Source organism: Jaculus jaculus, chromosome 5 (genome assembly GCF_020740685.1).
Source record: "Jaculus jaculus isolate mJacJac1 chromosome 5, mJacJac1.mat.Y.cur, whole genome shotgun sequence".
Taxonomy (NCBI): Eukaryota; Metazoa; Chordata; class Mammalia; order Rodentia; family Dipodidae; genus Jaculus; species Jaculus jaculus.
The window spans coordinates 36910996-37045645 of record NC_059106.1 but is presented as its reverse complement, the minus strand read 5'-3'; the positions used below and the strand labels follow the sequence as shown (position 1 = coordinate 37045645).

General features: G+C 50.9%; 10 protein-coding genes across 19 annotated transcripts; 6 read left to right on the top strand and 4 right to left on the bottom strand.

The window, feature by feature from the left end:
- Positions 1 to 13266: 13266 nt before the first annotated feature.
- Positions 13267 to 17112, top strand: Mxra8 (matrix remodeling associated 8). 2 transcript variants are annotated; one of them, XM_004657758.2, is made up of 10 exons: positions 13267 to 13422; positions 14228 to 14251; positions 14403 to 14705; positions 14809 to 14910; positions 15002 to 15472; positions 15568 to 15726; positions 15815 to 15854; positions 15944 to 16020; positions 16093 to 16173; positions 16338 to 17112. In XM_004657758.2, the coding sequence occupies exons 1-10, from the start codon at positions 13374 to 13376 to the stop codon at positions 16361 to 16363; spliced, it is 1332 nt and encodes a 443-aa protein (XP_004657815.1). In that variant the 5' UTR covers positions 13267 to 13373; the 3' UTR covers positions 16364 to 17112. The 2 variants fall into 2 exon arrangements, with proteins under 2 accessions (XP_004657815.1, XP_045007029.1); XM_045151094.1 differs by having other exon boundaries at positions 13312 to 13422; positions 14340 to 14705.
- Positions 17113 to 19345: 2233 nt separating this feature from the next.
- On the top strand, positions 19346 to 32923 carry Dvl1 (dishevelled segment polarity protein 1). 3 transcript variants are annotated; one of them, XM_045149935.1, is made up of 16 exons: positions 19346 to 19559; positions 26876 to 26945; positions 27083 to 27204; positions 27423 to 27526; positions 27781 to 27919; positions 28067 to 28160; positions 28241 to 28310; positions 28390 to 28529; positions 28611 to 28687; positions 28777 to 28844; positions 28974 to 29126; positions 29675 to 29806; positions 29904 to 30071; positions 30152 to 30358; positions 31107 to 31145; positions 31621 to 31755. In XM_045149935.1, exons 1-15 carry the CDS (start codon positions 19390 to 19392, stop codon positions 31115 to 31117), a joined length of 1725 nt encoding a protein of 574 aa, XP_045005870.1. In that variant the 5' UTR covers positions 19346 to 19389; the 3' UTR covers positions 31118 to 31145; positions 31621 to 31755. The 3 variants fall into 3 exon arrangements, with proteins under 3 accessions (XP_045005870.1, XP_004657817.1, XP_004657816.1); XM_004657760.2 differs by lacking the exon at positions 31107 to 31145 and having other exon boundaries at positions 28974 to 29051; positions 31621 to 32923; XM_004657759.3 differs by lacking the exon at positions 31107 to 31145 and having other exon boundaries at positions 31621 to 32923.
- A 989-nt stretch (positions 32924 to 33912) lies between these two features.
- Tas1r3 (taste 1 receptor member 3) lies at positions 33913 to 37303 on the bottom strand. The gene is made up of 6 exons (XM_004657761.2): positions 37113 to 37303; positions 36703 to 37003; positions 35795 to 36598; positions 35484 to 35681; positions 35257 to 35374; positions 33913 to 35069 (listed from the first exon to the last, which is right to left on the bottom strand). The coding sequence occupies exons 1-6, from the start codon at positions 37301 to 37303 to the stop codon at positions 34105 to 34107; spliced, it is 2577 nt and encodes an 858-aa protein (XP_004657818.2). The 3' UTR covers positions 33913 to 34104.
- Positions 37304 to 40562: 3259 nt separating this feature from the next.
- LOC101609283 (ceramide-1-phosphate transfer protein) lies at positions 40563 to 45625 on the bottom strand. Of its 2 annotated transcripts, XM_004657762.2 has the most exons (4): positions 45397 to 45625; positions 44990 to 45210; positions 42507 to 42641; positions 40563 to 42249 (listed from the first exon to the last, which is right to left on the bottom strand). In XM_004657762.2, exons 3-4 carry the CDS (start codon positions 42626 to 42628, stop codon positions 41727 to 41729), a joined length of 645 nt encoding a protein of 214 aa, XP_004657819.1. In that variant the 5' UTR covers positions 42629 to 42641; positions 44990 to 45210; positions 45397 to 45625; the 3' UTR covers positions 40563 to 41726. The 2 variants fall into 2 exon arrangements, with proteins under 2 accessions (XP_004657819.1, XP_045007108.1); XM_045151173.1 differs by having other exon boundaries at positions 42507 to 42708; positions 44990 to 45625.
- Positions 45626 to 45754: 129 nt separating this feature from the next.
- Ints11 (integrator complex subunit 11) lies at positions 45755 to 66081 on the top strand. Of its 2 annotated transcripts, XM_004657764.2 has the most exons (17): positions 45755 to 45907; positions 48882 to 48979; positions 49288 to 49361; positions 51883 to 52111; positions 62387 to 62485; positions 62566 to 62600; positions 62905 to 63043; positions 63431 to 63495; positions 63947 to 64136; positions 64283 to 64366; positions 64661 to 64750; positions 64833 to 64995; positions 65075 to 65182; positions 65267 to 65328; positions 65404 to 65546; positions 65615 to 65744; positions 65831 to 66081. In XM_004657764.2, exons 1-17 carry the CDS (start codon positions 45880 to 45882, stop codon positions 65894 to 65896), a joined length of 1803 nt encoding a protein of 600 aa, XP_004657821.1. In that variant the 5' UTR covers positions 45755 to 45879; the 3' UTR covers positions 65897 to 66081. The 2 variants fall into 2 exon arrangements, with proteins under 2 accessions (XP_004657821.1, XP_045006923.1); XM_045150988.1 differs by lacking the exon at positions 45755 to 45907 and having other exon boundaries at positions 48882 to 48992.
- Pusl1 (pseudouridine synthase like 1) lies at positions 66080 to 70117 on the bottom strand. Of its 2 annotated transcripts, none has more exons than XM_045150991.1 (8): positions 70002 to 70117; positions 69712 to 69769; positions 69390 to 69577; positions 69041 to 69187; positions 68788 to 68958; positions 67028 to 67082; positions 66780 to 66956; positions 66080 to 66399 (listed from the first exon to the last, which is right to left on the bottom strand). In XM_045150991.1, exons 1-8 carry the CDS (start codon positions 70076 to 70078, stop codon positions 66349 to 66351), a joined length of 924 nt encoding a protein of 307 aa, XP_045006926.1. In that variant the 5' UTR covers positions 70079 to 70117; the 3' UTR covers positions 66080 to 66348. The 2 variants fall into 2 exon arrangements, with proteins under 2 accessions (XP_045006926.1, XP_045006925.1); XM_045150990.1 differs by having other exon boundaries at positions 66785 to 66956.
- Positions 70118 to 70729: 612 nt separating this feature from the next.
- Positions 70730 to 85847, top strand: Acap3 (ArfGAP with coiled-coil, ankyrin repeat and PH domains 3). Of its 2 annotated transcripts, XM_045150987.1 has the most exons (25): positions 70788 to 70882; positions 73201 to 73343; positions 74319 to 74376; positions 74997 to 75116; positions 75348 to 75401; positions 76516 to 76574; positions 77055 to 77238; positions 77588 to 77632; positions 77716 to 77811; positions 77904 to 77978; positions 78480 to 78491; positions 79108 to 79220; positions 79313 to 79364; positions 79569 to 79669; positions 79742 to 79853; positions 80099 to 80307; positions 80393 to 80462; positions 80573 to 80667; positions 80744 to 80946; positions 81184 to 81288; positions 83400 to 83498; positions 83586 to 83812; positions 83980 to 84089; positions 84167 to 84277; positions 84364 to 85847. In XM_045150987.1, exons 2-25 carry the CDS (start codon positions 73318 to 73320, stop codon positions 84509 to 84511), a joined length of 2484 nt encoding a protein of 827 aa, XP_045006922.1. In that variant the 5' UTR covers positions 70788 to 70882; positions 73201 to 73317; the 3' UTR covers positions 84512 to 85847. The 2 variants fall into 2 exon arrangements, with proteins under 2 accessions (XP_004657820.1, XP_045006922.1); XM_004657763.2 differs by lacking the exon at positions 73201 to 73343 and having other exon boundaries at positions 70730 to 70882.
- Positions 85848 to 86746: 899 nt separating this feature from the next.
- Scnn1d (sodium channel epithelial 1 subunit delta) lies at positions 86747 to 94064 on the bottom strand. The gene is made up of 12 exons (XM_004657419.2): positions 93933 to 94064; positions 90208 to 90434; positions 89515 to 89722; positions 89219 to 89409; positions 88921 to 89009; positions 88673 to 88833; positions 88471 to 88569; positions 88248 to 88385; positions 87914 to 87966; positions 87455 to 87527; positions 87055 to 87276; positions 86747 to 86923 (listed from the first exon to the last, which is right to left on the bottom strand). Exons 1-12 carry the CDS (start codon positions 94062 to 94064, stop codon positions 86747 to 86749), a joined length of 1770 nt encoding a protein of 589 aa, XP_004657476.2.
- A 3136-nt stretch (positions 94065 to 97200) lies between these two features.
- On the top strand, positions 97201 to 121747 carry Ube2j2 (ubiquitin conjugating enzyme E2 J2). Of its 3 annotated transcripts, none has more exons than XM_004657766.2 (7): positions 97201 to 97349; positions 102594 to 102724; positions 110378 to 110418; positions 116348 to 116450; positions 116539 to 116677; positions 118787 to 118867; positions 119615 to 121747. In XM_004657766.2, the coding sequence occupies exons 2-7, from the start codon at positions 102594 to 102596 to the stop codon at positions 119897 to 119899; spliced, it is 780 nt and encodes a 259-aa protein (XP_004657823.1). In that variant the 5' UTR covers positions 97201 to 97349; the 3' UTR covers positions 119900 to 121747. The 3 variants fall into 3 exon arrangements, with proteins under 3 accessions (XP_004657823.1, XP_045006645.1, XP_045006646.1); XM_045150710.1 differs by lacking the exon at positions 97201 to 97349 and adding an exon at positions 97391 to 97519; XM_045150711.1 differs by lacking the exon at positions 97201 to 97349 and adding an exon at positions 99815 to 99847.
- Positions 121748 to 123992: 2245 nt separating this feature from the next.
- C1qtnf12 (C1q and TNF related 12) lies at positions 123993 to 128392 on the top strand. The gene is made up of 8 exons (XM_004657767.2): positions 123993 to 124417; positions 126266 to 126382; positions 126500 to 126602; positions 126692 to 126843; positions 127324 to 127432; positions 127643 to 127733; positions 127868 to 127946; positions 128180 to 128392. The coding sequence occupies exons 1-8, from the start codon at positions 124247 to 124249 to the stop codon at positions 128276 to 128278; spliced, it is 921 nt and encodes a 306-aa protein (XP_004657824.1). The 5' UTR covers positions 123993 to 124246; the 3' UTR covers positions 128279 to 128392.
- The last annotated feature ends 6258 nt before the right edge of the window (positions 128393 to 134650 follow it).

The following is a 134650-nucleotide window of genomic DNA, read 5'->3' as shown; positions in this document are numbered from 1 at the left end:
AGTGAGAGTAGCATTAATACATGGGTATGAACATTAAGAGAAGTGCTTACCAGGCAGTTTGGTGAGCACAGTATATGCATTTAACCAGACACCAGCAGACCTTACACCCCTAGGGCTCAGGACTTCCCCCATTGTAAATTTTTAGTATCAGGCATGCGTTCCCTCCTGTGAGGCAGGCCTCCAGTCCAATGATAGAGCAGTTGGTTTCCCCTATAACAGACATACCACTATTGTACCTGTGGGCTCATTTGACCTGGCTAGCCAAATTTAAGGCTTGCAGTGTCCACTGTGGTTTATCTCCACTGGTGATTTCTCTCTCTGCCATGGAACTGCTTTTTCCAGCTTTCTGCCAGCTGGTTTAAACAGAAGAGGCTTCCAGCTCAGCTCCAACAGGATTTCTCAGTGGCCTTGCAGCCCAAGCATGTGGAGTCTTCAGTAATAGGGTCTTACCATCTATTCCTGGTGGGAAACCAAGAGTCTCAGCAATGGACTATAATGTTTTGGGGGTATCAGGGACCTCATGGCCAATAACTCCCTGGAAGGTATTCCATCCCTGGCAATGAAAATTTTCTAGTAACAATCTATGGATTCTGGGTGTGCCATTGTCCAAAAAAGTAGGTTTCCATATGACTTATTCATACCCTCTTAGATTTAAAAATTTTTTTTTTATTTATTAGAGGGAGAGAAAGAGATAGGCAGAGAAGAGAGAGAGAAAGAATAGGCGTGTCAGGGCCTCCAGCCATTGCAAACAAACTCCAGATGCCTGTGCCCCCTTGTACATCTGGCTAACATGGCTCCTGGGGAATTGAACCTGGGTCCTTTGGCTTTGCAAGCATATGCCTTAACCGCTTAGCCATCTCTCCAGCCCCCTCTTAGATTTTGATTAGCTCTCCCCCTACCTTCCCTTTACTCAATCTCTTCCTCTGACTGCACTTAGGTCTTTCCACCCCTGCCCCATTAATTTGTTCTTCTAGTTATATATATACAATACCATCTTCTTAAGCCTCCCTCCCTCCCTTTCTCTTCCCTTTATATCCCCTTTCTAGATTACTGGCCTCTGCTACTGAGTTTTATTCCAACTCACACAGAAGTCCAATCTTTTCTAGCTAGGATCCACATATGAAAGAGAACATGTGACATTTGGCTTTCTGGGCCTGGGTTATCTCACTAAGTATAATCCTTTCCAGATCCATCCATTTTCCTGCAAATTTCATTTTTCTTTATCGATGAGTAGAACTCTATTGTATAAATGTGCCATGTTTTCATTATCCACTCTGTTCCATTTCCTAGCTATTGTGACTAAAGGGGCAGTAAACATGGTTGAGCAAGTATCTCTAAGGAAGTAAGATGAATACTTAGGATATATGCCTAGGCATGGTATAGCTGACTCATAGAGTAAATCTATTTTTAGCTGTCTTAGGAACCTACACGCTGATTTCCACAATGGCTGGACCAGATTACATTCCCACTAACAGTGTAGAAGGGTCCTTCTTTTTCTGCATCCTTGCCAGCATTTATTGTCATTTGTTTTCATTATGGTAGCCATTCTGATAGGAGTAGATGGAATCTCAAAGTAGGTTTGATTTGCATTTCCCTATTTTTTTTTTTTTTCCTGAGGTAGGGTTTCACTCTAGTCCAGGATGACCTGGAATTCACTATGTAGTCTCAGGGTGGTCTTAAACTCATGGAGATCCTCCTACCTCTGCCTCCCAAGTGTGCTGGAATTAAAGGTGTGCACCACCATGCCCAGCTTTTTTTTTTTTTTTAGACAGGGTCTCACTCTAGCCCAGGCTGTCCTTAAACTCATAGTAATCCTTCAATGTTAGCCTCTTGAGTGCTCGAATTGAGCCACCAAGCCAGCAGCAATTTCTTTTTGAGACAGGGTCTCATGTATCCCAAGCTGGCCTAGAACTTGTCATGTAGCCAAGAATGACCTTGAACTTCTGATCCTCATGCCTCCACCTCCTGGTATTCCTGGTATTACAAGTGTACAGTACCACACCTGGTTGAAGCAGTACTGGTGATCAGACATAGGACCTTCTGTATGTTATATTAGCACTTTACCAACTGAGCCCCTTCCTAGTTTTTGGAGACACTGCCTTGCTATTGTAGCCCAGAGTGGCTTCAGACAGATGATTCTCCTGCCTCAGCTTCCCAAGAGCTGTGATTATACGCACTTATCACCACACCCAGCCTCTGGTCACCCATAATCTATTAGTCAGGTAACCTATCATTTTGGCCCCATAAATATTTAAAGTTGAGCCAGGCATGGTGGCGCATGCCTTTAATCCCAGCACTTGGGAGGCAGAGGTAGGAGGGTCACCGTGAGTTCGAGGCCACCCTGAGACTACATAGTGAATTCCAGGTCAGGCTGGGCTACAGCGAAACCCTACCTTGAAACCCCCTCAAAAAAAAAAAATATATATATATATATATATACATATATATATATATATATATATATTTATTTATTTAAGGTCATGTAACATGTAAGTACTAACATGTAAACATATATTTGCCTATGTTATTCTTTTTGGTTTTTCAAGGTAGAGTTGTGCTCTAGCCCAGGCTGATCTAGCTAGAGTGAGATCCTACCTCCAAACCCCCCCACCAAAAAAACATTTTTTAAAGTTTATTTGCAAGTAGAAAAGAGGGAAAGAGGGAGAGAGATTGAGAACAGGTGCAGGTGCACCAGGGCCTCTAGTCCCTGCATATAAACTCCAGATGAATGTGCCATTTTGTGCATTTGGCTTTATGTGGGCACTGGGGAACTGAAATCAGGTTTTTAGGCTTTGCAAGCAAATGCCTTAACCATTGAGCAATATCTCCAGACTCTTATTTTTTAAATTTATTTACTTATTTATTTGAGAAATAGAGAGAGAGAGAAAGAAACAGAGAGAAAGAATGTGTACAGCTGGGCCTCCAGCCACTGTAAACAAACTCCAGATGCATGTGCTACCTTGTGCATTTGGTTTACATGAGTCCTGGGAAATCAAACATGAGTCCTTTGGTATTGCAGGCAAGCCCCTTAACCACTAAGCTATTTCTGCAGCCCCTCCTCTTATTTATTTATTTATTTTTAAATATTTTTTTCATTTTTAAAAATTTTTATTTATTTGAGAGTGACAGACACAGACAGAAAGGCAGAGAGAGAGAGAGGGAGAGGGAGAGGGAGAGAGAGAGAGAGAGAGAGAGAGAGAGAGAGAGAGAGAGAGAGAGAGAGAGAGAATGGGTGCACCAGGGCCTCCAGCCACTGCAAACGAACTCCAGATGCGTGCACCCCTTTGTGTAACTGGCTAATGTGGGTCTCGGGGAATCAAGCCTCGAACCAGGGTTCTTAGGCTTCACAGGCAAGTGCTTAACTGCTAAGCCATCTCTCCACCCTATTTATTTATTTCTGATGCAGGGTGTCCATTGTGCCCAGGCTGACCTACAACACACTCTGTACCCCAGAGTGGCCTTGAACTCACAGTGATCCTCTTACCTAAGCCTCCTGAGTGCTGGAATTAAAGTCATGAGCCAGCAAATCTGCCTCAACATTTGCTTTCTTTCTGACACTGTGAGACACTGAAGATATATTTTATATTTTATTCCAGGTCCTACAATGAACCATTTATTTTTTCAGTTTTTTTATTGCTTTTACTTTGTTTTTACAAGGTAGGGTCTCACTCTAGCCCAGGTTGACCTTTAATTCACCATGTAGTCTCAAACTGGCCTTGAACTCACAGCAATCCTCCTACTTTGGCCTCCTGAGTGCTGGGATTAAAGGCATGAGCCATGACACCCATCTTATTTATTAATTTTTTGTTTGTTTGTTTTTTTGAGGTAGGCTCTCACTCTAGCTCAGGCTAACCTGGAATTCACTATATAGTCTCAGGGTGGCCTTGAACACAGGTGATCCACCTACCTCTGCCTCCTGAGCGCTGGGATTAAAGGTGTGCACCACCACATCCAGATTTTTGTTGTTTGGTTGGTTTTTTTTTTGTCTCTCTGTGTGTGGTTTTTCGAGGTAGGGTATATTATACACACACACACACACACACACACACACACACACACACACATATATACAATTTCTATTTGTTTATTTGACACAGAAAGAGGAGGACAGAGAGTGGGAGAATGGATGCGCTGGGGCCTCCAGCCACTGCAAACAAACTCCAGATGTGTGCACCCCAATGTGCATCTGGCTAACTTGGGTCCTGAGGAATCAAACATGGGTCCTTTGGCTTTGCAGGCAAATGCCTTAACCACTAAGCAATTCCTCCAGTCAAGGGTATTTATTCATTTATTTATTTATGAGAGAGAGAGAGAGAGAGAGGCAGACAAAGAGAGAATTGGAACGCTAGGGCCTTCAGCTGCTGTGAATGAGCTCTAGACACATTTGCCCCCTTGTGCATGTGTGCTACATTGTGCATTTTGCATCACTGTGTGTCTGGCTATGTGAGACCTGGAGATTCAAACATGAGTTCTTAGGCTTTGCAGGCAAGTTCTTTAATTGCTAAGTCATCTCTCTAACCCTTATTTATTTATTTTTGTGTTTTCAATTCTTCAAGGTAGGGTCTCACTATAGCTTAGGCTGACCTGGAATTCACTATGTAGTCTTAGAGTGGCCTCGAACTCATGGCAGCCCTATCTCTGCCTCCCGAGTGCTGAGATTAAAGATATGTGCCACAACGCCTGGCAACATTTAAAAAAAATATTTTATTTTTATATATTTATTTAGTTAGTTGACAGAGAAACAGGGAGAGAAAGAGCGAGAGAATGGGTATGCCAGGCCCTCTAGCCACTGTAAATGAACTCCAGACACATGCTCCCCCTTGTACATCTGGCTAACATGGGTCCTGGGGAATTGAACCAGGGTCCTTTGGCTTTGCAGGCAAACGCCCTAACTGCTAAGCAATCCCTCCAGCCCAAGCACATGTTTTTAATCCCAGCATTCTGGTGGCCAAGGTAGGAGGATCACTGTGAGTTGGAGGCCACCCTGAGACTACATAGTGAATTCCAGGTCAGTCTGAGCTACAGCAAGACTATAGCTTTGAAAAAATAAAATAAAATGAACCAGAATAGGCTGGAGACATGTCTCAGTGGTTAAGGTACTTGCTTGAAAAGCCTGATGGCCTGGGTGCGATTCCCCGGTACCCTTGTAAAACCAGATGCATAAAGTGGTACATGTATCTGGAGTTCATTTGCAGTGGCAAGAGGTTCCAGTACACCCATTCTTTGTTTCTCTCTCTCTCTTTCTCATTACAAATAAATAAAAAAAATTTTTTTTAGCCGGGCATGGTGGCACCATGCCTTTAATCCCAGCACTTGGGAGGCAGAGGTAGGAGGATCACTGTGAGTTTGAGGCCATCCTGAGGCTACATAGTGAATTCCAGGTCAGCCTGGACTAGAATAAGACCCTACCTTAAAAAAACCACAAAGACAAACAAACCAAAAAATTTTTTTTCTCAATTCTTATCAACATTTTCCATGATTATAAAAAATATCCCATGGTCCAAAAAGTGTTTTAAATAGTTTATTTTTTTTTTATTTGAGAGAGAGAGAAGCAGGGAGATAGAGAGAGAGAATGGGTGCACCAGAGCCTCTAGCAACTGCAAATGGACTATGGACACATGTGCCATCATGTGGACCTGTCTTATGTGAGTACTGGGGAATTGAGCCAGGGTCCTAGAGGCCATGGCATACCAATTCTCTCTCTTCCTGTCTGTCTCTCATTTAAAAAAAAAAAATTCTGGGTGTGGTGGCACATGCCTTTAATCCCAGCACTCAGGAGGCAGAGGTAGGAGGATCGCTGTGAGTCTGAGGCCACCCTGAGACTACATAGTGAATTCCAGGTAAGCCTGGGCTAGAGCAAGACCCTACCTCGAAAAATCAAACCACCACCACCACCACAACAACAAAAACACATTTTAGTGACCCATATAAGCATATACACCTGTGTATTTAGTTGCTACTGAGCTAACATGAACAAATATTGTGGTCTCCCCTCAATCAAGCTGGAGCTGAGCTGGAAACCTCCTTCCTGTTGACTAGCTGTCAGCTTGAAAGAGCTATCCTGAGTGCAACCTTTTGAGAGTGAGAAGTCATCAACAGTGTTAAACAGCAGTGGACCCTGCAATCCCTGATTGACTAGCCAGGCCAAATGTGCCAACTAATACAACAGTGGCATGCCTGTCATGTGGGAAACCAAACACTCTCTAATTGGACTGGAAGCCTGCCATGGGAGGGAATACATGCCTGGTACCAAAAACCTACTGAAAAGTCTATGGCTGGGGAGGTCATGAGTCCTAGGGAAGTAATGCTTGCTGTTGGCTGGATAAATGCATGTATCATGCCCACCAAAGTGCCCTATAAGCACTTTTAAAAATGTTCATGCCCATATATTAATGTTAGTCTCATTTTTGGTTAGAGAAGCTTTTCTTTTCAGATAGTGGTGACCACTGGAGTGATGTGAAACTAACTATAGGGCTGGAGACATGGCTTAGTGGTTAAGGTGCTACTCTGCAAAACCTAACAACCAGAGTTTGATTCTCCAGTGCCCATGTAAAGCTGGATGCACAAAGTGGCACAAGCATCTGGAATTCATTTGCAGTGGCTAGAGGTCCTGGTGTGCTTAGCTTCATTCTCTCTCTCTCTCTGCTTGCAAATAAATAATTTTTTTTTGTTTTTTTGAGATATGATCTCACTTTAGCCCAGGCTGACCCAAAATAAAATATATTTAATTTTTTTGTTTATTTTTATTTATTTATTTGAGAGCAACAGACACAGAGAGAAAGAGGCAGAGAGAGGGAGAGAGAGAGAGAAAGAGAGAGAGAGAATGGGCGCGCCAGGGTCTCCAGCCACTGCAAATGAACTCCAGATGCCCCACCTTGTGCATCTGGCTTATGTGGGTCCAGGGGAATTGAGCCATGAACCAGGGTCCTTAGGCTTCACAGGCAAGTGCTTAACCGCTAAGCCATCTCTCCAGTCCCAGAAATAAAATATTTTTAAAAATATATTTTAAACATAGGGTTTGCTGAGCATGACGGTGCACGCCTTTAATCCCAGCACTTGGGAGGCAGAGGTAGGAGGATCGCTAAGAGTCAAGGCCACCCTGAGTCTACATAGTAAATTTCAGGTCATCCTGAGCTAGCGTGAGACCTCAGAAAAAACAAAACAAAATAAAATCCCAAAAAACAGACCAAAAAAATACAAAAAAAAAAAAAAACCAAAAAAACAACAAGAAAAAAGAAATATGGCTGGAGAGATGGTTTAGTTGTTAAGGCACTTGCCTGCGAAACCTAAACCACATTCTACTCTCCAGACCCCATGTAAGCCAGATACAGAAAGGCGAGGCAAGTGCAAGGTTATACATGCCCATTAGGTAGTACAAGCATCTAGAGTTTGATTGCAGTGGCTGAGGCCCTAGAGCACCAATTCTGTCTCTCTCCCTGGCTCTCTCTCACTCTCTCTAAAATAAAAGTAAATTAAACAAATATAGAACATACGGGAATCCCAGCACTCGGGAAACAGAGGGAGGAGAATCACTGGGCTTCCGGGCGTCGTAGGGGCCATTTCACGTTGCGTTTCTTGTCCCGGGTCTGTGGAGATCGTGTCTGTGTCCCCGTGTTCCTGTGCCTCGGGGTGTGCGGAGACCCACGAGAACGCCAGACGCCCGGGCAGCGGGAAATGGGGTCCCTGTCATTTGATGACCTGTCTGCGGACTTCACCTGGGAGGAGTTGTAGGAACTGGATGCTGCCCAGAGGACATGTATGTGACTCTGGAGAACTACAGCAGCCTGGTGTTCTTGGATTCAAAGGGAAGCTCCATGATAACAGAGGAAAACGTGGCATGAGTAGAGGACTGGACATCACCTCCTGGCCAACAGCAGCAGGAGTGTTCCCAAACTCTGGCAAAGGGAAGCTGGCTATAATACCCATATGCTGCCTCCAACAATACACCCTCTCTAACAAGGCTCCAGTTACCAAATTGCCACAGTGGGAGACCCAGCACTCCAAACACATGAGTTTATGGGAGAAACCTGTCTCAAACCACCACATTCCCACCTCAGTTCTCATAAGACCATCCATGATGTAAAATGCAATACATTCAGTACAACTTTTAAAAGTCTGCTTAGTTTTTTTTCCCAGTGCTGTTCAAACATCCCTATAGTCTAATATCTGCAAACTGTGAGCCTGTAAAACAAAACAAAAAGCTCAATGGCACAGAATAAACATTCACAGTGCAAAAGCTATCCCTGGGGCGCCATGTTGAGCTAGAAAGGTGGCAAGAAGAAGCCCCTGAAACAGCCCAAGAAGCAGACCAAGGAAATGGATGAGGAGGATAAGGTTTTCAAGCAGAAACAAAAGGAGGAATAGAAGAAATTGGAGGAGCTGAAAATGAAGACCATCAGGAAAGGCCCCCTGACCACAGGAGGAATTTAGAAATCTGGCAAAAAGACACTGCATGGCCAAGTCTGAGTTGATTGTCAAGTTGGAGCATGGATTTGGGCTATGGAGTGTAATGGAATCCTCAGTCTGGAGCCTTTCAGATGTTCCTTAAGTTGCTGACCCAGTTGACACCACCCAGAATAATCCAAAGAGCCATTGTGTCAAGGTGGACTCAACAACAGAAAGACATTAAATAACAAAATGGTTGAACCTGAACTAAACTTGAACCAGAAAATCTACCAAGAAACAAAATGGAATAAAGATAAAGCATGTATGAAGCTGTGTTTCCAGGAGTCACAGCACACAAGTAACATGTGTTACACATGCAAAAAATCTTCATATTACACTCAATGTCAGACTTTTCTTATAATGGACAATAATGAATATGAGTGTGAGGAATGCAGAAAAATGTTCTTGAAATCAAGCCACACAGTTCCTTTGACTCACACAAGAGAAAATCCATGGAATGTGGGAAGGAATTCACACAGAAGGTGGCCCTCATTCGTCATCAGAGATTTCATACAGGCAAGAAGCCCTTTGAATGTGCAGACTGTGAGAAAGCTTTCTACATGAAGTCAGAACTCACTAAACATCAGAGAAGCCACACAGGTGAATAGCCCTATGAATGTGAAGACTGTGGGAAAGCTTTCACTAGGAAGTTGAATCTTATTATTCATGAGAGAAGTCATACAGATAAGAAGCCTTATGCATGTGCAGACTGTGAGAAGGGTTTCACTACAAAGTGGTACCTCAGTAATCATCAGAGAGTTCACACAGGTGAGAAGCCCTTTCAATGTGCAGAATGTGGAAAGGCTTTCTACATGAAATCAGAACTCAATAAACATCAGAGAATCCATACAGGTGAAAAGTCTCATAAATGGACAGATTGTGGGAAATGTTTCACTGCAAAGTGGTACCTCAGTAATCATGAGAGAACTCATACAGGTGAGAGGCCCCATAAATGTACAGACTGTGGGAAAGGTTTCACTACAAAAGTACCTCTTTGATCATGAGAAAATACATAAGGGTGAAAAATCCTATACATGTACAGATTGTGGAAGAGGCTTCACTGTCAACAGGTACCTGATTTGACATCACAGAAAATGTAGGAAAACTTTCAGAAGGTAACCTCACTGTTCATGAGAAAGCTCACACTGGTGTGAAGGCCAGAACATGGAAAAGGTTTCTGTGACAATTGAGTACATGCTCGTCAGCAGAACTTACAAGGGTTACCTCACTGTAAGAGAAATTCACATATGTGTGAAGGCCTATGTGGGAAAACTGAGTAGCAATAGTGAGGCATACCTCACCAGGATCTGTATGTTGAATGAACATTTATGTCTATGTATAACCTGTAATCATTAGGAATTGGTGTAACTTAGAGAAAATTTAAAGGGTCTCATTGGATAAGACTGCTGCATTGTGACCAGTGTCATAAATTTTCTAATTATGTAAAAAAAAAAAAAGAGAGGATCACTGTGAGTTTGAGGCCACCTTGAGACTACATAGTAAATTCCAGGTCAGCCTGGGCTAGAGCAAGACCTTACCTTGAAAAACAAAACAAAACAACAACAAAAAGACACAGGTACTCCTGTAAAATCAGATGCACAAGGTGGCTCATGCATTTGGAGTTCATTTGCAGTGGCTAGAGGCTTGGTGTGCCCATTCTCTCTCTGTGTCTGTCTCTGTCTCAAATAAATAAATCAAATATTTTTATTATTTATTTATTTAACATAGAGAAAGAAGTGGCGGTGGGGAGGGGAGATAATGGGCATTCCAGGGCCTCCAACCACTGAAAACAAACTCCAGATGCATGTGCCACCCTGTACATTTGGCTTATGTGGGTACTGGAGAATCAAACTGACATCTTTTGGCTTTTCAGACAAGCGTCTTAACCGCTAAGCCATCTCTCCAGCCCACATATTTTATTTAAAAACAAAACATACAGCCAGGTATGGTGGCACACACCTCTAACTCCAGCACTTGGGAGGCAGAGATAGATGGATCGCTATCAGTTCAGGGCCACCCTGAGACTAGATAGTGAATTCCAGGTCAGCCTGAGCTAGAGAGAGAGACCCTACTTCGAAAAACCAAAACCAAAAACAAAAACAAAAACAAAAAACAAAAAACCGAACATACAACGATGATGAAAGATGAGTGTGTGAGTGTACTGGGCTATCAGTAGAATCAAGAAGGCAGAAGCTAGGAGGGCGTGGTGGTGTACGCCTTTAATCCCAGCACTCCGGAGGCAGAGGTAGGAGGATCACCATGAGTTCGAGGCCACCCTGAGACTACATAGTTAATTCCAGGTCAGCCTGGAGCAAAGTGAGACCCTACCTTGAAAAAAAAAAAAGAAGGCAGAAGCTGACACATTGAATCCCCAGTACCTGGCATACAGCAGGTGCTCAGTAAGTGTTTACTGAATAAAGAACCAGTGTGTGTTTTTATGGACAAGCAAGAGTGTGTGTATGAGCATGTTTTTGGTATGATTGTATTCCATGTGGTGGGACCATACAAAGAGGAAGAAGTTAGGCCTGCCTGAGTCTGTGCCTGTGGTTTTTTTTCTCCAAAAATCCCAGCTGCCTGGAATGTCCGAGTCACCAAGAATGAGAGCCAACATCAGATTCTCAGTCTTTGCGCCTGCCCAAGTGAGCTGGCTTGACCCCTTTGTCTGGCCGCGCCCCTGAGAGAAGAGGAGGTGGGTTCAGGGCTGGCTGGGGTTTGGCCAGAGCACTATGAAGTCAGTGGCTTTGTTTTGTCCTGTTCTTTTCCCTTACTGGAGGGATGAAGGTGTGAGGTGGGGCTGGGAAGCAAGTCTGCATGTTCACTGCACAGTGAGAACATGGGGGGAGGGCAGTCTGGGGACTCCACAGAGAAAGAACTGGTGTGGCTCAGGCCCTTGGCTGTGGGAGGGGCAGATGGCCTGGTCAGCAGCCCAGGCTGCCTGCTGCTCTCATCTGGGCTATTTCCTGCTAAGGATGTGTGTGTGGTGGCGGTGGTGGGGTGGGGGGTGCAGCAAACAAGCCTCTGCTGCCCTTTATGGCTCCATTGGCCTGAAGCACAGAAGATAGGATAGCCCAGGGGTCAGCTATCCCCAAGTGACTCTTTCAGAGATTAAGGCCTTCACAGACATTAGCATTTGGCCTATGACCCACAACTGGGCCATTGGAATCTGCAGCTCCAGGACCCCCCTGGACATATCTAAATGGAGCCTCCCATGCCAGGAAACCTGCAGGAAGAAAGCCTGAGAAGGGGTGTAGAGCAGGTGCTCCAGGATTCTTCATACCACGCTCACTTCCATGTTAGTCCTCTGCCTGAACTTTACAGGACTGAAGGCCAGCTCTGCCACCTCTGTCTCCTCCCATCTCTGCCTGGACATTCTCCCTCTGTGGGGAGAGACAGAGAAAAGGAGAGAACACCAGGAGAGGGGAGAGATAAACAGCAGAGGTCAAGCCCCCAGAGTATGGGGTGGAGACAGACATTGTTGCAAGGGAGGTACCAGCACTAATGGAAACCAGTTAGAAAAACGGGAGGGGAGGCCAGAAGGGGAGGTTTGGGAGATGGCCTGCCGGTGGGACTTGTTTTTCTGGAATGAAAGGCCCAGGGAGGAGCTGGGGGCCAAGTTCATGCTCTGCTTGCCTTGGGTCTTGCAAAGCTCTGCAGGTCCTGAGGGGCTTCCTGTGTCCTCACTGTTGGTTCTGTCTGCTGTCCCCTCCCTTTCAAAATCGAGCTGGGCTGGCTTTTTGTCTGAGGATTTGAGGACCAGGGCAGGGGCTCAAAGATTACATCCCCTCATCCCTCAGAGATGGGGCATGCACAATCCCCCCCCTTCACTCTACTCAAATGGGCCGCCTGGACTCGCCCAGGGCTTCTGTGGTTTTTCAGCTTCTTTTTCTTTCTTGTCCTGAGGTTTGCTTAACTAGCAGGGGTGGGATGGTACACAGTGGCTGCTCTGTTATTTCCCATTTGTTTATGTGACTTTGTAAGTTTTTCCCAGCGCTTAAAATTTGTGCTTTCTGCTGGGAGAGTTCCACCCTTCTTTCTTCCCAGTGGAGGTCCCCCTGATCGCAGTAACCTAGGCTGTTTTAGGAACTATATGCTTTCCCCTTGTGGCGGGCAGTGCCGGGGGGCCAGGTCACAAGGAGAGTTTACCGTCTCTATCCTCAGTGTCTGGAGGCCCTACTCCACCCTCTCTGGTTGGCTGTTCTTGATCTTAAAGATAACTGGGCCACAGTGTCCATCGTTATTGTCCCCAGGTAGCCTACAATGACCCCCAAAGATGGGCATTGTAAGGTCATCCTTAGCTAAGGGCAGAGATATAAGAGTCACTTGGAGCCGGGCATGGTGGCGCACACCTTTAATCCCAGCACTTGGGAGGCAGAAGTAGGAGGATTGCCATGAGTTCAAGGCCACCCTGAGATGACAGAGTTAATTCCAGGTCAGCCTGGACCAGAGTGAGACCCTACCACGAAAAAAAAAAAAAGAGTCACTTGGTATGGTGAGGGGAGGGGTACATTGAGGGGGAAGGCAGCCCATGTCCCCTGGTCTGAGTGCCCACTTGGAAGAATGCCAGGGCAGAGGATGTGGGCTACTCACCCCAGAACCCCAGCCTTGTGGCAGCTCAATAAAAATTCCTGATGATTGTTCCCTCATGGCCTCATCATCACCTTTAGGCCTTCTCCAAGGACTAGGCTACTGCTCCTCCTCAGAGCTGACCAGGGAGGGAACTGTACCTCTGCTTAGACCCTCCTACTGTTTAGTGGTTTCAGTCCTCTGGGCCAGCCAAGGGGCTGGAGCAGAGTGGAGTGGGCGGGGCACAGACCCGGCCCAGAACTCCGTGATGTCAGAGGGTGCTGGCGGGGAGAGAGGGTCGGCTGTTTTTCTGGAGAGTTGAGAGCTGAGTGAGACAAAGCACTGCGTTGGGCTGGGCAGGCGCCATGGAACTGCTGTCCCGCTTCTTGCTGTGGAAACTGGTGCTTCTGCAAAGTGAGTGTGAGAGTGAGGGAACTTCTGTTCAGGCTGAGCTGGGCTTGGAGGAGGGATGCTGTGCCTGGGAGAGGGGGGCAGGGCTTCCTGCACCCAAGCTAGGTGCCAGTTCCCCAGGGTGCAGTCCTCCCAGATGTGGAGAGAGGAGTGGCACGGGTCTTGGAGAGGAGGGAACTGGGGGGCTTGCAAGGGTCTGTTATGGTCCCTCTCCAGGGCCCCTAAGCAGTCCTGGTTGGCCTGCTGACCCGGCACATTCCTCTCAAAAGCTCTGGGCACTCAGCCACTTGTCTGTAGCAGGCACTTGAGCCTGTGGTGGTGGAGAGGGCTCACTCCCATGTCCACTGTTGGAGCTGTAGGGTCCTGCCCCTGGGGAAGATCAACAGCAGTTCTCTGAGCCCTAGTTGTAGGAGGGAGCTCCTGAGGGCTCCTGGCAAATGCACAGCCTCAGCATCAGGCTGGGGTGGTATGGATCCACTTGGTGCAAAGATGTGGTGATGGTCACTTGAGGCATGCACTCCGGAGCCAGTCTGCCAGACCCTGGGCTTCTCACTTCCCAGTGCTACGAGCACTGCCAGGCATGGTGGCAGAGGGTGAGGTAGTGGGTGAGAGGTGCAGGAGCTCTCACCCACACTTCCCCAGCTCCATCCCACACCTGTTAAGTGGGCATCACGGCAATAACTTGCCATGATTTCAGGAGGGCCCAAGTATCAATGCAGGTAGGTGGCCAGGTCCTGGGACACAAATGCAGGAGGTGCCTCCCACAGCCTAACTCTTCCCCACAGCCTTACTCTTCCTCTCCTTCCAGGCTCTGCTGTCCTCACATCCTCAGGTTAGTATCTTGCCCTTCCTACAGCTGTGGAGCAAGTCCCTCCTGGATCCCCTCCCCTAACTCACCTGTCTCCCTTCCATCTCGCCAGCCCCACTCATACGAGCCCCTTTGGGTTCCCTCCACCACTACTGACTCCCTCTTCCCCCACCAGGGCCCTCGGGGCCCGGGACAGCCAGCAGCTCGGTAGTGACTGAGTCCGCAGTGAGCTGGGCAGTGGGCGCCCAGGCGGTGCTACGCTGCCAGAGCCCACGCATGGTGTGGATCCAAGACCGGCTGCACGACCGCCAGCGTGTGGTCCACTGGGACCTCAGCAGTGGCCCGGAGAGCCAAGGGCGCCGACTCGTGGACATGTACTCGGCGGGCGAGCAGCGCGTGTACGAGCCCCGCGACGACGGCCGCCTCCTGCTGTCGCCTTCCGCCTTCCACGACGGCAACTTCTCGCTGTTCATCCGCGGTATGGGGTGGGGCTATAGTCACGAGGGGGTGGAGCCTTGGCAGGGGTGGTACCGGTGGCCCGGGATGGTTCGCTCTGGACCAGGCTATCCGCTCCCGCGCAGCTGCCGAGGAGAGCGACGAAGGGGTGTACACCTGCAACCTGCACCATCACTATTGCCACCTCTACGAGAGCCTGGCCGTGCGCCTCCAGGTCACCGACGACCGTGAGTGCGCCTCGCTGCGTCCCTCCGGCTTCCCCTCTCGATTGCCCGGGCTTCCCCTACCCCGACCGGTGACCGTCTCCCCCCTCCTCAGCTGCGGCAGCGCGCGCGTACTGGGACGGCGAGAAGGAAGTGCTGGTGGTGGCGCGAGGCGCGCCCGCCCTGCTGACGTGCGTGAATCGCGCACACGTGTGGACCGACCGGTATCTGGAGGAGGCGCAGCAGGTGGTCCACTGGGACCGGCAGCCACCCGGGGTGCCTCATGACCGCGCCGACCGCCTGCTAGATCTGTACGCTTCGGGGGAACGCCGCGCCTACGGGCCGCCCTTCCTGCGAGACCGCGTGACGGTGGACGCGGACGCCTTTGCGCGCGGCGACTTCTCCCTGCGCATCGACGCGCTGGAGCCCTCCGACGAGGGCACCTATTCCTGCCACCTGCACCATCACTACTGCGGTCTGCACGAGCGCCGGGTCTTCCATCTGAGGGTCACGGAACCTGTGGTTGAGCCGCCGGTTCGGTCCTCGCCGGGTAATGGATCCGGTCATAGCAGCGCCCCCGGCCCAGGTGCGTGCTCCCGGCCCCCGTGAGTAAGGGCTTTGGAGTGACCTAGGGCGTCACTGGAGTCGCGAGGGTCTCTGATGCTAGTCACATGTCCACAGATCCCACGCTGGCGCGAGGACGCAGCGTGATCAACGTCATTGTCCCAGAGAGCCATGCACACTTCTTCCAGCAGTTGGGATATGTGTTGGCCACACTGTTGCTCTTCATCTTGCTACTCATCACTGTGATCCTGGCCACACGCCACCGCCACCGCGACGGTGAGGCTGGATGCTGGGGACAGAGGATCCCAGGACAAGGGTATCTTCCTCTGTGGGATGAGATAACCCAACACCTCTCACTCTACAGGGTGCAAGTCCTCTAACAAGAAGGAAGGGAAGTCGAAGGGGTGAGTGCGACCTTCTGCCCTCACCCCCCACCCCCGCGCACTCTGGCAAGGCCCTCTCTGAGCCTCCCTAAACTGTCACCCACTTCCAGGAAAGATGTGAATATGGTGGAGTTTGCTGTGGCCGCAGGGGATCAGGCTCTTTTCAGGACTGAGGACATCCAGCTAGGTAGGGAGGCAGGGCTACAAGGGTCTGGGGAGGTGTCCCTCTGGGTAGAGCTCATCCTGCTCTCCCAACCAGATTACAAAAACAACATCCTGAAGGAGAGGGCTGAGCTGGCCCACAGCCCCCTGCCTGCCAAGAATGTGGATCTGGACAAAGGTGAGCAATGGAGGGAGACCCTTGTTACTACCTCAGCCCATACCCAACTCTCCCAACTTCTAGGAGACCCCTATGGCCACTTCTGCTAAGAAGTCCCTAGGAAGTCTTATTCCCCCTGGGACTGAGGGGCAGAGAGCAGACACCAGTCATTTCTTGGCTTCCAGAGTTCAGGAAGGAATACTGCAAATAAAAGGACCTTGAGCTCCTGGCTGGGCCAGCAGCTCTGACTCAGAGGACGTCCCCCTGACCCTAGCACAGCTCTTGGCTTCTTCCCAGCGGCTGGACCCGCTTTCCTGGAAACTTGGCCTGGATTGAGTAGAGCAGCGGCCTACACTCTGCTCTTCCAGAAACCATTCTTATCCTGGTGAGCTTGTATAGTCTCCAGGGGACTCTGGCATATTGTGATTTCTGCCCTCCAGCTACTCATGCCCAATGGTGGCTCTTCCCCACTTTGCTGATGTCCACAAGCCCTCAGGCCCTCCTGGTCTTTGCCTGCTAGGGGCAGGAAGACACTTGTGAGTTCCAGTCAGGTCTCAACCTCCAGGCCAACACCCCATACCTCCAGGGGAGCCCCTATGGCTTTTCTGACCTCCACTGTACATTTCTCAGAGCCCTGCTGCCATCTGCTCTGACTCATGGGCCCTTGATGCTTTGGGCCACCTGGGGCTTCCCCATTGCCCCTTCTCTGCTTGACCTTTCTGCAGCATGTCTTTCAAGAGTTTTCTCAAGTAACTGGGTACCATGTGACTTTTGGCTCTGACAGTCTTTTCTGGGCTGGAGTTTTGGACTGGGGCCATGTTTAGCCTGTTTTGGCTGAAGATGGGGTGGGGAGTGTTGTGAAGAGGGTTCTGGGTGGCCTGTGCTGCCATATCAGATACTTTTTGTTTACTCATGCTGGGGCAATTTTCATGTCATAATAAAGCTCACACCTGATTTTTAGACTTGGCATTGAGGATCCCCTTCTGTCCACCTGGGGGCCATATACTGGCCTTGGGAGCCACCAGGTGTTCTTTTCATCTTCATCTGAGTCACCCATCCCCTTGAAGTGTGAAAAGTCCATGTCTGGTCTTTCTAGGATTGGGTATCTTGGAAAGGGGATACAGGAACCAGTTCTCCACAGTGAAGAAGCTTCATTTTCTCTTCTGTGTGTGTGTGTATGTGAGGACAGAAGTGGGGAGGGGCATATGTTCAAAGACAGAAACAGTGTTGGCCCAGTTCTTTGAGGATCAGGTGCCAAGACAGTATGAAAGGAATAAGCGGGGCAGGCAGGTAGGTTCTAGATGAGATATGACCCTTATGGATCTGTGAAGGAGACTTGAGCAGAAAAAGCCCAGGTCCACAGGTCCTTGCTGATAGGATTAGGTGCTGGTTTTGTGGGTGCTGGTTCTCTAGAGCTAGTAATGGCTAGGCACTGGCTAAGTGACCTCAACACAGATTCAGGAATGGGAGCAGCAGCTGAAAGCAAGCATAGACCAGTTCTCTACCGTTTGTATCCATTCAATGCTCTTCCACGATAATGGGGACAAGAAAGAGTGGCAGTCACCCACAAGGGTCCCACTGGCTTATTGAAGTATGGCTTGCTTGAAGATGCACCCTATAGTGGTCAAACCAATACGGGACAAGGTCTTTCTTGCAAAGGTGCTAAGTTCTGGCCATTCCTCCTGCAGGGATTCAGCCTACATGCATCACCATCACTACTGGGAATTGCCTGAGGTCTTAGCTACCAGCCCTTCTACAATTTGGGCTGAGTGTCAGACAGGAGTCAAGGGTAGGTTGGGCTGGGAACTCCTGTAGCTGAATGTCTCCCCCTTCAACCATTTGGCCTAGAGGGACTTTCATGGCATGGATTGGCTTCTTTCTAGACCCTCAAACCATCCTACTTGGCTTCCTCAGGTTACCTCTGCAGATACCAGAGGGAAGCAGGCCAGCTGCAGGTGCAGAGAGTGTAGATGCCCAGGATGGCACTCCCCCACCCCGTGGATCCTGCCCATCAGAAAGAAATAGGCGAGGGACAGAACTTGACTTAGGCTGACTTTGGAGGAGTCCATACTGCGTTTAGTGACTCTGTCCAATCTCTGGGTCCTCCAGGCGGGGTCTTTCCTTGCATTGGCCTGGTGTCTGGGGATGGTCTCCGGTCATAAGGAGCGGCATGCACCCCTTCTCCCACCACTCCTGCCCATCCTAGGCCTTCTATCTTCCTCACTGGCTAGTAGACTCCCTCTAATGGTCTCAAGCCTTCATCCTGGAGTGGAGGAGAACCTCCAACACAGCAGGACAGCAAATAGTTCTCACAGCCTGAGAAGGACATCTGGTTTGTTTCACCTACAAAGGTCAAGACACAAATCCCTTCATCTTCAGCCACAGACATCTTAAACACAACCGCATTCATTTAAGAGCTTTCTGGAGCTCCCGTGGGAACAGGCAGTGGAACCAGAGTTCCGGGGCTGCCTCGGGCCAGACATAAGTATCTTCAGATTCTTGCGGGGCGCCCCACAGTCGGCCGGAGTGACAGGAGCCTCCGGACTCTGGACATCTAGGAGGCTTCGGGAGATGGCAAGAGAACCAGGACCAGCTAAGAGACACTCCGCGCCGCAGGGGATCTCGGGGCTACAGGGAGAGCCTTACTGGGGTAGGCCGCAGACATCATCTGCCGCCAAGATCCAGGCCCCGCGTGAACTGCAGCGGTGTTACATTTGGGGGACACGGGGCGGAGCACTAGGAAGGGAAGGAGGTGGCGAGCCAAAGGAACCCGGATCCTAGAGCCCGCACCCCAAGGTCCACCCTACTCGCCCCGCCCGCACGCCAGCACGTACACTGCTGTCCCGCCCCGTTCACGCCCCGCGCGTGCGCAGTCCCGCCCCGCCCGCCGCGGGCGGTGACGTCATCAGCCCTCGGTGGCGCCCCCCGGCGGCCGCACGTTCAGGTCCCGCCGGGCGGTCCTTGAACAGCCCAAGGGGGCGGTGGGCGTCAGCGGCCCTCGGAGCTGCTTCCTTTGCGCCCCGCTCGCGTGCCAGCGGCGGATGGGCGGCCGTGGGCCGCGGGGCAGTAGGGGAGGCGCGGGCGCGAGCCAGGGCCGGGCGGGGCGGGCGTGCGCGGGGGCCTCGGCGCGGGCGGGCGGGGCGCGGGCGGGCGGGCGCGGAGGGCGCCCCGCGTCCGAGCGGCGGGCCGGGCCCTAACACCGCGCGGTCCCCGCGCCGCCGCCGCCGCCGCCTCGCCATGGCGGAGACCAAGATCATCTACCACATGGACGAGGAGGAGACGCCGTACCTGGTCAAGCTGCCGGTGGCCCCGGAGCGCGTCACGCTGGCTGACTTCAAGAACGTGCTCAGCAACCGGCCCGTGCACGCCTACAAATTCTTCTTCAAGTCTATGGACCAGGACTTCGGGTCAGTGGGTCGCGCGGCCTGGACGGGCGTGCCAGTCCTTCCGGGCCCCCTTGCGAGGACGAGCGGGCACCTGCCGCCGACAGACCTTCGCGGTCTGGGGCTGACAGCTAGCACCTGGTGTAGGCACAGTTTGGGTCTGCGCGGCGACCCTTGTTGGTGTGTACACCCACTTGTTTGTGCCGAGCTGGGGACTTTAGGTCCCTGACTGCCAGATCGGTAGCCAGAGAGCTCTAGAGGATGGACAGGCCAGGGCCCTGACTTCCTGATGGCAGTCCGCCGGTGTCCCTGTGTCCTGGTGGTCCTGCTTGGGTGCCTAAGACCACCCCAAAGCCTCACCTTCACTCTGGTCAGTCCCAGGCTGCAGCATTCCCTCTGTAGGATGTTGAAACCCGGGGTTCAGAACTGACTTGGAGAGTGTACAGATCATGGAGGATGTAGTTAGGGGAGTGTCAAGGGTTGGGAAGTCTATACAGGTCACAACGTCAGTGGATTTCCCAAACTGGATGGGGAATTGTGGGATGGTTGGGACAGGAGCACCCATCTGTGCTGGGGCTTATGGAAGTTTCTGAATCCTGAAGGCAGGTTCCTCAGGCCTTCCCTAGGATCCCATGACACGGCAGAGATCAAGGGTCATTGGGAACCAAGGAGCTTCACTCCGTGTACCCTGCCCCTTCTGAACCACGGAGCACTGCATTTCTGGGAGAAGCCCAGGTTATGTACCAGCTTGGGCTAACTTCTAGGCCAGTGTGTCTCCAAGCTAGACTGCTGTGGTGACTGTCACAGGAGAAGGAAGGGACTTTACACTTGTGCTGAGCTGGGCCTCTGGAACAGGGAACAGAGGCCTGGCTGTGCAAGAGAGAGGCCTGACCCAGCACAGCTACAGTAACCCGAGTCTAAGGCTTGGCAGTGCTGGGGGTGGGGTGCTCAGGCCCTGCGGGTGGAGCAGGTGCGCTTGGTGTCCTCAGGCTAGTGGTGCCCTTTTGTGTGACCGCCTCTTGGGACTTTGACATTGAGGCCATTTTCAGGATTCTGTGGTTGCAGGGTCCCTGGGCAGCCCCAGATTAGGTCAAGTTTGGGTCAATTTGTCGCTTGGGGTATCTTGTCAGGGCTGAATGTGGTTTGGACAACTGGACTCATCTGCTCAGACCCCCCTCCCAAACAGGAAGAAGTGGGGGAGAGGGGAGAGAGGTGTTCCTCCCAGCCTGCACGCTGGTGCACCTGAGGTTGGGGCTGGAAGGTCTTGCTTTGGAGGTTGATCCTCCCTTATTCTTCTGGTTTTGCCACATCCCACAGTCTTTACTCCTCTGGGCTTGGGCATCCCTAACTCAAAGCATTGGGTATGTGAACAGGCATTTTTGTATTTCACTTAGTTTATTATTTTGGCAAAAATCGCCAAAGTCCTAAGTTGCTTTTCCTCACAAACTCATTCCCTTATGGTATACGTGGTTGGGAGGAGGGCCCAGACCTGGGTTGCCTTCCACTACATACTTGGTGCCTGAGGATATCTGGCCTGCTGCTGTGATCCAGACAGCCTCAGCCATATGAGCCTACTAGATGTGCACCTGTAGTGGGTTCGGAGGACCTGGCTAAGGAAGTAGGCTGGCAGATCTGTGCCTTCTTTCAAGCAGGAGCAGTTTCTCCAGTTGTTTGGGGGAGATTGGGAATGAATGGCTGGCATATGGAGAAGGGCTACAGCAGAGAGCTAAGAGGCACAACTTGGGGATCCTGAGTGTGTAGGAGACCTGGGAAACGGAGCAGCTTAGAAGCAGAATCTGGGCTGGGGTAACACAGACATATGAACAGTCAGGTCTGGAGCCCTCACCATGTTTCCTCCTTCGTTCTCTGATGGTCAGGTGGCTTAGGAGCCTGGGAGAGGACCCCGACTAATTGCTTTCCTCCTCTCTTTGCCAGAGTTCTACCTGTCTAGCCCCAAGGTCTTTAAGCTGCATAACCATTTATTTAGTGGAATGAATTACTTGTGACAAAGGTTTGGTCAGTTACTCACACCTTAGTGTAAATGAGAGCTGAGCTGGAAACTTGCCCTGGATACTAAAAGAAAATAGTTTATGTTAGAAAGGAAGACCAGTGGTGGCTGAGCTTGGCAGTTACCCCAGGTATGGCTTCAAATTAGAGTCTGTGAAAAGTAGTTTGTTGAGTCTGGGTTTCATGTCCCACTCTAGACCATACCTGGCCACCTGGTGAGGAGCAGAGCCTGCCCTGAGCTGGATCCCACTCTCCACATTATCTCTAGTCAACCAGTGAAGATCTCCTTCTTGTGCCTACTTCTCATGGGCAGGTCTTGGTTGTTCTGATCCAGTGGTTGGAGACAGGATCTTGGGGGGACCCCATAGAGGTGCCCAGTGTTGGATTTGGCAATTACTGGTGCATGGTAGGGGTCTGAGGTAGAGGAGTGAGGGCATTGGGCTTTTGGTCCCTGCTACCAAAGGTGTACTTCTGCTGCCAACCTGCCTTTTGGTGGCTCCAGCCTCTTCATCTCTGAGGTAGAGATACCCAGGGTTGGGGAGGGGGCAAGGATAAGGGCTATGAGCTCTGGGGTCTGGGGTCTTCTGCCTCTAGTTAGATGTTTTGAGGGCTCCCTGTGCCATGGAGGGACTATGGGAGGGCTGATGGCTGGGGATGAGTGATTGGCTGGTTCAGATTGCCTGAGTGAGCTCCCACTCTTCTCTCCATGGCTGTGCTGTCTTGGGTTGGTAACTCAGCATCTCTTTGCCTCTCTAATGTTCCAGCACTTTCCTTGGGTTATGGGAACACTTGAGCCTCACAGCTTGAGCCTGGGAGGGACTGAGAAGTCCACAGGCTCAGTGCTACCCACAGGATAGGTTGGTTAGAAGAGTGGACAGCTCTAGCCAAGAGCCTGTGCACACCTACAAATTCAAATCTCTGGTCTTGGTGGGAGTCAGAGCCCTGACTCATGAGGATGAACCCTTAAAGGTTCAGGATCCTTCTGGGCTACCTTGTTTTGCTAGCCTGTTTCTGTGAGGGAGAATGGCGCTCTTTCAGACAGCACCATTGGAATGCTGGTTGTCCAGTATTTTGGCCTTCAGAAAGGACCATAGGGTCCTTCTGGGCCAGACTATGTTGGGCTTCAGGGTTCCTTCCTTAGAGTTGACTAGGGCAAAAATTCAGGCAGGGGTGCCCTAGGAGGCTGTGCTGAGAGTCAGCGGAGACCATGCTGAGTTCTAACTCTCTCTTGAGAGGACAGGTTGTGTGGAAGCTTGTCTATGCCCTGCCCCATCCGTGTCCTGGAGTTCCCAGGAGGCTGTGCTGCAGCTGTGGGCAACAACACCTGCCTGTGGGGTTCACACTCCTGCCTTCACTATGGGTGCTATAGTGCTTGCCCCCTGCCTGGCCAGGGTGGGCAGGGTAGATCCTGAGACTCTGGTGCAGGTGCTAGCCCTTCTACTGCTACCCTGGCCCCTTGGCCCTTCTCACTCTAACTTCCAAATGAAAGGCAGAGCTTGGGCTCCTCAGGCTGAGGGAGTCTTTAGGCTTTGGAGGCACATGCAGATAGAGGTGGGAGGCACAGGGACCCCAGGTGGCCTGTATCACATTGAGGATCTGGTTGAGTGGACAGTGACACTCTGGTTGCTCGAGATGGGCACAGCGCCTGCAGGGGAACCAGGAAAACCTTATTGCAGGTGCTGGAAGTTGCTCATCTGTTTCCCCACAGGTGAGTCAGAGAGGGCTGGGGCTTGGGTGCGGCAGGGGAAAGGCTGTTGGCGGGCCCACTTGGGGCCAAGGTTAGGAGCTGAAGTGGGAATTCCTGCCTAGGTTTCTGTTGCTATCAGGTTACTCAGGGATGGTGGCCTTGCTGCAGGCCCTGATCCATCATGCTGCAGGCAGAGCTCTGTTGTTCTCAAGAGAACCCCTACTTTACCTTGAGCAGCCCTAGGGCCTTATGCAGTAGCAGTCTCTCTTACAGCTGCCTTGGCTCATATCTGGTGTAGGGATCTAGCCTCTTCAGGGCAGCTGTTCCAGCTTTAGATCTGTGGCTTGTGAGCGGGGCAGCATGTGTTGGGGAGTTATGAGAAGTAAGTCTCTTGTTGAGGTTCACACCTTATTGTCGTGGGGCCCTCAGAGCCATCTGGAGGCAATAGCAGGAATAAAGAGGGCTGATTGGGGTGCACTCTCCGTCCTATGCTATTCTGTCTCTTCCGCCCCCCTCAGCCTAGGTCTCCACCCACTAGGTGGGTGGACCAGGGCTTTGCTCCCTAGGTGGAATGAGATGTCACTCTTCTGGGGTTTCCTGCTGTTTTCTGTTGCCTAGGACAGTGTCTTGGCCCATTGGACCTGGAGCAGCAGGCAGGGGTGGCCCTGGCCCTGGCATTGGGTCCACTGGGCCACAAGGTTGCTTTCTGCCTGGTGCACTTCCAGGCCCAACCTGGTTTCCTAGCTCTGGTTTCTGCAAGGAACTAAGTGCTAGGTGTGGAAAATCCCACTGCTGGGTGGGGCGGAGTGCCAGGGCTGGAGCATCTGGGGCCTGAAGAGATAGGTGGAGGCTACAGCTCCTGCCCAGCTGCCCTCTCTGACCTGGCTGGCTGGTGTCCATGCCCCTTTGAACCTTGACTCTGGGTCACCTGGCATTCTTCCCAGTTCTCATTCCCTCACCCTTTATGTACTGCTTGGGTGAGCCTGGCCCTCCCCAGTCCACTGGTAAGGCAGCATTAAGATAGGCAGGGCTTGCCAGGCATTGTGGTGCATGCCTGTAATTATAATGCTTGGGAGGCAGAAGTAGGAGTATCTATCTCCATGAGTTCAAGTACACCCTAAGACTACATAGTGAATTCCAGGTCAGCTTGGGCTAGAGTGAGACCCTACCTCAAAACCAAAATAAACAAATAACAACAACAACAAAAACCAACCAGTCTGGGCATGGTAGCACATGCCTTTAATCCCAGCACTTGGGAGGCAGAGGTGGGAGGGTCACCATGAGTTTGAGGCCAGCCTGAGACTACATAGTGAATACCCTACCTCCAAAAAACAAAACAAACAAACAAAAAAACCCCAAAAACAAAATAAAACAAAACAACAACCAACCACACAAACACTACAGGGCTGGAGAGATGGCTTAGCAGTTAAGGTGCTTGCCTGTGAAGCCTAGGGACCCACATTCGGTTCCCCAGTACCCACGTAAACCAGATGTACAAGTGGTGCATGGGTCTGGAGTTCCATTTGTGTGGCTAGAGGCCCTGGCATGCCCATTCTGTCCTTCCCTTCCTCCCTGTCTCTCTCTCTCTGCCTCTTTCTAATAAGTGAAGAAATAAATAGTTTAAAAGGGCTGGAGAGAATGGAAAAAAAAACAAAAACACCAGGCTTGATGGCGCACGCCTTTTATCCTAGCACTTGGGAGGCTGAGGTAGGAGGATCACCGTGAGTCAGAGGCCACCCTGAGACTACAGAGTGAATTCCAGGTCAGCCTGGCCTAGAGTGGAACCCTACCTCAAAAAAACAAACAAACATAAATAAATAAAAAGGGTCGGGGTGTGGCTGGAGAGATTGCTTAGTGGTTAGGGCACTTGCCTACAAAGCCAAAGGACCCAAGTTTGATTCCCCAGAACCCATATAAGCCAGATGCACAAGGCAGCACATATGTTTGGAGTTCATTTGTAGTGGCTAGAGGCCCTGGCGTGCCCACACTCTCTCTCTCTCTCTCTTCCTCTGTCTCTCTCAAATAAATAGATAAATAAATAAATAATACTATTTTAAAAAAATAGCCAGGCATAATGCTCACACCTTTAATCCTAGTACTCAAGAGGCAGAGGTAGGAGGATCACTGTGAGTTTGAGCACAGTCTGGGACTACAGAGTGAGTTTCAGATCAGCATGGGCTAGAATGAGACCCTACCTGGAAACAACAACAACAAAAAAAAGGCAGGGCTGAGTGTTGATGAGTGGGTATAGCCATTGGCAAGCTCTGTTCCTGGATGCCCTTCCAGCTCTCTTAGGTGGCGGCTACTATGGCCTTCTGAGAGCTGGGACTAGTCTAGGATATGAGATTACTTTATCTCTCTAGATGGGTAGACGGGGCATAAGAACAGCCGAAAACATTGTCCTTGATCTGTCCACATCCACACAATGGGCTGGTGTTCCTTGTACCTTGTTTGAGACCAGCCACCATCCAGGCCCCGGGCTCTGCTCTGGGCTGAGAGACTATGGGGAAAACTCCAGGGTCCAATGGTCACGGAGCACCATGAGATGCATCATACTGTTCAGGGCCCTGCTCCAGAGGCACAGTGGAAGTGTGCTGGGAAGGTAGGGTCAGGAACCAGTGGGTCTGCTCCAAGTATGTGGGCTGGCTACATGAGTGTAAAACCTACTTCTCTTATATGGCTGCAGTCTGAATGCAGTGTTGGCGTGATTAGGAAGCCCTTCTGGAAATAGTTGCAACTGGAGCTTGTGTCGTGTATGGTGGGTATAGGATGAGTGGCAGAGAAGAGTCATGAGCTGTCCTAGGTACTTGGATGGTTAGAGCTGCCATTTCTTTTTTCTTTCTAAAAAATATTTTTATTTATATAAGAGAGAGAGAGAGAGTGAGAGAGTGTCAGAGAAAAGGTGAGGGAGGGAGAGAGAGAGAGAGAGAATGCATGTGCTAGGGCATCCAGCCACTGTAAACAAATGCCAGACGCATGTGCTATCTTGTGCATCTGGCATACATGGGTCCTGGGGAATCTAACCTGGGTTCTTTGGCTTTGTAGGCAAATGCCTTAACTGCTAAACCATCTCTCTAACCCCCCTTTTTTGGGAGGGGTTTCAATGTAGGGTCTCACTCTAGCCCAGGCTGACCTGGAATTTACTATGTAGTCTTTGGGTGGCCTCACACTCACAGTGATCCTCTTACCTTTGCCTCCCGAGTGCTGGGATTAAAGGTGTGCATCACCACACTTGACAGAGCTGTCATTTCTAAGATAGGGAGGCCTGGTGGAGTCTCAAGTACCATGTGCTCTGGTGAGGCAGCTGTTGGATCTCACAGAGGGTGGGATGTATATGGCTGAAGACGAACCTGGGATAAAGCTCAGGGTCAGGGAAGCTGGGAAACTAGGGTTTCCCCAAAAGTCCTTTACCCCAGGGACTGGAGGCTGATTCTGGAGGTGTAGGAGCTCTGGGTTGGCATTCCATGAGCTTTCCATAGCCAGTGAGTAGGCCCAGTGCTAAGAAGAGAATGTGCTGAGCAGACCCTCAGAAATGCCACCTGTGGTGTGGCAGGTATCTAATCTCCAGGTTCAAGGGTGGGAATTGGTTCTAGAGCCCATGAAGTAAGCCAAGGTAAGATGGCCTCAGGACCATGTCTGCCCACAGGGTGGTGAAGGAGGAAATCTTTGATGACAACGCCAAGCTGCCCTGCTTCAATGGCCGTGTGGTTTCCTGGGTGAGTCTGTGGGTGGCTGTGCCCAGCACCATGCAGGTGGGCTCATCCTGGGAGAGGGGCAAGGACTGACTAAGGTAGGGGAGGGACTGTTAACAGGCCTAGAGGCAGTCACCCAAGCCCTCACTCTTCTTCCACAGCTGGTCCTGGCTGAAGGCACTCACTCAGATGCAGGGTCCCAGGGCACTGACAGCCACACAGACCTGCCCCCACCACTTGAGAGGACTGGTGGCATTGGGGACTCCAGGCCCCCCTCTTTCCAGTAAGGCCCTTGGTGGGGGACAGACATCCTGCTCCTGGATGCTTGCTGCCCAAGACCCATCTGGGAGGGTAGAACTGGGAACTGAGGAGGGCCCTACAGTATATGGACTCCTTATGGAGCTGGGGTCCCACCTGATGGGTATGGGGCTAGAAAGCATTTGAGATGCTGGTTACCCCTAGCCTGGCCTGCCCTATCCCACCTGTTTCTCATCTGTTCAGTCCAAATGTGGCCAGTAGCCGTGATGGGATGGACAATGAGACCGGCACGGAGTCCATGGTCAGTCACCGACGGGAGCGAGCCCGACGTCGGAACCGTGAGGAGGGTACTGTGTCTGTGTCTGTCCAGACCTAGACCTCAGATCTCTTTGGGACCCCTGTGGTATACTCCAATACCCCATGCCTCCCTTAAACCAATGGACATCCTTGGGGAGAGGCTTCATATTTTTGCCTTCCCCTCACTGTGGTCCCGGAGTTACTCTGTACCTCCTGCGTCTGCAGAAGTTTGAGAAGCACAGGTAACCCTAATCTTGTGACCACTGAAGTCCAATGGTCAGCTCCCCCCCTGCTATCCCCACAGCTGCTCGGACCAATGGGCACCCAAGGGGGGACCGGCGGCGGGACCTGGGGCTGCCCCCAGACAGTGCATCCACTGTGCTGAGCAGTGAACTGGAGTCCAGCAGCTTTATCGACTCAGATGAGGAGGACAACACTAGCCGGTGGGCACGGGGTGTGCGAGTGTTTGTGTATGTGAAGGTGCACACTATACGAGTCCTGGCTGGCTATACGTGTTCGTGTCCTGTGCTCACCTGACTCCTTCCTGGTCCGTGTTCCTGGCTCCTCTGACCTCTGGCCTCCTGCCCCAGGCTGAGCAGCTCCACGGAACAGAGCACTTCCTCCCGACTCATTCGGAAGCACAAGCGCCGGAGGCGGAAGCAGCGGTTAAGGCAGACTGATCGGGTAGGCAGCAGACTGTATAGGCAGCAGGGTGTCTGCTCTGCACGGTGCGTGAACAGCTCCTCACTGTGTCCCTTCCACAGGCCTCCTCCTTCAGCAGCATCACTGACTCCACCATGTCCCTGAACATCATCACTGTCACGCTCAACATGGGTGAGGCCTGGCGGGCTGTGGGGCAGGAGTGGGTGCATGCCAGAGGGCCTGTGAGACCTGCTCACAATCCCTCCTGCAGAGAGGCACCACTTCCTGGGCATCAGCATCGTGGGCCAGAGCAATGACCGTGGTGATGGTGGCATCTACATCGGATCCATCATGAAAGGCGGGGCTGTGGCTGCCGATGGCCGCATCGAGCCAGGCGACATGTTGCTGCAGGTGCGGGCTACAGGGGCTGTCGGCACAAGATGCATCCTCCCCATCCCACTGCCAATCCCCTGACCCCCACAAACCCCACAGGTGAATGATGTCAACTTCGAGAACATGAGCAATGATGATGCTGTGCGAGTGCTGCGGGAGATCGTATCCCAGACTGGGTGAGGGGGGTCCATGTAGGGATGTGAGGGGGGCGTGGGGCTAGAGAGGCCATACAGGGCCTCAACTGTGTGAACTGCCCACCCTGCAGACCCATCAGCCTCACAGTGGCCAAGTGCTGGGACCCAACCCCCCGGAGCTACTTCACCATCCCAAGGGGTGAGTGACATCAAGGGGTGGGAAGTGAGGTGGAATGGGTATGTTGGCCCAGCCTGGAGGGCCTCCTCTTCTGCCTTTGTGCTGTTTTTCCACCTACTATTGCCCGTCATCTATTGCCATGCTGCCCAGCTGATCCGGTGCGGCCCATCGATCCGGCTGCCTGGCTGTCCCACACTGCGGCGCTGACGGGTGCTTTGCCCCGCTATGGTACGAGTCCCTGCTCCAGCGCCATCACACGCACCAGCTCCTCCTCACTAACCAGCTCAGTGCCTGGCGCTCCACGTAAGTGGCACTTCACTAGAACCCTAGCAGCAAGCCAAGGCTAGAGGGCAAGGGTCTGCCTCTCGCCTTTGTGTCTCCACAGCTGTTGCTGTGGCCTGTGACACATGTTGTGTCTGTCCCCAACACCCATGCAGGTGTGTGCACAGATGTGTGTGCATGCCTCCCACAACCCAAATCCACTTTCCATCTGTATGCATAGAGGGCCCCAGTCAAGGGCATGCTGGGAGGTGAGAGGGCATATATGGTCTCTGCTCTGCTTTCTAGCCACTAACATGACTAACAGCCTGAGCCTGCTCAGGACATGGCCATGGGGAGGGTAAGGGGCTGGCCTGCTCACGCATACTTGGGTCTGTTGGTTAGGCGGTTTCACCAAGGTCCCAATGGAGGTGCTGCCAAGGGGAGAGATGGGGGTCCAATCCCTTGTTCTCTGCCCACCCTCAACCCCGTGGGGGTCTGTGCTGTAGAGCAGGGCTCCCAGCTTCTAGCAGCCCAGAACCCAGTCCCTATCTGTTGGCTGCTCTCATGGCTGAGGGAGCTGTGCCTTACAGAGCTGGACGAGGCACCACTGACAGTGAAGAGTGACATGAGCGCCGTTGTCCGAGTCATGCAACTACCGGACTCAGGACTGGAGATCCGTGACCGCATGTGGCTTAAGATCACCATTGCCAATGCCGTCATCGGTGAGTCCCTGGTTGTAGGTGAGGGACTCAGTCTCTTCTTCATGTGGTGCAGCTGCTTGAGGCTCAGCTGGCCTGACTCTCCTGGGCCTGTGGCTAGGGGCCGATGTGGTGGACTGGCTGTACACACATGTGGAAGGCTTCAAGGAGCGGCGTGAGGCAAGGAAGTATGCCAGCAGTATGCTAAAGCATGGCTTCCTGCGCCACACAGTCAACAAGATCACTTTCTCTGAGCAGTGTTACTATGTCTTCGGGGACCTGTGCAGCAGTGAGTTGGGGACATAGAGTGGGGGTTGCCTTGGGGCCCATCCATTTGCCATCATTTGCTCACTCCTTCCTTCCTGCCAGACCTTGCAGCCCTGAACCTCAACAGTGGCTCCAGTGGAGCCTCAGATCAGGACACCCTCGCCCCACTTCCCCACCCATCGGCACCCTGGCCCCTGGGCCAGGGCTACCCTTACCAGTACCCAGGGCCCCCGCCCTGCTTCCCACCTGCCTACCAGGACCCTGGCTTCAGCTATGGCAGCGGCAGCGCCGGAAGTCAGCAGAGTGAAGGTGAGAGCCATGCCATTCCCTTCTCTGCTCCCATTCCCTGGCTCTGCCTGGCCCTGCTGCTGTCCCCTGTGCTCCTGCTGTGTGCTTGGGCCCTGGTGAATCCCTGTCCAGATTGCTGGAGTAGGGGGATAGGGAAATGTCTGATGTGAGGACTCACCTTGGTTTGGTGGGGAGAGGCCTTAGGGAATAGGTAGGCTGTGCCTGGTTGATGTGGGGCTGGTGTTCCTAGTGGCAGAGGCAACAGGCCAGGAGATAGTATGGCAAGAATTGGGGGTGAGGGTGGCCAAGGGTATCAAACAGGGTCATTCTCCAGGCCACAAGGCACAGAAAAGGACGGACTATATCCTTTGTGGTGCTGGCAGCCCAGCAGAATGGCAAACAAGAACAGAGACCACAGCTACAGAGAGTGCATCCCAGAAATGGTGGACACCTGGGAGGATGGGCATTTCTGAGGAGATGGGCTAGAGTAGAGGCCTAAGGCTGAGTAGGGTGCAGTGAGGCTGACTGCCTTGCTACAGGATCTGAAGAAAGATGCAAGCAGCCAGGCCAGGAGACTCAGAGAATGAGACAGAAGAGAGGAGAGCCAAAAGGTGGTGTGCCTGAGGGGAAGTTGTTGGGTATCTGTGGACTCTGGGCAGGCCCTTGCATTGACCCAAGTCCAGCCTGGTCCACAGTTGGCTCAGCTGGCCCTGGGTGGGCACAGGGCAGGTGTGTGACTCGTGCTATCCCTTGCTTTGTGCTGAGCAAGCCTTAGACTGAAGGACTAGCAGAGTGGACCCTCGGGCCGGTAAGCCAGGTCCCCCCGTGTCCTTCTCAGCATGTCCCCAGCCAGCACGTGCCCTCAGGTTCCCACTACTTTCTGGGAGCCCAGGATGGGCTGAACCAGTTAGCTAGCCAGGGTCCTGGGGTTGGGTGGACAGAGGGTCTTTGGGTGTGTGGGGGTCCTAGGGTAGTTGGTGGATGGGAGCACTGGGCACACAGGACCGTCATGAGTGCCTCAGTTTCTCAGCTGTAAGACCAGCCCTTTGGTTAAGTATTGGGGTGAGATGTGAGGTGCCAAGCTGGCCCCCATTGTCTCTGCTACCTGCCACTGCCCCTAACCCCTTGCCTCTCAGCTTCTCTTGGTGTCTGCATGGCTGCCCATCTACTTTCCCCCACTCAGGCCCACCAGCTCCTGCCTTGGCTGTCTGGAAGCAGATGGTGGTCCTGAAAATGACCAAACCTGGTGCTGATCCTGTTGTCCTGTCCCTTCTTATTCCCAGGGAGCAAGAGCAGTGGGTCCACGAGGAGCAGCCATCGGGCCCCAGGTCGAGAGAAGGAGCGTCGGGCGGCTGGAGCTGGGGGCAGTGGCAGTGAATCAGATCACACAGTACCAAGCGGGTCCGGTAGTACTGGCTGGCGGGAGCGTCCTGTCAGCCAGCTTAGCCGTGGCAGCAGCCCTTGGAGCCAGACCTCCGCAGTTGCCCCAGGGCTCCCTCCACTGCACCCTCTGACAAAGGCCTATGCAGTGGTGGGTGGGCCACCTGGGGGGCCACCTGTCCGAGAGCTGGCTGCTGTCCCCCCAGAACTTACAGGCAGCCGCCAATCCTTTCAGAAGGCCATGGGGAACCCCTGTGAGTTTTTTGTGGACATCATGTGACCAGCAGCCAGTGCCTTCAGCCCTACCTGTGGTGGGAGCTGGTGGTCCTGCTTTGCCAAGAGCTATATGGGTTTGCCTTAGAGGCAGCCAGCCAGGATAGGCCAGTTGTGGTGTCTGGGCCAGGGCACTGGGAGCAGGCAGGAGAGGAGGGCTGAGGGCAGCCACACCACCAGGATCTGGGCTTGGCACCCTGCCTGCTTCTGGGGTCTCCTGACAGTGGAGAAGCTTGAATCCCTGCAGAACCTTGTGAGGGGACATCTCTGTCCTCAGGTAGGTCCTCAGCATGATTCTCAGGGATACCCTGGCTCCTCCTTTAGAGGTGACCCCCTTTTAGGATGAAGAAGGCTCTCTTGAGCTTCATGTGCCCCCCCTCCCAGAACTGTGCACAAGTCACAGACTGATCCCATTCAGTTCATGAGCTTCACCCATTAGGCCCAGGTGGGAGGTATTGAGGGAACGGGACAAAGCCCCTAGGCCTCTCTGGCTGCCCAGGTGGGGTCTAACTTATTTATTTATTGCTAGTTTGCCTGTCTGGGGGTGACAGCCAGTCACCCAGCAGGGGCAGGTTGCATGGCCCTCCCCTCCTGGTACTCAGCAAATGGGAACACAGGCTGTACTGAAAGTGTGTGGAAGATGTTCAGTGGGGGAGATAGGGAAATGGCCAGGCAGCTGCACACCATGCCATGGCCTCAGTGGAGGGGTGGTGATGCACCTCTTTGGCTGCAGAGATGGGGTTCTTTCCTTGCTGTTCTGGTGGCTGCCCACTTGCACGTGTCGCTGCCTTCCTGACATGGTGGCCCTTTATGTCTGCACTGTAGATAGTGTGTCAAAGTCTGAGCGTCTGGGTAGTTCATATAGAGCTGCTTTTGTGTAAATGCTGCTTCTGTGTAAATGCTATTTTAAACACTAAAAAGCGTTTAATTTTATGGGACTGATGTGTATCCTATTTTTAAAAGATATGTTATATATTTATTTGAGACAAAGAGATAAAGAGAATAGGTGTGTCACTGCAAATGAACTCCAGGTGCACGCACTTGTACATCTGGCTTTATATGGGTACTAGGGAGTCAAACCTGGGTCTTTCGGCTTTGCTGGCAAGTGCTTAATGGCTAAGCCATCTCTCCAGCCCATGTGTCCTGTTTCTCCCTTCTCCAGCTGAGCTTACTCAGAATTCAGGTGTAAGGGCCAGTACAAAGCTGACTCAGTATCTGACCCAAGGTCCTTTTAAAAAGATATTATTTATTTGCAAGTGTGTGTGTATTTGATGTATCAGGATCTCTCACTACTGCAAATGAACAACAGCTGCTTGGGCCGCTTTTTTCATCTGGCTTTACATGGGTACCTGGGGAACTGAACCTGGGTCAGCAGACTGAAAGCAAGAGCCTTTAACTGCTGAGCCATCTCCCCAAGGTTCTTCCAATTGGAAGATGCTGTTCTCACTTTCCACTGAGCCATGTGGCTCTGTCCCCGGTGCTGGCCAGCTGCAGGGTCTTGCCTAGGCAGCTTTCTGTCCTTGGTGCTGGCTTCTGATTCCAAGGGGTCCTGGGTGGCTGCCGCTGGCCATGGTGCTGACCCCCACCTCTGCCTGGTCTCTGTCCAAGGTTCTGGTTGTGGCATAGTTCCTTCTGGCTGGGACTGGGCAGGAGGGAAGAAAGCTAGGTGTCGCCCCCTGCTGATTGGGTCTCTGCTGTTGGCTTCTGCTCTGTCTTCTACACTTCTGTGTCCACCTTCCAATCTTAGGGTGCCTGGACAGGGTGCCAGGTGATGACCCCAACCTGGGCATGGCCAGGCAAGTGGTGCCTTCTGGCATAGTAGACCTAGGACTTCCCTGAATTTGGGATCTGGCCATGGGGTCCCAAGGAAACGTGTGCCACCCTCCATGACAATGGGACCTATACAAAGGTCAAGGATGTCTTTGATGGGGAGGTAGAGTCACAGGGCCCTTCCTGGATACTGAAGGTCTAGGGGTCAGTGTGAGGTCAAGGTCAGTGGGCAACTTGGGGGGAGTCAGAGTTTATAGCTAGACAGTCTCAAGTGAGAAGGTTATTGGGTTGGAGGCTGTCTACTAGGGTCACGGTCATTGGTGGTGAGGTCATTGTATCAGGGGTCATTCACTGTGTCCCTGAGTCCCATCCCTGCCCCCATCACTGCTCCCATCTCCCTCAGCCCTGTGGCCACCTCCAAGGAAGAATTCCCAGGTGTTGAGCTTTGGCAGCCACAGAAGCAAGTAGCACTTGGGCAGGTGGAAGGTGGCCAGGATACCCAGAGCACAGAGCAGGATGGCACCCATCTGTACTGCTGGCTGGTAGGTCACCTGCACATTAGCCAGGATGGGCACAAAAGAGACCCAGATGATGAAGTAGGACAGCATGGCAAAGGTGATGCCTCGGGCACGATTGTAGCGGCCAGGTTGGCTCTGCACCAGGAAGGTGCCTAGGAAGCAGAGGAAGGCCAGTGTGGCATTGGTGATATGCACCAGACCCAGGCTGACCCAGGAATGCATATGGCAGTGCTCCAGTGTCTCTGTGGGCAGGACCTGTTGGTCTTTCACCATCACTGGTGGGAAAGCTGCCAGATACCAGGCACATAGTGCTGCTTCCACAAGGATAGCCAACAGTACCACCAGCCAAGCCCAGGGTCTCTGCAGGTAGGCACACAGCCAGGTTGCCCAGTTCAGTGGCAGCTCAGACTCCACAAAGGTCTCAGCTGCCTGCAGGAAGAGTGTGCTCAGGCAGCCTGTGAGTGGGAGGTGAGCAAGTGGCTGTTGGGCCAGACAGCTGGCAGGGCTTGGCTGGCCTGGGAACAGGAGCACACTGAGGCAGAAGAGGCCCAGGCAGACCAGGCCAAAGCAGAACAGTGGTCCCCCTGAGGCCTGGACCAGTGGGCTGTTCCAGGAGTGGACAAAGAGCCCCAGGGCACCCAGGACCAGACCAAGTACCAGGCCAAGCAGCAGGAGCAGTGACAGCACAGCTGGCTCCCCCCAGGCCAGGAACTTGGGCCTGCGAGGGAAGCAGCTCGTGCTTTGCTCTGGGGACCACTGATCCGGACCACATAGGGTACAGATGAAGTTATCTGCAGGAGAAGGAGAGAAGAACCTCTGAGGGTTGATCTGGTTCTGATGGACATGGGTTCCCCAATCTGGCACCTCATGGGCTCTGGCCTCAGCACCAACCTTGGGCCCAGGGCTCAGAGGGTCCCTTCCCCAGGCTGCATGCTCCCAGACCCCACCTTTGCAGACCATCTAAAGAAGATATCTCACCTGAGTTCTGGTAGCTGCCTGCCTTGCAGTCCACGCAGTCATAGCAGCAGGAGTGGAATCCTTTCACTCTGCGCACCTGGCCATCCTTGCATTGCCGGGAACACTGGGACACTGGTACCTGAGCATGGGATCTTGGGTCAGGCTCCACTCCATCTTAGACCCAGACACAACTCCATGTCTTTACCCACCATGGCTGTGTGATGAGATCCTGTGTGTTTTATCTGTACCTGGTTTCCTGGCCAGTGCATCTTGGAGTGCTGCAGCTGAAGGCTGCCATTGAAGGTGCCCACAGTGTGCAGTACAGGTGTTGGGCTCTCCCACACCCACATTTTCAGGTCATACTCCATGTGTACACTCCCACTGGCATCAAACTGCAGTGTCAGGTTTCCAGCTTGAAAGCTCATGTTGTACATATTCTTCAGGAGCTATGGGATGGAATGGGGGAAGGAGTAGGGATGACCCATGAGCCCCTCCAGCCAAAACAACTTTGGCCTTGTCTGGTGGCTCAGTGTTCCTGCAGTGAAAACCTTACCCTCACCTGCCAGGGCTGCACAGGTTTTGTTGCAGGGCAACTTGAGGCATTGCACTGAAGGGTGTTGTGGAGGGCCTGGGCCACACTGTACACAGCCGCATAGGTGGCAAAAACCTGGTGGTTTAACTGCTCAGCCGACATGTTCAGCAATAGCCCTGATGACAGGTCCGGCAGTGAGATGTCGTCACAGTGTGGGCAGCGTGGCCCCATCACATGTTCATCCAGGTCTATTTCAGCATCCAGTGAGGCACAGAAGGCTGGGTTAGAAGCCAGGGCCAAGTGGGTCTGCACATAGTGGGGAAATTCAGGGAGCAGGTCACCCCGCTGTAGAAAGCCAAGCACTGTGCCCACTTGGGCAATTCTGGGTAGTGTCATGACCTGGTCTGAGGTTAGCCAGGAATCGCTGGCCACCCACACCTTAGGTGAGAGGCCGTAGTGGATGCTGTAGTTTAACAGTAAGTAGACAGCCTGCACAGAAGCAAACAGCACCACTACTTGCACTTTGCTCTGATTCACTTGGTGTAGTACATCTACCATTTTTTTCGGCTGCTGGTCACTGGCACGGTGCACTGTTATCAGGCCCTCGTGTGCAATGCAGATACCCCGTGCGTTGGCCAGGCCTGAAAAGATGCCCAGACCCTCCCGGCCATAGTCATCATCGCTGCCCAGGGCCGCCACCCAGTTCCATTCAAAATGCTGTAGCAGTTTCACAATCGCTTCCAGCTGCACCTTGTCACTGGGTACCGTGCGGAAGAAGGACGGGAATGTCTCCCGGTCACTCAGCCGATCCATGCTGGCGCTGTAGCTGACCTGTGGTGGCCAAAAGGCACCTCCTGATGTCAGGGCTCAATGGGCAGGACTAGTTGGCCGGGGGGGGGGGGGAAGGCGGCACAAGGAGAGGGTGGTGGGCCCACCTGTGGCATGAGGAAGAAGCTGAAGAACTTCCCAGTGATAAGAGCGAGCTCTGAGGAGTGGGGCCCGATGACAGCCAGCACACGGGGCTGGTACTGGGTGTAGTTGCAGTAGGCAGCAATGCTGCTGCTGCCTGCCTTGGCTAGGAACATGAGGCTGGGCTTCATAGTGACCACAGGCTCTAAGCATGTGTCAAAGAGGTCATAGCCCAGGTTCAGCCCAGGCAGCAGGGAGGACCTGTTGTTGATCTCCTCCACGGCCATCTTCATAGCCATCACCAGGAACAGGCCACGGGATAAAAACCTGATGCCACATGAGGCTGCAGGTGATCACTGCCTCATCTCCAACCTGGGAGCACCACCCACCTCCCCCCACAACTTGAAACTACTCCCACCTCACCCACCCTCTGTACCTCGTGCATGGGATGCCATTGGGCTGTGTCCTCTGATGAAGGGTGGTCTCCTCAGTTGAGCCCAGGGGAAAGAGCCCACCAAGCATATAGTCCCCTTGTACCCTGAACTGTCGTGACAAGCACAGGGAGGCCCCTGTACTGAGGCCTAGGGCAGCAGCCAGGCTGAGGCTCAGGACAGCGGGGCTTAGCATGGCAGCTTCCAGTAGGTAAGTAGATGGGTGTGCTGGGCTACAGTCTCAGATGTTATTAAGTTCTAGGGGATGGAGCAGATTTGCTTAGCAAAATGAGCGCCATGCTCAGCTGACCGACAAATCCCCAAGGGCCCCTTGTGCACATTGATTTTTCTCCCTCCTCTCTCTCTCTCTCTGGTTTTTGAGGTAGGATCTCATGATCTGGATGACCCAGAATTCACTGTGTAGTCTCTGGGTGCCCTAGAACTCACAGCAATCCTCCTACCTCTACGCCCCAAGTGCTGGGATTAAAGGCGTGCACCACCACACCTGGCTGACTGGCTTGCTCTCTCTCTCTCTCTCTCTCTCTCCTTTTTTTGAAATTTATTTCCAAGCAGAGATAAAAGAGAGACACAGAATGGGTACACAAGGGCTTCTAGCTGCTGCAAACTCCAGACACATGCGCCACTTTGTGCATCTGGCTTTATGTCAGTACTGGGGTATCAAACCAGGATCATTAGGCTTTGCAGGCGAGCAACTTAACCACCGAATCATCTCTCTAACCCCCACACTGGATTCTTATACCCATATTACCACTAGGCTCTCTGGCCAACAGTAACCCAATAGGCAGGCTCTGAGTGGTCACTGGCCATAGCCTTGTCACCTGCCTCTGTCCAAGCCCCTCTGCCCTCCTTCCCCATTCCTGCAGCAACCCAGTGGACTGGAAGAAAAGGGTGGTGGGGCATCTGGGGTCCTGTGGAGGGGTGAAGAGGTGACAGTGCCCTAGGCAACTTCCTATAGGCAAAGATACCTCTGGCTTCTAATTCAAGGCAGCACCATCAGTAGTTGGAGACTGAGGGGTGGTCCCTTTAGGCCTGCAGATCAGCTATGAGACAGCAGACAACTGGCCAGCCAGTGCTCTACCCTACAGCTGGGGTAGGGAGGGCTCTGTGCAGGGGCCATGGAGCTTTCTGGGAGCAGGGAAGAGCCTTTGAGGGTTGCACTATTCATGCCAGCGTTCTGACATTTTGAAGTTGGACCCATGGCTTGGTGTGCCCACTTATTGATTCCTGGCTAAAGCACTCCTGCCTTAGCAGGTGCCCCCACCTCTGAGGACAGCTCACAGCTGGTCCTGAAGGAGGGATCCATGCAAACCAGGAGGAAAGCTAATAACCAAATGGGCAGCTGCCAGGGCCAGGTGTGTTCCTGTGGGCAGTTCCCTCTTAGCATCTGCTTGGTTCCTGAGGTTGTGCCTCTTTGGCCCGGGTCTGAGGGAGTCCTCACTGAGACACCAGGTCTTTGGCAGTCAGAGGAGGCTCTTGGCCCTTGCTGGGATAGCCTGGGCAGTTTCAGTGTTGGTTTGGGCGCAGCAAGAGTTTAAGGGAGGTGGAATGTGACCTTTGCCTCTTCCCTGCTACCTTGAGGGGCACCATGATGACACTCAACCTACACATTCACACATTACAAACTTTTGTGTGGCACAGTTTGCATCTTTGCTCTCTGGCCAGTTTCTTGGAGTCATTGGCTTTGGTCAACCCAGTGTGGCCTTTGGTTTCTAGCTAGGTGTGGGCAGAGCTGGACAGGGTTTGTTGTCTAAGCAGATGAGACGGGTGGAGTGACAAGACCCAGGCTGCTTCCTCAAATCCAATCTGTAGGTTTTCCTCTTGTTCTAGACTTACCTTCCAACTCGTCTCAACTTGGGTGTTTCAATGTCTACCTTTTCTCACCTATAAAATGTGCACGCTGCACATGGTGGTACATGCCTTGAATCCCAGCATTTGGGAAGCAAAGGTAGGAGGAGCTCTGGGAGTTCAAGGCCAGCCTGGGACTAACTAGAGTGAATTACAGGTCAGCCTGGGCTAGAGTGAGACCCTGCTTTGAAAATGAACGAACAAACAAAACAACCAAAAATATGCATATCAGGACTGGAGAGATGGCTTAGCAGTTAAGGCATTTGCCCATGAAGCCAAAGGACCCAGGTTTAATTCCCCAGTACCCACGTAAACCAGATGCACAGGGTGGCACATGCATCAGGAGTTTGTTTGCAGTGGTGGAGGCTCTGGTGTGCACATTCTCTCTATTTTTGAGGTAGAGTCTCACTGTAGCCCACGCTGACCTGGAAGAATTCCCTATGTAGTCTCAGGCTGATCTTGAACTCAGGTTGATCCTCCTATCTCTTCCTCCTGAGTGCTGGGATTAAAGGTGTTCACCACCTCACCCAGCACATGCATTCTCTTTCTCCCTGTCTCTCTCTTAAATAAATAAATAAAATATTTTTTAAAATGTGCATTAACATAGGTCTTATGGGGGTGGGGAGACATGACCAAGCTAAGCTCCTGGAGACAGGTACCTCATCCAGTTCTGGCTGCTGGAAATGTTGGCCTCATCCCTCCACTGCCTTTTGAGCCTCCCTCCCACACCATGTTTTTTTCTTTGTTGTTTGTTTGTTTTGGGGTTTTTTTGGTGATTTTCGAGGTAGGCTCTCACTTTAACTCAGGCTGACCTGGAATTCACTATGGAGTCTCAGGGTGGCCTCGAACTCACGGCAATCCTCCTATCTCTGCCTCCTCCCGAGTGCTGGGATTAAAGGCGTGCGCCACCACGCCTGGCTTAAAAAAATATTTTTTTAAAAGGGGCCAGGTGTGGTGCACGATTAAAGGCATGCGCCACCACGCCTGGCTTAAAAAAATATTTTTTTAAAAGGGGCCAGGTGTGGTGCACGATTAAAGGCATGCGCCACCACGCCTGGCTTAAAAAAATATTTTTTTAAAAGGGGCCAGGTGTGGTGCACGATTAAAGGCATGCGCCACCACGCCTGGCTTAAAAAAATATTTTTTTAAAAGGGGCCAGGTGTGGTGCACGCCTTTAATCCCAGCACTCGGGAGGAGGCAGAGATAGGAGGATTGCCGTGAGTTCGAGGCCACCCTGAGACTCCATAGTGAATTCCAGGTCAGCCTGAGTTAAAGTGAGAGCCTACCTCGAAAAACAAAACAAAACAAAATTAAATTCTATTTTTCTTTGTTTATTTATTTGAGGGGGAGAGGGAGAATGGGCACACGAGGGCTTCCAGCTGCTACAAACGAATTCTAGTCGCATAAGCCACTCGTGCATCTGGCTTACGTGGGTTCTTTGGCTTTGCAGGCAAGTGCCTGACCTGCTAAGCCATCTCTTCAGCCCTCTTTTGAGCCCTTTTAGTTGGGAAGCACATGTTTTAGCCCTGTCTTTGGGGTCAGCTCCTACCCATGCTGAGTACTTCCATATTCTCCCCTCATACACTCAGTCCCATAGATGTAATTTATTTATGTTGGAAATACATATATCACAGTTCTTGAGGTAACAGGTATACCCAAAAGCTTGCATTATGCATATCAGTTATATTACTGACATTGTTCCCATGGGAGTGCCCCAGGGTTTACTATGAAGAGCCAGTGGGAGAGGCCAGGTCCCTGAGCACTGGGTATGGCCATTTGTCAGGTAGGCAAGGGGGCCCAGCTCCCCTCTGCAAGCCATGTTCTACATGAGTCTGGGCACCATGGGGTTTTGGCAGCAGGGCAGGAGATGAAAGAGGACAGAATCTCACTGGATGCTAACTGGCAAGGGTGAGAACTGGCTTGGCCAGTGGTGTTGAGCTCCCAGACCCTTGAGCTGTGCTGGGGTGCCCTGCCAGAGCACCACTTCATGGGGCCACTTGCTGTGACCCCTAAGGATTGATGCTATGCAGCAGGTGTTGTTCTAAGCCCTTTTAGGATCTTCCAGCAAAGCCTCAACTACAGGCTTGGGCTTCCAATTACCACTGCCAAGGACACAAGGGGCCCTGGTCAGTTCAGCATGCAGAAAGGCTAATAAGGAGGCAGGTAAAGGGCAGGAGGGGAGGCCCCAGTGCCCACACCATAGCCTATGGAGCCTCATTCTGCCCATAGACAACAAGTGGAATATGGAGGGGCCCCAGGCATGTGGGCCCAGGGCTGCTTATCTGGCTCCAATGTGTCCCAGATCTCAGATGGGCAGAGGACGGATACACATGGCTGGGTACATAGGGTTTGGGAAGAACCAAGCTTCAGCTCCAGGGACCCGTGACTTCACACTATTTCAGAGATTCCACACATGGGCAGTGGGGGCAATCTTGAGTTGTGGCATATATATCACCTCCCATACTCTGCCCTCCTCACTCACTTTCCCCACTTTGATGATCCCTGACAAAATACACATAGAACTCAGGCTGGGGGAAAAGCTGGGGCTGAGGTATCTCATCCTAGACCAAGAGGATGGCCAGTGCCCACCTCTCCTGGTTCAGCTGCATACCAGCTTTCCTGTCAGTTTGTGGCTCTCAACAAGCTCAGCTTGCAGGGTTAACAGAGGTACCATGAAAGCACATGGGAGTGGCCCCATGCTGCCCAAGCACAGCTCTGAGCAGGGGAAGTCTACCTCGTCTGGGCATTGGCCACTAGGGCAGGTCCAGCAGGGAGTGCTCAGCATAGAGCTTCTGGGAGATGTCATATACATGCTCAATGAAGGGCAGGGCCTCTCCCAGCATCTCTACTGCCTGGTCTGAGGACCCCACATTCATGGTCTCCAGGAAGACCTTGCGTGTAGGCAGGGCACAGAACGCCACAGTGACAGCCTGACGCACAATCCAGGAGTGGTAGGTAGCCAACGAGGCATTGTAGGCATCACTGCAAAGTGTGGAGGTGCGAGCATCCTCAGGACTGGTTCGCAGACTTTCCAGGAATAGCTGCAGCCAGTGCAGAGCACGGTGTAGGCGCAGCACAGTCCGGCAGCCTGACTTAGGGTTGCGGGAGCGGCGATCTATGTCTACCAGGTTGTTGCCCACCTCGTATGCTACCATGGACTGCAGGCTGGTGTAGTGGTCACACTGTGGGCTGCTTCGCAGGTGCTCCATGATCTGCAGCTTTGAAACCACATCCTTGGAGATGAATGAGAAGATGGTACCCAGGCTGTTCAGAAACCTATGTGAGAAAGTGGGAGCTTGAGGCTCTGTCTAGACCCTGGGCAACCAGCCTGTGAAGCAGAGGACACTAGTTTGAACATTTTGGGGCAAGCATCTACCTTAAAGCAGGGCCAGGAAGGCTGGGTGGCAACAGCCTGCTAGCTGGTCCTGTGTCCCTGTACCACATGGGATGCAGCTATCTTATGTGGGCTCTGTCCAGGAAAGCTGCCACTTTCAGCAGGACCCTCAGTGGGGAGGCAGCCCCATTGCACACACCTGACCAACCCCTTCCAGCTGGTGATGTAATGGTCCAGCAGTATCTCTCCCTCCTCAGTGAGACACTGCTTGAAGCTGACCAAGACGACTTTCAGGTTAAACTCTGTCTCCAAGTCATCCATTTTCCAACACGAGCTGAAACAGTTTTACACAGAACTTGTGATCATCTTGCTAGGTCCACTCACTCTGTGGCTCATTTTCTCTGGAGGGGGGACAGGAGGAACAGTTGAAAGAAATAGATGGAGTCCTGAAATTGCCCACTAAGAGCCCATGGCGAAGCCCTATCCTCTAACCTGAGTTCTCTCCCCAGAAACTGCATGTTCTCAAATAAACCAACCTGACCCTGCTGTGCCCTTGATGGATTCTGTACCCACAGATGTTGGCATGGCTGCTCCCTGTCATTCAGTCCAGTTAGTGCCTGACCTGGGACCATCTGGTAGGCACTGTCTGAACCAGTTGGGGGGCACTGCTACTACTTACTCATCACTTCTCCCCCTAGGGCATCCATTTCACACACTGGAGAAATGTTTCTGAGAGGTAGGAACAGTCTTGGGCACTGGTGATAAATACTTAGAGCCCACTGTGTCATGACAATATTCTGATGGGAGGTTGTACTGTAACAAAAATATGGGTTGTAAGGTAGTAGGTAATTTTGATATGGTAGGTTAGGAGACAGGGGAGGGTGAGAAGGGTGGCTGGGTAGGCTTTCTCTTCCTTGATAGGAGCTGCATCCCCAAAGCCAGAGCAGAGGCTATGGAGACGGTAGCTGGACAGATATACATGTTTGTTGTTGAAACTGTACACATTCTCACAGGGTGAGTAGACTAAAGATCTTACCACATTCAGAAGATTTCCATAAGCATTCTCATTAGCTCCAGGAAACATTCTGGAAGTGGTCCAGGAAAGAAGCCTCAAGGCAAGGCTGGGTTCTATTTGACCTGCATTCCTTTTTTTTTGGTAAGGCCTCACTCTAGCCCAGGCTGACTTGGAACTCACTATGTAGTCTCAGGATGGCCTCAAACTCATGGCTACCTCAGCCTCCTGAGTGCTAGGATTAAAGGCATGCACCACTACTCCTGGCTGGCTATTTCTGTATTCTTACAGTCATTCTACAAGCCTTCTACTGCCCACAGTTTTTTGTTTTTTAAGCACTGGGAATTACCTAGGGCCTCCTGTGAGCTAGGCAATGAGATACATCTTCAGTCCTTGAGAAAAAAAAATTTTTTTTTTTTGGTTGTAGGGCCTCCGTTTAGCCCAGGTTGACCTGCAGTTCACTATGTAGTCTCAGGGTAACCTTGAATTCACAGTGATACTCCTACCTCTAGCTCCCATATGCTGGGATTAAAGGCATGCACCACCATGCAAGGCCCCATTTTAACTTTTTTTAAAAAAATTATTTATTTGAGAGAGAGAGAGAGAGAGAGAGAGAGAGAATGAATATGGACACACAAGGACCTCCAGCCACTGCAAACTCCAGACACATGTGCCCCATTTTGCATCTGGTTTACATGGGTCCTGGGGAATTGAACTGGGGTCTTTAGGCTTTGCAGGCAAATGCCTCAACCACTAAGCCATCTCTCCATCACCCTTTATCACTTCTTTCTTTTTCTTTTTTTAAATTTTTATTTATTTAGGAATGACAGACAGAGAAAGAGAGAGAGAGAGAAAGAGGGAGAGAGAATGAATGGCGCACCAGAGCTTCCAGCCACTGCAATGAACTCCAGACGCATGCGCCACCTTGTGCATCTAGCTTACGTGGGTCCTGGGGAATTAAGCCTCGAATCAGGTCCTTAGCCTTCACAGGCAAGCGCTAAACTGCTAAGCCATCTCTCCAGCCTCTTTTATTTTACTTTTTTTTATTTTTCAAAGTAGGGTCTCACTCTAGCCCAGGTTGACCTGGAATTTACTATGTAGTCTCAGCGTGGCCTTGAACTCAAGGCAATCCTCCTACCTCTGCCTCCTGAGTGCTGCAAGATTTTATTAAGTTGCCCAGGCTGGCCTTGAACTCATTCTATAGCCCAAGCAATGCTTGAAATTTGATCTTCTGGTCTCTGGAGTAACTGGGAATATAGGCTTGTGCCATTAGATCAACCTTGTTTTGAATGGGTACTTCCAAGCAACCAGATTCCACCTTCCCAAATACCTCAGCCTGGTGTCTCAAGAACCTCAGCTTGGTGTCTAGTACTCACTCTGAGATTTGGGTCACTTGTGTCCAGGACAAATATCCTAGACCTGGGGGTTACTGTGTATATTGGTTGTGGGGTCCTGCCCTTATCTCCCTACCAACAGGGCCTCAAGCACCCCAACCTCGGGACCAAGAAACTTGGGCCCATGGGCAGTCCTGCCTCTCACTCACAGGCTACATCCCATGCCCCAAGCTGCTAAAGCGGTAGTGGGGGCCAAGGGGTGCTGAGGCATCTTGCAGGCCCCACGGCTTGTACTGGATGTCTAGCACAGACCTGAGACCCTTGGGATGGGCTCACCTTGTCTTCAGGGTTCAGGGACAGCAGCACCTGGCCCTCAGGAAGATGGCGTCCACCAGAATCTTCCGGCACACTCCTCCCCTCTCTCAGGACCTGTGAGTTGTCCACTAGTCTTCGAGGTCCTTGGATTCTTTTTCTGGCCACCTTACATTATGTGGCCTGGCGTTCTCCGCAGAGATCGAACCAGAAGCCAAAAGGAAGCCGCCAGCGGCTTCTCAGCGCTGTCCGCAGTGGATTGAAAACAACAGGAAGGGAGGGCAGCTGGCCAGCTCCCGGAAGGTGATGCAGGGCACCTCTAAACCTCCCTTACGGAAGATCAGGCTGGGCAGCTAGCAGAAGGCCCCCATTCCGGCAACCCCTGGGCTACTATAGGGCAGGGCGAGTGCGGGGAGCCCCACAAGTCTCACCTGGGACGCAGGTTCAGCTGCACCGGGCTGGCGGGTATCTGCTCCAGCTGGGGGCGCAGAGAAGAGGCCAGTGGTAGAGAGGGCTGACTAGAGTTACAGCTAGAGCCCCGGAGGAGCCACGTCTTCAGCCGTCTGCTCCAGCCGTCTGCTAGGACACCTGGATTCCGCCAGGTTCCAGCCCACACGCCCTCTCCACTTCTGGAGCTTGCGGTTGGGCGAGTGCGCGGCCCGGAGCCCCGCCCCATCTCGCCCCGCCCCTCGCCGTCGCCCCGTTCCTATTGGTTAAAATCCGATTCGACCTATCGGCCAGCTTTTCCGGCGCGCAAACCGGAAGTGTGGCGTTTGCGCCTGCCCAGTGGGTAGCTGTGTTTAGGGTGGTGGGTATTTGGTTTTTGGGGCTGGAGCCTGAGGCCGGCTAGCGTTCGAGACCTTCGTGCAGACGGTGCACGCGGGCTACGGGAACGCCGTGGAGACGTCTGGACGATGCCCGAGATTAGAGTCACCCCGTTGGGTGAGTCCGAGCCCCATGCACGTTTTGCGGTATTCCGCAAGTCTGCTCCTTTCCTTTGCCGGCAGAGCGGTCATGGGCCGCAGTCAGAGGTCCGTGTGCTGTGCGCCCGAAGGAACGAAGCTGGTGGAGCGAGTCGGATCTGGTGCCCCCTCGCTTCCTCTCCCTGCCACGAAGGGCTTTTTGGGTTGATTATTGGTCCTAGACCTTGCCGTGAGTCCTTTCGTCTAGGTTGCTTAACAACGAGATGAGAATGAGCCCCTGAGGCTCAGGTGACTAAGCGGTAGTGGGTACTGGGTAGGTGCTACCTTTGCAGATAGCCGGGCACTGGTGCTAAATCTAGGCCACCCTGAGACTCCATAATAAATTCCAGGTCAGTCTGGGCTAGAATGAAACCCCCTACCTTGAAAAACAACAAAAAAAGTATCTTTGCAGTTTGTAGGAAATGTCAATGTAGACGTCTAACAGTGGCAAACAATCTCTTGAAATCTAGAGTTTCAGAATCCCCTTGGATATCTCTGGGTTTTCTTTAATTTTTCCCTGTGTATATATGTGATGTGCATGTGAACGTGTATAAGTGTTCCTATGTGTGTGAGTGCATGTGTGCTTGTATGTGAAGAGTTGGGAGGTCAATGTCAGGTGTCTTCCTCTGTGGTTACGCACTTTATTCTTTGAGAAGCTTTCTTGCTGAACCTAGAGGTCACCGATTGAATTAGACTAGCTAGTCAAGGAGCTCCATGGGTTTCCTCTCTCCGCCTCTCCAGCATGGGGATCATAGGCATACACCACCATTCCTGGCATTTATACATAGGTTCTGGGGATCTGCACTCAGATCCTCATGCTTGCATAGCAAGCACTTTCACCATTTAACCATCTCCTAGCCCAGTTTTGGGCTTTCTTCATGCATGTTTCCAGGGTGTTGGAAGCCCCTCCTGTTCCCATGACCCAGCATTCTAGGTCACTTTGGCCAAAACTGAAAGTCTCCCCAGCTTATTCCAGCACAGGGCCTTGGCACAACCTGCCTCCCATGCTGGCTACCCCCTCTCTATCCTGCTGGTAAGTCATTTGTCCTACGTTGATTCTGGAACTTTCTGGGCACCTTTGTCCCCTAACTTGACTTTTCTGCATCATAGTAATCTCCATTTAACTGTACTCAGAGTGCGGAATGCTTCCTTCCCCTGTGATGTAACTTATGTGTGGACAGGGAGGTTGTCTTTGCTTTCTGCTGGGTTTTCTCCTTTTCCATGTTCTCACATATTTGTTCAGTGCAGGCTACTGTCCTTGCTCCCTGGAATTGTGGGTCTCTTTGAGTGGAACAAGTTGGCACATCAAAACTGGCTTTTTTTTTAAAGCTTGGTCTTATCTAGCCCGGGCTAACCTGGAACTCACTCTGTAGCCCAGACTGGCCTTGAACTCTTGGTTATCCTTCTACCTTAGCCTCCTGAGTGCTGGGATTAAAGGCATGTGCCATCATACCTGGCTCAAAACTGGTTCTAAAATCTAGGAAACCCACCTGTTACAGACAGCTACAGGTTCACTGAGATGAACTTCCAGACCAGGCACAGTTATGGAGGCAGAAGAAGGTGGCCTGCTTTCACAGGACCAAACACACAGAGACAAGCATAAGCCTAAAAGCACAGCACAGTACAGCATACTTCAGGAACTCCAGCTAGGCACACTTTTCATCTCTTTAGATTGAAATTTCAAGCCCACCACCACACCTTAAGATCTGCCCAGTGGCACCACCTCCAGCCAGGTGGCTGCAGATGCAAACTACAAACTAATAAAACACTAAATATATTGGGGGCCGTCTATTCAAACTACCATACGAATGCTTAGTTCCTCACTTGCCTATGGTGTCAGGTCCTCCCTGTAAGGAGGTAGTCCTTCCCCTCCTATAAATGTCTTGAGGGTTTCAGGGTTTGGTATGACTTCAAGGCTGAAGGTGCAGTGTGGAGATGTTGAGATCCAGTTCTCCAGGATCACACATTCTGGAGGGAGGGGTGTTGGGAACAGAATAGGCCTGCAGGAAAAAACTTGTGATCCCTCTCAAGCCCACCATGGCTGGCTATCTGAAGGAAGCAGCCTCTGTGCCATGGTTGGTCACCATGATGTCTGTGGTGCTGATGGGTGGTGCATGCAGCTAGCAGAGGGACACTATAGGACTCAAGATGGAAATCAAGTTATTTGTTGTCTGCAAACCCCATGTTGAGGTTTGGGCCATATCCCTCCCCTTGTGGCCCCTAGGCAGAGGAGGTAACAGATGATCACATGGGGCGGGGGAGTGTATGTGCTCCACATAGTCATGGTCTTGTGATGAAGCAGCTAGGGACAATATTTGGTTGTCAGGAGCATGGGAGGGACTACTGTTGGGAAGTGGGGTATCTATGCTGCAGCCACAGTTATTAGTCAGGACCCTTTTCCCCTATGGCTCAGCTGAGGCCACATGGCTGTTCCACTCCAGTGGCATCACCAGGAGGCTCTTGATGCCAGAGCTCAGTTTCTAGACCCCTACCTCCACAGGGACAAATCCTGGGGAAGGAGGCTTCATTGGTTTGCAGCTCTGCTGAGGGCCCAGAAATGATCTGACAAGATCTAGGGGAGCAGCATTGATACCCACAGAGCAGTAGCTTGCCTCTGTTTAGTGCTGGGCACCACAGCCAGTGATGAGTGCTTTCCTAGTATTCTGTAGCTTTGAGACATGAGGGGAAGCATGGTGGGGGAGGGTGTATAGCCCAACATGTCATTATCCCTCCCTGTGCATTTCCTTTACCTGTCATTGGAGGTAGCTATGCTTCCAGTCCCACACATCTGTCCACGCAGCAGCCTTAGGGTTCGGTTTCCTCAGTCTGTGGGGCACTGCAGAGCCAGAGGCAGCAGTGCAATGGGGGTTACCGCTTGCAATAGTGAGGGAAGCAACTTGGGGGAATGAGGGAGGCATGGTCCTGTCTTCTAACCTGACTTTCCCTTTGAGCAGGAGCTGGTCAGGATGTAGGCCGCAGTTGCATCTTGGTCTCCATCGCAGGCAAGAATGTCATGCTGGACTGTGGGATGCACATGGGCTATAATGATGATGTGAGTACTTCAGGTGGGTGGCCCAGAGGGCAAGTGAGGGCTCATTTCCCACTTGTTCTTTGTAGTTATTTGAAGAAAGTCCCTGGGGCCTTGGAATAGGGGCAAATGGGCAGTGGGTAGCATGTGTGAACAGCTGTATCCATGCAGGAAGGGGACAGGTGGCCCTCCTACCATACTTGACAAGTGGGACTGAGCCGAGATGAGCCTCCTAAGCATCCTGTAGGTCATTCTTTGGGGGTATTAACTGCTCCACTCTTGCTGCCTGTTAACTGCTGCATTCTGACCTTTCTCTTGGCTCCACTTTATAGAGGCGCTTCCCTGACTTTTCCTACATCACCCAGAGTGGCCGGCTGACTGACTTTTTGGACTGTGTAATCATCAGGTAAGTCTGTCACAGGATTTTTCTTTCTTTTTTTTTTCTTTTTTTAAAAGTATTTTTAGGCCGGGCGTGGTGGCGCATGCCTTTAATCCCAGCACTTGGGAGGCAAAGGTAGAAGGATCGCTGTGAGTTCGAGGCCACCCTGAGACACCATAGTGAATTCCAGGTCAGCCTGGGCTAGAGTGAGACCCTACCTCGAAAAACCAAAAAAAAAAAAAAAGAAAAAGTATTTTTAGGTATTTATTTGCAAGCAGAGAGAGAAAGAGAGAGTGGGCTTGCCAGGGACTCCAGCTGCTGCAAATGAACTATAGATGCATGCACCACTTTGTGCATCTGGCTTTATGTGGGAATCAAACTCAGGTCATTAAGCTTTGCAGGCACATACCTTAACCACCAAGCCATCTCTCCAGCCTGAGTCTGTCACAGTTTTGATGGTCCATCTTCATTTTCTGCTATGGAGACTAAAGGCCATGGTGTATTGCCCATTCACTGGTTCCTGGTTTCGATCACCAAACTGCCTTGTGGCTCACTCTTCAAAGTATACATTAGCCCTTCAGAGCCAGAGGGATGATTGTGCCTATTGGCTGAGCCTGTAAGTATCATGGGTAAAAGCTTAGCAGGTGTCCCAGGAAGCCAAGACCCAGGCAGGGTAGCCTGGTCAAGATGTGCGCTTGACCCATTGAGCTCAGAGCTGCTCCAGGTGTGCTGATGCCCTGCACCTCTTTCTTACCAGCACTTGACAATAGTGATTGCACCCTCTCACCAGTTCCTTCCCATTTTGCCACCCAAACAGGTTATGCTTCCTCTGACTCTGATCCTTAAGCCTTACTTTCTCTCTCTCTCTTGTTCCTTTGCTGTCACAAGAGCACTAAGCTCTGCTGCTGCTGACCATTATAGACACATGAATTGTCCCCCATCCCCAGATCTAGGTTTATGGGCCAGCCCCTGACTGCCATTGCTCTTTCTGACGAGGCTGAGCAGTGGGAGCCACCTTCATGTGCTCTTCTACTCCCATGTTCTCTCTGCATAGTCTGCCAGCAGTTCCAAGGCCCCTCCCTCTTCACAACCTCTGTTGTCACCTCTTTTTTTTGGGGGGGGGGGTTGAGGTAGGGTCACACTCTGGTCAAGACTAACCTGGAATTAACTCTGTAGTCTCAGGGTGGCCTTGAACTCATGGCAATCCTCCTCCCTCTGTCTCCCAAGTCCTGGAATTAAAGGCGTGTGCCACCACACCCGGCTTTGTTGTCACCTCTTGATCTAGTTGGCCTTACTCTTTTTTAGAAATATTTTTATTTTTATTTATTTATTTGAGAGGGAGAGCGGCAGATAGAGGATAGACATGCCAGGGCCTTGAGGTGCTGCAAACAAACTCTAGATGTATGCGCCCCCTTGTGCATCTGGCGTACATGAGTCCTGGGGAATTGAACCTGGGTTCTTTGGCTTCGCAGGCAAGTGCTGTAACTATTAAGCCATTTTCCCATCCCTTGGCCTCTCTTTTTTCTTTTGGTTTTTCAGTTTTTCAAGGTAGGATCTCTTTCTAGCCCAGCTGACCTGGAATTCACTATGTAGTTTCCTACCTCTGCCTTCTAGTGCTGGGATTAAAGGCGTGTGTGACCACACTTGGCCTGTTAGCCTCATTCTTGATGACTGTAGCACTCTTCTTTACCCCTCTTTTAGCCCCAGTATCCAGAACAGTCCTTTAGGCCAAAAGCAGCCCATTTTAGGAAGTGGTGTCCTCAATTTCTTGGGCGTCCTTGTGTTTTGTCTCCTTCTGGACCTGGATCACCCACTGCCTGCCAGCTATGGGCTGAGTAGTACCACTTCCTCTGCCCCAAGGCCTCCTCAAGTCTTGCCCCAAGCTGTTCCAGCTCCCTCCTGTATCTACCAATAAGATTTCCTGACCACCTGCCAGATAGTGGCTCTCCTCTCAGTACCTTGTTCCCCTTGTCTTTGTTTCTTCACAAACACGTTACCATCTGATTCACATATTTTGGGGAGTTTATTTTTCTGGGGGGAGAACAAGAGTCTCAGATAGTCCATGCTGACCTTGAACTTGCCTGTAGCTAACACTGGCCTTGAACTCCTGATCTTCTTGTCTCTATCTTCCAAGTACATGGAACATAGATGTATGTCACTACACCTGGCTCTGATTCAGGTTTTAATTATTGATTTATGTATTCCTTTGCTAGATATCTAGACTATCCATTTTGGAAGACAATAGCCTTTTGTGTTTTGCCTGTTTATGATTTTTTTTTTTTTTTTTGAGATAGGGTCTCACACTAGCCCAGGCTGGCCTATAATTCACTGTGTAGTCTTGGGCTGGCCTCAAACAGCGATTCTCCTACCTCTGCCTCCTCAGTGCTGTGATTAAGGGCATGGTGGCATATGCCTTTCCTGAATCTTTAGAACCCAGGGCAGTGTCTGATGCATATTTGGCCTCAGAATAAGTGAACCATGAGCCCAGAGCTGGTGTAGGGTGGCTGGGAGAGGTGGTCCCAGGCTGACTGGTGCCACATCCCTCCAGCCACTTCCACCTGGACCATTGTGGGGCACTCCCCTACTTCAGTGAGATGGTGGGCTACGACGGGCCCATCTATATGACCCACCCCACCCAGGCCATCTGCCCAATCCTGCTGGAAGACTACCGCAAGATTGCCGTGGACAAGAAAGGCGAGGCCAATTTCTTCACTTCCCAGATGATCAAAGACTGCATGAAGAAGGTGGTGGCTGTTCACCTGCACCAGACTGTCCAGGTCAGGATTCCTGGCCCACTTCACAGAGTCTCTAAGGCCCTGGGGCCTTGGAGTCAGGCCATTCTATCTTACTTTTCTGTCTAGCACTATGGGGTCACCATGAGATAACAGTGGGCAAATATATAAGTCCAGCCACAGTTGGATTTAGCCTGGAGTATGTACACATCTGTGTATGTGCACACAGGTTCCCCCTCCCCCACCCACCCACCTATCCTTACCCAAGCAGCATTCAAGAGAACAGGCTACTTTTCCCCTGCCCCACTAAAGGACATTTGTGCTGTCTGAGTAAATTTGAATCTGAGGCAAATTCGATTTGCTTGTGTGTTGGCTGGATAGAAAGACAAAGGCCAAGCCAGGTGTGGTGGTACACACCTTTAATCCCAGTACTCGGGAGACAAAGGTAGGAGGATCACTGAGAGTTCAAGGCCACCCGAGACTACATAGTTAACTTCCAGGTCAACCTGGACTAGAGTGAAACCCTACCTCGAAAACCGCCCCCCCACCCTCAAAAAAGACAAAGGCCGACAGCAAGCTGGGCAAGCCCTGGTGGGTATGTAGTACCAGGAAGTGATAACGTGGGTCAGAGGAGGAGTAAAGGATTATTATTATTTTTTTTTTTGAGGTAGGGTCTCACGCTAGCCCAGGCTGACCTAGAATTCACTATGTAGTCTCAGGGTAGCCTTGAACTCATGGTGATCCTCCTATCTGTCTCCCAAGTTCTGGGATTAAAGACGTGTGTCACCACACCCAGTTCAAGGAGTGAAGGATTTTAAATAGGCAAGTGATGACTGTCTTTAGCAAAATTCCCCAGAGTTTGTAGATTTTTCTGTTTCTTACTAATTTTTACGTTTTGCTTTATACATTTTGAAGCTATATTACTATTTATCTGTACGTTTGGATAATTTTATCCTTGAACCTTTTGTTAGTATGACATAGCTAGGTTTCATTATTTTTGTGTATTTAAAAAAATTTTTTGAGCCTGGCATGTTGGCACATGCCTTTTATCCCAGCACTTGGGAGGCAGAGGTAGGAGGATCATTGTGAGTTTGAAGCCACCCTGAGACTGCATAGTGAATTCCAGGTCAGCCTGGGCTAGCGTGAGACCCTGCCTTGAAAAACCAAATAAATAAATTAATTAATAAAAAAAGTTTTGGGGGGGGCTGGAGAGATGGCTCAGTTAATGGCTCTTGCTTGCAAATCCTGACTGCCTGGGTTCAATTCCCCATTACCCATGCAAAGCCAGATGTAGAAAATGGCACGTGCATCCATGCATTTGGAGTTTGTTTGCAATGGCAAGAGGCCCTGGCATGCCCATTCATATTCTTTTTCTCCCTCTTCTTATAAATAAATAAATAAATAAGACAAATTAAGCCAGGTGAGGTAGCACACACCTTTAATCCCAGCACTTGGGAGGCAGAGGTAGAAGAATCACTGTGAATTTGAAGCCACCCTGAGACTACATAGTTAATTCCAGGTCAGCCTGGGCCAGAATGAAATCCTACCTCTAAAAATACCTCCCCCCAAATAAACCCTCCCCCCCAAGAAAAGTTTTTGAGGGCTACAGAGGTGGCTCAGTGGCTAAAAGTACTTGCTTGCAAAGCCTGCCAGCCCAGGTTCAATTCTCCAGTACCCACATAAAGCTAGGTGCATAACGTGGCACATGTATCTGGTGTTTGTAGTGGCAAGTGGCCCTGGCATGCCCATGTTCATTCATTCATTCTCTCTTGCAAATTTGTGTGTGTGTGTGTGTGTGTTTATTTATTTGTTTGGTGTTTTGAGGTAGGGTCTCACTCTAGCTCAGGCTGACCTGGAATTCACTATGTAGTCTCAGGGTGGCCTTGAACTCATGACAGTCCCCTACCTCTGTCTTCTGAGTGCTGAGAATAAAGGTGTGTACTACCACACCCAGCACAGCACAAATAAATATTTCTTAAAAGGGTCCTTTTTTTCAATTTTGTACATAAATAAATGTGCTTTGATCATACTTACCACCCATTACATTCTTTTGTACTACTATTCCGCTCATTGAATCCTTTTATTATGTATTTATTTGAGAGAGAATGGATATATCAGGGCATCCAGCTACTGCAAATGAACTCCAGCCACATGTGCCACCTTGGCAATCTGGCTTACTTACATGGGTACTGGTGAATTGAACCTGAGTCCTTAGGCTTCACAGGTAAGTGCCTTAGCTGCTAAGCCATCTCTTCAGCCCTAATTTTATACATAAGTGTGCTTTGATCATATTCAGCACATTATATTCTCTTGTACTCTTACCCATCCTGTTGAACATTTTAATTTTTTTAAAATTTCTATTTATTTATTTGCAAATAGTGTGTGAGAGAGATAGAGAGAAGAGAGACAAATAGAGAGAGAATGGGTGTACCAGGGCTTCCAGCCACTGCAAATGAACTCCAGACCCATGGGCCCCTTGTGAATCTGGCTTACATGGGTCCTGGGGAATCAAACCTGGATCCTTTGACTTTGCAGGCAAATGCCCTAACTGCTAAGCTATCTCTCCAGCTCCCCTCCCCCCCCCTTTAAAAAAATACTTATTTATTTGAGAGAGAGGAAGAGGCAGAGAGAGAGAATGGGCACGCCAGGGCCTCTAGCCACTGCAAATGAGCTCCAGATACATGCGCCCCCTTGTGCATCTGGCTTACGTGGGTTCTTAGGCGTCACAGTCAAATGCCTTAACCGCTAAGCCCTTTCCCCAGCCCAAACCTTTAAAATTTTTTTTTGTTTGTTTTTGTTTTTTGAGGTAGGGTCTCTCTCTGGTCTGGTCCAGGCTGACCTGGAATTAACTCTGTCATCTCAGGGTGGCCTTGAACTCATGGCAATCCTCCTACCTCTGCCTCCCAAGTGCTGGGATTAAAGGCGTGCACCACCACGCCCGGCAAAATTTTTAAATATTTATTTTCATGTGTGTGAGTGCTTGCGTGTATGTGCATAGGCATACCAGGGCCTTTTGCCACTGTGAGCGCCAGACATTTGCACCACTTGTTGCATACACTTTATGTGGGTGGCTTGGAAATCGAACCTGGGCCAGCAGGCTTGGCACTCAAGAGCCTTTTACTGCTGAGCTATCTTCCCAGCTGCCTGTACCCCTTTTTAAAATGTGTGTGTGTGCATGTACCACAGCGCACATATGGAGGTCAGAGGAGGACTCCAAGTGTCAGTCCTTGCCTTAGTCATATTAATTTGAGGCAGAGTCTTTTGTTGTTCACTGCTGCAAATGCTGTGAGCTTCTAGGATTCTTCTCTCTCTGCCTCCCATCTTGTTATATGTAAGTGGCTTGAGATTACAGATGCTTAGTATTATATTGGCTTTACAGAAGTGCTAAGGATCAGAACTGTGGTTGTCAAACTTGCTCAGCAAGCACTTTACCCACTGAGCCATTTCCCCAGCTCCTGCCTGAATACCTTCTTCCCAACTGGTCTGTCTTTTTTTTCTTTTGTGATCTACTGAGTTTTTTTAAAAACAACTTTTTTATTGACAACTTCTATAATTATAGACAATAAATGATGATAATCCTCTTCTCTACCTTCCCCTTCATATATCTACCCTCTATCATATCCCTTCCCCCTCCCAATTAGTCTCTTACTTTGATGTCAGTGTCTTTTCCTCCTATTATGAAGGTCTTGTATAAATCAATCAACAAAATTAATAAAAAAAAAAAAAAGCCAGGCATGGTGATACACACCTTTAATCTCAGCACTTGGCAGACAGAGGTAGGAGGATCACAGTAAGTTCAAGGCAACCCTGACAGTACATAGTGAATTCCATTTCAGCCTGAGCAGGCACTGTAAGGTCATGGATATCCAGTCCATTTTGTATCTGGAAGATTGCATTATAAGCAGTCCTACCCTTCCTTTGGCTCTTATATTCTTTCTGCCACCTCTTCCGCAATTGACCCTGAGCCTTGGAAGGTGTGATAGAAGTGTCTCAGTGCTGAGCACTCCTCTGTCATTTCTTAGCACTATGGTGCCTGTTATTTTTATTTTTTAATTTTTGGTTTTTCACTTTAGCTCAGGCTGAAATGGAATTCACTATGTACTGTCAGGGTTGCCTTGAACTTACTGTGATCCTCCTACCCCTGTCTGCCAAGTGCTGGGATTAAAGGTGTGTATCACCATGCCTGGCTTTTTTTTTTTTTTTTTTTTTATAATTTTGTTGATTTATTTGAGAGAGCAAGTGAGTACAGGCATGCCAGGGTCTCTTGCCATTGCATACTTCAGATGCATTTGCCACTTTGTGCATCTGGCTTTATATGGGTAATGAGGAATCATTAGGCTGTCAGGCTTTGCACGTGTCTTTAACCACTGAGCCATCTCTCCAGCCCCTATAATTCTTTCAGTGGTTGAGATTATAAAATACATTTATTACAGAAATCAAAGTTGGGAAAAGCCAGGTGTGTTGGTGCATGCCTTTAATCCCAGTACTTGGGAGGCAGAGGTAGAAGGATTACTGTGAGTTCGAGGCAACCCTGAGACTACCTATAGTGAATTCCAGATTAGCCTGAGCTGAGACCCTACTTTAAGAAACCAAAAAGAAAAGAAAAAAAAAAATTGAAGTTGGGCTGGAAAGAGAGCTTAGCAGTCAAGGCACTTGCCTGTGAAGCTTAAGAATCCGTGTTCAATTCTCCAGATCCCATGTAAATCAGACACACAAGTTGACAAACGTGCACAAGGTAACACATGCTTCTAGAGTTCAATTATAGTCACTGGAGAACCTGATGCCCTAATTTTCTCTCTCTTGCATAAAATAAAGCCCGTCTGTTGGGCTTGCCTCAAAAAAAAAAAAAAAAAAATTAAAGTTATTAGAACTTTTGCCTTTTTCTAGGGCAACACAAGAGTCTCAGAACTTTGTGTGTTTATATGTATATGTGTGTTCATGTGGGAGGGCATGCATACACATGTGCGGGTTGATGTTGGGTATCTTCAGTCACACCAGTTTTTTTGTTATTTATTTGAGGGTGACAGACAGAGAGAAAGGCAAATAGAGAATGGGCGTACCAGGGCATCCAGCCACTGCAGAGGAACTCCAGATGCATGCGCCACCTTGTGCATCTAGCTTACGTGGGTCCTGGGGAATCGAGCCTTGAACTGGAGTCCTTAGGCTTCACAGGCAAGTGCCTAACTGCTAAGCCATCTCTCCAGCCCAGTCACAGCATGTTTTAAGTTTGCCATGACATGCACGAGGAAGTCAGAAGACAGCTTCAGGGTATCTGTGCTCTTCCACTTTTTTAGACAGAGTCTCTTGCTGCTGCACAGGAACACCTGTCTCTGTGGCCCAGAAGCTTCAGCTTCCTTTGGCTTTGCCTTCCATGGTCTCAGGTGCATTGGGATCAGAGACATGTACTGCTTTGCTCCAGGCTTTATGTGGGTGCTAGAGAGGACCAAACTGGCTTTTCAACCAAGAGCCTTAAACTGCTGAGCTATCTTACCAACTTTTTTTTTTTTTTTTTTTTTTTGAGGTAGGGGCTCACTTTAGCCCAGTCTGACCTGGAATTCACTATGTAGTCTCAGGCTGGCCTTGAATTCACAGTGATCCTCCTACCTACCTTTGCTTCCCGAGTGCTGAGATTAAAGACGTGTACCACCATGCCCAGCCAAGCCTCCTTTCTTAAAAAAAAAAAAAAAAAAAAAAAAAATATATATATATATATATATATATATATATGTATGTATGTATGTATGTATGTATGTATTATACACACACACACTTTTTTTTTTGTTTGAGAAAGAGAGACAAAGAGATAGGATGGGCATGCCAGGGTCTCCAGTCTGCAAACAACTCCAGATGCATGTGCCACCATGTGTATCTGGCTTACCTGGGTCATTTGGCTTTCCAGGCAAGTGCCTTAACCAATAACCTATCTCTCCAGCCCCCACCCTCCTTTCTTTAGACAGTGTCTCTCATTGAATCTGGAGCTCACAGATTCAACTAGACTAGATTCAACTAGACTAGCCAGCTAGAAAGGTCTAGGATCCTACTGTGTCTGTCTCCCTAACACTGGGATTACAGGTACATGCTACCAGGCCTGGCTTTTGTTTGTTTGTTTGTTTTGGTTTTTCACAGTAGGGTCTCACTCTAGCCCAGGCTGACCTGGAATTCACTATGTAGTCTCAGAGTGGCCTCAAACTCACAGCAATCCTCCTACCTGTGCCTCCCGAGTGCTGGGATTAAAGGCGTGCACCACCATGCCCAGCATGCCTGGCTTTTATGTAGGTGCTGTGGATTGAACTTTACTAACTGAGCCATCTCCCCAGTCCTCAAGAGTCTTACAACATAGCTAGGTGTGATGGCTCGTACCTGTAGTTCTTGCACTTGGGAGGATGAGGTAGGAGAATTGCTATGAGTTTGAGGCCAGCCTTAGGCGAGGCTACTGAATGAGATACAGGTCAGCCTTGGGTAGAATGAAACACTACCTTGAAAAAATTAACAAAGCGTCTAGAACATTTGAATTCATTTACTACCATTTTTTTTTTCTTTTTTTGGTTTTACAAGGTAGGGTCTCACTCTGGTCCAGGCTGACCTGGAATTAACTATGTAGTCTCAGGGTGGCCTCAAACTCACAGCGATTCTCCTACCTTTGCCTCCCGAGGGCTGGGATTAAAGGCGTGCGCCACCACACCAGCATTTACTTCCATTTTGGTTTGTTATTTGCAGGTATACTTCTAGCAAGGTGTTTCTTTATTTCTTTATTGTTATTATTATTATTATTATTTTATTTTATTTTTGTTTTTTCTAGGTAAAGTCTTCACTCTAGCCCAGGCTGACCTGGAATTCACTCTATTCTCAGGGTGGCCTCGAACTCACAGCAATCCTTCTACCTCTGCCTCCTAAGTACTGGGATTAAAGGCTGCTAGCAAGGCATTTTTTTTTTAACAAAGATAGATTTATTTTTTTTTAATTTTCTTTATTTGAGAGCATCAGAGAGAGAGAGAGAGAGAAAGAATGGGCACATCAGGGCTTCCAGCCACTGCAAACGAACTCCAGGCGCATGCCCCTCCTTGTGCATCTGACAAACGTGGGTCCTGGGGAATTGAGCCTCAAACTGGGGTCCTTAGGCTTCACAGGCAAGTGCTTAACTGGTAAGCCTTTCCTCCAGCCCAAATAAAAATATTTTTTTAAAAACTGAGAAAGAAAACCACATTAAGTCAGGAGGGTTGGGTGTGGAAAGAGACTGACTCTGCTCTCACTGTATAGCAGTCAGGTCTTGAATCCTAACTCTAACCTGCCTCAGCCACCAAGGGCTGGGATCCACCAGGTTTTTAAAATTTAATTTTTTTTTTTTTTTTTTTTTTTTTTTGAGAGAGAGAGAAAGAAAAAGGAAAGAGAAAGAGAGAATGAGCGCGCCAGGGCCTCCAGCCACTGCAAATGAATTCCAGACTCATGTGCCCTCTTGTGCATCTGGCTTATGTGGGTCCTGGGGAATTGAACCTGGGTCCTTTGCCTTTGCAGGCAAATACATTAACTGCTAAGCCATTTCTCCAGCCCTCGTCAGGTTTTATGACCAAAACTTGGCTCCCTGTTGCAAACCATCACTGTGAAGTGTTGCTAGTAGCAAGGTATTTCTAATGCGTGATGTTGTCATTGTTTGCCTTTTTTTTAATTATTTTTTTATTTTTCTTTTTTGTTTTTATTTATTTGAGAGTGAAAGAGAGAGGAAGAGGCAGGTAGAGAAAGAGAATGGGCGCGTCAGGGCTTCCAGCCACTGCAAACAAATTCCGGATGCAAGTGCCCCCTTGCGCATCTGACTAACGTGGGTCCTGGGGAATCAAGCCTCGAACCTGGGTCCTTAGACTTCACAGGCAAGTGCCTAACCGCTAAGCCATCTCTCCAGCCCGGTTTGCCTTTTTTAAATTTGTTTGTTTGTTTTTTGTTTTTGTTTTTCAAGGTAGGGTCTCATTCTAACCCGGGCTGACCTGGAACTCACTATGTAGTCTTAGGGTGGCCTCAAACTCATGACGATCCTCCTACCTTTACTTCCTAAATGCTGGGATTAAAGGTGTGTGCCACCACAACTAGTTGTGTTTGCCTATTTTTGTGCATAGATTCCTGCAGTGTTCAGTTTACTTAGGATGATTTACTTTCTGTCTAAAGAATTGTTGTGGGTTTGGTGTCAGGAATTCCCTTATTTTTTTTTAAACATTTTATTTATTTATTAGAAAAAGATAGCCGGGCGTGGTGGCGCACGCCTTTAATCCCAGCACTCGGGAAGCAGAGGTAGGAGGATCGCCAAGAGTTCGAGGCCACCCTGAGACTACATAGTGAATTCCAGGTCAGCCTGAGCCAGAGTGAGACCCTAACTCGAAAAACCAAAAAAAAAAAAAAAAAAAGAAAAAGAGAGGCAGTGCCGGGTGTGGTGGCACATGCCTTTAATCCCAGCGCTCAGGAGGCAGAGGTAGGAGGATCGCCGTGAATTTGAGGCCACCCTGAAACTCCGTAGGGAATTCCAGGTCAGCCCGGGCTAGAGTGAGACCTTACCTTGAAAAAAAAGAAAAAGAGGCAGATAGAAAGAGAGAGTGGACACAACAGGACCTCTAGCCACTGCAAATGAACTCTGAATACTTGCATCACCTTGTGCATCTCACTTACATGGGTCCTGGGGAATCAAACCTGGGTCCTTTGGCTTTGCAGTCAAGCGCCTTAACTGCCAAGCCATCTTTCCAGCCTGGTTTTTGTTTTTTTGAGTTTCTTTTCAAACTTGTGATCCTCTATCCTCAGCCTCCCCAGATAGTGGGGTATCAGGCCTACTCCTCATAGTGATCTACCTCCTGACACAACACCCCCACCCCAGATAGCATCTTGCTCTAGCTCAGGCTGACCTGTAATTCATTATATAGTCTTAGGCTAGCTTTGAACTCACAGCAATCCTCAGACTCCCAAGTGTTGGAATTAGAGGCATGTGCCACCATACCTGCCTCTGACACAGTCTTCTGTGGTAACCTTACTGTGAGGACTTGTCTCATAATAACCCAGGATATACATCCTGTTTTTCTGGTTTCCTGCCAGGATGTGTACCTTGGCATGTGGTGTGGCAGATAGGCTATGCTGAACTCCACAAACAGGGTACTGGTCCCAATCTCAACGTTATTTCAACCAGTTTCCTCATCCGTGTGGTGGTGGTGGTGGTACTGTGCTTCACTCTTTATTTTTATCTATTTAGTAAAGAGAATGGGTGTGCCAGGAACTGCCACTGCAGATGAACTCCAGATGCATGCACCACCATGTGCATCTGGCTTACGTGGTTTCTGGGGAGTCGAACTTAGGCCCTTAGGCTTTGCAGGCAAGCACCTTAACTGCTAAGCCAACTCTTCAGCCCTGTTCTTTCTTTTCTTTTCTTTGGGGGGGTGGGGCAAATAGAGAATAGGCACACCAGGGCCTTCACCTACTGCAAATGAATGCCAGACACATGTGCCACCTTGTGCATCTAGCTTATGTGGATCCTAGGGAATCAAACCTGGGTTCTTTAGCTTTGCAGGCAAGTGCCTTAACTGCTGTCTATCCATCCCTTATTTTTTAATTTAATTGAGAGAGTGAGTTGTTGGGGCAGGGGCCAGAATGGGTGTTCCAGGGCTTCTAGCCACTGCAGATGAACTCCATATGCACGCACTACCATGTGCATCTGGCTCACATGGGGAATCAAACTTGGGTCTGTAGGCTTCGCAGGCAATCGTCTTAATTGCTAAGTCATCTCTCTCATTCTGTTTTTTTTTTTTAAATCTATTTTAAGTTTTTGCAAGCAGAAAGATAGAGAAGAGACAGGGAATGGGCATACCAGGGCCTCCAGCAGCAAATGAAGTCCAGATGCATGTACCACTTTGTTTGTCTGGCTTTACATGGGTCCTGGGGAGTTGAACCTGAGTTGTTAGGCTTTGCAGACAAGTACCTTAACCACTGAGCCATCTCTCAGCCTTGCTTTGTTGTGTTGTTCTTTGCTTCCCATGAGATTTCAAGACCAGACACCTGCCACTGCTTCTAACCTTTTTTAAGTAGGGCCTGGGAATTGATACTCCAGCTCAAGTGGCACTCCTTAGCCCCTGCTCACATTCTTGCCATTTTTCATGTCTGGAAACTGTTTCTAGATTCTTAGATACTTTTCTGTGTCTTTCTTGCTGTCCATCTGTGCATACATGTCACCTTTGTGTGGTTGCTTTTGGTTCAGCCCTGGGCTTCTGTGAGAGGCAGGAAATGAGACAGCCTTCAGTGACCATCTGTTTTCTACTGACTCCCTGCCTTGCAGTCCTGAATGCACTCTCTCTGCAGGTAGATGATGAACTGGAAATCAAGGCATACTATGCAGGCCATGTGCTGGGGGCAGCCATGTTCCAGATTAAAGTGGGCTCCGAGTCCGTAGTCTACACGGTCAGTGGAAGGCCTTGGCTTGAATGGAGGATGCTGGGGGGGTGAGGAGGCACCTTATTTATTGTTACCTTTTTTCTCAGGGTGATTATAATATGACCCCAGATCGACATTTGGGGTAAGTAAGCCTGTCTGTTTCACCCTGTGAGGTCTCCCCTGGAGATTATAAACCTGTAGGGTAGGGGTATGGTGGCAGGCATTCCAGGTGGTTGTCATATTACTGTCCTTTATAGTCTGTGACCTCCACTCCCCAAGCCCTGCTGTCCCGGTCAAAGCATGCCCTGGTGGTTTTTGACGGGCAGTGCAGAGGAACCCATACCATAGTGGTCCAAGAAGGTACTGGTGGGACTGGGATCCACTTTGTTGATCCTAGCCCTACAGCCATGAGCAGTCCACCATGGCCATGCCCAACTCTGTTCCAGGGCTGCATGGATTGACAAGTGCCGCCCAAACCTGCTCATCACAGAATCTACATATGCCACAACCATCCGTGACTCCAAGCGCTGCAGGGAGCGAGATTTCCTGAAAAAAGTTCATGAGACTGTGGAACGTGGTGGGAAGGTAGTAGCTGCAGGCAGGCTGGGCATGTGCCCATATTGTTCAGGCCCCCCAGCTTGCTTGACTGTCCATGTGATCAAAGTGTCAGGGATTAGGAATTGCTATTGGCTTAGCACTGGGGAGAAAGACTCCAGATAACCTTCCCTGAGAGTCAGCCAGCCTTTTGTGCTCATATCCCAAGAAGGGTCCCCATGGTCCTTGTTTTCTCCACATGTGGCTGGAGTCCACACAAGACCTTCAGTTCTTAGACATTTGACCATCCCTTTGTAGTGAAAGTGTCTGTGGTCATTCAACTTGTTGGCATACAGCAAGTATCTTGTGACCCACTGTGTTCAGGGTGGGGTATCATGGCCAGGTACTCCCACCTGACCCAGCTTCAACTGCCTACAGGTGCTGATCCCTGTATTTGCACTTGGTCGAGCACAGGAACTCTGCATTCTGCTAGAGACTTTCTGGTAGGTGCATGTGGGACTGCTTCCATAGGTGGGCAGGAGAGGGTAGGGTTGCTTAGTGCACAGAAGAGTTGGTCACTCACAGAGCCAGGACAGGGTGGTGTTACTAAGAAGTCAAGGCAGGACTGACTACCATGTCCAGGGTACAGTGACATTGGCCCTTTTCACTGTCTTGGTGCATTGGAGCTTTCCATGTACCTCAAGGCTGCAACATCACATTAGCACCACCACTGGTGTGCCACTAGAGTCCTGAATGAGTCTATCAGCCCATGTTTTGTAGGAGGACACAAGCTGAGGGGTCTGGCCTTACAGTCATTGGGATGAAGAAAGCAGGGAGCTCAGTTTCTCACTGAACTTGAGACATAGCTGTGGAGGAGTGCAGCAAAGGGAGCAGGGTGATGTGTCCCAGGCTGACACTGGCCTCTTTGTATGGACTGGGCTGGTGGATACACAGGGAGCGCATGAACCTGAAGGTGCCCATCTACTTCTCAACGGGCCTGACAGAGAAGGCCAATCACTATTACAAACTCTTCATCACCTGGACCAACCAGAAGATCCGGAAGACCTTTGTTCAGAGGAACATGTTTGAGTTCAAGCACATCAAGGCTTTCGACCGGGCATTTGCTGACAACCCAGGTCCCATGGTGAGGCCCTGGCAGGGTAACTCTTCAACATCTGGCCTGTGACGGTCTCTACCTGCAGGGCTGTGGGAGAAGCTGCTGGCCAGAGGCCGGGGCTTCTGGCAGGGCTACGTAAGAGGGCTATCCCCTGATTCTTGTGAACCTTGCAGGTTGTGTTTGCCACGCCTGGGATGTTGCATGCTGGCCAGTCCCTGCAGATCTTCCGGAAGTGGGCAGGAAATGAGAAGAACATGGTGAGGGCCCATGGCCAGTTTCTGAGGAGGAACTATGATATAGGAAGAGGCTGGCACAAGGGCTTCCACATGGTCTTGGGGAGTAGAAGTGCAGAGGGATCACCCTGTATCTGAACTGTCCATGGCCTGGCCTCATGCTAATCCTTCTGTTGCTGTGGTCCTACCCAGCAGCTAAGACTGAGTATTTGGCCTGTCTCATATACCCAGGCTGAGCAGGGTACAGGTGGAGGGATATCTCAGGAGAATTACCTATTCTGTAGGACTGTGCAGCTAAGTTTCATACCTGCCTTGTAGGTCATCATGCCTGGCTACTGTGTGCAAGGGACTGTGGGCCACAAGATCCTCAGTGGACAGCGCAAACTAGAGATGGAGGGGCGGCAGGTGGTAAGTGGCTCCCTTATCCTGGGCTCAGTAGGGTCACCAGCCCCCTGCTGCTGCTAACTGTCTGCACTCTGTGGTGCCACAGCTGGAGGTGAAGATGCAGGTGGAGTACATGTCATTCAGTGCCCATGCTGATGCCAAGGGCATCATGCAGCTGGTGGGACAAGCAGAGCCAGAGTGTGTATTGCTGGTGCACGGCGAGGCCAAGAAGATGGAGTTCCTGAGACAGAAGATTGAGCAGGAATTCCGTAGGCAGCTGGTGGGCAGGGGAAGCCCTTGGGGTGGTAAAGGCTAGGCTTTTCACCTGAACTGAGGTTCTCTTTGCAGGAGTCAACTGCTACATGCCCGCTAATGGGGAGACAGTAACACTGCCTACAAGCCCCAGCATTCCTGTGGGGATATCTCTGGGGCTGCTCAAGCGGGAGATGGCACAGGGTATGAAGGTTCAGGTGGGCACAACAGCAGGGATCACAGGTGACTGGTGATTTGTGTTAATAGTTACTTCCTCTTTCCCCACAGGACTGCTCCCTGAGGCCAAAAAGCCCCGGCTCTTGCATGGCACCCTAATCATGAAAGACAGTGTGAGTGTGTGGGCAGTGGTAGAGTGGGGATGGTACCCCTACCTTCCCTTTTGCTGATCTGCCCCTGCCCTACAGAATTTCCGCCTAGTGTCCTCAGAGCAAGCCCTCAAGGATCTGGGCCTGGCCGAGCACCAGCTACGTTTCACCTGCCGTGTGCATCTGCAGGACACACGCAAGGAACAGGAGACAGCCCTGCGTGTGTACAGCCACCTCAAGAAGTAAGCCCTGTCCTTCCCCTATCCCTACAGGCCGGGCGAGGCAGGAATCTCATTGTGTCTTCCCACAGCACCCTCAAGGATCACTGTGTGCAGCACCTCCCAGATGGTTCTGTGACCGTAGAGTCTATCCTCATCCAGGCTGCTGCCCACTCTGAAGATCCTGGCACCAAGGTGCTGCTGGTCTCCTGGACCTACCAGGTAAGGGGAATGGTAATGAATGGGATGCCCCACATACCCCACCCTGCACTATTCAGGGTGGGTAACTGTGCTCACCTTTCCTACAGGATGAGGAGCTAGGAAGCTTCCTCACATCACTGCTCAAGAATGGCCTTCCCCAGACCCCCAGCTGATATGTGACCGTCAGTCCCATGACTCTGCCCTTTACTGTTTATCTTACAGAGGACCTGGGCTTTGGAGGTGGGCACCAAGGGTAAATGTAGCTGGGACCCAGACCATGTCCCAGAGATAAGGCCAGAATTATAGGCTAAACCAATTGGACATTGCTGGCTAAAGCAATAAACAGGCACCTGGGTTCTTTATGCCTTTTATTCCTACTCCCCAGCCCCAGGAATATGGGGGTGGTGCACCCAGAAAAGCAGAACCTGCAGAAGCTACTTGAGTGCCCATGGCCATCACCATACCAGCTCCCTCAGAGCCAGAGGTGTCCTGAGTGGCAGGACTGGATAGGTGAGGGAGGGTTACCCAAAGGGAAATAGGAGGCCAGGCAGGGCTGCTGCAGCTCCCAAGTTGTTATGAATATAGTAGCTTGGCCAGCGTGGATCAGTCCCTGCTCAGGATGGATTCACCTGAGGTTTCCATACTGTGGAACCCTGTGGGGTGCTGAAGATAGGACCTGTGGAAAACCCTACATTAGAGCAGTTTTTCCTTCCTGGTGTTGTATCCAAAGCCCACCCTTCCCCACTGAGTTCTTTGGCCAGTCCAGCCTCACCTTGGCTTCCTCAGTGAGTGCTAAGATTCCCCCCCCCCCCCAGGTAGGGTCCCACTCTAGCCAAGGCTGACCTGGAATTCACTCTGTAGTCTCAGAGTGGCCTTGAGCTCACAGTGATCCTCCTACCTCTACCTTCTGAGTACTGGGAGGGATTAAAGGCGTGTGCCACCATCACTGGCTGAGTGGTAGGATTCTTATCTGCCAGGATGACAGGAGCTTTGACTGCCAACAAAAAGCTGCCTCCCCCATGAAGACCCAGTCTTGGGGGGGATACCCCACTTCACCTTACCAAAGTCTTCAAGGTCTCCATATAGCACTGACTTAAGGAATAGGCCATGGGCTGGGGCAATTCGAGTCTGGTGCTTGCCTAAGGGATCTCGACTCTCCAGAATCTCTTTCACATGGGTAGGTGTGAGGATTCCTTGCCCTACAGCCACCAGCATAGCTGTCATCCTCCGGACCTGCAGCCAAGAGCCAAGACTGTCACAGGGGCCTGTCTATGCCCACCCAGGGAGAGCCCAGGACTGCTTACCTGTCGGTATAGAAAAGACTGGCTCTCAAACTCCAAGGTCCAGAATTGCAGCCTCCTAAGGACACACAAGACTGATGACCAAGCCACAGTCCAGGCCCACCATGTGGCCTCAGATATGGTAGAAACACATAATGGACCAGAGCTTACCCACCCAGTGGCCCTTGCCTAATAACTGACCACCGGTTCCAGAAGGGCCAGTAGAAGGGTACTGCATGATTTTTCCTGGAATTTTTATATCTACCTCAGATAGGAAACAGCTACACAACAGAACATCAGAAGCAATCGGGCCAGGCGTGGTGGCTAATGCCTCTAACCTCAGCACTTGGAAGGCAGAGGTAAGAGGATCATCATGAGTTCAAAGCCACCCTGAGATTACATAGTGAATTCCAGGTCAGCCTGGACTAGTAAGACCTTACCTCATCAAAACCAAAAAGAAAAAAAAGCAATCAGGATTGGGGAGATGGTTCAGCAGTTAAATGCACTTGTTTGCAAAGCCTGCTGGCCTGGGTTCAATTTTTAGCATCCATATAAAGAAGGGGGGGAGCCAGTTGTGGTGGCACACACCTTTAATCCCAGCACTCAGGAGGCAGAGGTAGGAGGATCACGGTGAGTTCAAGGCCACCCTGAGACTACAGAGTGAATTCCAGGTGAGACCCTACCTCGAAAAACCAAAAAAAAAAGTTGGGGGGGGGGGAGGTAGCTACTAGGAAGATGACTCAATGGTTAAAGGTATGTGGTTGCAAAGCCTGCCAGCCAGAATTTGATTCTCTAGATGTACAAAGTGGCACATGATTCTGAAGTTTTATTTGTGTGTGTGTGTGTGTGTGTGTATGTATATATATATATGTGTGTGTGTGTGTTTATATATATGTGTGTGTATATATATATGTGTGTACATATATATATATACATACATATATAGATAGATTGATTGATTGATTGATTGTGTTGTGTTGTGTATAGGGTCTCACTGTAGCCCATACTGATCTGGAACTCACTCTTTAGTCACAGGCTGGCCTTGAACACAGTGATCCTCCGACCTTTGCCTCCCAAGTGCTGGGGAGTGTTGGGAATTCTGGAATTAAAGGCATTTGTTAGCATATACTTTTAGTGCCAATAGGCTGAGGTAGGAAGATCACCATGAGTTTGAGGACAGCTTAGGGCTACAGAATAAGTTCTAAGTCAGTCTGAGCTAGAAGGAGACCTTGCCTCAAAAAACAAACAAGACAAATTAGCCTGGGCAGAGAGACAGGAATTACTCTGGCTCTCCTGTGGAGAGAGCACAGGTTAGATAGTAAGGGAGGGCACAACCAGGCCATCTGCCAGGATGAAGCCTGTTCTGCACTTTTCTGTCTGACCATACGGAAGTTCCTCTTCACCTTGTGGTTGTAGAGAACAGCAGCTCCTCCATGGTGGGAGGCCTACTAGACAGTGCTGGGAGCAGTGGAATCTAGCTTCTGCCAGATGACCAGAGCCAAGAGCTCCAGTGAAACCATTTTAGGGGCTGCCAAAACTCATCTGCTGGGCAGAGCTTAGGGTCCTCGGAGAAAAACTACATTCTTGCCTTTTACTCCCCAGCTGGGAGGACACAGCTGCAGGCTCACACTCCAGTGTTCAGCACCCTTGACCCACAGACCCTGTGGATGCCCAGTCAAGCATCAACATGCCTTTGCTGGGGGAAGCTTGAATGCTAAATTTAATCCTGGTGGCCTCCAGACCAGCACTGGTGCAGGACCATAGTTCAGGGGCACCCTTCTCACCTGTTCTCATGAGGGAGAACAAAAGGGCTGGTTGGGCCAGGGGACACAGAGATTCTGCGCAGTGTGCGCACTGAGCTTTTCGCTGGACTGCCCGCAGACTGAAAGGCGCTGAAGTCGTGTGTCCCAAGGAGGTGCTGGGCGGCCTCCTCCATGGCAGCCACATCCAAACAGCTGCAGAGAGCCAGATGATCAGTCAGGGAGGGCTCAACCTTGTGGACAGTGAACCCTTGCCTTCCCATTGCTATCTACTCACTCTGTCTGCAGAGCCCAGCATATGTTTCTTTCAAACACAGGTAGCTGAGGCCAAGTACAACCTGTGGCCAGACGGTACAGATAGGTTCTGGAGGTAGCTGCATGGCGAGCATGGAAGTCACTGGACACTCGGAAGGCCTTCAATACCCTGTGACAGCAGGTTAGGTTCACTTGAGGAAGGGGCCTGCCCTGGTGGCACCCTAGTATCTTATCTCTCGCCTCACACTGAAGACCCCAGTACCAAAGCCCAGGTCGTCCCAAGTCTAGATAGATGCAAAGTCTGGACCTTAAATCTCCCAGGTCAGGCAGGGAACTGCAGAGAACAGAACCATTCTCAGCCTCTGGCTCACCTGATGGCCGGGTGCCTCAGGTGGGTGTTGAGCGCCTGGGTCAAGACTTCAGGGGAGAAAGGCGGCTGACCTGAGCGGCGCAGGACGTCCAAATGCGCAGCATTGCTCAGGGCGTGAACGCCGGCGTCCGTGCGGCTGGAGATAGTGAACCTGACTGGCTCAACAGAATTCAGCCGCTTGGCGGCCTCCTGCAGAGACAGACCTTAGAGCGCAGGCGGGCAGCAAGAAGAAAGCTGGAGCACCGGGAACATTTCCCCACATCACACAAGGGCAGCGCCGGCTGCCCTGCCACCGGGGCATGGAGCAGCGCAGCAGAGCTCACCTCCAGAAAGTTCTGCACTCCCACGGCGCGTTGGCTTCCCCTGATGGCCACAACCCCGCTGTGGACGGAGGCAAGCGATGGGTTACTGGTAGGGTCGTGGAGGCTGCCCACCAGGAGTCTGCTGCGCGTCCGCCCCGCCCCGCCCCGCGGCCACACAGTGCTCCTTGCCCCCAGATGTTCAGCATCCCTAGATAGGACATCCAGTTCACCGCAAGGACCCTCCTAGACCGGATCACCGCCCTGACGCTAGCCCAGGTTGTGGGACGGGAGAGAGCAGTGAGGAAACGTACTTGAAATCGGTGCCCAAGTACTGGAAGAACACGAGGTATCGCGCACGCACGGAGCCCGCGGCCCCACACGAACCCATGGCCAGAGATGGGAGGGTCGGGCGGCTGCACGTGGCGGGCGCAAGGTCCCGCCCAGCCGCGCCTGCGCGCTCACCCGGCCAGAGAGGCTGGAGCCCGGGAGCTGAGGCGGGGCCTGGCTTAGGGAGCGAGGGAGAAGTTCGGTGGGCTGTCAAGCGAATGGCCCCCCGACCCTGACAGCTGCGCGCGATCAGGCTCCTCACAGCCAGGCGGTAATCTGCCGCTTCCGCACGCGTCCTTCTTCCTCCGTTCGCTCCTTCACTCACCCACTCCTGCTTTTCCCGCAACCGCAGTCGCCCAGTCTTTCCGGAGTGCGTCGCGCTCTGTCCGAATGCTCCCGTGGGCAGTTTTTGCAAACAGCCTGAGTTGCACCATGGCCCGGATGCCTGGAGCAGACGAGCTGAGCTCTTCTCGTTCCCGCGGAACGGCCGACGACTCCGAAGCCCACCCAGATCCCAGTGGCTGCAGACGCAGGAAGGCGTTTGGCGACGCTCCCCGGCAGTGACAGCGGGGGGCGCACAGTGACGCATTTAGCGACGATCCCCGGCGGTGACAGCGGGCGGCGTACACGGTGGCGGACTTTAGCGACGCTCCCCGGCAGTGACAGGCGGGGCGGGGCGGCAAGCGCCGCGGCCTCATTCCGGGCGGGCGGGCAGGCGTCGAGCTCGGCGCGGGCGGGCGGGACAGGCGGGTGACCGGCCGGGGATGCCGTTTGAAACGCCGAGGTCTCGGGTTCAGTGAGAGCTGCTCGCCGCAGCCATGACAGTGGAGTTCGAGGAGTGCATCAAGGACTCGCCGCGCTTCAGGTGTGCCGCGGGTCTCCCGGATGGGCGCGGGCGGGGACGACGGGCCGCCTTTGTGCCCGCGGCGGGGCGGGAGGTGCTAACGTCGTGACCATGCCGCAGCCACCGGGGACGGGGCGGTGGACCCGGCCTGGACAAAGCCGCGGTCGCCGGCCGGCCTCACAGCTCCGCCTCCGGCCCTGGGAGACCGGAACAAAAGACGCCCCTGTACTGATCACCTCGCACGGAGACCAGCGCGTGGGTGGCCCGACCCTTGAGCAGCCCTGTCGGACTGGACAGTTCGGGCATTGCCACCTCTAGGACTGTCCTCCCTGCTTTGTATTTGCACCTTCGTGTGGAGGCCACCAGGGTTGAGGTCCGCCTGGGCCCTACATACAATCCCAACTCTGACTAGGATTGTCTGGATCCCCATGTGTCCATCCCTGGTCTCTGTTTTGGTCCATGTGTCCAGAGCAGTTCATGGGTGCAGCCAGCTGGAACCCTGTTTAGAGGCTGGGGTTGGCATCTTGGAAAGTGAAGGGTGATGGGGACTAAATGGGGGGCAGAGAAGAGTCAGGTGAGAGGTTTAGGTGGGAGGGTAGGGGACTTGTCCACCCCAGAGTGTTTGTTTCGCTTACCATTCCTAGACAAACAGGCGTGTACATCTGCATGAACCACATGTCCATGGACGTGTATACAAATGTACTTCTCTCATTGGGTGACATTTGGCAAACAGTAATTGAATACCTCCTAAATGCCATCTGCAAGTGTGCACCTTCATAAGGCCACCCACTTCTGCATATGTATTGCATCTTGCCCCTCCTTCGAAGTGCTAAACCATGCACATGAATGTGTGGGTGAGCTGTACCACTGAGTTGGTGTGTTTGATGCATCATATGGCCTGGTGATGTGTGCATGCATGTATGTGCATGTGCCACCTCTCTGTGAGTTTTGTCATGCTGTTAGACATGTTAGTGTGTTCAGGTATGTGTTCCAGCACCAGTGTACATGTCTATGAACACTTATGTACTGTATGCCTGCGAGCACATGTGTACTATGCTACTGTATGCATGTTTGTGCATGAGCATATGTCATGCCTCTGAAACGTGTGTTTGGCTATTCTGTGCTGGGTTTCTGGAGGTCTGCCTCACAATCCTAGTGCCAGCCCCTTGCTAAACCACCTCGAAGGGAGTCAGAGCCTGTGACAGGAGTGTCAGAGCCCAGGGAGTGGCACCAGGCCCTGGGAAAAGGGTTTAGAGTGATCTTGTGTTTTTCCATTTTCCATTGCTGGCTGATTGATCCTCTTCCTGCCCTTGTGAAAGGGTCTAAGCTTTGGTAGGACCCAATTCACTTCTGGGCCTTCCCTCCCAGCCTGTTCAACCTGTGGGGTTGTGGTAGGTGTGGCAGCCACCTAGGCCTAGTGTTGCTTCTCCAAGTAGGGAGGGTTGTCTTGGAGTGGCTGAAGATGACTGCTTGGACCTTGGTCTTGGGGCCATGGAAACCTGCTCAGTGGTTTTGAGTGGGCCGTGACTCGATGAGTTTGAGGGGTCCCTTGTCTGCTTTAAGGTGTCACTGAGGTTATAATTTGATCTTCTTGGCATGGACCTTGGGGTTGGGTAGGGTGGGGCTGATAGAAGGAAGTGGAAATGAGGTGAAGCCAGCCCCTAGCCTGGAAAGGGAGGTTCCTGCTTATGGGCTCCTGGCCTGGGGTAGGGGCTCATAACAGCCTTGGGAATGCTTCATAGTCCAGGACACTGTGGGTGGGGATGCAAGGGAACCCTAAAAGAGGAGTTATACAGCTCTGTTGGTAGGCCCTGCCCTGGGTGGGGCTTCAGGCGCTGAGTCATGGCTTTGGTGAGGGGCTCCTCCCCAACCTCCAAGCTACTGAGGAAGTCCCTAGCAGACAGAGGGTAGGACGGGGGTGCATCAGGTTCTCAGTTAATAAGGGGAGTGCTGGGGGTGGGCAGGACAGGGTGCTGACCTATGAGCCTCTGCTGAGTACCCACCATGTCCCTGTTTCCCTGTGAGGATGTTGATCAGCTCCTGGTACAGCCCCTCCCACACCCTGGCTCCTCAGCCAGCTGCAGCTTTTCCAGCAGCTGTCTGGGCTGTCAGGCCAGCGTAGGGGAGACTACATTGTGCTCTAGGCAGATGGTCCCTTCTCTGTCCTGGGATCCTCTGACTCCTGTAGTGGTCAAGGTCCTGAGTCAGACCCTTCTGTGGTAGCCTGTGATGGACTTTCAGCTAAAGGACATTTCCTAAGAGGGCAGGCTACGGGAAGTTCTTTAATGGAATGACTGTCCATGGTCTAAGCAGCCCCATTCTGCTGTTCTCTGCTCCAGGATTCAAAGTCTCAGCCCTTCAGGAAAGAGTGAAGCTTTCCAAAGAGTGATGGCCCAGAACCTTTGAAGATTCCTAGATGGGGCAGCCTAAATTAAGGACATACTGAACTATGTTTCATGTATCCTGCAGACCCTTCACCCAGGTTTAGAAAACTCTAGAACAAACCCCTTATTCCTACCCATTAGGGTGGGCAGCAAGGAATGAGACCTAGGTGTCTTCTCCTCTACTGCCTCCTGACTCCAGTGCAAGACTGGTCCCTGAAGGCCTGTCTTACCCCTGCTCTTCCCCTGCAGGCCAGATGAGCCCAGCTCACCAGCTGAGCTGATTTGTGTGAGGTAGGGGGCTGCAGTGAGCCTGGCCCTATTTCCTTATTTCCTGTTCCCGGAGGGGAAGGGATAATGTCACGTGCCTGATCCATCTGCCTCTGGCTTCCGGGGATTCTCCCTGGCTTCTCTTGGTGATGTCATCATTAACTCTTGCCTCTCCAAGGCAGCCCCTTTGTCAGGCTGGCCTGGTGAGAGTGGGCTGAAAAGAGGCTGACCCACCTCTGCCACCAGGTGGACAAAGCTGTATGGAGTTTTGATATTTAGGGAGAGGGAAGACTTCTTGTCACTGGTTTTGGAGCCTTATCCCTTAGCTGCTGGCTCATTGCCAGTTTGCTATAGGGTCTTCTGGCTCCAGGCCAGGGTGGGCAGAGTAGGAGCTGAGCAATAAGAGGCAGTCTCTTCAAAAGTCAAGGTGGGTGGGAGTCCAGATGGGGTCCAGGGTCAACTCTGAGCTTCAGAGAGGGCTATCATGGGCACCATTAGCAGGAATTCGAGAACACTGTTGTGTTTAGAGTGTAAGGACTTGTCTAACCTTGTGTTCACAGGGTCTAGTACAGAGAGTGGGGGAGGGACATAGTGTCACAGCCAATGTGCAATGTGGCCTCCTCCTGCCACCTAGGGTTGCTGGACATAGGTACAAAGTCCTGCCCACCAGGCAGGGAGTTTGTCTCTCCCAGCCTCAGTTTCCTGGAGGCCCTTTCTAAATAGCAAATACCCTGGGGAATTACAGCAAGAGACGAAGTCCCAGTCTGACCCTGTTAAGCTCACTCAGCCACCCATTCTTGTTACAGGGCAACCATTGATGAGGTAGAAACAGATGTGGTTGAGATCGAGGCCAAACTGGACAAGGTGAGGGACAGATCTGGGGGTAATGGATGATTCAGCATTGTTCTATCTGCCCTATGCCCAGCCTGGGCACAGGGCATGACTTGAGGTATATCCTTTGTGCCTGAGCTAGCTGCTGGGCGGGAACAGCTGCTGTGCTAGCTGTGCCTCTTGTGACTGGGTTGAGGGCCAAGGGTGAAGGCAGAGAAGGGGAGAGGGATCAGGCCTCAGAGTTGGAAGAGGCAAGAAGGTCAGTGTCCATTAGCTCTATCCTGGCTGGCCCTCTGACCCTATGGGGGCCACACTTACTCCTCAGCCCTGGGTCCCTTTGAGGCTTCTCTGTCCTGTCAGCCTTTCACTCTAGAAGTGATGCTCACATGGCACTACTTACCCTTCCCAGACAGTCCTCTGAGTGCCAGGCAAATAGACACACTAGTGGCTTCTCTTTAGTCTGGAGATAAAGAGGGGCATCTGTGTCTGAGTACTTGCTAATGGGCCTGAGTTGAATCCTTGCTGTCCCTGGACCCTCTCCATCTTGGTTGGGAGCATATCTTCCTCTGTGGCCTGGACTTATGGCAGGTTTAAATTGCAAACTTGGAGAAAGCTGCCAGGACCTCACTTTGCCCACCCTGTCCCACCTGCAGCTGGTCAAGCTGTGCAGTGGTATGATCGAGGCTGGCAAAGCCTATGTCACCACGAACAGGCTCTTTGTGAGTGGCGTCCGAGACCTGTCCCAGCACTGCCAGGGCGATACCGTTATCTCGGTGAGAGGCCAATGTACCTATGACCTCAAGGTGGGGTAAGGAAGGAGAAGCAACCCCTGAAGGGTGTTCAGGCCCATAAGCAATAGGTGTCTGCACTCTGCTTCAGGTGCAGCTCTAACCTATGGGCAGGGAGGGTCCCTATGGGCTTGGAGGAGGCACTACCCACATAGCCAATGTAGCCTCGTTCCTCAGTGCCCATCTCAGCATGGTCTCCCCTATTCCTTTCCTCAGGAATGTCTGCAGAGGTTTGGAGACAGCCTCCAGGAGATGGTCAACTACCACACGGTGAGCCTTATGGGATACCTGAGATGCCAATGTTAATGCTTTCTTCTGAGCCACCCCTATGGCTCCTGAAGGTACCAAGCACATAGCTGGAAAATTCTCAGGGAACTAAGCTGGTGGTCATGAGTGGGGAAGGCCACATTCTGCTCTTCTTATCTGTAGGAGTGGTAGCCACTGAGTCTGGGAGACAATGTGATATGGGGGAATAAATCTCCAGGGGCCCTGCCCTGAATCAGGCCATGGCCAGATGACAGAGCAGTCAACACACATCCCAGGCCTGAAAGCATCAGGGTTTTTGGGTGAGGGAATCTCACAAATTAATCCTAGACCTCCGCCGCCACCCCCCCCACCCCTTAGTAGAGCTCTCCATCCCAGTCACACAATTTCTGGGCGATGACCTTACTAACATTTAGGCAGGGCCCCCTCAGGGCCCCAACACTAATGTGAATAGACACAGAACAAACCAAAGTATGGGGGCGGGGATGAACCATGGCTTGGGAACCAGAACCCCAGACTAAACAAGGGGGCTCCACCCCCTACAGGGGAAACTCAGAAATTAACCAGTTCAGGATGGCTCATCCTAGCCACCTGCTCGTCTGTCTGTCTGCTACCCCTAGTTTGGCCCAGCCTTCCTCCATATGGAGACTCTAATTCTAAGTGTGTGTATGGGGCAAAGCTCTGTGGGCTTCCAACAGCCACTCTACCCCATTCCCCAGGCCAGGCCCTATGAGAACTCCCTACTCTGACTCCTTCCTGCCGTGGGTGTTCAGTTTCCAGGCGGCTGTTGTGTACCACCTGTGTAGATGCTGGAGATGGAGTCTAGAGGCCTGTCTGACACAGTGCTGACCTCCAGACCGGACAAGAGCCAGATGAGGAGATGGGCAGGTGGCCGCAGCTGTTACCTCTGGGTACCAACCCAGGCTGGGGGCTGCTTTCCTGGCCTCGAGACACTGGCCCTGGTACACAGCAGGTCCCATGAGTAGTGTCCTCTGCAGAGAGCTAGGGTCCAGACAGAGATGGGCAGGACAGCTGACTGTAATGTGGAACATAGGCGGGGCTTTGACTTTCGCCTCTGTGGAGAAAGGCCTCCAACAGCTCTACCTTCCCTCCCTCCCAGATACTGTTTGACCAGGCTCAGAGGTCCGTGCGGCAGCAGCTTCACAGCTTCGTCAAAGAGTGAGTGTCGAGAACCACCACCTTCCAAGCTCTCAACCCCACTGGTTCAAAGCCAGGAGACAAATCCCAAGGCCAAGTTCCATCTTTAGGACTTCCCAGGGGGTGCTTGGCCAAGGCCTCAGGCTGTGAGGGACCTTTGCCCTCTCACAGGTTGTTAGCTAAGACAGACAGGTCTGGGTGGAAGAAGCAGGGGTTCCATTGCAGCCCTACACCTCAGAGGAGATGCTAGGCTATGGATCTGGAGTCAAAGGTGGGGCTGGGGGCCTTGGCCAGACTGACAGAGAGCAAGGTGGTAAAGTGGGGGAGGTCTTGCAGCAGGGAGGAGGGAGGTGAGTGAGGATCTGGGTAGATAAGTAATGGAAGGAGGCCTGACCCAGCAGTGGCAGGATGGGGTGGGGATGCTGGGGAATGATCAATATGGAGCCCAGACAGTATTCCTCTGTCCCCTGACTACCGGCATCTATATTGGCTGGCACCTAGGGATGTACGGAAATTCAAGGAGACAAAGAAGCAGTTTGACAAAGTGCGGGAGGACATGGAACTCTCCTTGGTGAGGAATGCGCAGGCCCCTAGGCATCGGCCTCATGAGGTGGAGGAGGCCACAGGTGCTCTCACCCTCACCCGGAAATGCTTCCGTCACCTGGCACTGGACTATGTGCTACAGGTTAGTTGTGTGGCAGTGGAGATGTGGCTTCACAAATGGGGAGGAGGATCCCCAGCAAAGGCCTGGAAGTAGGATAAACCATAGAGGCAGATGCCTTGACTTTGTTCAGGGAGGTGTGGAGAGATGTGGTCAGGGATAAGAATTCTTGGCTTTGCCCAGATGTGACCCATATCCAGACATAGGGAAGGACTCTGGGCCCATAAGAGGATGAAGCTGACATGCAGAGAGCTGAAGACCACCTGGGGATCTTAAAACTACAAGCAGCCCAAGTGGACTCTGGAAAGATACAGGCAGGCCATGGACTCTTGGGCCCTGAGACCTCCTCACCTGTTTGCTCCTCCTCTGGCAGATCAATGTCCTCCAGGCCAAGAAGAAATTTGAGATATTGGATTCTGTGAGTGCTTATGGGGGGAAGTGTCTATGGCATGGCCTGTGAGGTGGGAGCCAGGCCTCACTTGGAGCCCATCATCCCCACAGATGCTGTCCTTCATGCACGCCCAGTACAGCTTCTTCCAGCAGGGATACAGCCTCCTGCACCAGCTAGATCCCTACATGAAGAAGCTGGCAGCTGAGGTGAGCCTGCGGGAGAGGTGGCACTCCTGAACAAGGCCTTGGGAAGGGGTTTTGCTGCATTCTTGATGCCCTCTTCCCGCCACGGCCCACAGCTGGACCAGCTGGTGATTGACTCCGCCGTGGAAAAGCGTGAAATGGAGCGCAAGCATGCTGCTATCCAGCAGCGGGTAAGGCCCTGCAGCCCCATCTCCAAGCACATTGTGGGGGTAGGAGTCCATCAGAGGCTGTTGAACCCTCTTCTCCATTCTCCACCCCTGACCTGAGGGTTCAGTTGGGACATCCACCCTTCCTCCCAGGCCCCATCTACTTACTTCCCACCAGACCGTGCAACCACTGCCAGCTAAAGCTGTTCCCTGCAGGAATGTGTTTTAGTTGGGCCTGGTGTGTGGAGGGGCTGGATCTAAGGCTTGAGATCTTACTCTTTAGAAGTTGTGAGCACCTTTGTAGCTGCAGTTATTGGCTTCTTCTGGGACCCTTGCTTTACTGCCAGTCAGTAGCCTCATCCACTACCCAGGGTAAAGGTTGGCTTATAGGTAGAACAAGAGAACTTGGCAGTGGTTGGAGATGAAGCCATCACTCATTCATATTCATTCTCTCTCTCTCTCTCTCTCTCTCTCTCTCTCTCTCTCTCTCTTTCTCTTTCCCCACTCCCAATGCTCGGGCATCAGACATTGCTGCAAGTAAGAGAGTTGCGCTCTGGGGTGTGCATGTGGGGCTGTGGTAGGGAGAACCAGGCCCTGCCTGGAGGCACTTCAGCACCAAGGACACATCCCTACCCCAGTGCTCCTGCTGCACCTATGGACCACTTGCTGGCATCAGCAGGATGAGTCCAGCCAGTCCCCCAAGGGAGCGGTATCAGCTGTATTGTCCTGTCCTTGCTTAGGCTGAGAGCAGATGGCTGGACCTCCTCTCTATTGGCCTAGTCTGCTGGACAGTAGGGCACGTAGTATACTCAAGGCTCCCAAGCTCCTGAATGGACCTCTGTCAGGCAGCTGGAGCTGGCCCAGCTGGCGATCTACACAGAGGACTCAGAAGGGGGCGGGGGCAACTTCCTTCCTGATCACAGCCTGCCTGTCCCTGCAAGCCTGGCCATAGGGACTGGAGTGCTTTGGCCCGGCTGTGAATGCAAGGTGTCGGCCCACAGGGTCTTGGGGCAGGGGTGCTGTTTGGTCAGAAAGTTGCTGTGGTGAGCAGTTTCCTTCTGAAAACAGGCCTCACCTCAGCCTTTCTTCTGGATGATTCTGGGAGGGGGAGGGAGTCCTCCAGGTCCTCGAGGTCTAGCTCTGTTCTCCCCAGGACTTCTCTTATGATGAACCAAAAGTAGAGTTCGATGTGGATGCCCCCAGTGGCGTGGTGATGGAGGGCTACCTCTTCAAGAGAGCTAGCAATGCCTTCAAGACATGGAACCGGTAAGGGCCTTCCTCAGGGAGGGCCAAGGACAGAGTGGATGTAGAGCCAGCTGTGCCTGACCAACCTCTCATCCTCCATCTCCCTCACTTAGGCGCTGGTTCTCCATTCAGAACAGCCAGCTGGTCTACCAGAAGAAGCTCAAGGTGTGCTGGGGGACAGGGTCTCACCATTGGCCAGACCCCTCCCCACCTGGGATATGGGATGGGCTGTTCAGTGGGTGTTGACACAGGACCGAGGACACAAACAGGCATCAAAGTCCAAAAAGGGAGCAGGTGAAGGTTAAAATGAAGGAGAAAGTGGGTGTATGAGGTAGGTAAGTCTGTGGGCCATGGTGATGCTGCCTACAGGATGCACTGACTGTGGTAGTTGACGACCTACGCCTGTGCTCCGTGAAGCCATGTGAGGACATCGAGCGGAGGTTCTGCTTCGAGGTCGTGTCACCCACCAAGTGAGGAGGCCCGGCCTAGGGAAGGGTAGGGGAAGTTCCTGCCCACCCAGCCTGACCGCCCCCTCCCTACAGGAGCTGCATGCTACAGGCTGACTCTGAGAAGCTGCGGCAAGCCTGGGTACAAGCTGTGCAGGCCAGCATTGCCTCTGCATACCGGGAGAGCCCAGACAGCTGTTATAGTGAGGTGTGGCTCTCCTGCCCTTTCACATATGTGTGCATATACCTGTGTATCCATGAAAGGGCTTATGCAGGCTACATACATACTTATGTAGGCAGTGTGTGTATATGCATGTTGATATGTGCATATGCATGCAAACTTGTACCTGAGGGGCCCTGGTTTGTCCTGGCTTTTTTGGTTGGGGAAGAGGATCCACTGGGGAGTTGAGACAGTCCCTGAAGTGCTGAGTGATTCTTCACACCATTCCCCAGAGGCTGGACCGCACAGCATCGCCATCAACAAGTAGCATCGACTCTACTACGGACTCTCGAGATCGTGGAGTCAAGGGCGAGAGTGTGTTGCAGCGGGTGCAGAATGTGGCCGGCAATAGCCAGTGTGGTGACTGTGGCCAGCCAGACCCTCGTTGGGCCAGCATCAACTTGGGTGTGCTGCTCTGTATCGAGTGCTCAGGCATCCACAGGTGTCCCTTTGACTCTGAGTGGGCAGGGCTGGCTGACACTGCTTGGAGCCATACCTTGACTCATCCTTTCTCCCTTGCTATCAAGGAGCCTGGGTGTCCACTGCTCTAAGGTGCGATCCCTTACACTGGACTCCTGGGAGCCAGAGCTGCTAAAGGTGTGTGTAGTGGCTCTTGAAGGTGAAGGCCAGTTGGGCTTGGAAGAAGTAGGGTTAGGGGTCTGGGTCTTTGAACTTAAAATGATATCCATATAACCTGTTCTCCCCAGCTGATGTGTGAGCTTGGGAACAGCACCATAAACCATATCTATGAGGCCCAATGTGAAGGCCCAGGCAGCAAGAAGCCCACAGCTAGTAGCCCCAGGTGAGGTGGGGGGCAGCCAGCTCAGCCAGGGGAGACCCAACCCACAGATGCAGCCTCACATTTGTTCCTGGTCCAGGCAGGACAAGGAGGCTTGGATTAAGGACAAATATGTCGAAAAGAAGTTTCTGCGGAAGCCACCTACTGCACCCACACGGGAAGCCCCAAGACGCTGGAGAGCTCAGAAGTGCCAGCGCCCCCACAGCTCTCCCCATGCTCCCACCACTCGCCGCAAGGTCCGGCTTGAGCCCGTCCTGCCCTCCATCGCTGCTCTGTCTTCAGGTGGGAGGGCTGCCAGCAGCTGTACCTCAGTTCATGTACCTGGGTAGGACTGTGTCCAGGCTCACTGCAGCCTCAAGGAATTACCACATCCTGGATGTCATGGTGGGCTTGGGTAGGCAGGAGGCAGGGCTTCATAGGGGCACCTTTGAGCTCTGCCTGACTCCCAGCATGACCGGAGGCATCCCCCCATTCTGGGCCTCAGTTTCCCCATCTGAACCTGTGGCCCACTCCCTGCAGCCAGCACTTTGGAGCGCAAGTTCCGCCGGGACTCCCTCTTCTGCCCTGATGAGCTGGACTCCCTCTTCTCCTACTTCGATGCAGGCGCTGGGGCTGGTCCACGCAGTGAGTGCTGGGAGATACCCTGCTGTCTGCCTCCCCTAGAGGCTATATTTCCCCAGTCAGCCAGAATAGCTGAAGAGGGGCCAAGTGAGGCTCCTCTGGAGAGTGGACAAGTATGGATAGCACTTTCTCAAGGACTAGAATAACAGGTGTTCCATGAAGGAGGGAGTGAGCCAGAGTGGTAATATCACAAGGAAGTGAGATGAGGTGGGGAGAATTTGTGCCTTAGCAGTGTTAAGATTAGAAGAGCATCTTAAATGGCTAGGAATAAAAATTTCTTTTCAAAAATCAATGATTTATTTATTTGAGAGAGAGAGAGCGAGTGAGAGAGAGAATAGGTATGCTACTGCAAATGATCTCCAGATGCATGCACCATCATATGCATCTGGCTTACATGGGTTCTGGGGAGTCAAACCTGGGTCCTTAGGCTTCACAGGCAAGTGCCTTAACCACTAAGCAATCTTTCCAGCCCCTCATTATTTGTTTATTTATTTGCATGTATGTGGGTGTACTAGGACCTCTTGCTGCAACAGACAGACACTAGGCACACCACTTTTTGTGTCCATCTTACATGGGTAGTTTGAGAATTGAACCAGGAAAGCAAGCATCTTTAACCACTGAGAAATCTTCCCAACCCCTGAAAGGGATAGGAATAGCTTTAAAAAATATACATACATAAACACACACACACACACACATATATTTGCAAGCAGAGAAAAAATACAGGGAGAATAGGTGCACCAGGGCCTCTAGCCATTGCAATCAATCAAATTCCAGGTGCATGTGTCACTTTGTACATCTGGCTTTATGTGGGGACTGGGGAATTGAACCCAGGTTGTTGGGCTTTGCAGACAAGCACCTTAACTGCTGAGCTATCTCTCCAGCCTGATAAGGATATCTTAACCTCAACCTTGGGGGCTGAGTCCATGACTATCAAGAATGATGTATGGGGCTGGAGAGTTGGTTTAATGGACCTGAATTCAGTTCCCCAGTACCCATGTAAAGCCAGATATACATGGTGGCACATGTGTCTGGAGTTCATTTGCAATGGCTAGAGACCCTGACACCTCCATTCTGTCTTCTCTATCTGCCTTTTTCTCTTCTCACATTCTCAAATAAATAAATAAATAAATTTTTAAAAAAGAGTGATGTGTGGAAGCAATGTGGTGACTCATGTTTCTAGTACTTGGGAGGATGAAGTGGAAAGATTACTGTGAGTTCAGGACTATCCTGGGATACATAGTGAAATCCTGTGTCAAAAGAGTAATGTAGCCGGGCGTGGTGGTGCATGCCTTTAATCCCAGCACTTGGGAGGCAGAGGTAGGAGGATTGCCATGAGTTTGAGGCCACCCTGAGACTCCATAGTGAATTCAAGGTCAGCCTGGGCTAGAGTGAGACCCTACCTTGAAAAAAAAATTCCCAATAAAAGAGTAATGTGGGGCTGGAGAGATGGCTTAGCGGTTAAGTGTTTGCTTGCAAAACCTAACAACCTGGGTTTGATTCCCTGGTACCCATGTAAACCAGATGCACAAGTGGTGAAATTCATTTGCAGTGGCTGTAGGCCCTCTGGCATGCCCATGCCCATGCTCTCTCTCTCTCTCTCCCTCCCCCTCCCTATCTCTCCTTGCAGATAAATAAATAAATATTTTTAAAGGGTAATGTGTAGAAATGTGTGAAGGTGTGTAAGTCCTGTGCACACAGGTGTGTTTCCTGTGCACTGATAGGGTGGAGGGATGACTGGGAGCAGCAGAGGGCGCTTTAGCACTGGCCCTAAGCCAGGCTCCACAGTTTTTCTCTTGTTGCCTGGGCTGGGACTTTAGGGCTTGTTAAGATTTCAAAGACTGACAGGTTTGGAGCCATCCTTGACTTTGCTGGGGAAAGAGATGGGAGTTCCTCTGGTTCCTTTGAGCTATTTCTTGTTGTTTTTTTTTTTTTTGTTTGTTTGTTTGTTTTTTTTCCTCTCAGCCTGGGCAGGACTTCCCAGTTCCTTAGGGACAACTGGTCCTGCAGCTTTGGGTTGGACATATGTCCCCTGGAGGGCGGGTGAGGCTCTAGCTTTCTCCCAGATATGGGGTATCTCCTATACTGAGGACCCCTCCTCTCTGATCCTACAGGTCTGAGCAGTGACAGTGGCCTGGGAGGCAGCTCTGATGGCAGCTCAGATATTCTGGCCTTTGGCTCCAGCTCCGTGGTGGACAGTGTCACTGAGGAGGGTGGGTACGCCCTTCTCCACATTGGTGCAGCCCCTCTCCCTAGAACCCTTGGGAGTCACTGCTCCTAACATTTTCCTCCTCCTGCAGAAGGTGCTGAGTCAGAGGAGTCCAGTGGTGAAGTGGATGGAGATGCTGAGGCTGAGGCCTGGAGCCTCGCAGATGTACGAGAACTGCATCCTGGGCTACTGGCACATCGCGCTGCACGCACTCGTGATCTCCCAACGCTGGCCGCAGCACTGGCCCACGGAGCCGAAGTCAACTGGGCTGATGCAGAGGATGAGGGAAAGACGCCACTGGTGCAGGCTGTGATAGGGGTGAGCACAAGTTGGGGTACATGTGCAGGACACAACTACATACTCACATGTGTGCATCCTACCATTCTGGGTGGAGACCAGGCTCAGCCTTCTGGGTGCACTTGTGGCAGGGGTTCAGAGAATAATGGGTCCTTTCCTAGCTCAGTCTGAGATCCCTGGTTACCTAGGGCTCCTTGATTGTCTGTGAATTCCTTCTGCAAAATGGAGCTGATGTGAACCAAAGAGACAGCCGGGGCCGGGCACCTCTGCACCACGCCACACTCTTAGGCCATACTGGGTAAGTACTATGGGTCTGTGTGACCTGCATGTCCCTGCCCACACTCTACCTGCCTCAACACATTCCTCCATCCTCAGTCAGGTCTGCCTATTCCTGAAGCGGGGGGCAGACCAGCATGCCCTGGACCAGGAGCAGCAGGACCCACTGACCATCGCAGTACAGGCGGCCAATGCAGACATTGTCACTCTGTGAGCTGGTGTGGGAGCAGGGTCAGTGTGGGGGGGCTGGGACTTGGTGGGGACAGAGTTGCCTCACACCACACCCCTTCCCCCAGGCTCCGCCTGGCCCGTATGGCTGAAGAGATGCGGGAGGCCGAGGCTCCCCCAGGCCAGCCAGCCCCACTGGCAGGCAGCAGCCCCACAGAGCTGCAGTACCGCAGGTGCATCCAGGAGTTCATTGGCCTCCATCTGGAGGAAAGCTAGGGCCTGGCAGGCTGGGCAGCTGTGGGATCCCCACCTTGGCCCCCACCAGCCCAGCCTGGAATTCTTGCATGTCCCTGAAGACCCTGGCCCCTATCTAGCCATGGCCCTGCCTGTGACAACCATGTGTCCATCCTGACAGCCCCAGTGCCCAGGTGCTCCCGGAGTTCCCACTCCCCTGCTCTTTCCTCCTTCTGGCTGCCTAGAAACTCAGCCTGAGAGAGGGACCCCAGCACTGAGTCTTTTGAAGCCTCACATTTTTGGGGTGACTGCATCGGGGTGCCCCTTGTTCCATCTGGGCTACCCCTATATTCATGTGGCCCCTTCTTCAGGGGTATGGGCTGTTCATGTCACAAACCACTTTTGAGGCTCATGTCACTTTGTGCCCCTCTGCCCTCTGGGCCTGTGTCACCTTGTGCCCTATGTTTACTGCTCCAGAACACTGACCTGCTAGCTGGGTCACTCTTACACACCCCCAGAGTTCTTCCTCCAGCCTGAGGCTGGTGGCTGGCTGCCAGCACCTTCCCCAGCAGGAATGGTGGCCCACCCAGGGAACCAACCCAAGTACCTCGCTCAGTGACCCCAGCATCCAGGTTGGGATGTGAGGGTGCTGGAGGGGAGAGCTCTGGCCTGGGCCTTCCCCACCTTGGCTGGATGCAGGCATCCGAAGGCCACGTGGCTGGCCACTCAGGTCCTTGTGCCTGAGGTCCCAGGCCTAGCCCATCTTCCTCAGAGGCACTATCTCTGGTACTTGGGGCCAGAGCCCCATGCATAAAGCAACTGGCACTTTCCACCTTGTGCCCAATGTTCTTTGTTACTGACTGAGTGGATTTTCTACAATGACCTCATTCTGACTTTGCATCTTTTCTGTGTGGACTCTCAAGGACACCCTGATTCTGGATCTGCCTGCTAGTGGGGGAAGGCCCCATAGATCTGCCCTAACCCCCTCACCAGCCTTACCTTTTGGGCTGGAACTCTGATGGGTCATGGGGTCCCTAACTCATTTGGGAACCCCACCAATGCCTTCAATTTCCTATTTTCTGAAGGAGTCCCAGGACAGAGGCTGGACTCCTCTGCAATTTTGGGCCCTTGGTTAGGCTAAGGCCAGTCAGCTGGTCACTATGCAAACATTGCCCTGGGAGGTTCCATGGGCAGTAAGGTCAGCACAGGACCGGGGCCCTAACTCCCTTGCTTGCTGGCTGTGGTCCTAAAGAACAGAATTAGCTCCTTCCTCCCTGCTTGAGCTCTGCCCACCGCCTGCCTTGCCACCTTAGGGCTGGCGGGACCCTACCCCCTCCTGCTCTGATCACTCTTGGTTAATAAACCTCTGCCGCTTGCACCCACTGCCTGCTCATTGATGTACCCCACCTTGCTTGGCTCTGTCTCAATTGTGGGTGTGTATCTGGGAGCAGCCTTGAGCAGGGTCCTATCAATATCCTTTCCTCAAGGAGACATGACCCGGACAACCTCCCGTGGCCTATTGGGCTTAGACAAAGTGTCTCCTGACACCCCTAGCTCTTGTTCCTAGGATCTCCTGCCTTTCTCTGGCCTAGACTCTGTCCTTTGGAAGAAAAAGGGGTGAACACAATTAGTGAGGATGGTTGGGGTTAGTGTCTCTGAGCCACACCTAATGTTCTCAGCCTTGCAGCGTGTTTGCTATGATCTGCTTTAAGGTGGTGATGGGGTACAGTTGGAGGTTTGCAGCTTACCCTGGCATGATAAGAGATGCACTAGGCAGCAAATGGAATTACTGTTTTTTTTTAAATGTTTAAAAATATTTTTATTTATTTATTTGAGAGAGACAAAGAGTGAGTATGGGCTGTGTCAGTGCCTCCTGCCTCTGCAAACAAACTCAAGATACATGTACCCCTTTATGCATCTGTCTTTATGTAGGTACTGGGGAATTGAACCCAGGCCATCAGGCATTGCAAGCAAGTACCTTTAGTTGCTGAGCCATCTCTCCATCCCAGAATTAATGATTTTATTGTAAAGCAACCCAAGGTCACTAGATGCTTTGGCTTGGACCTACTCTTCCTTCTGCCTGTCCATAGCCTGTCCTTAAGCCAAGGCAGGCTCTGCCCAACCTGCACACAGATGCAGGCAGGTTTTATGAACATGCACAGACAAATATGACACCAAACAGACACATCACTGTGTTGAGGTACCTCTGCTCCCACATACATGCATGCATGGACCCATGGTCAATCCTGAACTCAGGAGTCCATAGAGATGGGGACACTACCGCTCTGTGTTGAGGCTCTTCAACCTGAGGGGCTTCAGGTGTTGTAGGTGGGTGAAGAGAGACTCTGATGTGTGAGGCATGCCCATGATCCATGTGCTGCTGCTTCCTGGGCTCTGGTGGTTATTCTTACCCCCTATGGGGAACCTACTGCTGCCACATCTCCCAGGGTTAGGCTGGGGGAACAGATAGTCGTGGTGGGACTGATCAAGATGTCATTATCTCAAGGGGCTGGAGCTTAGACTAATTCTCCCACAGAGTCTATATTTAGGGCCCCTGGAAGCACTTGTGGGAGTTGAGCCCTCACTGGACCCTCTACATCTCTGGTGTCAACCGTGCCACTCTGGAACCTGTGGTTGGCCTCTGGTGTGTGGGATTGCCCTGAGGCAGTACTGCCACCCAGCCAGGACTCCTGTCCCTGGCAGAGCCAGCGAAAGCCTAGCAGCACAGCAAGGGTGGTAACATCCAGCAGCAGCTCCAGCAGCTCCAGCACAGAGAGACGGATGAGCCAAACCAAAGGCTCCACAGGCTGCCCATGGCAGACAGCAGCTGAGGAACCTGTGGGTGAGTGGGCAGCAAGTCCAGCAGGGCCTCTGGTCCCCACTCCTGTGTGGGACTGTGTAGGGCTACCTCTCCCCACCATTATATTCCCATCCCAGGGGAGTGGTTCGCCACAGACCCAGCCTTGGATATTGCCAGCCACTCACTGAGTATACAGGTGCCTCATCTATGGTACAGTACTTGAGTTCCTGATAGATGTTCACCTTGGCCACACTGCTTCTGGAGTGGAGAAACAGGTGTAAGGGGGCTAGTAGGGGAGAGATGGGATGTGTCCCTAGGAGATGAGGCACCCACCTGTGCTCCCTCCTGTTCCAGCTTGGGTTCCACTGGTCTCACTCACCAAGCGTAGCTAGGATCCAGTCCTGAACGTAGGAAGGCTTTTATGACCACACCGTCCCTTCCCAACATCACTGGTAGCTGTGAGGGGCCCTGGGCCTACCCACACCACACTCCTTGAGACTCACAGCAGACTTGGATGAAGGCAACCTGGAAGTCCCTGTGGAGAGCTTGTAGGAAGACTTCCTGAGAGAGACAAAACTACCAGTCATCCTGCATTGCTCTTAGGGGAACTGATCCTTGACCTCCAACCTTATCATCCCCCTCACCTGCAAGGCCTAGGGTAGCAGGAGACACAGGGGAGCTGGTGGGTTTCCATGTCCTGGAGAAGGCAGTAGAAGCAGTGACCTGGGATCAAGAGGGATCATTAGAAGTGACCACCCTGACTGGGTGTGGTGGTGCACACCTTTAATCCCAGCACTCAGGAGGCAGAGGTAGGAGGATTGCCTTGAGTTCAAGGGCACCCTGAGATTACATAGCGAGTTCCAGGTCAGCCTCAGGTAGAGTGAGATCCTACCTTGAAAAACCAAAAACCAAAAAACAAAAAAAAAAAAGAAGAAGAAGAAGAAGAAGAGACCACCCTGGAGGCCCCAGCAACCCTACAGCCTGTAGGACAGGCTCAACCGAGGCTGGGTGTTGCTTGTGGCTGCAGTAGTGGGTTCCATCAGGCAGTGGGTAGAGGTAGTAAGCACAGGAGCAGATCTCCACCATCAGGTGCTGGAAGCAGGAAACTAGGCATGCCTGAGGAGACAGCAGGGACTCAAGATAGGGGTCCTCCCAGCATGGGACACCCTGTGCTCAGGGACCCTTTCTGCCATCCACTCACCTGCCTGGTGTATGAGATGTTATACAGAAGCTTCACTTCTACACCCTCAATGCCATCAGTGCAGTGGCCATAGGGACTCCTAAGCCTGTGTACCTCATCCTGTAGGGTGTGGAGAGTAGAGCTTCAGTTCTTCCCACCCCACATCTAGGGCCTGACCCAATTCAATACTTAGGCTGGACAGGTGGTCCAGACCCCTGCCCACCTCTTGGATTCCTATAGTGGTCTGGGTCTCTGGCTGAATGCTGAAGCCATAGTGTTCCAGGAAAGGTGTATTGTGTCCATGAACCATAACCTTGATTCCAGTCTCTGTAGACAGCAGAGGGAGGTGATCCTGCTCTTCAGCCCTGAGGACCAGGCTGATTCCTGGGGAGGCCAAGGGGGAGGTATGAAGCCGCTGTCCTGTGCTCTCCACAGCCATGCCTCAGGTGTCTGTTGTGGATAAGCACTCACCATGTGTGATGCCTGTGTGCTGTGCAGCCCAGTTGCTCTTAAAGGTGTAGCAGTTGCCATAGGTCTGGTGGTAGAACTTCCTGAAGTGCCTGGAACCCATATGCTTAACTACAGATTCTTATCACCTTCTACCCCATCATGCCCTGAGGGGACATAGTCTGCCTTATCTGGACAGGAAGCTTGTTTGTAGCCAGCCTTGGGTTGCCAGCTTCTGGTTTCTGGCCAGCTGGACCCTAGGGTAAAACCATATTGCTAGGCAGGGCAGAGAGGAGCAGACCATCAGCCTTTCCCTGCTCACCAATCCTGGCAGTCCTCGCTGCCACTGCAGCAGGATAAGATGAAGTGGCCGCCATGACTTTGATGGCTGCCCTCCCAGTCTATAGGCAGTAGGGCCAGGATGTCTATGTAGTGAAACTGGTACCACTCCTGGGCAGCTGTCACACCTGAAGAGTAGGCACGATAGAAGCAGTCATCACCAGTGCTGTTGCACTGTGAGTATGCAGAGTAGTTCAGCCATTGCCTGCCCTCACTAGGTATGTTCTCCCGGGGGCAGCAGCACACCAGGAATGCCCCTCTTTGGGGCCTGGCACTCACCAGTCTGAAGCCCACTTTGTGTTGGCTGCCCAGGTGCCTCAGCCACTGTAGACGGATTCCACGGTCCAGCTGGAAGGAGGGTTCATGTCTGGAGACCCTGGCAAAGGGGGTAATCCTACCCTCGCTAAAGTTGAACTTGTAGAGGGCATAGATATTCTCCTGGGCAAACACATCAAGCGCCTCCAGATGGTGGCAGATGAGTCTAGGCCTGGGAAGGGCCAGATGGTGGGGTCACACTGAGTAAGAACTAGAACCCTAAAGTCCCCCAGTATTAGACACCTGAGGTACTGAACCTGATGGTTCAGCAGTGTGTAGCCTCATTGTCCTTGTGTGTCCAGTGAGGACAGCAACCCTTCCCTCCCCTCAGCATTTGGAGCTGGGCCTAGGCAAGCCTATGACTGTAAAGTCGAGGTCAGTCCTCCAGTCTGGTCATCCCCAGGGCTCCATGTCTTCTTGGCAGACTCATAGCCACTCACCACCTGGAATGCTGCTTGATTCTTTCATTTGGAGTGGCCTATGATTGCTGCCCAACTTAGAATGACCTAGAAAGTTTCATCTCCCCTCCATCCCTGGCCTCCCAGTTCTTCCTGGGTATCCCTTCTGGGTGTCACTGAAAAGTACCTACTGGACACAGGGCTAGGAGGAGGGGCTTCATCTGAGACCACACCCAGTGCTACAGAAGCAGGCCCTTACCGATGTGGCTTCATGTCACACAAAGTGACCAATGGGAAGAATTTGTGCTCACAGTGCACAGATACTGCCATGATGACTGAATAACTCCAGTACTGCTCCAGGAGCAGCCCAAGTTGCCAGTAGAGCACTGCCAGGGCGCCCAGGAGCAGCAGTCCCCAAGATGCTGTCTTAAGCCGGTTCTCGGGGGAACAGACAAAGCGGATTGTGCCATGGATGGTGGTAGCTCCCTGAAGGAGGCATGCAGCTCCAACAGCCCCTCCCTGCCCCCTCCTGGGGTGGCAGTATGGGTGGCTGGCCAAGGAGTTCTTCCAGATGTCAGGTTCTCTGCTTGCTTCTTGGGCCACAACTGCAGCCTGTATTCAAGAAGAGACCTCAGTAGGTACTACCCTCTTCCTAGGCTGCTCTTTGCCTGGCTAAGCACACCCCATCCAGAATGTGCCATCGGTGACTGACAGACTTCCATTCTCTGCCTCTGGGAACACACAAGTCAATTATGTACCTTAGTACCAGTGGCACAGCCCAGCCCACTCCATCACTCAGACATGACCCCATCATGCTCAGGACTGACCCTGCATCCTTCTCTCCAAGATGTTATCAGGACACCAAGATGCAGGCATAGCTTATCATGGCCTGGAGCTGAGCCTGGGTAGTAGGAGTGGTAGAGCCTGAGGATATGGTGTTTACAGGCAGCTTGAGGGCAGGTGGGTAGGTGCTATCCTGAGTGGGGCAGAGGTCCCTGGAGAGGAGCAGGCCCAAGGGACCTTCTCATATAAAAGCTAGGTTGTATTTGTAGGGGCTCTAGGGAAGCTTAATCTTTTGGTCTTAAAGGTCTTTATCAATCCCTGGCAGCCAGTGTGGCTAGATTGGATTAAAACTGACACAGTCTGGCTCAAGAGATGGTTTAGCAGTTAAGGCGCTGGCCTGTGAAACCTAAGGACCCAGGTTTGACTTCCCAGAACCCATGAAAGATGAAAGCTAAATGCTCATGGTGGTGCATGTGTCTGGAGTTCCTTTGCAGTGACTAGAAGTCCTGATGTGCCTATTCTCCCCACTCCACTTAAATAAATAAAATAGAAAACATTAAAAAAAAAAAAAGAGTGACACAGTCATAATGAACTAAATAGGTCTAGGCTAAGGGAACACAGCTCAGCTATGGCCCAAAGTCTATATAGATGAGGGTCTGGGAAAGACCTTGAGCTTCAGAAAAAGTAGGCCAGGGGCCAGCGGCCTAAACAACTGTGAACACCCAAGGGCTTCAAGAAGGTCTTGCAAAAGCTGGGCATGGGGTGCATGCCTTTAATCCCAGTACTTGGGAGGCAGAGGTAGGAGGATCACTGTGAGTTTGAGGCCACCCTGAGACTACATAGTGAATTCCAGGTCAGCCTGAGCTAGAGTGAAACCCTACCTCAAAAAAAGGAGGAGGAGGAGGTCTTGCAAGACCCTGGCTAGTCTGCCTAGTACCCAATCCTGCCCTGTAAGTCTCAGTGTCCAGCACAGACACATGGGGGGCTCTCTATGAATGGGGCCTTGAACAGGCCTGGACTGCCAGTCCAAGACCAGCTCTGAGTCACAGCGTGAGATCCCTGAGGACTTTCTATACTGACCATACTTGGTTTGAATCACTGAGCTTTTTCATGCTTGTGTTACATTTGCTAGGCACCAGCCACTTCCCATTGCCAGCCTGGGCAGGCATCAGCTGCAAGCCAGCCTATCTGTGTCCTGCCAGGTGTGTTTGAGCAAATTGCTCCAGTGTTTTGGGATCATGCATGTCAGAGCAAACCAGCCAGCTTTGACAGCAGGTCTGGAGGCATGGACAGAGCCCCTCCTCAAGTTTGTGCACCACCACATACCCCACAGTAGCCTGGCTGGGAACTTATGCCAGCACAGAAAACAATAGTGGCCTCATGGTACAGACTTCTGTTCATACTCTTCCCCGGTCTTGCCAAGACCTTATAGGTGAGGAAAGATAGTGGGTTACAGGGGAGGGAAAGAAAATTCTACAGTGTCTACAAATCAATTGGGCTGGAGAAGAGGACTCCAGGATGGGGCCTTGGGGCAGTGCAACGCCCAGGGTTGCTCAGGGATGGGGCAGGGCCTCTTGCATGTAGACACACATGAACTCATACACACACATGCACACGTGGAGAGCCCTACCTAGCATGTACCAAGCCCTAACTCAGCAGGGGTGCTACATAACAGAGGAGAAGCTACTCTACATGGACTGCTTGTTTGTGTGTGAGAGACAAGACGACTTTGGTTTCTTCCTTGCCTGGCTCAATATATACATGATGTGGTCAATATGTGGGGCTCACACATGTGCATCCTGTGTGAGGCATACACTGGATGCACAGTGGTACCCACCCCATGGGCTGCTCTACACATTGTCTGGAATGTTTTGAGGTACCATACAATATGCAGTATGCCTCACCAGGGGAAACATAGTCTCTTCCACCTCAGGCTAACAAAGCCAAAAGATGGACTTCCCCAATCATCATGAAGAGGACCCTACCCAGAGGCACCCCAGGAACCAGCACAGGCAGTAGAGTCCACACCAAACACCCTTTAATACCTCAGAGTTGGGGTGTCCTTGTGCAAGCACCTCCATTCTTCTGTTGACAGTATGGTAGGAAAACAAGATAGTTACAGCTCCAGCAGGTCACAGAGCAGAGGTGGCCTGAGGCTGGCTGGGAAGCTTCCTCTTTATAAAAGGCCACTGGGAAGCCGGGTGTGGTGGTGCATGCCTTTAATCCCAGCACTTGGGAGGCAGAGATAGGAGGATCACCGTGAGTTCGAGGCCACCCTTAGACTCCATAGTGAATTCCAGGTTAGCCTGGGCTAGAGTGAGACCCTACCTTGAAAAACCACCAATAAATAAATAAATAAATAGAAGGCCACTGGGAGGGGAAGGGGTGGGGTAGCAGGGGAGGGACCCAATGGTAGGGGTGGCCATATCTGCTTTGAACTTGGAGGGAAAATTCTTGTGGAGGCAGAGATATGGTGAGCTTTTTCTCATGCTGAGCTTGGAAGAGAATCCTGGGCCTCTGAGTAGCAGCTTTGGGAGTAGGAGAAAGAGATGTGTGCTGGGCCAGGCCCTTCTTGAATGTCTCATTTGCTACACTGAACCTTGGAGCTCAGACTTGGGCTCCCAGCACTCTGGGAGGACTGCCTGCTTGCTACCACCTGCCTGGCTCATGCCTCCATCACCAGACACAGATATTTGTGGCCAAGGGACACTGAGTGTGTGTGTGTGTTTGTGGGGGGGGGGGGTCCGCTCTTAGAACACATGTTGTTCCTTGGGACCAGTTCATCTGCCTTTGGATGGGCACAAATTGTGGAAACAACCTGGGGCCTTGGTATCTAGATGGAAGGTGCCCTGAAATGGTGGGGCTCACTCTTCCCATAGTACTGACTCTACTACACACGGGATCATGCCAAATGTTAAAGTGCATGGCATGCTGAGACCACAGAACACATGAAGGCCATACATACACAGTAAGACCCCATCCCACATGCAGGGACCAAATCACACAGTGGATTAGGCTGAAGTAAGGTTTACAGGGTGCTATGACCTAGGACTCTCAACTATTTCTGTTTCTACTGGGGGACTCTACATGTCCCAGGGTGACCTTGTGGCCTCACCATGCCAAATGATCACCCCTCAGCCTGGTTTGGGGTTAGGCTTAAGCCCTGCCATCCCCTCCCTAAGAGGGACTCTGGGTACTGACACTCAAACTGGTACTGAGGATCTTGGCTGGGCTGAGGTAAGGAGTACCCAGCCCCACTGCATAGCGCTGGCTCCCGGGAGGGGGTGAGGTCATCAGCTCCATAGCTCTGGAAGCAGTGACCACTGATGACATCCTAGGAGAGGGAAGTCACACTGAGAAAGAACTGGCCTTAGACTTGGCTGGCTGGGTAGGAATCATGGCTCTGTCACTCACCAGGCCTTGCCCAAATTACTCAACTTTGCTGAACCTGTTTCCTCAAGTGCAGAATGGGGATGAGTTGACTTTTTAAGCCTAAGGCTCAGAGGTAGTGCTAGCTAATATAGCTAGTGAGGGACCACCAGACTCAGCACTGGCCTCTACATATTCCTTCAAACCCAAGTATGAACCTTTGGAGGTGTGGGCCCATGTGAATGAATACATTGATATGTGACTATAAGCAGCAAAGAAGGGCCTGAGCTCTGTGGGTCACCTGAACTAGGGCAGCTGATCTCTCCCAGCATGGCAGGGGCTGCAAAAGGGAATGTGGGAAGAGGAACTGGGCTGGGGATAAAGGCATACCTTCAAGTGACAGAGCCTGAGTCAGAGATCAACTGTAGGATCACTGTCTTCCAGTTCAACTCTCCTCATCTCTTTCTGGGAAACCCCCAGGAGACTGCCAAACCCAGGGAAGGCACCAAGAGGTGAAAGGGCCAGTGTATTTCCTGCACTTTACTGAGTCCCAGAGCACATCTCCTTCTCCTTCCTGGCCTGTCCCCCACTTGCTGCCCCACACCTCCTTGCTCCATGAAGGAGATACAGCCTGGGGTAACATGAGGGTATTCTTAGCCTCTGACCTTTAACAGGAGCCCTGTGGTCACTACTAAGTATTGTATGTTGAAAGACATGGGAGGGGGTGGAAACAAGTGGATGACTCTGGTTCCTCTCTCTCTCTCTCTCTGTCTTTTTTTTTTTTTTGTTTTTCAAGGTAGTGTCTCACTCTAGCCCAGGATGACCTGGAATTCACTATGGAGTCTCAGGTTGGCCTCAAACTCACAGCGATCCTTCTACCTTTGCCTCCCAAGTGCTGCTATTAAAGGCGTCAGCCACCATGCCTGGCTCCAGTTCCTCTCTTTTAATATGTTATTTATTTATTTATTTTTGGTTTTTCACAGTAAAGTTTCACTTTATTCCAGGCCCCTCTTTTTTTGAAATTATTTGAGAGCAAGCAAGAAAGAGGCAAATAGAGAGAGAATGGGCACGCCAGGGCCTCTAGCCACTGCAAACAAACTCTAGAACTCATACACCACCTCATGCATCTGGCTTTATGTGGGTACTGGGGAATTGAACCTGGGTCCTTTGGCTTTGCAGGCAAGTACCTTAACCACTAAGCCATCTCTCCATCCTTCTGGTCCCTCTTAATACAGGCCCTCCACCCTATCCTAGTAAGGACACTGGAGCATTTACCACCATTGTCCTCCAGCCTTTGAAGTGGCTGGTCACAGGACTAATTAGTGGCAGACAGTGTCACCTCTTAGGACAGGGCTGCCTTAGGGGCTATGGGTATCTGGAGTTTTATGGGACCCCAGGCTAAGTTCCTCCTCTGGGGGCTCCTCACACTTGAGGACAGCTCAGAGTAGTTCCTGTACAACAAATATAAACCTTCCAATAAGGATTTCTGGTGGGGACACATTGGGGAATCCTCCCTGGGTTTAGTGACCTACCTGGGCTCCCTGGCCTTAGATAGGTAAGGGGCCTCTTTGGTGCTTCTGTAAAGACCCCCTTCATACTGCGCTGGCTGGACAGGTTCTTGGGACACCACAGAACAGATACTTAGCTTTACTGACCAGAGACCAGAAAGTTACAAATATATGTATACTCCCACAGCTAACTGACCATGGTGGGCTAACAGATTCTTCTGGGTTCTGCTCAGGGCTTAGGAACCAGACCTACAGCAGGAAGCCAGGCCCCAACTAAGTTGCCTTAACTAACCACTAACTACCCTCTACCAATGGCCACTACTGGACTGATGATGTTGGGTCTCAGCTATCAGTTGTCAATGGTCAGTGTGTTGATCCTGGTGAGGATGACAGCTTGTGGTCTGCATCCTGTATAGCTGGGTAGCCAGGCATTGCAATGTTCTTGGTACAGGCTAAATGATGGACCCTTCCTCACAGCCCAAACCTGCCTCCCTGGGGCAACATCCCTAACACCAATTGATCCAGTCCTCAGCTGCCTTTTAAAGGAGGGCAGGGGCTGTGAGACCATCCAGGCATCCTTTTTTTCAGACCTCAGCCCTACCAGGCCCACCTGGCCCTCATCTTCATGTCCTCTTTCCAAACTGAAGCAACAGGTAGAGCAAGGCTAACACTTGCCGTGTCCAGCCTGGCTTCCTGCAGCCCAGCAGGCAAATGGAGGGGGAGGGTGCTGGGGCAAAAGTATGAGTCTCTGCATGTGACATGCATAACATCAACATTACTACAACCTCGAGCACCCCAGGAATCTAGAGGTGAGGCAGAAGTGTGAATGTGCGGGCTGGGCATCTCCTACCAGCCTCTCTCAGCTCAGCTGCCCCAGCTGTCAGGGACCAAACTAGCATGGGGAGCCCCAGCCAAACAGCAGCGGCCAAGCGGCCAAGCTGCGCTTCCCCTCCCCTGGGCCAAGGAGGGGACCGTGGGAGCGGAAAACCAGCCTCAGTGCAGTGTCCCTGGGTATAATGACCCTATTCATGGACTGGGTGGAGAGTTCGGTCAGGAAACACTGGCACTATTTTTACGAGGATGGCCGTCCCCAGGGCGGGGGGAGGGGCGTCGTGGGGCTGGCGGGCTAGTCGCGCCTGTAGCTGCTCTGAGGAGGGGTCTTCAGGGCTTGGGCAGCAGCGTGGACCGACTGGGGGACCACGAGGCCCACTGCTCTCCCGTTAAGAGTGGTCTGAACTCAGAAGTCACCCTTCCTTCGTGCCTGGCTTCCCGAAGAGTGGCGAGGGGAGTACTGCAGGCTCGGTATAGCCACTCATAGCGCCGGGACACGGACCAGACAATATCGAAACACTTCCCTCCAGCCGAGGGAACCCACCTCGGCTCCGAGCTGCCAAACAATGCGCACGCGCTGACCGCCCCACCTTGAGCACCCGCAAGACGCCACTTGACCTGGAAAACGCAACCACAGAGGCGTGGACCATAGAGGCGTCCTCCAAGGTGCCTAGACCAGCGGTTCCCGCGAGCCCAACAGCGCACCGGAAGCGGAAGTGGCGCCGGGACCCGCCCCTCGAGCAGCCATCTTGGAAGCTGAGCGGCGGTGGCCCTGCGGCTGGTGCTGTGGACTCAGTCCCGGCGCGGGTGCGACTCTCCGGCCGTGGGCCTTACTCTTTCGCGCCCTGCTCCGGCCTCGACCACGGCGAGCCTCAGCGCGGCGGCGGCCCACCCGCGGCCCTAGGGAGAGGTGAGCGCGCGCGGGCTGCGCGGAGCCTCGGGCCGCTTATCCGTCCCCCTGGAGCCGGCCACAGTGGCGGGCGGGGGCGCGGAGCCTCGGGAACTCCGCACGGCCCTTCCGGTTCGCGTACGCCGCCGCCTTCGGGGCCACGGCCAGGAGTGTCCCTGCGCGGACCCGAGGTCGGTTACTGCGTGCGCCCGGGGCTCCTGGCTGGGGGTGACTCACCGTCCCGGTTGGGGACTTGCCACTCGGTGGAATCTCCCACGAAGCCCCCTCCCCCGTTGGTTGACACACTTGAAATACTTTCAGGAGGATCCAGGGTTGATCTTTGTAAAGGTGTCCGTGGAGTCCTTGTTGGGAGGTAGCCGCCGTTGAGTGCCCCCTTACGACTGAACAGTTAGAATCCCAGGCTGGTTCATAACTCCCAACAGAAACGAGCGTGCCCAGGATTGTGCCACTGCGGTAATGTAATTGAACGTCGGGGCAGCAAGAGTGGTACTTGGGTTCTGGACACGTCTCTTGTTCTATGTAGAGTCTCACTACCCACCCTCAGCCAACTATATCATCTCATCCAATGACCTCGTCCCCTTTTCTGCGAACTCCACTTAATAGGGGTGTGTGTGTGTAACTCCCACTGGCCGTAGAGGCGCATGTCTTTAATCCCAAAACTCAGTAGGCTGAGGTAAGTCAGCCTGGGCTAGAGTGAGGTCCTGCTACCAAAAAGCAAAACAAAACAAAAACCCAATCAATCAAATCTAGTTTCAATGTCTAATGTCTTGTTAGACTCCATGAGGAGTCTGCTAAGAGAGAGAGGGCCACAGCCCAGAGCAAGACAGCTAATAAATGCATAATATGCCCATAGTAGTACAAGGACATGTTCATCCCAGGTGAGTGAAACTTGGTGTAATTTGGCTTCAAAAGAAAGGAATTTGGGGCTGGAAAGATGTCTTAGCTGTTAAGGTGCTTGCCTGTGAAGCCTGTGGACCATGTTCAATCTCCAGATCCTACCTAAGCCAGACACACAAAGGTGAGGCAAAAGTGCAAGGTCGCATATGCCCACTAGGCGGTGCAAGTGTCTGGAGCTTGATTGCAGTGGCTGAGGCCCTGGCGTGCCAATTCTCTCTTTTCTACCCACCCGGCGCTCCCCCCCCCCCCAAAAAAAAAAAGAAAGGAATTTTAAGAGCTGGATGTGATGGCGCACACCATTAATCCCAGCACTGAGGAGGCTGAGGTGAGTTCGAGGCCAGCCTGAGACTTCATAGTGAATTCCAGATCAGCCTGGGCTAGAGCAAGACCCTACCTCAAAAAATAAAAAGAAAAGAAAAGAAAGGAACTTAAGGATGTTAATTGGAAATCCCAGTGCATACTCTTTAGTCATAGCTAGATCTAGGTTCTTATAACTTGCAGTCAGTAATCTGTACAGCTTGGCACTTCTGACCTCTCAGTAACAGCTCCATTCTCAGGTAGGTGTGTGCATGAATGGTGTTGAGGCTGCCTCCTCTGACCCTGGGCTTCTGTCCATCCTGTGAGAAATCTTGGAGAAGGGGGAAGATCCGAATCCCAGGCCTTGGGTGTGTCATGTGCCCTCTGATCAGTCAGGACAAGGTCTCATGCCACCTGAGCTGTGTGTACACCATGAGAGAGAAAGATCCAGAGGAAAAAGGAACCACCTTAGCACAATTATGTGGGATTGGAAAGGCTCATGGCCTTGCTGGTGACTCTAGTTTTTTTCTTCATTTGCAATCCTCTGGGAGCGTCCTGAAAGAAAGCACTGTATTGAGTGAGGCAAAGGAAGGGTAGTTGGGGAAACGGAGTAGTTGAATCTTAGGTGTAATTTTATGGAAGTCATATTAAAAGCAAATGTGGGTCTGTGGATAAAGCTTATTGGTAAGCATGTGTGAAGTTCTGAGTTCAGCCTTGAAAAGGAAAAGCAGGTTTAGCAAATAGTTTGCCCGGTGACAAGGCAGGACTTTTTTTTTTTTTTTTTTTGAGGGGGGGGATTGAGGTAGAGTCTTACTCTAGCCTAGGCTGACATGCTGACCTGTAATTCACTGTGTACTCTCAGACTGGCCATAAACTCAGCAGTCCTACTCCTCTGCCTCCCAAGTACAGGGATTAACGGCATGTGCCATCACACCTGGCAGAACTTTTTTTTTTTTTTTTTGGAGGTAGGGTCTCACTCTAGCCCAAGCTGACCTGGAATTCAGTATGTAGTTTCAGGGTTACCTCACAACTCAAAGTGATCCTCCTACCTCTGTCTCCTGAGTGCTGGGATTAAAGTTGTGTGCCACCACACCTGGCTTGGCAGAACTTTTTTAAAGTAGCCTTTCTTTCTTTTCTTTTTTTTTTTTTTTTTTAATTTGAGAGCGACAGACAGAGAAAGAGACAGAGAGAATGAGCGTGCTTGGGCCTGCAGCCACTGCAAACGAACTTCAGATGCGTGTGCCTCCTGGCTAACATGGATCCTGGGGAATCAAGCCTCAAACTGGGGTCCTTGGGCTTCAGAGGCAAGTGCTTAACCATGAAGCCATCTCTCCAGCCCTTGTAGAACTTTTTTGAGACAGAGTCTCACATATCCCAGGCTGGCCTCAACCTGTATTTGTAACTTACATTTGCACTAAGGATGAACTTGAACTGAGTGCTGGAATTACAAGTGTTCCACTATACCCAGTTTATGTGGTGCTGAACATGAACCCAGAGTTTTGTGTGTGCTAGGTAAGCACTCTACCAACTGAGGTGCATCTCCTGGCAGGACTTATTTTACTAACTTTCTGAGTCTGTCTACTAAGTTTCTTTTCTTCTTCTGCTGCTGCTTCTTCCCCCCCCCCCCCCAAGGTAGGGTCTCACTCTAGCTCAGGCTGACCTGGAATTCACTCTGTAGTCTCAGGGTGGCTTTGAACTCATGGCAATCCTCCTACCTTTGCCTCCTGAGTGCTGGGATTAAAGGTGTGCGCCACCATGTCTGGCTAGTCCCCCAAATTTCTTTCTTTCTTCCTTTCTTTTTCTTTTTTGTGTTTTCAAGGTAGGGTCTCACTCTGGCCCAGGCTGACCTGGAATTCACTATGTAGTCTCAGGGTATCCTCGAACTCACAGCAGTCATCCTACCTCTGTCACCATGCCTGGCTTCATCCCCTAAATTTCATTAAGTATGCACCCTGGCCACTTAGCTGAATCCAAACAGTTGCATTGGAATTACCTAATAAATTTTGTTTTGTATGCAGTATACTGTTAACCTCGGGGGCGAACATTTAAGAGAAAGACAATTTTTTTTGAGGTAAGGTCTCACTCTAGCTCATGCTGACCTGGAATCCAGTTTGCAGTCTCAGGGTGGTCTTGAACTCATGGTGATCCTCCTGCCTCTGCCTCCCACGTACTGGGATTAAAGGCGTGTGCCACCACACCCAATTCTTGGGTGGTGGTTCTGCTTGTGTATGGATCTATGTTGCTTTGTTTTTTACTAGGTGCTGGCCAAGGTGTGCTTCCTAGTCCACATGGCCTCTGAAACCATGACTATCTTTCTTTCATATATATTAGAGAGATTGAGTCAGAGGTAGGGAGAGAGGAGAGAAAGAATGGGCATACCAGGGCATCTAGCCACTGCAAACGAATTCCAGACAAATGCGCCACCTTGTGCATCTGGCTTACATGGCTCTTGGGGAATTGAACCTGGGTCCTTTGGCTTTGGAGGCAAACACCTTAACCACTAAGCTATCTCTCCAGCTGGGAGACACTATTTTCTACAAGCATTTCTTTCCCAGGCAGGACTGTAACCCTGCTCCCCTGCTATGAGCATTCTTGGGAGGATCAGGTAAAAGACCCTGCCCCTCATTTCTGCTTAGGCCAGAAAGGTCCCTGTGTGGTATGTTCTTGGGCCACCTGAGGGCTGGTGATGAAAGACAGAGAAAGAAGTATTTGACTAGGGAAATCAGGGAGGCTTCTGAGGGCTGTGGCTCAAGCTAGGTGCAGGCATTATAGGTGCATTTTCCACCAGTCCAGATGAAGCTGGGAAACAGCCTTGAAAATAAGATTGGTTTTTGTTAAGTGCTGTAGGAGTTAGGGGGCTATGAGGAACTGCTTTGAGGTTTGGCAGACAGGGAACTGTTGGCATTTATTTGCCTGTCTTTGTGGGGGAGTGGATGGCCAAACTATTGACTCAAGCGGGAAGACTGGAGGTTCTTGTGGTTGGCAGGAAACTAATGAGAGACTACCATTAGTCTAGTGCAATAGGAAGGAAGTGAACAAGTAGCAGAGATTCCCAGTGAGAAGCCAGGTGCTGAGATGCTGCACATGGGAGGATTGGTGGCTACCCTGGCTGAGCAGTCTCTACAAGCCTGGGGGATACAGTGAGCACACACCAAGCTCTGGTCTTCCCGAGGAACCAACACCAGTGTAGGAGAGATGTAACAGTCTGTGGTGATAGTGTCAATCAAGAAATAGACAGCCGGGGGGGGGGGGGTCTAGAGTCTTTGTTTCTCAGATGAGATGTATGGGCATATACTGAAGAGATTGAAGGGGTATGTGTTGTGTACAGGGAACAACAGGTGCAAAGACCAAAAGCTGTGGTGGAATTGACTAAAGGTTTGTACTAGCTGGGAGGTCTGAATGGAGATCTTAGCCATTATTGATGTGCCCTGATATCTAGAGTGTGATTGTTAAAGGGACCACAGAGTACTGTGTGAAACAATTTGGGAACAGAGTGGCAAAATGGTAGAAGGCTTAGTGGTCAGATCTAGGCTCCCAGTGTGATAAGGTTTGGCCATGTCTCCTTAACTACCAGTGTCCAGCTTTCCCTGTTCTAGACAAACACTTCTACTCTTTCCTTGCCATCCTCTGTATACCCAGATATACTCCCTGTCAAAGTATTCACACTTTATTTTTAGTTGCAAAACTTTTTACCTTTCTGTCTTAAAAATATGTGACCAGAGAAAACGTAGCAGCTTTTCTCATGGAGCAAGGCTGTTGGGGTTGCTGAGTACAGTTGGAAGACATGCACAGCTGCCCTCAGGAGCTGGTACAGGCTGGCTTCAACATGCCTACTCAGGTTCCGTAGAAAGAAATGCCTTCATCCATAAAAATTTATTGAGGACAGGAATGAGGCTTCTATGTTAGGTTTGGTAACATGTGTAGAGGTGTGGGGGTGGGGGGCAATAGAAAGAGAATTGGGGAAGTGGAGATGTTCAGTTGTGGAAGTTGGCTGTGAATAAGGAAAACTTGTGCCTGTTCCCTGTAAATAGAGTTTCTTGTTTTTAATAGATGAGCAGCAACAGCAATAAGAGAGCTCCAACCACAGCAACACAGAGGTTGAAGCAGGACTACCTTCGCATTAAGAAAGACCCAGTGCCTTACATCTGTGCGGAGCCCCTCCCTTCAAATATTCTCGAATGGTAAGGCTCTGCATCTTTGCTCACCCTGCATCATTGTCACTCCTATAGGCTCTCTTCTGGTCTACCTAATGGGTTGGTTATGGCAGAGGCAGTCCTGTCCTGTGCACTGCTTCAGCTTTGTATGGACACCAAGAGGCCTGTGGAGACTAGTCTTTGTGGTGGACAGAATGCTAGTAACATGTTAGAGTCCTGCTTGCATTAGACTGGGGCTAGAAAGAGGATCTTTGGGTGGTCTTCAGGGCAGTCTTGGAGTATACAGGGCTCCCAGCTGTGATCAAGTACACCTCGCACATAGTACTTATGGAGAGCTTGTACTCTGAGACTGCCCTCTGTGCTTTGCATCTGGACAGTGGGAATTAGCTTGTCTTGCCTAAGGTATATTCATGACAGGGCCCTGACACTAATTTCTGGTGCTGGCCAAGGCCTAGTGTCCCTGACTCTCAAGCTTTGGAAAACATTTGTGCATAGTAGCTCTTTTTTTTTTAGCAGGGATTCAAGGTAGAGTCTTGTTCTATCTCAGGCTGACCTGGAATTCACTCTCCGGGTGGCCTCAAATTCACACAATCCTCCTACCTCAGCCTCCTGAGTGCTGGGATTAAAGGTGCACAGCTTCATACTAGTGCTTTTGCTATACTCTATGGAAATGTATATTACCAGCTTTGCAGTGGTTTTGTGGGAAATTAAATATAGACTAAGGTATTTAAAAAGCTTTTTCTGTCAGGCATGGTGGCACATGCTTTTAATTCTAGCACTCAGGAGGCAGAGGTAGGAGAACTGCTGTGAGTTTGAGGCCATCTTGAGACTACAGAGTGGTTTCCCCATCAGCCTTTAATACCAGCACTCGGGAAGATTGCCGTGAGTTCAAGGCCACTCGGAGACTACATAGTGAATTCCAGGTCAGCCTGAGCTAGAGTGAGACCCTACCTTGAAAAAACCAAAACAAAAAATACAATACTCATAGTGTTTCAGGCATTATAAGTAATGTACAGATAGTGAAAAGTACATGGAGAAAATGTGTAGGTTCTTTGCACATAACTGTGTCATTTTGTATAAGGGGCTTGAGCTGCTACAGGTTTAATCCCTGACAATGGCAATAGGTTATTACTAATCTTAGAACCAGTTTTCACATATTGAGGAACTGCTCTAAAGTGGCAACTAGCAGCTAGTATAGTCACATGATCACACTACTATTAAAACCATGTATGTCTGTTCTGGTGGGAAGAGACAAGGAGGGATCATCAAGGATGGGTGCCAAGTTGCTCGCTGGCATTTCTAGCTAGTTCTACCTACTTTGTGCTCACTGTTTTGAGAACCTATAAAGCCTAAAGCCACTGCCTTGTTTATCTGATGGTGGAGTGTGGAGTCTCCACTGCTGCTTCTCTTCTGAGGTTGAGCTCTGGGTGAGGATTTTGGTTTGGGGAAAGTTGTCACAAGTTGTCATGGTGCCCTCTGTTAAAGGAAAGCTGCTGTAGGCCATATCTGGTTCTTCCAGGAGCATCTACACTAAGGGACAAAACAGGGCCAGCTTCAGATTACCAACTGTACCCTCTCTGGCCTATGTACATGGTGTAAAAATTCATGTGTATATAAGGTACATCTTTTTAAAAATATCTAATCCAATTTTATTTGAGTTTTACAAATGTATCATATAGTACTTTAGAAAAACATCTGCAATGGAAATTCACTCATGGAATAACTTATTGTACATGTCATTTGCAATTTAGTTTTTTTTTCCAAAAAATTTTTTCTTTTTTTTTTTTTAAATATTTTTTGTTCAATTTTTATTTATTTATTTGAGAGCGACAGACACAGGGAGAAAGACAGAGGGAGAGAGAGAGAATGGGCGCGCCAGGGCCTCCAGCCACTGCAAACAAACTCCAGACGCATGCACCCCCTTGTGCATCTGGCTAATGTGGGACCTGGGGAACCGAGCCTCGAACCGGGGTCCTTAGGCTTCACAGGCAAGCGCTTAACCACTAGGCCATCTCTCCAGCCCAAATTTTTTCTTTTTTAACAATTTCAATGATTATAAAAAATATCCCATGGTAATGCCCTCCCTCTCCCCACTTTCCCCTTTGAAACTGCATTCTCCATCATATCCCCTCTCCAGCTCAATCTGTGTCTCTTTTATTCTGATGCCATCATCTTTTCCTCATATTATAATGGTCTTCTATAGGTAGTGTAAGGCACTGTGAGGTCATGGATATCCAGGCCATTTTGTGCCTGGGGGGAGCACGTTGTAAGGAGTCCTACCCTTGGCTCTTACATTCTTTCCACCACCTCTTCTGCAATAGACCCTGAGCCTTGGAAGGTGTGGATAGAGATATTGCAGTACTAAGCACTCCTGTCACTTCTTTGCAGCACCATGATGCCTTCTGAGTCATCCCAAGGTCACTGCCATCTGAAAAGAGAAGATTCTCTACCAAAAGTGAGAGTAGCATTAATATATGGGTATGAACATTAAGAGAAGTGCTTACTGGGCAGTTTGATGAGCATAGTATATACATTTAGCCAGACAGCAGCAGATGTTACACCCCGAGGACTCATGACTACCCATCTTAGGTGTTCAGTATCAGGGATGTATTCCTTCCCATGGAGCGGGCCTCCAGTCCAATTAGAGGGCATTTGGTTTCCACTATAATAGACGTGCCACTATTGGACCCGTTATCTCATTTGGCCTGGCTTGCCAAATAAGAGGCTTGCAGTGTCCACTGTTGAGTATTTTCAATGGTGATTTTTCTCTCTCCCATTGAACTGCATGCAGAATGGCTTCTTCCAGCTTTCTGTCAGCTGGTCTACATGGAGGAGGTTATCATCTCAGTTCCAGCAGGATTTCTCAGTGGCCTTGCAGCTCAAGTATGTGGAGTCTTCAGCAATAGGGTCTTACCATCTATTCTTGGTGGGAAGCCAAGGGCCTCAGCAATGGCCTATAATGTTTTGGGGGCATCAGAGACCTCCCTGTCCAACAACTCACTGGAAGGTATCCCATCCCTGGTGCTGAAAATTTTCTAGCAACAAACTACAGCTCCTGGGTGTTCCATTGTCCAAAAAAGTAGGTCCATATGATTTATTTATATCCTCTTAGATTTTGATTAGCCCTCTCTCCACCTTTCCTTTACTCAATCTCTTCCCCTGACCTCACTTTGGGCCTTTTCACCCCCATTAAAGGTACATATTTTTATATGCAAGTTTTCAAGTACATCTTTTGTTGCTGTTCTTTTTTTTTTTTTTTTTTTTTTCACTCTAATCCAGGCTGACCTGGAATATTCGCTATGTAGTCTTAGGGTGACCTCAAACTCACAGTGATCCTCCTACCTCTGCCTCACAAGTGCTGGAATTAAAGGTGTGCATCACCATGCCCAGCCCTGTTATGTTTTTTGAGACAGTGTCTTACACTATAGCACAAGTTGGGAACTTGGTGTGTATCCTTGAGGCAATTGTAGCATTTTTTTATGCTCCAGCTTCTCCAGTGCTAGGATTACAGACATGAGCAACATATTTGACTTACAGATAGGGTCCTGTGTAGCCCAGGCTGGCCTTATATACTGACTATGTAGCTAATAACTGTAAATTTTAACAAAAGGATTTATTTTTTTATTTAAGATAGAGAGAAAAGGGCAGATAGAGAATGGGCATGCAAGGGCCTCCAGACACATGTACCACCTTGTGCATCTGGCTTACGTGGGTACTGGGGAATCAAACCTGGGTCCTTTGGCTTTGCAGGCAAGCACCTTAACCACTAAGCCATCTCTTATGCCCTGACCTTAAATTTTATTTTTGTTTTATTTATTTTCAAAGACTTACTATTAATTTTACTTATTTGAGAGACAGAGAGAATGTGCATACTAGGCCTTCAGCTGCTGCAAACAAACTCCAGAAGCATGCGGCACCATGTGCATCTGGCTTATGTGGGTCCTGGGGAATCAAACTTGGGTCCTTTGACTTTGCAGGCAAGTATCTTAACTGCTAAGCCATCCCTCCAGTCCTATTTTTATTTATTAATTATTTTTTTGAGAAACAGATAGAGGCAGAGAGGGAGAGGAAGAGGGAGGGGGGGAGGGGGAGAATGGGCATGCCAGGGCCTTTAGCTGCTGTGAACAAACTCCAGATGTGTGCATCCCCTTGGGTGCATGGGTGACATCATATGCTTTGTGTTACTGTGTGTCTGGTTTTGTGGGATGTGGAGATTTGAACATGAGTTCTTCGGCTTTGCAGGCAAGCACCTTAACTGCTAAGCCATCTCCAGCCCCTGACCTTAATATTTTTTTTTAAGTCCCCATAGTTTTATATCAATTCCAGTGATGTTCATATATCCCTATCATCCAAGGTCTTTTAACTGAGCCATAATACCAAAAAATCCCCCAAAACTGGTATTGGCACAGAATAAACATTCACAGTGCAAAAGATGGCATTGGGCATAGCAAAGAAATATTCAACCAATACAAGATTTAAAACAACCAGAGCAAACGTCAAACTCTGTATTTTCCAGTCCAACAACTCTAGCCAGTGACAAATCTCCAAGTACGATAATTCTAACCAGCAACAGTCCTGGAAAACATCAGCTGGGCCGGCAGCTCCTTAGTAGTCATCTCGTGGTCCTAGCATCTGCACTGGGTCTCCACTGCACTCCACGGTTCATCCTCATGGCCCCGTGGGGGCTCCATGCAGGCATCCAGCAAACCTGCTTCACACTGCCCATGGCCATTTCCAAAACACAAGACCATGTTGCAAATTCACTGATCTTCTCTTTCACTCCACAATACCAGATAGGGTACCAGTTAGTTAATCCAGGGGGGAATAAAGCAGACTTTGAAGAACAGGATACTCCTTGAGCACTCAGGCCCGTTGAAAAGAGTCTACATTCTTTCTGTTGTCCCACTGCAGGTCACCTGGCCCAGTCTCAAAGGTTGTAATCTCTCAGTTGCAGCTGAATAGGCAGTAGGTCACCCAAAGATATTGTGTGTGTGTGTGTGTGTGTGTGTGTGTGTGTGCTTGCTTGCTCTATCCCTCTGTTCTACACAAAATAATCCTGCACAGATTCTCAGGACATGGGCATACCACAAGCTTCTCACACAAACTGCCAGCCCAGACCTCTTTCTCACCCTCATAAGTGACCTCAGATTTTTTTTTTTTTTTTTTTGGTTTTTCGAGGTAGGGTCTCACTCTAGCCCAGGCTGACCTGGAATTCACTATGGAGTCTCAGGGTGGCCTTGAACTCATGGCGATCCTCCTACCTCTGCCTCCCAAGTGCTGGGATTAAAGGCGTGCGCCACCACGCCCGGTTTACCTCAGATTTTTGATCCTTCTATCTCCTCCTGAGTGCTGGTATTGCAGGCATGTACTACCACAACCCAGTTTTACGCAGTGCTGGGGATTGATCAAATTTAGGGACTCAGGCATGTACTGGGATAACTGAGCTGCAGCTTCCCCTCACCCTCCACAGTCCTTTTGTGGTGTTTTTTTTTTTTAATTTTTTTTTTTTGTTGTTGTTTTTATTTATTTATTTGAGAGTGACAGAGAATGAGGCAGAGAGAGAGAGAGGGAGAGAGAGAGGGAGAGAGAATGAGTGCACCAGGGCCTCCAGCCACTACAACTGAACTCCAGATGCATGCATTCCCTGTGCATCTGGCTGACGTGGGTCCTGGGGAATCAAGCCTCGAACCAGGGTCCTTAGGCTTCATAGGCAAGCATTTAACCATTAAGCCATCTGTCCAGCCTTTTTGTGGTGTTTTTGAAAAAGGATCTCACCATGTAGTCTAGTCTGGCCTCATTCATCAGTGCCTCTGGCACATCTTAATATGTTTTAAAATTTAAATTTTTGTGTTTTTTCTTTTTTTTTTTTTTTTTTTAGAGAGAGAAAATATAAATTGACATGCCAGGGCCTCAGCCATTGAAGTTGAACTCCAGATACTTGCACCACCTAAGTGGGCATGTGCCATCTTATTCTTGCCTCACCTTTGTGCATCTGGATTACATGGGATCTGGAGAGTTGAACATGGGTCCTTACCTTAGGCTTCGCAGGCAAGCGCCTTAACCACTAAGCCATCTCTCCAGTCAAAATTTAATTTTGTTGTTGCTGTTTTTTAAGGTAGGGTCTTAACTAGCCCAGGCTGACCTGGAATTTACTAGGTAGTCTCAGGGTGGCCTTGAACTATAGCAGTCCTGCCATCTCTGCTTCCTGAGTGCTGATATTAAATTTTTTTTGATTTAGCCAGGTGTGGCACACGCTTTTAATCCCAGTACTCCAGAAGCAGAGGTAGGAGTATTGTCATTGGTTTGAAACTACCCTGAGACTACCTAGTGAATTCTAGGTCATCCAGGGCTAGAGACCCTACCTTGAAAAAAAAAAAATCAGGGCTGGAGAGATGGCTTAGCAGTTAAGGCACTTACCTGCAAAGCCTAAGAACTTAGGTTCAGTTCCTCAGTACCCATGTAAACCAGATGCACAAGATGGTGCATGTATCTAGAGCTTGTTTGCAGCTCTATAGGCCCTGCAATACCCATTCTCTATCTGCCTCTTTCTCTGTCTGTCTCTACCTCTTTCTCTATCAAACAAATAAAAACATTTTTGTAAAATTTTTTCAGATTGGAGAGATGGCTTAGTGGTTAAGGCACTTGCCTGCAAAGCCAAAGGACCCAGGTTCAATTGCCCAGGACCCACATAAGCCAGATTCAAAAGATTGCCCATGCATCTGGAGTTCATTAGCAATAGCTACATGTCCTGGTGCTCCCATTCTCTCCCTCTCCTTCCTTCTCTCCCTACCTCCCTCCCTGCATCTTCCTCTCAATAAAATAAAATAAATAAAAAGCTTGTATTTAAAAAAAAAATTATTATTATTTAGTTGAGGCAGAGAGAGTGGGCATGCCAGGGCCTCCAGCCACTGCAAATGAACTCCAGATGCATGCGCCCCCTTGTGCATTTGGCTTACGTGGGTTATGGAGAATAGAACTGAGATCCTTTGGCTTTGCAGGCAGATGCTTTAAGTGCTAAGCCATCTCTCCAGCCCCAAATTAAAAAAAAATATTTAAAATAAATTTTATTTGATGCCAATGACAGCAGATGTCTAACTTTGTATGTTGCACTGTGGAAACAAAAGTACCTCAGTACCTTATTGAGCTGGGTGTAGGTGCACATTGGCTTTTAATCTCAGTACTGGGGAGTCTGAGGTAGGAGGATCACCATGAATTCAAGACCAGCTTGGGCTTCAGAGTGAGTTTCAGGTCACCTTTGGCTAGAGTTAGGCCTTGCCTCAAAAAACAAAAACAAATAAAAAAAAATGAGCTGGGCGTAGTGGCGCAAGCCTTTAATCCCAGTACTTGGGAAGCAGAGGTAAGAGGATCACATGAGTATAGTGAATTCCAGGTCAGCCTGAGCTAGAGTGAAACTCTACCTAGAAAAGCCTCCCCCCCCCCCCAAAAAAAAAGTACCTTATGGAAACTTAGGCAGTCTCTTGATATTCCAAAATAATGTAGCTGAGGCACTCTGCAACACAAGAGATTTAGGGCTCTGTATCATTTCCCTTAGCATTTGGCCTACAGCTGTTCACCAACAGTGAATGCAGTTCTGACTGGTCTGTGAACCCTAATCTTAGAGTGACTCAGGTTTTGGAGAATTTGCCATCTGTAAGTCCAAGTAATTTTTTTCTCTTTCAGGCACTATGTTGTCCGAGGCCCTGAAATGACACCTTATGAAGGTAAGTAGAAAAAACCCTGAATTCTTGCCTGTCAACTATCTCTTGGGTTTTTTTTTTTAATGTATTTTATTATTTACTTGAGAGAGAGAAAGAGAATGAGCATGCCAGGGTCTCCAGCCACTGCAAACGAACTCCAGATAAACATGCGCTCCCTTGTGCATCTGGCTTACATGGGTCCTGGAGAGTTGAACCAAATCCTTTGGCTTTGCAGGCAAACTCCTTAACCACTGAGCCATCTCTCCAGCTCTCTTAATTGTTTTTTGAGGCAAGCCTAACAGACTAGCCTTTTATTAATTTATTTATTTGAGAGAGGGAAGGAGGCAAAGTGTGTGTGTGTGAGAGAGAGAAAGAGAGAGAGAGAGAGAGAGAGAGAGAGAGAGAAAGAATGGGCACACCAGGGCTTCTAGCCACTGCAGACAAACTCCAGATGCATGCGCCCCCTTGTACATTTGGCTTACATGGGTAGCATGCACTACCTTGTGCATCTGGCTTACATGGATACTGGGGAATCGAACCTAGGTCTTTGGCCTTGCAGGCAAGTGCCTTAACCACTAAGCCATCTCTCCAGCCTCCCCCCCCCCCTTTTTTTTTGGAGATAGGGTCTTGTTGTAGCTCATGCTAACCTGGAATTTACTATGGAGTCCCAAGTGGCCTTGAATTTATAGCAATCCTCCTAACTGCCTGTCAAGTGCTAGGATTAAAGGTGTGTACCACCGCACCAGCCTTTTTTTGTTGTTGTTCATTTTTTTTTTTAATTATTTATTTGTTTATTTGAGAGCGACAGACACAGAGAGAAAGACAGATAGAGGGAGAGAGAGAATGGGCGCGCCAGGGCTTCCAGCCTCTGCAAACGAACTCCAGACGCGTGTGCCCCCTTGTGCATCTGGCTAACATGGGACCTGGGGAAGCGAGCCTCGAACCGGGGTCCTTAGGCTTCACAGGCAAGCGCTTAACCGCTAAGCCATCTCTCCAGCCCTGTTGTTGTTCATTTTTAATTATATATTTTAGAGTGACAGACAGACAGAGAAAGAGGCAAAGAGAGAGAGAGAATGGGTGTGCCAGGGCCTCCAGCCACTGCAAATGAACTCCAGACGCATGTGCTCCCTTGTTCCTTGTGCATCTGGCTAATGTAGGTCCTGGGGAATCGAGCCTCGAACTGTGGTCCTTAGGCTTCACAGGCAAATGTTTAACCACTAAGCCATCTCTCCAGCCCTTTTATTTTATTTTTATGTTTGCTTTTTTTCGAGGTAGGGTCTCACTCTGGTCCAGGCTGACTTGGAATTAACTATGTAGTCTCAGGGTGGCCCTGAACTCTCGGCAGTTCTACAAGGACTGGGATTAAAGGGGTGCACCACCACACCCGGCTCCTTTTATTTACTTTTTTTTTTTTTTTTTTTTTTTGGTTTTTCGAGGTAGGGTCTCACTCTGGCTCAGGCTGACCTGGAATTCACTATGTAGTCTCAGGGTGGCCTCGAACTCTCGGCGATCCTCCTACCTCTGCCTCCTGAGTGCTGGGATTAAAGGCGTGCGCCACCATGCCCGGCTTATTTTTATTTTTTATTTTTTGTTTTTACGAGGTAGGGTTTCACTATAGCCCGGGCTGACCTGGAATTCACTATGGAGTCTCAGGGTGGCCTCAAACTCACAGCAATCCTCCTACCTCTGCCTCCCAAGTGCTGGGATTAAAGGCGTGTGCCACCACACCTGGCCTTTATATTTTTTAACGAGAGAGAAAGAAAGAAATTGCCTCACCAGGGCCTCCAGCCACTGTAATCAAACTTCAGATGCATGCGTCACCTTGTATGTCTGGCTTATATGGGATCTGGAGAGTAAAACATGGGCTCTTAGGCTTTGCAGGCAAGCACCTTAACTGATAAGCCATCTCTTCAGCCCTATCTCTTACTTGTAAATAACAGGGTTTTTTGTTGCTTTGTTTTGGGTATGTAGTAATCAAATTGAATTTACTTAATCTAGTACTTCTTAAGTCTTAGAAATGTTGGTTGATTTTGGTTTTGCTGGTGTATCGAGTCTCCAGAGACTTAAGTATTTGTTTGACCAGTCTCTGGTGTCCATTAGCGGTGGGAAAATAGGTCGGAACAGGCAGTAAAATGTGGCCATATTCTTCTGTTTCTAAGACCAGGGAGAAAATTGTCAAAAAGTTTGTATCGGGCAATAGCAGTGTCTTGTGATCTTCAGATAGTCTCTGAGCCAATTGGGAGCCCCACATGTGTATGGGGTACCTGAGGCTTAGGGAGGACGAGCTAGGATTAAAGGCATGTACCACCACACTGAGCTAAAAATTATTTGATTTTTTTTTTTTTTTTTTTTTTTTTGAGGTAGGGACCTCTAGCCCAGGCTGACCTGGAATTTACTATGTAGTTGCAGCCTGGCCTCAAACTCACAGCAATCCTTCTACCTCTGCCTCCTGAGTGCTGGGATTAAAGGCATGTACCACTACACTCCACTCTTTTTGTTTTCTTTGAGGCACGGTCTTGCTCTAGCCCAGGCTGACCTGGAATTTACTATGTAGACCTGGGCTGGTCTCAGACTCACAGAAATCCTCCTACCTCTGCCTGCTGAGTGTTGGAATTAAAAGCGTCTGCCATCATGCCCAGCAAAAATAAATTTTGAAAGAAGAATTGAGTAGAAGAACCACTATTTTCTAGACTGTGGCTTGAGTGGAAAGGACCATGGGGTGGTACAAGGAAGCATGTATGGAACAGATTGTAGAGCCCAGAAACAGCACTATAGTGCCAGGCCAGCTGAGGCTGACACATTTGCAAGCATCATCATGGCAGCATAGTCTATTGATGTGGTCCAGAGCAGCTTGGCATCTGTGGCATAGTCATGTTTTCTGGGTTCCTGTCCTTGGGCTTTGACCAAGGCTATGCTTTTGGCCTATCTCTTGTGGACTCTCTTCCTTGCTCTGCTGAGGTAGGCTTGTGGGACAAGAGCTTTTGCACACTGTTCCCTGGCAGGACCTGCAGTGTGACCTCAGAGAAAGGGTGAGTTGTATTGTGGCACGTTTGATAGAGGTTCTTTATGCTTTGAGGGTAAGGCCTGGGGTTTCCCTCAAATACTGAATATTCTCTCATAATTTAATCTTTGTAGTTTAAAAGTGTGTGTTGGGCCAGGGCCATAGCTCAGTGGTAGAGTGCTTGCTTAGGATATGCAAAGCACTGGGTTTGTTTGTACATCTTGTGTATCTGGCTTTATGTGGGAATTGGACCCCAGCAAGCAAGGGCCTTTAAACATAGAGCCATCACCCCAGTCTGTGACCCTTCCGTTTGAGGTGCATGTGGGGGTTTCCCATTTTTCAGTGCTGCAGACAAATGCCAATGCTAAAAATGTGTTGGGATGTGGTTCTTGGTATCTTGGGTGCATAGGAAGTGAGATCACTGGCCAGTGAGGGATTGTCTTCTAGTTCATGCACATAGCAAAGTAGGAAGTTCCTACCTCTCCTACCTTATGCTAAGCTGAAAAGGCCCCTTTCTTTGCTGTTAGGTCATGCTGGGTACTAGTTAGGGACCAGTACAGTTTCAGGTACATGCTAGCTTTCCTTGCTTCCTCTTTGGAAAAATACCTGTTTGTAGCTTTTGTTCATTTTCTGATTTGACTTTTGAGACTTTTGTTTTTCGAGGTAGGGTCTCACTCTAGTCCAGGCTGACCTGGAGTTCACTCTGTAGTTTCAGGCTGGCCTCCTTAGTGCTGGGATTAAAGGTGTGCATTACCACACCTGGCATTTCATTTTAAATATTTATTTCCTAGAGAGAGAGAGAGAGAGACAGACAGACAGACAGACAGACAGACAGAATGGGCACTCCAGAGTCTCTAGCCACTGCAAGTGAACTCCAAATGCATGTGCCACCTTGTGCATCTGGCTTACACGGGACCTGGAGAATTGAACCTGGGTCCTTAGACTTCGCAGGCAAGGACCTTAACTGCTAAGCCATCTCTCCAGCCTAACACTTGGCTTTTCTTTGAGATTTTGAGTGTATATGTGTGCTCTGAGTGTGATATGTCTTGTCCATTGAGCTAATCTCATAGATGACACTTGCTCACACTATGTTTGCACTGTTGACTCAAGTACTGCTGCTACCTGTCCTTGAGTGTTGACCCTGAGGTGGAGTGCAGAGAAGCAGCCATGACAACCTGTGCTTAGGAACTTGTCTCCTCAAGAGTAAAATCTTATGTTGCGCTGGGAGAGGAAACCCTGTACTTCATGTAGCATGTTGTGTTGGAGCTGAGGAGCCCTATGACAATCTGTGGACTAAGATGTTCAGAGTCCTTGAGGCAGATTTACACCTAGGATACCAGCAGGGAGCCCAGGTCAGGGGAACCGAGACCAAAACTTCTCAGACTTGTGTATGCACAGCCACACATGTACTCACATGTTACCAAAGAGTCCTGTCCAGAGCATGATCTGCTCAGTTATACATTTCCATTTGATCCCTGGGTGTAACTTGAGCAACCAGGGTATGAACCCTGGAGCGTGGCACATGGCTGCTCTGATACTGCCTGTGATTGTCATAGGCAGGGGAACTGAGCTTCTCTGCCATGTTGGGCTCTGGATGGGTTTGAGGCCCACAGATTGCTGATGTAGTGGTTTTTGATCTGGGGGTTTAGGGACCTACCAGGTTTTAGTCTAAATGATAAGGAGCTAAAGTGGCAGTTTGGGGAAATAGCAGGAATTTCATCTTGGATATGTATGTCTAGGGTAGTACAGCATAGATGTACATATGTAAGATGTACAATCACTGCATCAGTTTCGAGTTTGAGAAGGGTTCCTAGAGCCAAGGTTGTGATGGAGAGCTGTATAGGACTCCTCCTAGGGGCAATCTCAGGTGGAGTGGGTAGGTGTGGCTTAGAGGATGGCCTTAGGAGTGAACCAGACAAGGCCACACTGCTGAGGTGTGGTTAGATGTCAGTGGGGACATGTAGGTGGTCTCAGGTCAGGTTTGTGGACCATTTTGAGATTAGAAGCCTGAGCAGGGTGGTCTTGGGAGTATAGATGCAGAAGCCTTGGGGAAGACTACTAGGGATATGCATCACTTAAGAGATTGATGTGACAGTGAGGAGACAGCGTGCATAAACTGCAGGGATGTGGAATTGAGTACAGGTGGGCTGTGCTGGCCTTTGGATGTTGTTGGGTTGGAGAAACAGGCACTGTGTAGCCGGGTGTGGTGGCACATGCCTTTAATTGCAGCACTTGGGAGGCTGATGTAGGAGGATCACTGAGTTTGAGGCCAGCCTGTGACTACATAGTGAATGATTCCAGGTCAGCCTGGGCTAGAGTGAGACCCTAGCTAAAAAGAAAGCTGGGTGTGGTGGTGCACACCTTTAATCCCAACAATTGGGAAGCTGAAGTAGGAGGATTGCCATGAATTCGAGGCCACCCTGAGATACATACTGAATGAATTCCAGGTCAGCCTGGGCTAGAGTGAGACCCTACCTCAGGGGGAGAAGGAGAGAAAGAAAGAAAAAGAAACAGGCACTGCAGGCATCAGAAAGTCTCTTGAGTCCTTGGATTACAGGAAGGGTGGCTTCAGTTGCATGCAGCTCTTAAGGTGTTGAGGGTAGGAGTCAGAGAGCCCCTGTACATTTTTCTCTGACCACTATTAACAATGAACAAGGAATATGGATGGTCCAGGGAGAGAGGAGAGTGTGTTCTATTGAGGCAAGTGGTTGTCATGGTCTTCTTGGGACCATTCTAGGTTGTGGGCACAGATGTGAGATGAGTCAGGTAGTCCAAGGCAGACTAAAATTCTGGGGCATAAGCACTGGAGAAGGAGGTCAGTGGTGGGCCCAGTATGGGAGCTGGTATGGGGGCAGATACTGGGGAAGCCAGCTTGAGAGGTTTGCGGGAGTTGACAAAACAGTCACATTGGATGATGCAAAAGTTCATAAGACTCTTTCTGTTTTGATATAGGTGGCTATTATCATGGAAAGCTAATTTTTCCCAGAGAATTTCCATTTAAGCCTCCTAGTATTTACATGATAACCCCCAATGGAAGGTTTAAATGCAATACAAGGTAAGTTTCTGGGTACTGCAATGCTTTGAGCTATCTATGGTCATGGGAGAATGTACACCTCTGTTCACAGAACCCCTTTTTTTTGTAGGCTGTGTCTGTCCATCACAGATTTCCATCCAGACACGTGGAACCCAGCCTGGTCTGTCTCCACCATCTTAACCGGTCTCCTGAGCTTCATGGTAGAGAAGGGCCCCACATTGGGCAGCATAGAGACATCGGACTTCACGGTGAGGTGTGGCAGCGCCTTGCCTGGTGCCTTGTGGCACAGTGGCCTCCAGTCTCTCATCCCAGGCTGTTTTTTTCTTTCTTTCTTTCTTTGTCTTTTTTTTTGGATCATTTTTATTTATTTCTTTGAGAAAGAGAGAGAAAGAGGCAGAGAGAGAGAGAGACAATGGGTGCGCCACGACCTCCAGCCACTGCAAACAAACTCCAGACGCGTGTGCCCCCTTGTGTATCTGGCTAACCTGGGTCCTGGGGAATCAAGCCTCGAACCGGGGTCCTTAGGCTTCACAGGCAAGCGCTTAACCGCTAAGCCATCTCTCCAGCCCCAGGCTGTTTCTGTCCTGAGACATGAGATGGCCTTTCTCTGCAGCGGGCAGAGACTATGGAGCTCCCACCATGTCCCTGTTCATGGCTGTGTAGAACTTTCTCTGCTTTGGCCATCCCTGATGTGGCTTTTGGCCTCATTGTATCTTTTCCTCCAATGCTGCTTTTGTCTATGCTAAGCCCACTGTATACTTCAGGAACTTTGTGAGTCTAGGGAAGGAAAGTACTACATCTGTTCCCTCTTGTTTTATTTCTCTAATGTTTTGGTAGTAATCTAATGTTAATTGATACATCAGCCTTCACAAGACTGGTGTGTGTGAAAAGTAGGTTCATATTGGGCACATCCTAATGAAAGTGGCAGCTGTTGATGATGGGAGTCTGATGAAATTTTATTCATTTACTTATTTATCTTAAAAATATTTTTATTTATTTATTTTTTGGTTTTTTGAGGTAGGGTCTCACTGTAGCCCAGGCTGACCTGGAATTCACTGTGGAGTCTCAGGGTGGCCTCGAACTCACGGCAATCCTCCCACCTCGGCCTCCTGAGTGCTGGGATTAAAGGCGTGCGCCACCACACCCAGCTATTTTAGGTTTTGTTTTTTTTTTTCTCCTATTTCAGTTTTTTAAGGTAAGGTTTTGCTCTAGCCCAGGCTAACCTGGATTATATAGTCTCAGGGTGGCCTCAAACTCAGAATGGTCCTCTTACTTCTGCCTCCTGAGTGCTGGCATTAAAGGCATGTGCCACCATGGCCAGTTTGGGAAGTCTGTTTTTATTTATTTTTTTCAAAAATACTCATTTCATGTTTCTACTTCTTCATCTAGAGTTAAGACATTTCTATATTATATATTCTCAAGCAGAGAGAAAGAGAATGAATATGGGCATGCCAGGGCCTCCAGCTGCTGCACACGAACTCCGGATGCATGCGCCCCTTTGTGTATCTGGCTTTACATGAGTACTAGGGAATTGAACCTTGGTTGATAGGCTTTTGCAGGCAAGTGCTTTTAACTGCCGAATCATCTCTCCAGCCCCTGTTTTTGTTTTTATTTATTTATTTTTATTTATGTAAGGGAGAGATTGAGAGAAAGAGAGTATGGTTATGCCAGGGCCACTTTGGAGCTACTGTATGGCTTCACGTGGGTCATGAACATGGGTCATTAAGCTTTGCAAGCAAGTGCCTTTAACCACTGAGTAATTTTGCCAACTCAAGAGTCTGATTTTAGATTTTTTAAAGATTTTTATTGGGCTGAGGAAATGGCTTAGCAGTTAGGGCATTTGCCTGCAAAGCCAAAGGACCATGGTTGAACCCACATAAGCCAGGTGCACAAAGGGGCACATGCACCTGGAGTTCTTCTGCAGTGGCTAGAGGCCCTGGTGTGCCCATTCTGTCTTTCTGTCTGTCCCTCCCTCCCTCCCCTCCCCTCCCTCTCTCTCAAATAATATATATATTTTTTTAAGATTGTTATTTATTTCTTTTTTAGAGAGAGACGGGGGGAGGGAGGGCTTACGTGGGACCTGGAGAATTGAACCTGTATCCTTAGGCTTCTCAGGCAAGTGCCTTAACTGCTAAGCCATCTCTCCAGCCCCAGATTTGTTTCGTTTTGATACAAGGTCTTGTTAAATAGTCCAGGCTGGCCTGGAACTCACTGTGTATCCTAGGCTGGTCTTGAATCCTCATGCCTTAGTGCTGGGATTACAGGCATATGCCACTATAACTGGCTTGTTTTTAGAATTTTGAAAGAAGAAAAATTAGCTTTCTGGCTGACATTTCCCTTCTCTTTCTTCTTCCTAGAAAAGACAGCTGGCAGCACAGAGTTTAGTGTTTAACTTAAAAGATAAAGTCTTTTGTGAATTATTTCCTGAAGTTGTGGAGGTAAGAAAGTGAAAGTTGAAATTCAGTTTTTTCTTCCCTTCTGTCAAAAAAATATTTTCAGGTTTGATTCTTTCCAAAGTGAAAACATTTGTATATTCACCACTGCGTTCCTGAAGATGTCCTAGAGAGGTTGAGGTCCTGGTTGTTTCAGGGCACAGAGAGGTATCTGCTGCCTATGTGCCCAGGCATATACACTGCAGGGTGGTAGAACTGGGCTCTTCTCTAGGACCTCACAGTGTCTGTGAGATTGACTCTAAGGATGGGGAGAACATAAGGAACATTAATGGGTTGAGTCTTGTCAAGGGTATGGAACTTATCAACTGAGTGGCCACCCCTCGTGAGGTGCTGAGAATCTAGTTGACCAATAGTGACTGGAAGGTGCATTGCACAGCATGCACTGGGTCTGCACTGTGCCATGTGGAGCTGAGTGTTCCCTGGGCTGGAACTGAAAACATGGCAGAGGTATCAGGTGGAGGGTTTGGTGGCTCATTGTTACTCAGTATTGCTGCTAACCTGCCTCAGGCACAGTATAGTGATTTGAGCCTCTTGTTTAGTTTCCTTACCTGTAGAATGGGAGGGTTAATCAGGAGCTGTATATCTTACTTCTAATGAGGAGCTAATGCAAGGGAATGGAGAACAAGCAATTTGGGTGGTGGTGCTGGTGCTGGTGAGAACTGGTATGCTGCTCTGAAGGAATGGGTTTGCTCAAACAAGGGTTTTTTTTTTTTCTCCCCCCCCCCCCCTCAGGAAATTAAACAGAAACAGAAAGCACAGGATGAATTAAGTTGCAGACCTCAGACTCTTCCCTTGCCAGATGTGGTTCCTGACGGGGAGACACACCGCGGCCAGAATGGAATTCAGCTCCTCAATGGGCATGCCCCAGCAGCTGGCCCAAACCTTGTTGGGCTCCCACAGGCCAACCGGCACCACGGACTCCTGGGAGGCGCTTTAGCGAACTTGTTTGTTATAGTTGGGTTTGCGGCCTTTGCCTACACGGTCAAGTATGTGCTGAGGAGCATAGCACAAGAGTGAGGCACAAGAGCCACTACCTACAGTTGCTGCTGAGGGACACGGGGGCCAGAGCTTGATGCAGGCAGGATGGACATGCTGCCAAGTGCAGGGCAGCCTGCTGGACTCATGGGCTTCACTTTCTAAAAACCTTGAAAGCAAAAACCAAAATGTGTGATTTGGAGGAAACTGGAGATCCCTCTTGCCCCAGTGTGGTGTGGTGTCTGTTGGGGGCTGATGTGGACAAGGGCCACTCACGCTTTGGTTTTATTGCTTATCTCCTATGTTGTCTTTTGGACTTGTTTAGTAAATCTGTTTTTCATTTTATTAGATTTGGTCATTTCAAAATATAAAATTCAATGCCTATCATGCTCTGTGTCCATTCTTAGTGGAGCTCCTGACCACTTAGCAGAAGAGCCAGAGGCATTGGGTTGGGGCCAGTGCCACAGCCTTGTCCAGTATGGTAGAGGCTTAGTGGGAGTAGATGAGCTGGCTGGTAACAGCTTGTGGATGGGGATCTAGCAGAGGAGTCATTTGGCCTCATAATAAAAATGTATATATGGCTGATTAGAATGAAACAGAACTCCTTCCACAAAGTGCTTGTTCTGGCTGGCTCTTGTTAAAGTAGAAGAGTCAGCCTGCTTTCTGACCACAAGGTGTCGCACTTAGAGCAGCTGCTGATGTCTGTAGATAGGGCTGGACAGGTTTATCCCAAGTGTAGGCGGTCAGCATTAGTGCCCCACCTCTCCTTCTAGCTCCTCTGAGTGATGAGAGAGACTGGGCTCCCTGGATGCCTGCAGAACGTTTTCTCTGAATTCCTCATGACCATTTGGCCAGAAGCCCACCCATCCTCCTCTGCCTGTGGAAAGTAGAGAGCTAAGTAAGGTCCCTGTGGGCCAGTTTTGTGTATTTTAGGGCTTCTGAGGCGCTGGTCCAAGTCCCTTAATTTACCTAAAAGGGGGCTATATTGTCCTTTTCCAGGTGACTTGTGTTTCTACAGATCATGAAAGAGGGTATTGCCCCAACTTTAGTGTCAAAGCTAGTCAGGTCTTAGTTTTCAGGTGCTTGACTCCCTGTATGACCATTATCCTCCCCATTTATCTTTTGTGTTTGAGTCTACCTGAACTAGTCACAATGTTTGGAAAAGCTGACATCTGTGAGGCACCACATGGAGGCAGTGACAACTGCCCAGTGGTGGATGCAGCCACAGGCCACCACCAGGGACCCTATAAAGGCCACTAAGCCAACCTAATACCAGAGACCAGGGAGGTTGAAGCACATAGCCTGTTGACATTCTGCTTTTAGCCAGTTTTTTTGAAGTTGCTCTATAAGTTACCACTAAGTATGTATGTAGCCCACTCTTGTGAAAAGTCTTTTGTACACCTTGGTTCTTAAATGTATTGTGCCTGTGTTGGTGAAGACCCTGGCCCTCCCTGGTGGCCTGTGAGTAGGGTCACACCTGCCTGTCCTGGAGAGGGCATATTGGTATAAAGGACGGGTCCGCTTTTTGATATCCATGGTTGGGCCTAGCTCTACCTAGTCTGGAGCTGTAGACATGCAGGGTCGTGTGCATGGTGTGGTGGCAGTGAGTGGAGCCCTGCAGACCTGTACTCCTCTCCTGCACTAGACATTAGTCCTGCCCTGTTCTAGGCCTGCTCAAGAGCACTTGTGTGACCAGCAGCATCAACTCCAAACTCTCCATGTTTCTCAAATGCTAGAAGACTTAGTTTATTTAACATGTGTTCTATGTATGTGAAATCTTGGCTTTTAACAGCCCTTGGTCAATGGTAGAGGTGGACCCTGTGGTGCCCATGGCTTGTTGCCTGCACTGACCTCAAATAAAAGGTGACCTTTGTCCTCTTGGACCAAGTATGTCTGACCTTGTTTCTGTGTGTTGCCCTTCCCTGGGAAAGAGTTACTGATTAGGGGCAAGTTGACACTATCCCTCCCCTAAGGGTGGACCTTAGTGCAGGAGAAAAGCCTCTTCCTTCCCAAAGCTCCCAAAACTCAACCTTGGAGAGAAACATTTGCCATGCTCCAGCCTCCCCCTTCTGGTCCTCTGAGAAAGCTCCCAGGTTTTTTTTTTTTTTAATACTTTTTTCAAGGAGCAGGGGAAGAGAATAGGCATGCCTCAAGGCCTTTTGTTGCAAATGAACTCCAGATGCATGTGCCATTTTGTGCATCTTTCTTTACATGAGTACTGGGGAATTGAACCTTAGCTGCTGAGCCATGTCTCCAGCCCATCCCATCTTACCTACCTACCTTCTTTCCTTTTATTTTTTTTTTAATTTTTAAATTTTTATTAACATTTTCCATGATTATAAAAAAAATATCCCATGGTAATTCCCTTTTTTTTTTTTTTCTTTATGGACTCAGTGTAAGTCCAGGCTGTGTAGCTGAGGCAGGCCTGATTCTCCTGCCTCTACCTCCCATGTCCAGCTTACCTTTGGGAAATTCATTATAGAACTGTGTGGGACTCTTTGTGTCATAAGCTACTAATAGCTGGCAGGGCCTGAGGGACCAGTGCCAGCAACTGGGTCAGGGTCCCTGTGAACCCAAATGGACTATAGGAGGTATGGTCCTTTTCGTCATTCTCTAGGTAGTTTATAGGGGAGAGGATGTTGAAGCTTGAGAGCTAGTTGGTGACTTGTGGAAATTACCCCTACTTCCAAACTTGGTTGGGGCTGTTCCCTGTTGCAGTGTCTCCCTGTGACCAACGTTTAGCCTCCCATCTGCTTATATACTGCAGGACAGAGCGAGGGTCCCATTGCCAGTCTCATTCAGAAAGAGCAGGATGCAGGCAGCCTAGAAGAACAAGGTGTCACATCTGTGAGGAGGAATGTTAAGGGCCAAGGCACCCTGAGTCTCAATCATGGGTCACAGGAGCTGTCTTTCCTCACCTGTGCTGGTGCAGGCCATCTCTAGGGATCAACTTAGCTGGTGCTCTAGGGATGGGTATGTATATGGGGATGTAACTGATCCCTTCCCTCATCCAGGGCTAGCTTACCAGCTGACAAATCAGAAGGCATTTGAGTCCTCAACGGCTTAACAGTGTATCAAGGACACCCCAGATTTGGCATTTGCTGTCCCTTGAGGTGACACGGCCTGCTAGTCAGGAGGTTGAGAGGCAAACACTTCTCACACCCTCCCACCCCAGCCTTGACTGTTGGGGCAGCTCTGAGTGTTGGAGTGGCCTGGAGCTGGGGTGTTCTGCTTGGCTGCTTTCTCTGATGTGGAAGTGGAGGAGGTTCTAATGTCAACATCTGTGCTGCCCACCAGGACCCAAACCACCCGGGGCCAGAATGTGCTCTTCAAGTGGAGCCCTTGTCTGTGGGACAGCTGGCTATTGGGAATCCTAGCTCAGCCCCACAAGGGCTCCTACTTCATAGCTACTAAGCTTAAGTGGCCTATTGGCTTGGCCCCAACTGACCTGCTATCTGCAGCTTGAAGGAGGTTGGGAAGGATTCTCCCTGGGGACTTACAGCTATTTCACAAGTACTGAGCAAGAAAATCCCAGTGGTCAGAGGTCTCACTGCTGGCTTAGGCCTGTGCTACCCTCTCAGGGAACAAGCCTGAGGAACTTTGCTTCTCCGGAGGACAGGCAGTAAGAGCTCTGTGCCTCCTAAAGGGGAAAATACAGAGGGATGGGCCATGGCCCCCTGGTGTACCTTGGCTCTGAGGTTACATCTCAGTGGAGGAGGGTCATTGTGGTTAGGGAGGGGCCTTGGCCTGGTGACCATTGGATCTATCTTGCTTCCCTGGGGTCCTAAGTTGGGGGGCCAGGGCTGGGGCTGTATTTGGACCTGAATGAAGTATGTATGAGAAGGGGCTGGGAAATTTGTATATAGCTCCTGAGGGTGTGACTGACTTTGGTTCACTGTTCTGAGGGTACTTAAAAGGAGCCACAGGAGGTTGTTAACAGCACTCCAACTTGGCCAGATAGTAGGTCTTGATGAGAAGAGGCCAGGGACTGCTTGGCCATGGAGTTGTAGTTCCTGGACAGCCCAGCCCCTACTCTTCAGAAATGGGGGAGGTTGATCAGGGGGGTCCCGCCCCTGCTCCGCCTTCCCAGCCTTGGATGAGCCCAGTGTGAACCCTCCCATTGGAGTCTGCTAGCCCTGGGGAGAAGGGAGGGCTCATTTGGCGGCAGCGGAGGCGCTCAGGCAAGGCCCGCGCCCCACACAAGTCTGCTGGAGTTATCCCGCCTCGCGGTCCTGCTGTTCTTGGGCTCATCCTGCAGACATGCACTGGCGGCAGCCAGGCGCGCCCCTGGGCCTCGCCCCCGCGCAGGGGCTCTGAGTGCAGCCACCCCCATGAGAGTGCATGGTCGGGGCTCTTAGCGCTAAGCCAAGCCGCTGCCGGAACTGAGCCATGCGGAGCTGGGCCTGGGCCGCTGCTATGGCACTCCTTTGGCCACAGCTCACTCTGTTCGGGGGTGTGGTGGCCCGGCGGGAGCCCAAGAGGCCTCGGCTGTCAGGCCAGCATATGGAGTACCCCAGTGTCACCACAGCCAACAACGAGGGGCTGCCTGGCTCTCCCAAGGTAGGTGCGGGCTGGGGCGCACGTGGGCGTGCAGCATTAGCACAGCTCAGCTCTCCTCTGACTGGCAGGTCTACCCCCTGCAGTTCTTGCTCTCCCACTCCAGGATGCTCTGCCTAAGACCTGTTCTTGTCTTGGTGAGGTTTGCTGCAGCCACCGCAGGAGCTGTCCTCTAGGGAGCCCACCTCTGTAGGGACTTGTGGTCCTGGGGAGAAGACGGACGCCTAGTGGGGCTATAAATAATCATTTGAAGCTCTAGGTCTGTGTGTTTTAGGCAACCTGCTGACATTAGGTATAACTGCCAATACAGACGAGGGTAGGAAGGGGCTGCAGGCAGACTGCTAAATGGGTCACCATAGTGTCCCAATGCCATGGCTAGCTTGTCCCTGTGCTTCCCAGGAGTCCTGTGTAGACATGTCTGCCTGGGCTTCTGTAAGCAAGTACCCTGGCCTTGCAGTCCTCTGGAGACAAAATACCCTCCTGCTGTCATGCTCAGTCATGGGCTTAGCCTCTCTCGTAGTGAACATCTTAGAGCACTAGTCTCAGTTGGCCACCATTGGGCCTCCCCAGGACAAGAAAGGGAGCGCCTATTTCCATGACAGGACCTCTCAGCTCTGCACCTTTGATCTTGGCATCCTTCCTCTCTAGGGCATCTCTGTGGCAGCCACCTTTGTTGTCTCTCAGCCCCTGCCCCACCCCCAATCCCAAGCAGAGCTGAGGGAGAGTGAGCTATGGGCTGGTTCCTGAGCAAGCAAGAGTCATGAGCTCCATGGGGGTTTCTAGCAGGAGTAGGGTCCTGAGCAATCCCAATTAGATGCCAGAGGAAGGACGAGGTACCCACCGAGCTCACTGGTGGCAGGTTAGCTCTGCCCTGCTCGGGGATGTCCCCACAAAGAAAGGGTAGGGGCAGTCTTGGAACAGGTCAGCAGGGGAGAGGCCTCTGTGGACCCACTCTGTAAGTGTCCCTGTTCTTTCTGCCAGACCTGGCTGTGGCTGCTGCACTGTGTGGCCAGGGCTCCTGCTTCTTCCAGAGTATTGAGGGAAGGTGTTGGCAAGGGGGCCAAGCAGATATTGGGTATGTGAAGAATTGGAATGCATTCAGATGTCCTGTCCCTGGGTGGGGTCCAAGGTGGGATGACTGCCTCCACAGAACCCCAGGATCAGTACCTGTCTGGTGTACTGGGAAAGAACATCCTTATTCCCAGTTAGAAAGCTGGACCTGTCCCCAACACCACCCTGATCTTGGGACTGGACCTTGTGATGGACTAGGACCCCATGGCTCAGCCCTGTGGTGAGGACAGGAAGCTCCCTGAGCAGTCAGACTCCCAACTGGTCCAGTAGCTATTACACTCCTTTCCATCCCATGTTTCTCCTGCCAGCCTGGCATAAGGACCTCCTGCACACCCCAGTTGTCCCAGGGACACGTGGTTGGTCCCTACTAGGCGCACTCCCCAGCCATAGTCCTACCTGTAGCTCACTCACCTTATTCAAGGCCAAATCCCTTGCCAGACACATCAGGTTTGCAGAAAGCTCTCAAGTCCCTTGTGTGCCTGGGCATGCCCTTCGGAGCAGGGCCAGGGGGGTCATGGTCAATCAAGGTGCCTCAGTATCAGGTTCTGATGTTTCATAGAGGCCCCAGACATTGCTTTACCTGTGACCTCTCTATGGAAACATCCAAGTTCTGATCCCCAAGGATAATCCCTATGGGTCATAGCTTCAGGTGCCTCTGTGACATCTTCCTATGTACCTGACACCTCCCCATCCTCCACTGACCTGAAGTTTACATATGTCTGTGGAGCAGGGAAGGGGCCTGGTGGTCTGTAAACTAGCCCTGCTTCCCTGGCTTTTCAGCCACCAGAAGTCTCTAGGCCTGAGCTTTCAGATGCCCACACGACATGGCTGAACTTCATCCGACGGCCAGATGATGGGGCCTCCAGAAAACGGTGCCGTGGCCGGGACAAGAAGTTGGTAAGACCTTGGGCTGCTATGGGACCAGTCCTCCCAGGACCCTCTCAGGATCTGAGCCCAGGGCATGGGGTGGCTGAACCTCCCACTGGGATGCTCACTTTCTTCTGTTTCTCCTAGAGAGGGCTCTCAGGTCCTCCAGGACCCCCTGGGCCCCCTGGTCCTCCTGGTGTGGAAGTCACCTCTGCGGCCCTACTGCAGGAATTTCAGGAGATGCTGAAAGGTAAGGCTGCCCCCCCCCAACTCTTCCAGAGGCTCAAGAGGCCCATCCTGGGCTAGGAAGGGCCTGAATCCAAATGGTCCTCCCCACAGAGGCCATGGAACGTCGATTCTCAGTTCTACCAGACACACTGTTGCCCCAGGAACCTAGCCAGCGACTAGTGGTTGAGGCTTTCCACTGCCGGCTGAAGGGTCCTGTACTGGTAGACAAAAAGACACTGGTGGAGCTGCAGGGATTCCAGGCTGTGAGTGGGGACATGGGCTAGGACAGTCCTGATATGTTTGGGACTCATGCACCAAAGGGTTTAGTGGCTGGGGACAGGATGCAGGTGGGCAAGCTGAGCACACAGATATCACTGGACAGTTGCTGAGCATATGCCTGCATTGGGCCCTAGGGGAGCCAGTGCAGAGGGCGAGGGGCAGCCTCTTTCAACTGGAAAGCCAGAATGTGCCTCGATATTACCTCGTACCAAGATAAGGGTGGGGCCTGAAGTGGCCATTCCTATGGGGCTTTGGGGGCCCTGACCACCCACCTGGAGTCTGGAACCTGTGCTCTGAGGCCTACATGGGTGTGGATACATGGGTCTGTGCTGTCCTCACTGTGAGAATGAGGCCCGGGACAGACTTGCTTGGGGGTCAGGCTGTGGGTACCTCTTTCAGCTGGGGTGTGCATGGTGAGAGGGTCTAGATCATGCACTCAGCCACTCACCTTTCACTCCTCACAGCCCACTTCCCAGGGTGCCTTTCTGCGGGGATCTGGCCTAAGCCTGGCCTTGGGCCGATTCACAGCCCCAGTCTCTGCCATCTTCCAGTTCTCTACCAGCTTGCACGTGGGTGAGCCATCCTGTGTGTGTAATGGGGGTGATTGGGTGGGTTAACCCTCAAGGGTGAGTACCTCAGAGATGCTGCCCAATCCATTCAGGGACCTGGACTGAATAAGGATGTTATTGCTGTGGGGTTGCACAGCCACTCTCCCCATCCCTAACCATCTTGAGCCTGTCCTCAGCAGTGTCCTGAAACCCCTACCCACCACTGTTTCCACAGATCATAGTGAGCTGCAGGGCAGGGGCCGGCTGCGTACCCGGGACACTGTGCGTGTCCTTATCTGTATCGAGTCCCTGTGCCATAGCCACACGTGAGTGAGCCCTGCTACCTTCTTCAGGTCACAGCCCTTGGGATCTGTTCTTGGACTGGGGTTCTAGTTAAGCCCCTTGAGTGGTGTCCATGGGCCAGCAGCTTCCTCACCCGTGCTCTGTGGTGTTTGCTCAGGTCCTTGGAGACTGTCTCAGGTCTGGAGAGCAATAGCAGAGTCTTCACAGTGCAGGTTCAGGGGCTGCTGCAGCTTCAGGTGAGGACAGGCTCTGGCAACAGGTGGGTGAGCTTGGGGCCTAGGATTGCCTTGTACCTAGAGCAAATAGTCAGTCACTCCAAACCCCTGGACCCTCTTACCTGGGTGTGGACTGCCTGATGGGCTGTTCCTAGACTTGCATGGATGGTGGCTCATCTGTTGGGGTGCTGGATTTATCTGCTCTTCCTGTGGGTGGCAGGCTACTAGGGTGACTGACACTGTGATGCCTTCAGGCTGGACAGTATGCCTCAGTGTTCGTGGACAACAGTTCTGGTGCAGTCCTCACCATCCAGAGCAGCTCCAGCTTTTCCGGGCTCCTTCTGGGCACATGAGTGATCTGAAAGGGCACTGCGTGAGGAGCTACCAACTCACACTGGAGAGAAGCTGGAAGGACCATTCTCCAAGTTAACACTTGTCATAGCAATAAAGAGTTTCCTTCTCTATCACCCTTGGGTGCTGCCTGATCATTTTGTTGGTGGAGGTGGGAACTGGGTAACTGAAATACGGACTGGGGGGTATGTGCAGTGAGCAGAAGGGGGTTATTCATAGGTGATTACAAAGAACAGTGTGGTCACTGAGGGGCATGAGTGAATCCCCTTCACAAGGCCTCCAGTCAGGCTTCTAGCCAGTGAAGTAGGTGGGAAAAGCCAGCTGAGATTCCTGCCAACTTCTGCACCTGCTGGGGGCTCTCTTGACCCTGAGAATGAAGGTAAGTGTCCATGGAGGTCCCTGTTCAGCACTGCCTGTGGCCTTAGATCTCTCCTAGGGCCCGTCTGGCCTTGGGGCAGGGGTGGGGGAGGAGGCCGAGATACCTTAGTACTGATGTGGTCTAAAAGCTCTGATGAGGGCTGAATAGATGTTACAGTGTTTGCCTGTAAAGCCTAAGGACCCAGGCTCAATTCTCCAGTACCCATGTAAGCCAGATGTACAAGGTGGCACATGTGACTAGAGTTTGTTTGCAGAGGCTAGAGGCCCTGGCACACCTATTCTCTCTCATCTGCCTCTTTCTCTGTCTCTATCTCTCTTAAAATATTTTTTTAAAATGCATAAAAAGAGGGGGCTGGGGGGATTGCTTAGTGCTTAAGGCATTCCCCTACAAAGACAGAGAACCCTGGTTTGATTCCCCAGGACCAAAGTTAGCCAGATGCTCAAGGTGGTGCATGAGTCTGGAGTTCGTTTGTAGTGGCTAGAGGTCCTAGTGCATCCATTCTCTCTCTCTCTCTCAAGTAAATAAAAAATAATATTTTTAAAATGCTAAATAAAAGCTGGGCATGGTGGCACAAGCCTTTAATCCCAGAACTTGGTAGTCAGAGGTAGGAGAATAACCATGAATTCAAGGCCACCCTGAGATTATATAGTGAATTCCAGGTCAACCTGGATTATAGTGAAACCCTACCTTGAAAAACCAAAAGAACAAAAAAGAAAAAAAAATACTAAAAAAAAAAAAGATCAGATGAGGGGGCCTGTGGGGCAAACTCAGGTATGCTGAGATACAGTGAAGGTTGCCTAGGTTAAGGCAGAAGCACCCCTACTTGCCACCTTCTCCAGTGATCACCATATCCCCCAAATCTGGAAGCCCATTAGTGGGTTGGACCCAGCAGTCTCAAGGTAGGAGCTAATGACTTAAGACTGAATTTGGAGCCCCTTTACAAACACCCCATTTTCACTGTAACACACTCAGACTAAGAACATAAATTAGTCTCAGGGTGTCTCAGCCTGCTGAGCCGCTAAGATACCATGTCTAGTTGGGACCTGGGCCCTTAACAAGGTGGTGGTAGTGCTGGCCTGGGCCTCCTTGTTTCTCTGATTCTCCCCAAACACCCTGAGGGGCCCATGGCAGACCCTGGAAATCTCATTCCCAAAGCTGAGCAAGAGTGAGCCTCCCTTGTCCTAAAGGAAAAAACAAGGTACACCTGGAAGTTGAATGGTCTGCTTGCAGGCACCTGGGCAGGATGGGAGGTAAAGAGGCTGAGACCTTTGGACTGTTATCCCTTCCCTAAGGTCTTTACCTGCCGTGGGGACACTCCAGAAGGCCTCTTCCTGAGGTCTTGCTGAGCAGCAAGGCAGGCCAACCAAGCCAAGCACTGAGGTGGCGCTGGGCAGGCGCTGCTCTGCAACAGTAGGCTTAGCTGCTGACCCGCCCCCACTTCTCTCCCTGATTGCCCCTGGAGTGGCGTCAGGGCAAGCGCTGTCTGGAGAGGCTCTGCTTCACTGCAGCTTGCTCAGCTTAGCTTTTGTGCCAGGCTGGTATAATGGGGCCCATGTGGAGCAATCCCAGGGTCCCCATCAAGAAGGCTGGGGGGGGGGGGGAAGGATACACAGGCTTGGAACAAGTCACTGCCCTCATAATTACTAAGGTCCTGATTGGCCAAGGAGGCCCAGGCCAGATTTAAAAATCCAGGTTTGCCAGTAAGTTAAAAAGGAGATATAAAGGGAAGAGAAAGGAAGGGAGGAGGGTACTTAATAGGTTGGTATTGTATATATGTAAGTACAATGATTGAGATGAGGAGGTAATATGATGGAGAATGGAATGTCAAAGGGAAAAGTGTGTGTGTGGGGGGTATTACCATGGGATTTTTTTATAATCATGGAAAATGTTAATAAAAATTAAATTAAAAAAAATAAAAATAAAAATCCAGGTTTGGAGAGCCTTATTCCCTCCTTGCTCTTAACACCCTTGGAATTCTAGGATCTCGCTTCAGCAGAACAGAAGGAGCAGGCCCTCTGCCCACTTTAGCAGGGGAAACAGGTCATGTATGCTGAGGGTTAAGTTTCTGTGTGGATGCAGAGCACAGCCTGCGAAGGATAGAAGGGGTACAGGCATGGCCTGAACACCCACACCTGAAAGCCACAGACAGTGCTTACATTGGTCATTTTAGGGGCTGCTTCTCTGCCTGGCCAGGCCCATAGTTTCTTGTCTTTCTTCTCTGTCCTAGTATTATCCCCTACCCTGTGCAGATTGGGATATGGCTGGAGGCCAGATATCCAGGATTGTGGGCAGCACCAGCCAGACCCTCCCGAGCCATGCACAGGGCCTGGGCGTCCAGAGTAGGGGGTCTCAGAGCAGCTAGCCCAGCTGATGGGAACATTGACTTCCTCTGGACTTCGGGCCCTGTTGGCCGCTGTCGGGGCCATGTTGATCAAGATGGAAGCTGAGATGGAGAGACAATGAGTACTAGGGCCCCACAGTGAGAGACAAATGGAGATGAGGAGATGAGAGATGAGGAGACGGCTGCGATCAGGGGCCAGCTCTACAGAGCAATGCTTGGGCAGGTGGCCAGGGCCAGGGTGGGCCCCGTCTTGGCGCCTGACTCCACCTGTGTCTGTCTGCTCTTCCTCCCCATTCCAGCCCCTAATCGGAGGTCATTAGCCACTTAGCTGTAATTCCCCTGGAATGTGCTGTCTCCAGCTGAGCCCCAGTGGCAGGGGGCCCAAGAACAAAAGAATTAGGTGGCTGGGGTAGGGTGGGAGGCTCAGCAGAAGTCACCGACCCACAAAAACCTATGTAACCTGCCCAGAAGACACAGGCAGCCAGGCCTCTTGCTTGTACCTAGCCATATGATATGGTTTTCTCTCAACCTCATCTGGGCATGGTCCTGATGTCCCAGAGCATGGAAGGCACCTGTCATGGCTTCTCAGCCTGAGCATGGTGCACCATGGAAGGCAGGCTGGATGGTAGATAGGCCATACCCCTGATGTTCAGGTAGGGAGCTATCTAAGGGACTCACAAGTAGGTGGAGTCCAGGGAAAGATGATTTGTTTCTATTTTGGAGCTGGGTTATGGGGTAGCCCATGTGTCTGGATGCTTCCCAGACTTGGCTGGAGCCAGAACAAATGCAGCCAGTGCTATGCTGATTGGCCTCAGTTTGGCCTCTGACCCCAAAGCTCTGCCTTGGAGCAACTGGAGGTGCTGGCTGGCCTTGCTGACCCCTTCACTAGGCTGACTTCTCACAACCTCAGTCTGACCCCGCCGCCTGCCAGGCTGGGGCTGGGGGCGGGGGTAGGAGCCACTGCCAAGGGCTCCTGGCCATCTGGGAGGCCATATCAAACATGAGAATTCTTCCTCAGTGCTGAGCTGCAGCTGGTTGGACATAGTCAGTGCCCCTGAGGCTGCCACATGTGCTGCAGTGACCAGTCAGAGCCTGTCCCCACTGGTGTTCTTGGCTTGAGCACAGATATGGACCTCTTACCCAGTGTAGGTAGAAAGTCCTTTCAGGATGCAGCTAGAACCAGGAGTGGGGAGGCTGGGTCCTAGCCTTAGACACAACTTTCAGATATAGGCGGCTTTGCTCCCATTACCACCTACCCTGTGCTCCCATTGGAGAGTGCAGCATACAGAAGATACCTGCTATTGCTTGCTTGGACTTGGGGGTCCCAGAGGTAGCAAGGTAGGCTGTCACTTTTTTTTTTTTTTTTTTTTTTTTTGAGAGCGACAGACATAGAGAGAAAGACAGATAGAGGGAGAGAGAATGGGCGTGCCAGGGCTTCCAGCCTCTGCAAACGAACTCCACACGCGTGTGCCCCCTTATGCATCTGGCTAACGTGGGACCTGGGGAACCGAGCCTCGAACTGGGGTCCTTAGGCTTCACAGGCAAGCGCTTAACTGCTAAGCTTAACTCTCCAGCCCGGCTGTCACTTTTTTAGGGGTCTGCTTCAAGGGCCCTTTAGTCTGCCTGTCTTCTGCTGCGATCTCTGGGAGAAGGTTATACACAAGCCCCAGGCCCAGACCACACATCCTGAATCCTGTCCCCTGAGGGGAGGATCAGGAATGGTCTGTAGGAATGGTACTTTGGTGGTGCTCCTCTCCCACATCTGTGTCCTGGTAACTTATGTGGACAACTGCTTGTATAGGTGATGTCAAGAGCCTATGGCTTTGTCCTGGTGTGTTCTCACACAGTTGTCTCAAGTGTGTGCGTGTCTGTGTGGGTGGAGTGGGAAACCGTGCTGCCCAGGGTCTCTGCTCTGAACCCAGGGATTGCTTCAGATAGCCAGAACCAGTGGTCCCTAAACCAAGTAGTCACAATGCAGGCGGCTGGAACTCTCTGCAGACCAGTTGTCAGGCTCAGGAGTAGCTATGATTATAGGTACTACAGAGGGCTGTGCGGTACAGTACTGCTGGAGTCAGCTAGAGGTTCTAGCGTGAGACGTGTGGCTGTCCAGGGCCTCGTGTTGGCTCACTGCGCATTTGGGGCTTCCCAGGTGAGGGAATTGGGTGAGGAGGTCAAGGGACAAGGGTTGTCCATCCCAAAATGGGTTCCTGGCACTTGTCGTGGGGAGAGGGTCTTTGTATAACAGTTGGAGCCTTGTGAAAACTCTGTTTTGGCACTGGCATCAAATGGGCTAAAGAGGCCCTGCAGATTGCATCCACAACAGAGCACAGGCCACTGCTCACTGTTTGGGCTTGTCCAGTATGCCCTTGGGCTCCCAGTTCAGGCCACTTTGGGCTCTTGATCTCAAGGCCCTTTCCTGACAAGATTTCACTACTGGGGGCCTTCCACAGCCCTGGGTCTTTCCCATAGATTGATTATGGGAGTTGAGGCAGGCGGGTTGGGGAGCACATTAGGTACAGGAAATAGCCCTGACACTTGCTGCCTGTGCTCACTGTCGCCATCAGCATGTCTGTCTGCCTGTGTGTCTGGTGGTTGTTCACGTGGACCTAGACAGGAGGGTTTGGGGACAAAGGGTCTTTGTTTGGGAGGATTTGGGGCACAGCCCCTGCTCTGGGGCAGTGACTCATGGGTTCCTCCAAGAGATAACATCAGTTTTGCAACAGCCGACATGTCATACATGTGGCCCAGCCCCAGCAGGACTCCTGCCTTACCTGTATCTACAGCCCTGAGATAGCCCTGTTGAGACCTGGGTGTATTAAGGGGACAGCCAGAGACAGAATAAATAACAATCCAGGTGTCGGAGGCCAAGTGAACTCCATTCTATCATTAAAGCATCGTCACAAGCAGCCATTCAAATTCCCCGAAGCCCGAACTGCCTCCCGGCCTTGCCATGCCCCTTCCTGCCAGGCCAGAGGCCATGGAAATTGTGTCCACAGGCATGTCCCTGCCACTGCCCCAAGAGCCAACTGAGGAACAGGACAAACTGAGGGCTGCCTCTCATACTTAGGATTCTTCCTGTGGGCTGGCAGAGGTGGGGTGGGACCCATCAAATGTAGCCAGAGAGTAAGACACAACAACCTGTCACCACCGCAGAGACTTGAGCAGACACTGGCCATCCATCACTCTCTCTCTCTCTCTCTCAAGATCAGAGGTGGGTAGATGAGGGGCCCACCGGGGAGGCTAGTCCAGCCGAGACCCTCAGACGCCACTGGAGGGAGGGGTTGGCTCTTCGGTTTCCTCTTCCTTGGGTCAGTGGGCTGGAGAGGTGGAGCTTGACGCTGGTCCATTGCTCCCTAAGGTATTTACTCTAAAATATGGAGCTGACTACTGTCCAGACTCCCACAGGCACATGCCGCAGTCCCTGGCTTGGAGCAGCCCCAGCGTGGAGCAGTATCCAGCTCCAAGGTCAGCCGGGATAAGATGAGTTGCCCAGTGTTGCTGGAAGAGCTCCGGCACAGCTTCCTCTGCGGCTCTGCCAGGGTGAGGTGCTGCGGTCCATATGGAAACTGCCAAGGCCACACTGCAGATCTTGCTGATGGCTACACCCAGTGCAGAGAGAGGCCTGACACTGGCCAGGAAGCAAGAAGTGGGAAA

What these genes read in the sequence shown, in the direction of transcription:
- Mxra8 (XM_004657758.2), top strand. Translation starts at nt 13,374, where the DNA reads ATGGAACTGCTGTCCCGCTTCTTGCTGTGGAAACTGGTGCTTCTGCAA. An exon ending in TGCTGTCCTCACATCCTCAG is followed by an intron (nt 14,252 to 14,402) that starts GTTAGTATCTTG and finishes TTCCCCCACCAG; the next exon opens with GGCCCTCGGGGCCCGGGACA. An exon ending in TAGCAGCGCCCCCGGCCCAG is followed by an intron (nt 15,473 to 15,567) that starts GTGCGTGCTCCC and finishes ACATGTCCACAG; the next exon opens with ATCCCACGCTGGCGCGAGGA.
- Dvl1 (XM_004657759.3), top strand. Translation starts at nt 19,390, where the DNA reads ATGGCGGAGACCAAGATCATCTACCACATGGACGAGGAGGAGACGCCG. An exon ending in GGTTAAGGCAGACTGATCGG is followed by an intron (nt 28,161 to 28,240) that starts GTAGGCAGCAGA and finishes TCCCTTCCACAG; the next exon opens with GCCTCCTCCTTCAGCAGCAT. An exon ending in CTACTTCACCATCCCAAGGG is followed by an intron (nt 28,845 to 28,973) that starts GTGAGTGACATC and finishes CATGCTGCCCAG; the next exon opens with CTGATCCGGTGCGGCCCATC.
- Tas1r3 (XM_004657761.2), bottom strand. Translation starts at nt 37,303, where the DNA reads ATGCTAAGCCCCGCTGTCCTGAGCCTCAGCCTGGCTGCTGCCCTAGGC. An exon ending in AATGGCATCCCATGCACGAG is followed by an intron (nt 37,004 to 37,112) that starts GTACAGAGGGTG and finishes ATGTGGCATCAG; the next exon opens with GTTTTTATCCCGTGGCCTGT. An exon ending in AGGCAGCTACCAGAACTCAG is followed by an intron (nt 35,070 to 35,256) that starts GTGAGATATCTT and finishes CTTCTCCTGCAG; the next exon opens with ATAACTTCATCTGTACCCTA.
- LOC101609283 (XM_045151173.1), bottom strand. Translation starts at nt 42,628, where the DNA reads ATGGATGACTTGGAGACAGAGTTTAACCTGAAAGTCGTCTTGGTCAGC. An exon ending in AGCTGGAAGGGGTTGGTCAG is followed by an intron (nt 42,250 to 42,506) that starts GTGTGTGCAATG and finishes TTTCTCACATAG; the next exon opens with GTTTCTGAACAGCCTGGGTA.
- Ints11 (XM_004657764.2), top strand. Translation starts at nt 45,880, where the DNA reads ATGCCCGAGATTAGAGTCACCCCGTTGG. An exon ending in TTGGACTGTGTAATCATCAG is followed by an intron (nt 49,362 to 51,882) that starts GTAAGTCTGTCA and finishes ACATCCCTCCAG; the next exon opens with CCACTTCCACCTGGACCATT. An exon ending in GAAGATTGAGCAGGAATTCC is followed by an intron (nt 64,996 to 65,074) that starts GTAGGCAGCTGG and finishes TTCTCTTTGCAG; the next exon opens with GAGTCAACTGCTACATGCCC.
- Pusl1 (XM_045150990.1), bottom strand. Translation starts at nt 70,078, where the DNA reads ATGGGTTCGTGTGGGGCCGCGGGCTCCGTGCGTGCGCGATACCTCGTG. An exon ending in TGCTGGGCTCTGCAGACAGA is followed by an intron (nt 68,959 to 69,040) that starts GTGAGTAGATAG and finishes GGCTCTCTGCAG; the next exon opens with CTGTTTGGATGTGGCTGCCA. An exon ending in TGGAGACCTTGAAGACTTTG is followed by an intron (nt 66,400 to 66,784) that starts GTAAGGTGAAGT and finishes GGTTTTCCACAG; the next exon opens with GTCCTATCTTCAGCACCCCA.
- Acap3 (XM_004657763.2), top strand. Translation starts at nt 70,836, where the DNA reads ATGACAGTGGAGTTCGAGGAGTGCATCAAGGACTCGCCGCGCTTCAG. An exon ending in AAGGACTCGCCGCGCTTCAG is followed by an intron (nt 70,883 to 74,318) that starts GTGTGCCGCGGG and finishes TTCTTGTTACAG; the next exon opens with GGCAACCATTGATGAGGTAG. An exon ending in CTTCACAGCTTCGTCAAAGA is followed by an intron (nt 76,575 to 77,054) that starts GTGAGTGTCGAG and finishes GCTGGCACCTAG; the next exon opens with GGATGTACGGAAATTCAAGG.
- Scnn1d (XM_004657419.2), bottom strand. Translation starts at nt 94,064, where the DNA reads ATGTCATCAGTGGTCACTGCTTCCAGAGCTATGGAGCTGATGACCTCA. An exon ending in GCACACAGGCATCACACATG is followed by an intron (nt 88,834 to 88,920) that starts GTGAGTGCTTAT and finishes TGGCCTCCCCAG; the next exon opens with GAATCAGCCTGGTCCTCAGG. An exon ending in TTGAGCCTGTCCTACAGGCT is followed by an intron (nt 87,967 to 88,247) that starts GTAGGGTTGCTG and finishes TGCCTTCTCCAG; the next exon opens with GACATGGAAACCCACCAGCT.
- Ube2j2 (XM_004657766.2), top strand. Translation starts at nt 102,594, where the DNA reads ATGAGCAGCAACAGCAATAAGAGAGCTCCAACCACAGCAACACAGAGG. An exon ending in AGGTTTAAATGCAATACAAG is followed by an intron (nt 116,451 to 116,538) that starts GTAAGTTTCTGG and finishes TTTTTTTTGTAG; the next exon opens with GCTGTGTCTGTCCATCACAG. An exon ending in TATTTCCTGAAGTTGTGGAG is followed by an intron (nt 118,868 to 119,614) that starts GTAAGAAAGTGA and finishes CCCCCCCCTCAG; the next exon opens with GAAATTAAACAGAAACAGAA.
- C1qtnf12 (XM_004657767.2), top strand. Translation starts at nt 124,247, where the DNA reads ATGCGGAGCTGGGCCTGGGCCGCTGCTATGGCACTCCTTTGGCCACAG. An exon ending in AGCTGCAGGGATTCCAGGCT is followed by an intron (nt 126,844 to 127,323) that starts GTGAGTGGGGAC and finishes CACTCCTCACAG; the next exon opens with CCCACTTCCCAGGGTGCCTT. An exon ending in TCCCTGTGCCATAGCCACAC is followed by an intron (nt 127,734 to 127,867) that starts GTGAGTGAGCCC and finishes GTGTTTGCTCAG; the next exon opens with GTCCTTGGAGACTGTCTCAG.